The 144,179-nt window shown below is 42.5% G+C and overlaps 6 protein-coding genes across 12 annotated transcripts in view; 2 read left to right on the top strand and 4 right to left on the bottom strand.

The window, feature by feature from the left end:
• The window catches only part of LOC139023793 (nck-associated protein 5-like), a 51,516-nt gene extending 44,482 nt beyond the window's left edge, over window positions 1-7,034 (bottom strand). Inside the window, exon 1 of the mRNA XM_070437685.1 lies at window positions 6,299-7,034. The gene's annotated coding sequence lies outside the window, so the exon portion shown is untranslated. The remainder of the gene's footprint in view (window positions 1-6,298) is intronic.
• A 2,866-nt stretch (window positions 7,035-9,900) lies between these two features.
• Window positions 9,901-16,555, bottom strand: ftcdnl1 (formiminotransferase cyclodeaminase N-terminal like 1). 4 transcript variants are annotated; one of them, XM_023981677.2, is made up of 6 exons: window positions 16,450-16,555; window positions 15,143-15,261; window positions 14,901-14,996; window positions 14,444-14,599; window positions 11,957-12,145; window positions 9,901-11,670 (listed from the first exon to the last, which is right to left on the bottom strand). In XM_023981677.2, exons 2-6 carry the CDS (start codon window positions 15,255-15,257, stop codon window positions 11,231-11,233), a joined length of 996 nt encoding a protein of 331 aa, XP_023837445.1. In that variant the 5' UTR covers window positions 15,258-15,261; window positions 16,450-16,555; the 3' UTR covers window positions 9,901-11,230. The 4 variants fall into 4 exon arrangements, 3 of the variants coding, with proteins under 3 accessions (XP_023837445.1, XP_023837444.1, XP_023837443.1); XM_023981676.2 differs by lacking the exon at window positions 16,450-16,555 and adding an exon at window positions 15,825-16,443; XM_023981675.2 differs by lacking the exon at window positions 16,450-16,555 and having other exon boundaries at window positions 15,143-15,818.
• Window positions 16,556-16,901: 346 nt separating this feature from the next.
• lg36h2orf69 (linkage group 36 C2orf69 homolog) lies at window positions 16,902-22,169 on the top strand. Of its 3 annotated transcripts, XM_023980853.2 has the most exon segments (5): window positions 16,902-17,168; window positions 17,299-17,591; window positions 18,489-18,730; window positions 20,369-20,847; window positions 21,643-22,169. In XM_023980853.2, coding segments are annotated over 3 exon segments (1,008 nt in total). In that variant the 5' UTR covers window positions 16,902-17,168; window positions 17,299-17,303; the 3' UTR covers window position 20,847; window positions 21,643-22,169.
• A 1,517-nt stretch (window positions 22,170-23,686) lies between these two features.
• On the bottom strand, window positions 23,687-47,086 carry LOC111959352 (serine/threonine-protein kinase 17B). The gene is given in 11 exon segments (XM_023980854.2): window positions 23,687-26,404; window positions 26,406-26,445; window positions 26,448-26,492; window positions 26,495-26,576; window positions 26,724-26,779; window positions 26,782-26,899; window positions 27,071-27,123; window positions 27,251-27,377; window positions 30,843-30,981; window positions 31,976-32,188; window positions 46,397-47,086. Coding segments are annotated over 11 exon segments (1,065 nt in total). The 5' UTR covers window positions 46,516-47,086; the 3' UTR covers window positions 23,687-26,331.
• Window positions 47,087-57,716: 10,630 nt separating this feature from the next.
• Window positions 57,717-98,912, bottom strand: LOC111959912 (E3 ubiquitin-protein ligase HECW2-like). 2 transcript variants are annotated; one of them, XM_023981759.2, is made up of 30 exons: window positions 98,839-98,912; window positions 89,867-90,682; window positions 84,424-84,531; window positions 83,847-83,941; window positions 83,697-83,766; window positions 82,604-82,773; window positions 81,818-81,957; window positions 81,062-81,162; window positions 79,949-80,796; window positions 77,357-77,657; window positions 76,997-77,089; window positions 76,084-76,234; window positions 75,787-75,893; window positions 71,964-72,079; window positions 71,404-71,589; window positions 68,199-68,333; window positions 67,450-67,552; window positions 66,605-66,701; window positions 66,397-66,480; window positions 66,172-66,257; window positions 65,760-65,880; window positions 65,202-65,315; window positions 64,895-65,047; window positions 64,613-64,711; window positions 64,117-64,246; window positions 63,756-63,902; window positions 63,149-63,263; window positions 62,786-62,871; window positions 62,365-62,477; window positions 57,717-60,426 (listed from the first exon to the last, which is right to left on the bottom strand). In XM_023981759.2, exons 2-30 carry the CDS (start codon window positions 90,264-90,266, stop codon window positions 60,315-60,317), a joined length of 4,581 nt encoding a protein of 1,526 aa, XP_023837527.1. In that variant the 5' UTR covers window positions 90,267-90,682; window positions 98,839-98,912; the 3' UTR covers window positions 57,717-60,314. The 2 variants fall into 2 exon arrangements, with proteins under 2 accessions (XP_023837527.1, XP_023837528.1); XM_023981760.2 differs by having other exon boundaries at window positions 68,199-68,270.
• Window positions 98,913-111,951: 13,039 nt separating this feature from the next.
• esyt3 (extended synaptotagmin-like protein 3) lies at window positions 111,952-141,756 on the top strand. The gene is made up of 24 exons (XM_023981337.2): window positions 111,952-112,675; window positions 114,177-114,218; window positions 114,537-114,671; window positions 116,036-116,112; window positions 116,376-116,445; window positions 116,740-116,829; window positions 117,146-117,201; window positions 117,385-117,505; window positions 117,924-118,100; window positions 118,290-118,372; window positions 120,177-120,225; window positions 120,780-120,869; window positions 121,086-121,148; window positions 124,640-124,699; window positions 126,921-126,992; window positions 128,908-128,994; window positions 131,923-132,072; window positions 132,768-133,105; window positions 133,727-133,825; window positions 134,723-134,854; window positions 135,082-135,187; window positions 137,566-137,615; window positions 141,189-141,295; window positions 141,389-141,756. Exons 1-23 carry the CDS (start codon window positions 112,337-112,339, stop codon window positions 141,226-141,228), a joined length of 2,526 nt encoding a protein of 841 aa, XP_023837105.1. The 5' UTR covers window positions 111,952-112,336; the 3' UTR covers window positions 141,229-141,295; window positions 141,389-141,756.
• The last annotated feature ends 2,423 nt before the right edge of the window (window positions 141,757-144,179 follow it).

Genomic DNA, 144,179 nt, shown 5'->3' with positions numbered 1-144,179 from the left:
TTGGAGTATGACAGACATTTAGTGTGAAGTCCCCATGTACATTTGGGCAAATTGTGAAGGAGACATTTGCATTCATATTCCATTTTTCTGCAAGAATATCATCAAATCTGTATACTTGGACATTGATGTAGCTTTCCAAGTATTAGTAGCCATATTATAAGTTCAACATTTGCAAAACAACCAGTTTTCATAACTTCATAACTTCAAGTCTGAATATCCTTATAATTTTTGTCCAAAATGAAAATGCATGCTGTCGTACAAGGTTAGAAGCTACATTTTACAGCATATACATGGTTTCCGGGTACTCCCGTAAAGCCCGGCTCATTGGCTATCTAGCTAGCTTTGTTTGACCCCGATTGGTGCTTATTTGACAAAGATACAGTTGTTCAAGAGATGGTCACCCGCGTCATCGGCGTGCCATGAAGGTGTCGCTCTCTGACCAAATATGGTGCCCTATAGGATATACTACACCCCTAATGAAATAGTGAAGTCTTGTTACCTTCTAGGATCTCTGAGGAATAGATATGAACGTGATTTTACTTGTTGAAACAACATTTAGGGTGAGATTTCTTTCTTTGAAAATTGAACAAGTGGAAATACAAAATCAATCGTGCATGCTATATGGACCTTTCAGAATATGAAAAATGTTTTTATCTAACAAAATGAGACTTCATGTTATCTATGGGACCCTTTGGATGATAAATCAGAGCAAGATTTCAGAATGTAAGGACACATTTCACCTTCGGAGGTGAATTTATCAAACCTATAGCATTGGGGGAAAAAATGTTGTTAGAAGCTCTCCTCAAACAATAGCATGGCATTTTTTCGAAGTAATAGCTACCGTAAATTGGACAGTGTAGTTATATTAACAAGAATTTAAGCTTTCAGCCGATATAAGACACTTCTWTGTACCGACATTTGTTGTTACTCTAAAATCTGCGATCTTGATTTAACGCGCTGCATGACTTACAACTGTCCCGTTGACGGAACACCGATCCTTAAGATGTTTTTTTAATCCTTCTCCCTCTCACGGACAACTTTGTCAACCACTTTGAAAAAAAAGGTTGGCTACATCCTCTACTCATTAACTCAGCCTATTGAGTCCACTGGTCTCACTCACAAAGAACTACCCTATGCCTTGACCTCTTTCTCTCCTCTTTCTCTAGATGACATCCTGCGACTAGTGAGGTCTGGCCGCCCGACAACCTGCCAGCTCAACTTTATCCCCTCCTCCCTTCTCCAGATCATCTCGGGAGACCTTCTCTCTTTCCTCACTTCACTCAACAACTCATCCCTGACCACTGGTTGCATCCCCTCTGACTTCAAAATGCCCCGAGTTGCTCCCCTCCTCAAGAAATAAACACTCGACTCATGTGACATCAAAAAATATAGACCTATATCCCTTCTTTCCAAAAKACTTGAGCGTGCTSTCTCTGATCAACTTTCTCGTCATCTCTCTCAGAACGATCTRCTTGACCCTAACCACTCAGGCTTCAAGACGGMTCACTCAACCGAGACTGCTCTTCTGTGTCACGGAGGCTTTCTGCACTGCCAAAGCTCTCTCCTCTGTTRTCATCCTCCWAGATCAATCTGCTGCCTTTGACACCGTGAACCATCAGATCATCCTTGCCACCCTCTCAGGGCTGGGCGTCTRAGGCTATGCACACTCTTGGATTGCATCCTAACTGGCAGGACGATCCTACCAGGTGTCGTGGAGAGGATCTGTGTCAGCACCACGTACTTTCACTACTGGTGTCCCCCCCGTGCTCAGTTCTAGGCCCTCTCCTCTTCTCTTTATACACCAAGTCACTCGGCTCCGTCARATCCTCACATGGTCTCTCCTATCATTGCTATACGGATGACACTCAACTACTTTTCTCCTRCCCCCCTTCTGACACCCAGGTGGCAACACGCATCTCTGCATGCRTGGTAGATATCTCAACTTGGATATCGGCCCACCACCTCACGCTCAACAAAACTGAACRGCTTTCTCCCGGGGAAGGCCTGCCCGCTTAAAGACTTCTCCATCATGGTTGACAACTCCWCAGTGTKACCCTCCCAAAGTACAAAGAACCTTGGCGTGACCCTGGAAAACACCCTGTTGTTCTCTGCAAACATCAAAGCAGTGACTCACTCCTGCAGGTTCATGCTCTTCAGGCAAWTGTCCTCTCCCGTCTGGACTACCGCAACTCGCTGTTGGCTGGGRTCCTCGCTTTGCCATCAAACCCCTGCAACTTATCCAGAACGCTGCAGGCTGCCTGGTTTTCAACCTTCCAAAGTTCTCATGTCACCCAGCTCCTCCACACACTCCACTGGCTACAAGACCATGGTGCTTACCACCGGAACAGAAAGCGGAACTGCCCCTACCTACCTTCAGGCTATGCTAGAAAACCTACACCCCAACCCGAGCACTCCGTTCTGAATGAATCTGTTATACAATGTGTTTCTTTGGGAAAATAAAACGATGGCCAAATTCAATGTTTCATCAAATTATATATTTTTATAAATATATGATATAAAATTGATACCTAAAGAGGTCCTACATTTCAGAAATCAAGTGGCCCTGGGGTTTTTAATTAAGCAATGTACATGCACAAACATAGATATTGAAATACATATGGTATTGTGTTAACATTTTTACTTATGTCAATAAGGTATCTTCTTTTTTCTTTTTTTTATAAATTTGCTACAATTTCTAAAAACCTGTTTTCGCTTTGTCATTGTGGTGTATTGTGTGTAGATTGCTGAGGAAATWGTTTTATTTAATACATTTTACAATTGGCTGTAATGTAACAAAATGTGGAAAAAATCAAGGGGTGTGAATACTTTCCGAAGGCACTGTATTTATTATAACATATTCCCATAGGATCTCAATCGGTGAAGTCCATAGGGCTGAAAATGTATGAATGCAACAACCATGTCTGTCAATAAAAAATACAGTCATGGGTGGTAACTCTGGGCAAGGCAAGACACTGGGAAATATTTGAATAAGGCTTTAGCAGCATGCTAATTTAACATTGTTGKCATTTGTATTTGTACAGCCATGCTGTCAATTAACTTCTGGGCCACATCCTGACTGATTGCAGCCCATTCTTGCATAATCAATGCTTGGAGTTTGTCAGAATTTGTGGGTTTTTGTTTGTCCACCCGCCTCTTGAGGAATGACCACAAGTTCTCAATGGGATTAAGGTCTGGAGAGTTTCCTGGCCATGGACCCAAAATATCGATGTTTTGTTCCCCGAGCCACTTAGTTATCACTTTTGCCTCATGGCAAGGTGCTCCATCATGCTGGAAAAGGCATTGTTCATCACCAAACTGTTCCTGGATGGTTGGGAGAAGTTGCTCTCGGAGGATGTGTTGGTACCATTCTTTATTCATGGCTGTGTTCTTAGGCAAAACTGTGAGTGAGCTCACTCCCTTGGCTGAGAAGAAACCCGACACATGAATGGTCTCAGGATGCTTTACTGTTGGCATGACACAGGACTGATGGTAGCGCTCACCTTGTCTTCTCCGGACAAGCTTTTTTCCGGATGCCCCACACAATCYGAAAGGGGATTCATCAGAGAAAATTACTTTACCCCAGTCCTCAGCAGTTCAATCCCTGTACCTTTTGCAGAATATCAGTCTGTCCCTGATGTTTTTCCTGGAGAGAAGTGGCTTCTTTGCTGCCCTTGACACCAGGCCATCCTCAAAGTCTTCGCCTCACTGTGCGTGCAGATGCACTCACACCTGCCTGCTGCCATTCCTGAGCAAGTTCTGTTCTGGTGGTTCCCCGATCTCGCAGCTGAATCAACTTTAGGAGACGGTCCTGGCGCTTGCTGGACTTTCTTGGGCGCCCTGAAGCCTTCTTCACAACAATTGAACTGCTCTKCTTGAAGTTCTTGATGATCCGATAAATGGTTGATTTAGGTGCAATCTTACTGGCAGCAATATCCTTGCCTGTGAAGCCCTTTTTGTGCAAAGCAATGARGACGGCACGTGTTTCCTTGCAGGTAACCATGGTTGACAGAGGAAGAACAATGATTCCAAGTACCACCCTCCTTTTGAAGCTTCTAGTCTGTTTTTCGAACTCAATCAGCATGACAGAGTGATCTCCAGCCTTGTCCTCGTCAACACTCACACCTGTGTTAACAAGAGAATCACTGACAGCTGGTCCTTTTGTGGCAGGGCTGAAATGCAGTGGAAATGTTTTTGGGGGATTCAGTTAATTTGCATAGCAAAGAGGGACTTTGCAATTAATTGCAATTCATCTGATCACTCTTCATAACATTCTGGAGTATATGCAAATTGCCATCATACAAACTGAGGCAGCAGACTTTGTGAAAATMAATATTTGTGTCATTCRCAAAACTTTTGGCCARGACTGTATATGGGTCCACAGACTTTCAGTGTTGATTTACCAGTGTTCTTTTTTCATAGATTTTTTACTAGATAATTTGCTGTGTAGTTCCACATTATCCTCACAAATTGTTCCCATGACAAGTGAAAATATAAGAGTAAGATTATGTTGAACCTTGTGTGCAATACTTAAATGTGTGCAAACATGTAAGCCACGGTCCTAAATTGAGCCCATGGTGTGGGAACAACTGAGGATGGGCCTACAGTCATTCCATTACTGGCTTGTCAGCAGCAGCAGTTTTCTGTATGTGTGCTTATATGGAAAGACTTGGGCCAGAAAAGTGTCATTAAATGTCTTCCTCTGGGTAGGGGGTAAATTGGTATAATTGAGGAAGCTTTCCTCTTCCTCTCACATTGGCCTTGGGACCTTCCCCCTGAGCATTTAAATACATACATCTTCAGTAAATCACATCCTGCTGCAACCCAGACATCTTAATCATTTGACTTAATTTGTCTTAATGCAGTGTACTGTGCTGTTTTATTCCAGAACCCAGAACCAACTATGTCTCCCCCACTTCTCAGATTCAGCAGTAGTGCTAACAGACATTACATTTATGTTAACAGTCTCTCACAAGAGACTACGTGCTGTTTGACCCAAAAAAAGGGATTATTTAGTAGAAACAATTCCCTACTCAAAGGGGTGAAGCAAGGACGTGCAGTCTGGGCCTGCAGTGTCCTCTGCTGGAACAACTGTTCTGAAAACAACTCCAGTAATGTTCTAAAATAAAATAAAGTATAAAAAAAACTGTTGTTTAAACCTCTGAAGTCAGCTGAAAATGAACGTGGTTGTGTAGACAGCATTACATTTATCTTGGTTACAACACCGCTACGWCTGTACAAGCGGGGCTAGCCATCATAGTTCCCAAGCGATTGCTTGCTGCAGCACGCACATATGTCTTGATTACGTAAACAACACCTTGATTACATAAACTATTTGATTTAATGAAATAAAAATGCATGCACACTACCATATGCATACATATCTATGTTTCACTGTCTATCATCTTCTTGTTGTACTGTATGCTTATCCAAAACATGTAGACTAATTACCTCTTCCTAAATGCATGTCTCAGTCTCCCTTGCCAACACAGTCGATTGTGTGCCTAGACAGGCCAAGCATGAAAATCTAGCTGTGGACATTGACCATCCCCTTGCCCTGAGCCACATCACATCCACTGTTGAGTAAGTGCTCTGTCCTATTCAGGGCTGCTGCGGTGTTGTTGCCATAGTCTTCCATTTGTATGAGACTGCCTATTCATCAGGAAGCAATATATCACATATCGGCTGCTACGCACTTTCAACACATGACTACGTGCTTCTCAAAATTTGGTAATCTTGTTTAGATAGGTGCTACCAGAGCAATATTATGTATGTACACAAATCTGCTCCACCCAAAGTGCACAGCTGGCGCAGAAGCACATTTAATTCCACATTGGAGTTCCACACTCAATTTTCAAGCATAATTCAGAATTACCTGGCACATTGAAATGTGTATATACTCCTTGGTATGAATATATCCCTTGGGGAGGGGGATAAAGAATGGATAAAGTGTGAGACTATAGTGGGGGAGTAGATCTGAGGGGAGAAGGGCCATAGGTATGAGGGGGCATGGAGAGGAGTGCAGTGTATGAGGGTCTTAGGCACGAGAGTAATAGAGAAATACCATACCATACCATCCAGTTTATACTCCTTTTTACATAAGCGAAGTCCTTTAACACGCCATGAACCTTGCCACTGCTACACAAACCATACTTTTCAAATCCCACCTGTCTGTCTCCATGCCAATTCTCAGGCCATGTATAACACACCTACGATGTGGTAATTCAGTGCCACACTGAACAGTCTTACATTTCTACATGACAGTCATTCATTCAAAGCAGCCGTCATGGCAGCATCTTACCCTGTCCGTGGCTATCCACGATTAGGGACGTCAGTATAGATTGCAGTGAAGATTCCTCCATGTGCTGAGCATGCACTGAGTGGAGGTGCAACATAGCGCCATCCTTCTTCGCCAGGTCTCCCTTGAAAAATAGGTATTTTGATCTCATTGGGACTAAGATAGAGTTAAATAAAAACCGTGAAGGGTATCCGTGGTAGTAAGAATCCAGCCAGGGAACCCAGTCAAGGGCCCAMGTTGAAGCTACAATGAAGAGAAYGCATGGTTTGGTCTTCAAGTCTTCAACAGCTGTTTAGATCCAGGGAGGAATTGCAGGGAAATCCACAGGGAGTCTGAGAAAACAAAATCCACGTGAGGTTCATGTCCACAGAAAATGACAGAAAAGGCTCTTGCAACAATACCATAAACCCATGTGCGCCACCATTGCTCTCTCTCTCTGAGCCTCCCTCTGCAATTCATTCCTTTATCGCTCTATTTCTGTCCTTCTCTCTGATGCTCACTCATACTTCCACTTCAGTGCCCCCTCTCTTTCTCTCCCTATTCTCAGCTGTGTCTCAGCGTTATGCTCTGCCTGTGCCCAGCGGATGTATAACATGTGTTCAGGGTGGGGGTTGGGGACTGCTGACTTCATAGGTGGCWRYTTCTGCTTCTGCAAGGCGGGTGAGGATAGCCGTTGCATTTTGGACTATTTTAATGAGAGTGACCATGATAGACTTAAGTTTCCTCCAAAGCTACTTCAAAATCATAATACTTTACATGAGAAGGGCAATTGTTCTAACACTGCGTCAAAAGGTAGTTCCAAGATATTTGACCAACGGTATACATTACTTTCTTTGAATTGACAGAATCAACTAAGTTMAAAAGGAATGTGTTTGACTTTTGGGTACTGCCGAGGAAGATAATGTTATGCTGTCACGACTGACTTGACCTCAGGTCTCAAATTATCCGAAATAAAATGATAAAATCACAGCGAAAACACATTACTGAAGAAACAAATGTTATGTTCCACATATCGGCTTAATAACTTGCTTATGAATGGTTGCCCATTTGCGCACATCAGATCCTTTATGTCTGTATCATGTCACATGACCCTCAGTTGATACACTGCCAGGCTTTCAACTCATGTCGAAAGAATCCTYTGTCGCATCTATTGAAGAACTAAAAAGGCACACAACTCTAAAAACATTGGATTATTACAATGAAATGTTTACAGTGAACATTTGATTAGATATGAATYTTTATAGTGAAAATTAGGGCTGTAACATTAACCCCTGATTTGATATAATATCTACAGTATATTATTGCTATGAAATATACAGTAACAGACAACCAATGCCACTCTATCATAATGTCTGTTTGCCTAGTGACTACCTAATCCACACTTTCTAGTGAGTATCTAAAAGGGCCCTCCTTGAAAGTCCTTAGAAGGAAGTGTCAACCTAGAATCTAGCAAGGTTGCATTTACAGTCGTTAGGGCTATCAGAAGTGACTCACTAAGGACTAATGAGGTTAATAGGGAGGGAGGGAGGGGTGTAGATTGATAGAGAGGGAGGAAAAGAGAGTGAGGAAAAAAGCAAAAAAAAGACAGTGAGAGAGGGAAAGCAGAGAGAGRCCGAGTGAGCTCGAGTCCGAGAGAAGCTTAAATTACATTTCCCTGGGAATAAATAAAGTACCTATCTATCTAATGCTCAATCAGTTGTTTTTTCTTTACATGAGGGAAATACATGAGACTTCAGACTTGTGGCAGACAAACATGTTCTAAGCCACCAGATGCCACGCATTACCTGGACCATTTTCATCCCATAAAAGTAAGCTAATGCATGGTGACATGAGTGACAGCTGCTTAGATTAAATTAGGTAGCTTTTCAAAACAAAGTGCAGAGTGAGTGCTAATATATGAGTTTGAGGTAGATACTGTTTGGAAGTTAAATGAGCAAAAATGTGAATAGGGTTCCATGTACATGTCCATACGTGTGTGTGAGAGTGTTGGGAGTACCAGGACACCCCTGGGCTTATGCTGTGACCTACATTGGGGCCTGATGCTCCCAAGGCCGGCAGGGAGTGTGTGTTTGTGTGTGTTGTGCAGTATGTACTGTACTGATGAGATGAAGSTGCATGGCTGCATTAACTGTATGACTAAGAGCCTCAGCTGGACAAGATACAAAGAGACTAATGTGCACACATTAAGAGGGAACGTACAAATGCATATAACCGCCTAATGCAAACAAATATAGCCTACTGTAGGAAAATTCATACCTAAAGTACACAAACCAGACAAGTACATACAGTCATAACGATGGTGCATGCATACATTAAGGGTGCAACACCAAATTCTTTTTCTGGAATGCCTTGATAGCTCACACCATCAGATCGCTTGTGGGCTTTTAAATGTATGTGAAACACAGACCTGGGTCAAAATAATATTATGTTTCCTTTCGATTATTTAGGTGCACTTGATTTAGCTGTGCAGGGTTTTCAGGGGGTGTGTGGGGGGGTTTGATGGCAGGTAGCCCTATGTGGGGCTGCTGGCTTCACATCATCTAGSTTTGAGGATCTTCCCTCAGAGACGTAGCCAATCCAGAAACTATTTAATTAATTTCCACCTTTGTTGTTCATTCAGTTAAGCCTGTACTCGGTTGAACTGCCCTCATGTAACCAATGAGTGAAATCATCTCGTCCCAGAACTATCTGCTTGTCATCTAGCCAAATTCCCCTGCATGTCATCAAATGGTTAATACTGTGAGTCAGAATGGAGGCAAATAGCCTCGCAATACACGCTACAGTACTCTCTAATGTAACACTCAAATTTCACAGTGCACAGACACACAAAGACAATTAAAAACATGAATATGTGAAGATGAAATTATAAATGAGTAATATCGTGAATTAAATTAGTAGAATTGTCACAATGCATAGTGGACATGCATACAGTACATATCCCTCTAGTAGCCAAGCTATACTGAACAAAAATATAAACAAAACATGCAACAATTTCATAGATTTTAAATACATTTATTAGGCCCTAATCTATGGATTTTACATGACTGGGAATACAGATATGCATCTGTTGGTCACAGATTCCTTTAAAGATTGGTCCTCACAATGGACCTCAGGATCTCACAGTATTTTTGTGCATTTAAATTGCTATTGATAAAATGCAACTGTGTTCGTTGTCCGTAGCTTTATGCCTGCCCATACCATAACCCCACCACCACCATGGGGCACTCTGTTCACAACATTGACATCTGCAAACCACTTGCCCACACTCTCTCTAAAACAACGTATGAGGCGGCTTATGGTAGAGAAATGAACTGGCAACAGCTCGTGTGGACATTCCTGCAGTCAGGATGCCAATTGCATGCTCCCTCAAAACTTGAGACATCTGTGTTCATTGTGTTGTGTGACAAAACGGCACATTTTTTATGGCCTTTTATTGACCCCAGCACAAGGTGCAACTGTGTAATTATCATGCTGTTTAATCAGCTTCTTTATATGCCACACTTGTCAGGTGGATGGATTATTTTGGCAAAGGAGAAATGCTCACTAACAGGGATTAAAAACAAATTTGTGCCCAAAATTTGAGAGAAATAAGCTTTGTGCGTATGGAACATTTCTGGGGTKTTTTATTTCAGCTCATGAAACATGGGACCAACACTTTACATGTTGTGTTTATATTTGTGTTCAGTATAGATTCATTTAATTGGCATACATATTGCAATTAGTTGAACGTATAGTGAAAGCGCATGCAAAAACTATTCCCCATATGAATACATAACATCAATTCTCTAGGATATTATGCATCTGTATCTTGGATGGCAAAAATTGCCTTCAGCAGACTGACTGACTAAAAGCGATGTATGCTAAATTACAGGAAATTACCAAGGACCCATCTGTAAACACAGTTCCATATTTATACCAAACAGGAAGTGACCTGACCATCGCCCAAATTCCAAAGTGGTGGACATGAGAAAATATTATCTTGAATAGCCTAATTAAGCACCAGCCCTAAACTTAACCCTGTCCTTGACCACTTTTGGAGTGAGCCATTTCTATCAACATGGTAATTTTAAATCCAATCACAAAAGGCAATAAAAACGTAAATAGACAGAGCAAACAAATGTCTATGCGTTTTGACACGTCTCGYCGAAGACCTCTACCATGCCAAACAGTGTGCACGTTTGTTTGTCTGAAGGTGGCCAGAACTTTCCTGGCTGACGCTAGACCACGTCTTACAACACGAGGTGTGTACACACTTTGGTCTGGATACACAGTTTCTTTTTTTACTCTCATTGAGTCCAATATTAATGGTAGTTTTAGATTTTTGAACATGAGAATGTTACAGAACGCACCTTCAATATATTTCATGATTATATATATTTTTTGGTAGAATTATAAACAATAATATGAAAATAGTAAAGTTATAGTAAAGTCATGTTTATTCTTTATAGATTAGTAGAAGTCAAATAAAGAAGGATTAACCTGTTAAATAGAACAATAAATTGCAACATTTTGCAGCACTTTCAGTGTTATTCTGACTTGAGATATGCACGCTTAACAAAATAAATTGTGTAAGTATCCCACTGACATCGTTAAATGATTTACAAAAAAGTATTACCTCAACTCTAAATTGGTAATTTGTCCCTTTGTGTCTTGATGAGTACTTATATTAAGATGATCACAGTTAAGGACTATGGCATTGATGTTTTCAACCATGATCACCACACTAAATAAGATTCTCTGTACAATATCCTTGTTCAGATGTGCTACATCAAATCCAGAGCCCACAGATTCAAAACTGTTGTGTAATAGTCGTGCATTTGTGCAATTCATATGCTTTAAACCTTGCCGATAACAGCTTGCATGTCCTTTTACATTCTTCGTTCAATCAACCTGAATAATACAAAACGTTGAGGTTTTGTAGTAAAGTTTGGAAGGTTACATGTGTAACCTGCGCAGTTCTTTCCAGAACTCAGCGATGCCCAGTGACAAAGCTCTCTCTGCCAGGCTTCTGCACTCATGGGGCGTGAACCCCACCAGCGCCGTGCCCTTAGTGGCCACCCCCTGCCGTCCTGCCAGCTCTGCCACCCTGGCTGTGATAAGAGATGCTGGGGCGTGGCAGTATAGCTGCCCACCAATACTGAAGGTGGGCCACGGCTCGCCCCTCTCCCCAACCTGGCTAGGAGGGTTCCCCTTCATGCTCTCCACATTGCAGGCTATCTCCACGGCACCCTCGTGTGGCAGGGCCAGCACTTGCACCCCCGGTATCCCCCCAGGAGTAGACTCCCTAATCGACATGGCGATGCTGCGCCCCAGAGCCAGGTCCTGGGTGTCGATGGTGACGTTGCAGTTCATGACGTAGGGACTAGCTCCGATGCCTGCATGGCAAAGGTGGGGTCAAAGGTCAGAAGATCAAACAAAAAGTCACAAGATGGTGCGAACAAAGAGGTACAGAGATGCGGTTATTTTCAAATGTGCCCAATTAGTGGTTCCTGGGTACACTCTCTCTGTGCTATACTTCATGAGTGTAATGTGGGGGCACTGAGGGCCTGTCCTCAGAATGAAACATGCAAATCTAGCCTAACCCTATGTTTTAAAAATCACCTCTCAGTATTTGCGTGCACAGGACATCCACCAACCGCCAAGCCCTAAGCGAGTGCTAACCTGTGAGGCCATATCGTTTCTGTGGCAGGGGCCCCACGTCTGGTCGGATGGCTCCTGTGTCTGGATTCTTCCTGAACCAGCCCATCTCCTTGCGTCTCTGCGCCAGGCCTCGGTGCTGGGGTGAGTCTGCCCAACCAAAGAAGAAAGCACTGGTGCCACTGACCCGTTCAGTCAGCCCAGCAGCCACCGCTGGACAGGGTGAGAGGATGGGTTAACACATACAGTTGAAGTAGGAAGGTTACATACACTTAGGTTGGAGTCATTACAACTCGTTTTTCAACCACTCTACAAATTTCGTGTTAACAAACTATAGTTTTGGCAAGTCGGTTAGGACATCTACTTTGTGCATGACACAAGTCATTTTTCCAAAAATTGTTTACAAACAGATTATTTCACTTATAATTCACTATATCACAATTTCAGTGGGTCAGAAGTTTACATACACTAAGTTGACTGTGCCTTTACACAACTTGGGAAATTCCAGAAAATGGTGTCATGGCTTTAGAAGCTTCTGATAGGCTAATTGACATCATTTGACTCAAATGTGAGGTGTACCTGTGGATGTATTTCAAGGCCTACCTACAAACTCAGAGCCTCTTTGCTTGACATCATGGCAAAATCAAAAGAAATCAGCCAAAACCTCAGAAAAAAAATTGTAGACCTCCACAAGTCTGGTTCATCCTTGGGAGCAATTTCCAAACGCCTAAAGGTACCACGTTCATCTGTACAAACAAGAGTACGCAAGTATAAACACCACGGGACCACGTAGCCGTAATACCGCTCAGGAAGGAGTCACGTTCAGTCTCCTAGAGATGAACGTACTTTGGTGCGAAAAGTGCAAATCAATCCCACAACAACAGCAAAGGACCTTGTGAAGATGCTGGAGGAAACGAGTACAAAAGTATCTATATTCACAGTGAAACGAGTACTATATCGGTTTGCAACTGCACATGGGGACAAATATCGTACTTTTTGGAGAAATGTCCTCTGGTCTGATGAAACAAAAATAGTTTGGCAATAATGACCATCGTTATGTTTGGAGGAAAAATGGGGACGCTTGCAAGCTGAAGAACACCATCTCAACCTTGAAGCACGGGGGTGGCAGCATCATGTTGTGGGGGTGCTTTGCTGCAGGAGGGACTGGTGCATTTCACAAAATAGATGGCATCATGAGGCAGAAGAATTATGTGGATATATTGAAGCAACATCTCAAGACATCAGTCAGGAAGTTAAAGCTTGGTCGCAAATGGGTCTTCCAAATGGACAATGACCCCAAGCATACTTCCAAAGTTGTGGCAAAATGGCTTAAGGACAACAAAGTCAAGGTATTGGAGTGGCCATCACAAAGCCCTGACCTCAATCCCATAGAAAATTTGTGGGCAGAACTGAAAAAGCGTGTGCGAGCAAGGATGCCTACAAACCTGACTCAGTTACCCCAGCTCTGTGACGAGGAATGGGACAAAATTCACCCAACTTATTGTGGGAAGCTTGTGGAAGGCTAGCCGAAACGTTTGACCCAAGTTAAAGAATTGAAAGGCAATGCTACCAAATACTAATTGAGTTTACGTAAACTTCTGACCCACTGAGAATGTGATGAAAGAAATAAAAGCTGAAATAAATKATTCTCTCTAATATTATTCTGACATTTCACATTCTTAAAATAAAGTGGTGATCCTAACTTAACTAAGACAGGGAATGTTTACTAGGATTAAATGTCAGGAATTGTGAAAAACTGAGTTTAAATGTAGTTGGCTAAGGTATGTGTAAACTCCCGACTTGGGAGAAAAAAAGGGTTAAAAAACAAACAATAAAAAACTTATTTCACTTAAATCTATGGCAAGACCTAAAAATGGTAGCAAGAATTTTGAAAAGAATAATGGGCAAATATTGCACAATCCAGATGTGGAAAACTCATAAGCCTTGTTCACATTGGCAGTTTGAAGTGACTCAACTCCAAAATGCGTGCATATCCGATTCGAATCGGTTCCTTTTCCTGCAAGCTGAACAGCCAAAAATGCACATGAATCAGATATTTCGAGKCACATTTCAAACCACTGTCGCAAGTGGTTTGAGGTCAGATACAAATCTGATTCCTGGCAATGCGATTTGTGTTTGAATGGTCAAATCTGAGTTATTTGGCATATCTTGTTGCTTGCTAGCTACTCTGTTGAAAGTTTGACAAGAACATGTGGTAGCCAATTAGATTGTTAACTGTTTACAAACAAATGAGTGAATCGGGTATTGTGTGTAAATGGGTGGGGGGGGAAAAGTAATCAATTTTTAATTCAGGCTGTAACAACAAAATGTGGAATAAGTCAAGGGGTATGAATACTTTCTGAAGACACTGTACATACACCACTGCATGAGGCGCCGCACAATTCACACGTATACAGCATACAACATGATGTACTGAGAAGAGAGAAAGAGGGGGCCAAAACTTTAAAGTGTAGACACATACATGCAGGCACACGCACACCACACACACACCTCTAGCTTCCTTGGCACAGTCCCCCAGTCCCACCTCCTCTCCCAGAGGGTAGAGGGGCACCAGGTCCACAGCGCCCATCGTTGGGTGGCCGCCTGCATAGGCACTCATGTCAATCAGTCGACAGGCCTGCTCACACGCAGACAGCACTGCCTCCTCTGCAACAGAAACACAWTGACAACGCCTTCTATTATTGGAATGACAAGTGAAATCAGGGTTCAGTTATTGGTTAAATTAGGGTGCTTAATTCCTGGTCTGCTTGAAAAATGTTTAGGCAGCCATGTTCAGGGGTTACTATACCACTGCCCCTCATAAGACTAAAAGATTGTCGGAGGATAATGAAGACCTTTGCAAAGTACTTGTCATATTTATTGTAACATTGTGATCCCGAACAAAGCCTGTAGGAAATGTCCCTTAGTGTAGTTGTTGTTTTTCCCCAATAAAAGGACAGAGACTCACTGATGCAGTCAATACTGGCCACGATGGTGATGACAGACCGGTTGTAGTCTTGGTCATTAAAGATGTTGAGCACTGTTGTCCCTTCTCGCCGTCCGCCTGACAAGATGCATACAATCGGAAAGATGCATAAATCCATTAAGAAACCATCATATTTTGTTAAATCATAACTATTTTCCACTCCTATCACTGTTACTACTGTATGTACAGTGAACAATGAAACATTGTTTACAGGGGTAACTCACCATTACTGTGAAATACAGCTGCCCTGGCCACTGTTTCCACCAATTCCTTCCTGCGGGCTTCTGAGACATTGAGGAGGCAGGCGACCAGACGCTGGCCTATGGCACTATGAGCCATCCCCCTGAAGGAACCCATGTCACTGAACTTTAGGTAGGCTGATTTTGCAGTGGTCTATTTCACCAGATGCAAATTGTAGCTAAACACCAGTTATTTGACAACTGTACTGTATTTCCTTGGGTCTCTCTATTATATTCTGATGGTTGAAAAGTTCTCATTTTGGGATTATCTGTTTTACTCCATTTAAATACAACTTCATGGAGAAATGTAACATTTTCATCACAAAAATGTCAATATGTCTACAACATTGCAAAGTACAACTGCAGCTTGGTTGATCGAAAAGTATGTGATATCTCGCCATCATAACATAAACAATATATCAAACATAAACATGGAGTACATTTTTTTATAGAAACATTACAAACGCATCTGTGTCAAATGAATATCCCACTTGTAACTTTGAATGTTGTCATCAACCAAAATGATACAAATCCAAAACATGGCCAATACAGTTGTTACACAAGAGTAAGCAAGCGCAGTTCATAAATGCATTCATTAACATATAAAACATGACATGCTAAACATCTCTCGTGCTGGCCTGATATGTAGCCATAATGTAATACTTGCGTTCTAATAACCACGAAAAACGCCAACACACAGTCAATCAAGTGTCTACTGTAAGGCGAAAAACGTATACAGGTTGCAAAATCTGTGATTCAGAAGCTGCCTCTCCAATAGAAATCGGTCGTCACTAGTTACCACAGCCACAAAGCGATAAACCCCGCCCTTTCCTACAATTTTCTGGTTAAAATCTGATTTTAAACCTAATCCTAACCACACTGCTAACCTTATGACTAACCTTCAATTAATACCAAAAGCAAATTTTTGTTTACATTACTTTTTACGATAGCCAAATTTGACATGGTGACTGTGGTAACTAGTGGAAACCAGAGAAATCCCCGATCACACTTGTAAACGATGTAATGGCGACGTCGGCTAAACTAAACTCATGCGCAGAAGCACATCATCTGGGCTAACTGTCGTTTCGCGCCAAATTGCGTTGGTGCAGGCTGTCAAATCAAAGGCACAACTTCGATACAAAATTWATTTTTTTATGTAAATGAAAACGTGGCAGTTTGTCACTTTCACGAGGTTAGCGTAATAAGATGTTCAAGTACTTAAAACATTGGCTCGAATCTAGGTTGTGCCTTTAGATTTTGTGAAAATTAACAACTAAGGAATAATTAGTCACTTCTCTAATTGACTTCTCAAACCCCGGCCTGGTCTGCTTCGTAAGCGTTCCCGGAAGTCTCTCACGATGTTGCACCTCTGGGTTTAGTAACTCAGTGGTAAATTCAAACTTCAACCATTGAGTTTATAAACCGAGAGGCAACATCGCGAGACTTCCGGGAAGGCATGCAAAGCAGACCAGGGATTGGGGTTTCAGAAGTCATTTAGAGAGGTGACAAATTCTTCCTTAGTTGTCAATTTTCTCAAATCTAAAAGCACAACCTAGAGCCGGGCCGCCAACCTCATGAAAGTGACAAACTGACACGTTTTCATCCAAAACAATTMATTGAAGGTCTGCCTTTGATTTCACGGTCTGCACATGCGCAGTTTGGCGCGAGACGACCGTTTGAACCGATGACGTGTTTCAGCGCATGCGTTTAGAAAGCAAAAGACACCATGACTTCGCCTACTACAAGCGTGATCGGGGTTTTCTATTGGAGAAGCAGTTTCTGCCCATSTTTATATTGTACGGTCTTTGCTGTGATCATGCGCAATTCGTATTTTGCTTTCAGGAACCGGATGAGGGCTGGTTCCCGTGCTGACGTCCTTGGCAAACAGCGACACGTGGAGGACCAAAATGCAAAGACAACAACAGTACTCGCTTTAGCGTCACCCAGGTTGACAAGATTATCAACGTCCAGGAAAAACAACGATGTTGAGGAGGAACTACAACGACATAAGGTAGAAAGTTGTTTATGACTATTTTGTCGATATTCCATCGTTTTGCACGTTCATTGTCGTGTGTCTGTCTCGGATGCTGTACATTAACTGGCTATGCATTTGCGTCTAAACTACACTAATCCGGTTTTAGCCCCCATGATAACCACTCGTGGAGTTGCAACGGGCTTTCATTGTGCAGCAAAAGCAATGAGCGCTGCAGCAGGTTCATCGTCATTCGAGCCTCCAGAGCATTCTCTGCCTGGAGTCCAGGAAACACGCCCTGGGAGCCCGCCGCGACTGCGGAGACTGGTCGACATTCCGGGATGCCAACCGGACCGAGTCAACGACTTGCTTCTACTCAGTACTTTGGATTCACAGGGACGGTGCGGTTCAGACGCCYAATATCGCAGTGCACATGTTGTGTTTTTCCCTGGAGACATACAGGTGAGAGGTGTGGGTTTTGTCAGGCAGGTACATATGAATATCACTTATTTCGCCATCAAATGAACATTTCAGCTATTTGTCATGGCATTATGCAGGTTGGTAACATTATACACGTATGCCAATTGATGCCAAGCATAGGGTGAAAGGCCGTTGCGTAGCCAGCCTATAATCCTGTTAGCTAAATTGGTTACAGCTATGGTTGTTTACATTTCAAGTGGAMTGTCGAATTCACATACTCCTGCCCACAAATAATAACATCCATTCCAAGAGTTCCAACAGACTAGCCTACTAAAATGTTATGATTCCAAGGGTGTCTTAGTATTTCCGAGGGAATGTTAGTATTCTGAAGATGTTGCGAGTGTGATGCTCAGCAATTGTTAATGAATGTGTTCATTGTATGCGACCCCTTTAATGTCTATGTATGCAGACCATGATCACATAGGGACCACTCTTTCACCTGATGTGTTAAACTCCATTGGGAGGAGGATAGTTTAAAAACTAGTTTAGTAAGTTTGGTCTTCCACCCAAGGACCAAATACATGAGGGTAGCCTTTTTRCCCCCTCAGAATTAGTTCATGGTCATTGTTAGGCGAACTGCATGACACTGCAGAACAGGTCTTGTCTCCCAATTGATGCGGTTGTTATTTAGTTGCCATGATGCACAAAAACATGAACRCTTCTTAAGCTGCTTTAAGCCAGGTGACTCACCCCATCTTTCTCTCTCTCCATCCTCGGCCCTTTCCCTTCTGTCCATCTCCCCCACTCGCACCCCCATCTGTCTATTTCCCTTTTCACTGACCCCCTCTCCTTTTCCCCACTTCCCTCCGCCTCCACCCAACCCACTCCTCCCCGTCTATCTCGTACACCACTGTTCCTCTGTCCATCTCTCATCCCTAGAACTTCCAGCAGGAGATGTCGCTCCAGCCAGAGGGGGCGCAGTGGCTGTCCTGGAGCCTGGAGAACGTCGCCCTCACCCTGGGTCGCCGCTTCCCTGACCGCCACGTGTGGGTGATCCGAGCCTCCCGCATGTACCTGCACAAGTTCAGCTGCTATCACAACTTTGTGGAGAGCAACCTGTTTGGAGCGCCCGAGCACTCACCTGACTARGGAGCATTTCGCCACCTGAGGTATCCCATCTCGTAATGTTTTATTCTAGCACTGTGATTGTCACTAACACTCACTACCTCAGACCCCTTGACTTTTTCCACATTTTGTTACATRACAGCCTTATTCTAAAATTGATTTGATTTCTTTTTCCTCAATCTACACACTACCCCATAATGACAAAGCGGAAACAGGTTTAGACATTTTTGCGAACTTATATGATTTTTTAAATACCTTATTTACCTAAGTATTCAGACCCTTTACTATGAGACTCAAAATTMGCCTCAGGTGCATCCTGTTTCTATTGATCATCCTTGAGATGTTTCTTCAACTTGATTGGAGTCCACCTGTGGTAAATTCAATTGATTGGACATGATTTAGATGGGGACCTTATAGACAGGTGTGTGCCTAAGTTGACATCAAAGCAAAAACCAAGCCATGAGGTCAAAAGGAATTGTCCGTAGAGCTCCGAGACTGGATTGTGTTGAGGCACAGGTCTGGGGAAAGATAGCAAAAAATTGCTGCAGCATTGAAGGTTCCCAAGAACACAGTGGCTTCCATTCTTAAATGGAAGAAATGTTGAATCACCAAGACTCTTCCTAGAGCTGGACACCCTGCCAAACTGAGCAATCTGGGGAAAAGGGCCTTGGTCAGGAAGGTGACCAAGAACCCGATGGTCACTCTGACAGAGCTCCAGAGTTCCACTGTGGAGATGGGAGAACCTTCCAGAAGGACAACCATCTCTGCAGCACTCCACCAATCAGGCCTTTATGGTAGAGTGGCCAGACTGAAGCCACTCCTCAGTAAAAASGCACATGARAGCCCGCTTGGAGTTTGCCAAAAGGCACATAAAGATTCTCAGACCATGAGAAACAAGATTCTCTGGTCTGATGAAACCTAGATTCAACTCTTTGGCKTGAATGCCAAGCGTCACATCTGGAAGAAACCTGGCACCATCCCTACAGTGAAGCATGGTGGCAGCAGCATACTGTGGGGATGTTTTTCAGCAGCAGGGACTGGGAGACTAGTCAGGATCGAGGGAAAGAAGAACGGAATAAAGTACAGAGATTCTTGATGAAAACCTGCTCCAGAGCACTCAGGATCTCAGACTGGAGCGAAGGTTCACCTTCTAACAGGACAACGACCCTAAGCACACAGCCAAGACAACGCAGGAGTGGCTTCGGCACAAGTCGATGAATGTCCTTGAGTGGCCCAGCTAGAACCTGATCGAACATCTCTGGAGAGACCTGAAAATAAGTGTGCAGCGACGCTCCCCAACCAACCTAACAGTGCTTGAGGATCTACAGAGAAGAATGGGAGAAACTCCCCAAATACAGGTGTGCCATGCTTCTAGTATAATACCCAAGAAGACTTGAGGCTGTAATTGCTGCCAAAGGTGCTTCAACAAAGTCCTGAGTCTGAATACTTATGTAAATGTGATATATTTTTAAATAAATTAACAAAACATTTCTAAACCTGTTTTTACTTTGTCATTATGTGGTATTGTGTGTAGATTGAGGATTGTTTAAAAAAGGCTAACTTAACAAAATGTGGGAAAAAGTCAAGGGGACTCAATACTTTCCGAATGCCCTTATTTTTTATGCAGTTGTCTCAATTTACTGTAAATTGCTTTAGATAATCTGCCAAATGACTCAATTATAACTGATTTGTAGGGCACTGCTGAGCAACGGCATGGAGCGAGCTGGCTTGCCTAACCCCCTCCCGCTTCAAAGGGGTAGCGACACAGTCGCCCCGGGTTTCTCCTTGGCCGTGGTTGGCTTCAGCAAAGGCTGCGTGGTGCTCAACCAGATGGTGTACGAGCTGGCGAGGGCGCGGGCTGACCCGGAGCTGGGGCCATTTGTGGAGCGCCTTTCAGACATGTACTGGCTGGACGGTGGCCACCCGGGAGGCAGCGAGACCTGGGTGACTGACAAGCGGGCGCTGGGGGAACTGGCGGCCAGCGGGGTTGCGGTCCACGCCCACGTGACACCGTACGAGGTGCGTGACCCCATGCGAGCCTGGGTGGGCCGAGAGCATGGTCGCTTTGTCAAGAAACTTGAGGATCTAGGGGCCCGACTCAGCCAGAAGCTGCACTTTGAGGATGAGCCCGCATCCATCGAGAACCACTTCCGGATCATCCAGGATTTCTGAGGTGTTTGTTCATTCCTGATTGTCTATTGGCATGCAAAGTTAAAAAAAAAAATACTGGCAAAGCTTGATTCGATCTGCAAATTTCTGGTTTAATGCAAGGGGCTAAAGCTAGTTGAGTCTCATTCATCCCTCTTGGTTCTTCCTTTCGTGCAGAAGTCAATCTATCACTGTCTCTATCTTCCTAGACCTCATATTTCATGATCTAAGATTATCTAATATTTATGATCTATGATCTATAGATCTATGATCTAATATTTTTCTTTAAAATCCAAGCATGCAGATTCCAATTGGAATGCATTGCCCTTATCTAGACACCCTTCAGTCGTTTCTCCTAGGAATGCCTTTCCTTACTTCCACTAGATTGGCKTTTATCATAGACAAAGTTTGCATATTGTACCGAATAAGGGCTATTTGCATATGAACATTTGACAGAATGCACCTTTTTAAAGAGTGAAAATGGCACCGCACAACCTCCAGTAGTCACTTTCGAACTAGGGATTTCATGTTTAATTTAGGTAGTACAGTAATTCTGCTCATAGATTATGCATGTATGAACTACACTTAAACATTCAGCCCATAGCGGGATGTTTAAAAAATGCTGTACTTACTAGTCGCCAAAGTTCCGGAGCATGTCTTTAAGATCAAGGGCCAGACCTGTCAATTGTCAGATTATCTAACCTTGATTGTAACCTTTGCCTTTTTTGTGCAATACAACACATTGATTGTAATCTAAAAAGTAGCTTTGATCCAATGTCCAGTGTGGTTGAGTAAAGTTTATTTTCTTGCAATATTTCAGGGGCAACAGTTGACTATTCCTCAAGTGCAGCAGCTCCTTCCATTGAACATTGTCTTGATATCAAGTGACATACTGTGGTGACTTGGAGTGGGCCTCTCTTTCACCAACGAACACTTGGTGGTGTTTGTGTGGAACAACTACATTTCCTGCTGTTGCTTGGGTCAGAATGTCCCGTAACTTGTTGTAAATTGATTTATGTTCAGTGATGGACTTTGAGTTGGAGGTTAGCTTAAATGAATCTTGGAGGCTGTTGTTCAGCATTCATACTGTATTCCAATAGACTAGAGTGATATCTCTTGGTAAGATTATAGAGCTGCTTTTGCACTACCATGCTGGATTTCTGGTGATTATTGTTTCAATGGCTACTGAAATGCAATGAATATACTTTTCTACTTCATAGCCATTCCATTTTTTTGAAATGCTGTTTTTGTTTAACACATGCTATTCCATAGCTGCTGTTGTATGATTAGCACATTTAGAGAAAAAAAATGACCAACTCTTAAAATATACAATACTGTTGAAATGTGTGTGTGTGTGTGTATAGGGGTTATTTCAGTCAAACACATTTTATATTTGTAAATGGTTGATTATACCTAGCTGCATGCATGTCTGACACACAGGGGGGCATTGTCATGCTGAAACAGTTAAGGGCCTTCCCCAAACTGTTGCCACAAAATTGTCTAGAATGTCATTGTATGTAGCATTAAGATCTCCATTCACTGGAACTAAGGGGCCTAGCCTGAACCATGAAAAACAACCCCAGACCATTATTCCTCCTCCACCAAACATTACAGTTGGCTCTATGCATTGCGGCAGATAGCGTTCTCCTGGCATCTGCGAAACCCAGATTCGTCCGTTGTACTGCCAGATGGTTAAGCATGATTCATCCCGCCAGAGAATGTTTCCACTGCTCCAGAGTCCAATCAAGCGCATTGAGCTTTACACCACTCCAGCCAAAGCTTGGCATTGCACATGGTGATCTTAGGCTTGTGTTCGGCTGCTCGGCCATGGAAACACATTTCAGGAAGCTCCCGACAAACAGTTATTGTGCTGACGTTGCTTCTAGAGGCAGTTGGAGCTCGATAGTGAGTGTTGCAACATACTTTTTTTACGCACTTCAGCACTCGGCGGTCCTGTTCTGTGCGCATGTGTGACCTACCACTTCGCGGCTGTTGCTTCTAGACGTTTCCACCTCACAATAACAGCACTTACAGTTGACCGGGGCAGCTCTAGCAGGGCAGAAATTTGACAAACTGACTTGTTGAAAAGGTGGCATCCTATGTCATGTTGAACGTCACTGAGCTCRTCYGTAAGGTCATTATACTGCCAATGTTTGTCTATGGAGATAGCATGGTTGTGTGCTCAATTTTACACACTTGTCAGCAACATGTCGCTGAAATAGCCAAATCCACTAATTTGAAGGTGTCCACATACTTTATAATCGATGTAGTAAATGATAAGTTAACATACGGTCATTAAACACCTGTAGCTAGCCAAGTCCTTACACCTTGTGCATCCACAATGGATAAGTGAAAATGGATACGTTTTAAGTGGAGCTTAGAGGGGAAMTTCAGGATTTTACAACTTGATGTTAGATGGTTCCTCATCCTGAAAGTCAATGGGAGTGATAGGGGCATGTGTGTCAATGTCATTGCCAAATCAACTCCTTATTTGTTTTGATATTACTTTAAGATGATTTCGCTTTTTTTCTATATCTATCAACAAAAAAATATGGGACACATGGCCATCAGCACTAGGAGGCAATGTTTCCTCATCAGTAGATGGCAGAACAATGGAGATAATTGCTTACTTGCTTTTGGCAGAACAATGCCCCGGATGGTGGCATGCCTTAGTTCTGTTGTTCATAGCCGCCGGTAGTTCCTCTGTTTAAAGACCAGTCTCTGCAGATGTTGTCCACAAATGTTTCTTGTGGTCTTCGCACCTGAGGGAACCCACTGAGATAAGACAAAATGTAGAAAAAAAACAGTAGACAGACTCAGGACTTTGTGCAGCAGTGTAAAAAGACCAGACTCCATCCAKCATGAAGGTTTTCTATCATCTTTAATGAGCATTCTTGTTTGCTGATGACACCTAAATATTAGATTGATGTTGATCAGAAGATACAAATGGGGATTTGAAATTATCCATTCTAAAAACAAATGGAATATACCTACAAATCTATCACATGTGAAATAAACATGTCTGAAGGTTATTGCTTGTGCTTCTAACTGGTATGAGTTTGACTCAGATGTTTCCTTCAGTATTACCCTGGTAAAGTGGGAGAAGATCTCACCACAGGAATGTGAAGAGTGCAAACTGGTCACCTTTGTCCCCAGAGAACACACAGGTCACTTGACTAGTATCTGTATGTAAAAGTAAATTCAGACAGCCATACAAAATGAAATCAGCAGTGGAGCTCTTACAAATATAATCAAGTTGTACAAGTCCACTTATTGCCGATTGGTGTCAGCAGTACCTCGAACGTCTGGTTTTCATTTAAGTGTCTGTCTTTGAACGGAGGACAGTACTGACTACTGAACCACTCACTAATGACGTGTTCCAGTTCTCCTTTAGGATGACAGCATACAGTGAGAGCATGGCCGTGACTGGAGACAGCCCTCTCGAAGACAAAGGCTATTGTGTGTGCCAGGCCGGTGACATCTCTGGGAAACCTTGAGGACCACAACAAACAAGGATATGTAGTCTTTGCACCTCCTTGAACAAAGTGACATGTTCAGCTAAGGTCTGCTGGCAGTTAGGGTTCACATAAATTCTTCAGGGTGGGTTATTCTTTCATAAGTTCACAAATGGATGGGGAACGTGCTCAACAGATCACTTCAATTTTCTACATGGAAGTGCTCTGCTGGTAAAACTGTACAAATATCTCAGTCGAAACCTTTCTCCTGTCTATCGACTGCATTACCAAAAAGTTTGTCCACATTTTCTACCGTCAACTCCGTAACCTTTACCGACATCACTTCCGTAACCAATGTTTTCTCGTCCTCTGTAACCATCTCAATGCCATTCCCTTTCCTCATAACCATCTTTTCTCTTTTAAATCCAAAATCCATCTCTAATCACTTTTCCAAACCTTTCATGCTAATCCCACATTCACAACCAAAGTATATTTCAATTTCATGTCACCTCCGTTACCAAAACAGCTTTTTGTTGAGAGGTGCCATCAATACTATATCCCATACAACCCGTATCTTCTTAATAAACCCATCTGAATCCAGTTAAATAAAGCACACACATATGTACATCTAAATATAAACAAAACACCATCCCATTATATAAATATATTGAGAATCAGATTAGAATATAAAACGTATATAAAGAGCAAATACAAAGAGGCACACGGTAYTTACGACCAAAGTGAAAGGTAATTTGCCCTGAGATGAGGAAATGGAATGAACAGAGAAATAAGACTGAATAAACTCGCCTGCATACACATACAATCTGTTATGATTCCCAAATCTACCCGACTCCCATTAAACTTTAGGCTTCCTAGCCATATATAAAAAAAAAAAAAAGTAGCTTTTTAATACCAATTAAAGGAATGCAGATTAAATTACTTCAGGAAATACATTGTGTTCAAMTTACACAAAAAAGAACATGTAATTCAAAACCACTTTTTCCAGTTAAGCAAATTAAATACCCAGATGACAAATAGTTAAATGCTTCAGTCACAGTTCCCCTAAGCAAATGACTCAAAAGGAACTGACAACATTTGAAGGACATTTGAGTAAGCATGGGTGTGGTGTCCACTGTCCATGAGTCACCTTTTTACAGAACCCTCTTAAATCTCTATTACTGTGGAATTGTAAATCAGAGGAAGAGTTGGGGTTAACAGTAAACTGTAAATGTTATAGACAGACACCAGTGTGACTTGTTGGCTTACTAATTATGCAGGCCAGGGCTTGGTACTGTGCATAGACAACCTGTCTAAGATGACATCATACTGTGCTTTGAGATGTGGCGTGCTGGAGAGCAAGATAAGGGAATGTCACAGAATATAATGTGCGCAAGCCATGGCCTAAAGCTTGTTTGAGAGWAGGGAGGTAATGTACAGCTTGGGTCAGGCAAACAAGGACATGGTGTGATGACATACTTTACTTTCACTTCCTCAAATAGTCTGATTTAGCCCATATCTGCACAGTTCAGTGTTCTGTCGAATGATTTTAGCACAAGATACTAAGAACACTTTGGGGCATCTAAGAACACTTTTACGACCACTTACTGGCCTGGCAAAAATGGTCAAGTAATAATTTGTTGACTATTTAAAAGTTACTTGTGGCAAAACAGTATTGCATAGATTTCCCTTGAGCTATATCTGGCCTCATATTCTTTAAATTCAGGGACAAAATATACCTGACAAATCAAAGACACACTAGAAAGGACTAAATCAGCTCACAATAAAATACTTATCTTAAATCAATGCATTATTTAGAAATACAAACTACACAGAAACAGTGACGAATTGACGTTAGATCACWAAGGAAGCTGGCTATCTTTGGTTTGGCTGGGCGCTCTTGGATACTGGCGAGCAGTAGAACAGAACAGAAYCGCTCTTGGGTAGGCGACACTTGCCGGCAGGTTCCTTGCTGCATAAAACCAATAAAAGCWAAATAGGAGCTTGCGGGAGGGGTGAGCTTGCGGGAGGGGTGCGCTTGCGTCGCTCTTTCCCCCTCAGAAGTCCCCGTCTCCACCGTTGGTGGCGGCAGGTGTCTCCTCCTCAAAGCGAAACCTCTTGGCCTGGTGTGGGTGAGTCCAAGGTGAAGTTCTCCTTGTCCTCTGGGTCCTCGGCTGGGGAGCCCACTTGGTACCGCTGCTCCTCTCACGGGGGGTCGTGGCAGGACAGGCTCGGTACTTGGGTATTGATGCTGCTGCCACAGCCAGGGGTGGGTCATGCAGTCGGCTGCACTGGGCCGGTCCTGTGTGGAGAGGGTGAAGACGGACCAAGGTCAAAACCAATTATTAGAAATGAGAAGCACAAAAGCATTTGCTCCAATGCTTCCTGTCAGTAGCAGTAATTAACCATTAGAATTCCCTGAACCTTTACTGGCTGGTGATAGTCCCACTTACTCTGGAGTTTTGACCAGCAGCTTGCGGATGAAGTCGACAGCGAGCTCCGACACCTGGAGAAGGCGTCTTGGCTGTAGTCCACGTTGACCTGTGACACGTTCAGTCGTGTCGCGTGCTTGTCATCCCTGCAATGGAGACTCGCCGTCACCGGCATGTAGGCGATACTACCCAACTCCTGAAGAAATATATACATACCACACACACACCCAGAATACAGTTAGTACAAATGTGTCAGAGGGTGCACACATGTGTTGACCTGCAAACATACATACTTCACACAAGTGCCTTAGGCAGGCACGGACATAAATCCACAGTCATAAGAGTTTGTGTTAATATTGATGACTCACCACAAGTCAGTTGCCGTTGTGATAGGCTCATAGTTCAGGATCTCTGGAGCTAAGGTGAGAAAAGGGAGAAAAAGAGGCCATATGATTACATCACAACATTGTTATTGTAGAATGTCAGACTTAATTGCAGCTGGTTGAAGGAACGTTGGAGGCATGTTACATGGACGTTGCCTTACCCACGTACTCAGGCGTGCCCAAGATCTCTCGGAGCTCTCCGACCATGCCCAGTTTGCGTGCCAGGCCAAAGTCCACAATCTTTATGTCCCCCAGCGGAGCCAGGCTGGTTAGTAGGATGTTCTGGGGCTGAAAGGAAGAGGGAGGGATTGGGTGAGTAGTCCAAAAGGGTGACTTAAAGTTGTGCAGAGTCATAATACAGCTGTATACAGCAGGTCCAGTCATTCACAATCCTTCCTGCATGAGATTGTGTTTACAGCGAAGATATGCAAGTGGTGATGTAAAGATGAATAAGAGAGCAAATAGGGTTGAGAGGTATATTTTAGGTGTATGTACTAGAGGTCGACCAATTATGATTTTTCAACGCCGATACCGATTATTGGAGGACCAAAAAAAGCCGATACCGATTAATCGGCCGATCTTTTTTATTTATTTGTAATAATGACAATTACAACAATACTGAATGAACACTTATTTTAACTTAATATAATACAACAAAAATCGATTTAGCATCAAATAAATAATGAAACATGTTCAATTTGGTTTAAATAATGCAAAAACAAAGTGTTGAAGAAAAAGTAAGTGCAATATGTGCCATGTAAAAAAGCTAACGTTTAAGTTCCTTGCTCAGAACATGAGAACATATGAAAGCTGGTGGTTCCTTTTAATATGAGACTTCAATATTCCAAGGTAAGAGGTTTTAGGTTGTAGTTAATATAGTATTTATAGGACTATTTCTCTCTATACCATTRGTATTTCATWWAKCTTTGACTATTGGATGTTCTTATAGGCACTTCAGTATTGCCAGTGTAACAGTATAGCTTCCGTCCCTCTCCTCGCCCCTACCTGGGCTTGAACCAGGAACACGTCGACAACAGCCACCCTCGAGCATCGTAACCATTCGCGCCACAAAAAATCCGTGGCCCTTGCAGAGCAAGGGGAAACTACTCCAAGTCTCAGAGCGAGTGACGTTTGAAACGCTATTAGCGCACACCCGCTAACTAGCTAGCCATTCACATCGGTTACACCAGCCTAATCTCGGGAGTGAAGGCTTAAAGTCATAAACAGCTCAATGCTTGAAGCACAGCAAAGTGCTGTTTGAATGAATGCTTACGAGCTGCGGTGCCTACCACGCTAGTCAGAACGTGCTATCAAATATCAAATCATAGACTTATTATAATATAATAACACCACAGAAATACGAGCCTTTGGTCATTAATATGGTGTCGAATCCGGAAACTATTCATTTCGAAAACAAAAACGTTTATTATTCTAGTGAAATACGGAACCGTTCCGTATTTTATCTACGGGTGGCACCCTAAGTCTAAATATTGTGTTACATTGTACAACCTTCAATGTTATTGTCATAATTACGTAAATTCTGGCAAATTAGTTCGCAATGAGCAAGGCGGTCCAAACTGTTGCATATACCCTGACTCTGCGTGCAATGACGCAAAAGAAAGTGACACAATTTCACCTGGTTAATATTGCATGCTAACCTGGATTATTTTATCTAAATATGCAGGTTTAAAAATAATATCTTGTGTATTGATTTTAAGAAAAGCATTGATGTTTATGGTTAGGTACACGTTGGAGCCACACGCTTTTTCGCAAATGCGCACTCCATCGATTATATGCAACGCAGGACACGCAGATCATGGGTCAAACTCTGGCCCGGGCCAAATTTGGCCCGCGGGTAATTATATTTGGCGCGCGAGACAATACAAATTACTACTAGAGCTGGCCGCCGGTATTATACACAGCGATTCACCGCTAATACTACGATCCCATAATGCTCTGGCTTTGTTTCGCGCGCGCAATCAGGACAGGACCCAGAAACCGCCCTCTCCTCTGTGACATAGTATCAGCAACATAGACGCTACACAACTGTCAGCCGCTATCCCTTCCAAATGGCGAAAAAAGGCAGAAAACAGGAGCTTTCTGGACAAGTGGAGGCAGAATATCTTTCTCTGTGACATCTCGAGCCATCTCGAGCGCGTGAACCTGCAGCGTCTCAGGGGCGGGGCGCATCATCACAACCACTGTACGCTGCAGTGAGGGCCTTTAAAACTAAACTGTGGCCTGTGGGAGAATCAGATGCGCAAGGAAACCATGCCATTTTCCCTGCTGCCAAACCATAAAAGCGCAGATCTCTACCGCCGTGTTCCCATGCGCACAGTTTGCTGAAAAACCTCAGTTTCTCGCCGCTGAGTTTGCCGGCGATTTGCCGACTTCGATGTCCAGAAATGTAGGTTTGAACTGTTTAATCCCTCGCAGTTGATGTGGAAAATGCCAACCAACACCAAATGGAGCTGATTGAACTCCAGTGCAACGACACGCTGAAGTCAAAGTATGATGCTGGTGGCGCCGCACAGTTTCCACGGTTCATCCTGACACAATGCCAGCTCCGCACCCAAGCTGCTCAGATGCTCTCCATGTTCGGCAGCACTTATCTATGCGAGCAACTTTTCTCCTCGATGAAGATGACCAAAACAACTCACAGGAGACGTCTGACTGATGAACCACCTTCGCTCGATACTGAGGATTTCTTCAGCTCCAGAGCCTGAGCCCAGACATTGATGAACTAGCATCAAGAAGAGGATGCCAGGTATCTGGCTTCGGCACATCAGATTAGATCAGTGTGCAATATACGTTTTCTTGTGTCACTTTTTCTTGCTACAGGCATGGGCGTTGAAGGGGATGATTTATTATAATTTTATTTGTAAAAAAAAATATTTTGGTATTTAAATTCAGAAGGCTGCAAATAGAAAAAGAGCAACGATTTTTATTTACATTTCATTTATTTAATAATGAATGCCATTGATGTGTTTTTTCATTTGAAATTCGATTTTGCATGTTCACTATTAAATTATATTGTGATGGTAAAGCGATGCTTGTTCCATATTCAAGTTAAAGCAAAACTTGTTTGGGTCCATATTAAAGGTTCATTTGTTCAATGTTTGCCCGCGACTTTGTTCAGGTTTTACATTTTGGCCCACTGGGTATTTGAGTTTGACCCCTGCGCTAGATAAACTAGTATATCATCAACCAGTGTAGTTAACTAGTGATTATGATTGATTGATTGTTTTTATGAGATAAGTTTAATGCTAGCTAGCAACTTACCTTGGCCTCTTACTGCATTCGCGTAACAGGCAGGCTCCTCGTGGAGTGCAGGTGGTTGGAGCGTTGGACTAGTTAACTGTAAGGTTGCAAGATTGAATCCCCGAGCTGACAAGGTAAAAAATCTGTCGTTCTGCTCCTGAACAAGGCAGTTAACCCACCTTCTAGGCCGTCATTGAAAAAAGAATGTATTCTTAACTGACTTGCCTAGTTAAATAAAAGGTGTACATTTTTTTTTTAAATATATATATATATATTTATTTATTTATTATATATATATTTTTTAAATCGGCCAAATCGGTGTCCAAAAATACAGATTTCCGATTGTTATGAAAACTTGATATCGGCCCAATTAATCGGCCATTCCGATTAATCGGTCGACCCCTCTAGTATGTACATATGTTTGTATGTGCGCAGTGCACTTCTGCTTATATACTGTGTGTGTGTATATATTAAGCGGTGTGGAGGGTAGACCTTGAGGTCCAGGTGCACCACACTGGTCTGGTGGAGGAGGTGGACGCCCTCCAGCGTCTGTCTGATCAGCCGTGTGATRTGGCCCTCTGGGAGCAGCTCATCACAGTCACAGTGGTCAAAGATCTCACCCCCCGCCGCACTGTCACACACACAGAGAGAGAGAGAGGAGAGGAGAGGAGAGAGGAGAGAGGAGAGGAGGAGAAGAGAGAGTGTCACAGTGTCTAACACAAACTATCATAAAACTTTGTTGCATGATTGCATCCATAAAACCTAGGTGGTTTTGACTCAGCTGAGTGTATAKGCTTGTTTCATATCATTTCAGGTCAGGCAACAGATAATTGGGTATTTCCAATGGAATAGCCTTCCCCTTTCAGTTCTAAAGGCACTTTGCTTTCAGGGCAGGATTAGAAAGGCTTTCCTCAAAACTCAATGAAACAAACAGGGAGGGTAGAAACATGTCTATTGACTCTCTGAATACACAAGAGTGCTAAGGGTGGGGTTTCCCTTTATCTACTTCCCCAGTGTCAGATGAACTTGTAGATATCATTTTTCTGTCCGTCTCCAGTATTAAGGAATTTAAAGGTAGTTTTGCGAGCCAATGCTAACTAACGTTAGCGCAATGACTGGAAGTCTATGGGTATCTGTTAGCATGCAAGTCTATGGGTATCTGTTAGCAGATACCCAGACTTCCAGTCCTTGCGCCAGCGCTAGTTAGCAACTTTCTTCAAACTGCACGCAGAGGAATAATAGTATCAACGAGTTCATCGGACTCTAGGGAAGTAGATAACAGGCCTCATTGGCAAAAGCCATAAGTATCCCTTTCAGCACAGAATGTGGATTGCAGCCTATCTGCATTCTTCATTCTAGTTTCTGTTTTGTTGGATTCAGTGTAAAGGAGTACTGATTCCAATGAAGTTCAAGGCATAAATCACACATACTGTTTCAGATATGAGAAATGTTCTTAAATATCCTCTGTACTGTTCAAAGATAGGTTTACATTTTTTTTTTTTATATAGAAACATACATAAGTAGTTGATTTGAAAGATGGGTTAAGGACTTGACAGATGTAATGGAGGAAGCTGATGGCAGAACTGATAGCATTGAGTGCAATCTAAAAGTTGGCCATAACTCACTATTCCAGCAGCAGGATGATGTCGTGGTCTGTCTCATAGGCAGCGTGCAGGTTAACCACACGAGGGTTGTTCCGGGCCGCCTCCAGCACACCCATCTCGTGCACCACCTCGGCCCGGCAGTCTCGGCCCCGACGCCGCTTCCGCAGGAACTTGGCGGCAAACACCTTCCCTGTGGACCTCTCCACGCACCGCTTCACCACCGCAAATTTACCCCTGGCCCCGAGGACAAAGGGAGGGCTGAGTCATTCATCACACACTATCTGGGTAATTTTAGTCTACGCTGAAGGAGACAACATTGTTACACTATGACATCAGTTAATATATACATTTAGACAAACATTACATTTCGCTTTGGATAAATGTGTCTGCATATATTATTTATCCAGTGACTTATAGGCAGTGTATTCAACTACAGTTGGACAACCACAGTGCACTGCCAACCAAACCGTACTGTGCCGGCTTTGATATTTTTTTCTCACAGTCTTGTCAAGCACCGTTACAGCAACTAGGTGATGCATAACCCGGCCAGCTCAGTAAGCCTATAGCTTGGTTTAGTAGTGTGAAAAGGGTTCAAATGAGGCCACTCCATACCCACACCCTACTAAAACACGTTGTGGTAATCAGGGTCTAAAATGAACACCTGCCACATGCAGATAGACATCTTACCCGCCAATGCCAAAATCAATTTCACCTGCCACGTTAGCATTTACAGTGAAATAACTACTGTAGTAGCTGTTTTCAAAGTGTTTGTTTCATAGTTGTTAAATTAATTGCTCAAAWAGTCGAATCCTATATAGACTATCGCACCTTGCGTTGCAACACTGCCTGGCTGGGGGATGTGCGCACGTGAAGAGCTAAGTGAAAGATTCATTTTTAGAAGCGCTGCGCACGGGCATAAACGTTAGTCTAATTTACTTGAACCGAAAGTCTACTGAAGTGAGACATTGCCCTTGTGGGTCTTGGCTCTTTATATTGTTTTGTTCACAAGTTAGGTTGTTTTTCAATGTTTGCGTTTCAACTGCTAGGGAAAAGACAATGCTACAGTACTAGCCAGACTCAATCTCACAGGCACAAACATGACTCGAGTTGCATTACTACCTAATCTCCCGTGCTTAAAGGGGCAGGTGAAAATGGTCTCATCTGTGATAGTTTGGTTGAAATTAAACAGTATACCACTTATTACTAGTAATACATGTATTGTTTTAGAAACATTACAAAGCATGCTCATCTGCCTTTTTGTGTTTTGCTGTAAAAATATTTGAGCTGGTAAAAAAAATCTGAGTGGCTGGTAGATTTTTCAATCTACCTGCCACAGTCACTGGTGGACCAAAAAGTACATTTTAGGCCCTGGTGGTAATGGTTAGCCTAGTCATCACCCCACCCTGAGTTCTTTATTTCTTTACTTGATTGTAATGCATTAGGCCTCCAAAGTTGCAGAAATTAACTCTTTATGCAATCATTAGAATTTTACACAGCCTAAGCTTAAACTCGTGGGCTATGTAAAAAGGCAAATCAAAGTACCCCATGCTATGCATATCCCTAAATGTTAACACCAGAACTGCATTGATGTGTGAGAACTGAGAACTTAGTCCCAATCTGATTGGAAACTATGGCATKGGCCTACACAAATGCCGACAGTTCATGACTGGCAGGGAGCCTTATCAGCTGTAGCCTACCTTGTATGGTGGGCTGAAAGAAAGTGAACTGACAGTAGGTTTGCAAACAGACCTTTTATGCCTACACATTGTGTGTGGACATACTGCAGTCAACATCTGTCCTTCAAACTGTGCCAATGAGTCTGCCATGGACACTCAATAGGCAGACTTGTTCACCACTCAGTTGCCACACTTGTATGCCACACAATGCACTCTGTGGTGTTTCATGCAGTTTGAGTGTTTGTACTAGACTTGGGCTGTAGACCGTATACCGGAATATTTTGAAATTTCCACAGGATGTTTTTTCCAATACCGTTGAAACTATTTCTTAAGTTTAGCAATAAATGMTTATATTTGTAGCAACTTAAGTAAATACCTGCAGTCAACTTGTGCAATACATTAGGAGATAAAGCAGATTGCGTTCTTCATTTCACCTGTCACATTATGAAACGTGCTGTAGTTTCCCCAGAACAGTTGAACCAGTCACACGTTTGTTTGTAAACTGCACAAGGCGAGAAAGTGGGAGCAGGTGTGTAAGGACAGAGGTGGCGTTTTATATTGAAAGTCAACTGTAGTTTTCCTTCACAGAAAAMACATTTCGTAGACATTTCATCAGATGACAACAGAGGTGCAATGCAATTTGGCTGGCAGCCACACAAGTAAATGAACATTACAATGAAAAAGCAAGGTATTTTTTTGCAAAAACGATGCATCAAATCAAATTTTATTTGTCACATGCGCCGAATACAAACAGGTGTAGACCTTACCGTGAAATGCTTACTTAAAAGCCCCTTAACCAGTTCAAGAAATAGTTAAGATATTTGCTAAATAAACTAAGCTAGGGGGGGGTCAATTTAGATAGTTTGGGTGGCTATTAAGCTATTGAGGAGCCCTTTGGACCTAGACTTGGTGCTCCGGTACAGCTTGCCGTGCGGTAGCAGAGAGAACAGTCTATGACTGGAATCTGACAATTTGAGGCCTTCCTCTGACACCATCTAGTATATAGGTGGTGTCAGTGATGTACTGGTCTGTACGCACTACTCTCTGTAGCGCCTTACGGTCGGAGGCAGAGCAGTTGCCATACCAGGCGGTGATGCAACCGGTCAGGATGCTTTCGATGGTGCAGCTGTAAAACCTTTTGAGGATCTGGGGACCCATGCCAAATCTTTTCAGTCTTCTGAGGGGGAAAAGGCATTGGCATGCCCTCTTCACAACTTTCTTGGTGTGGACACCAAGGAACTTGAAGCTCTCAACCTGCTCCACTATAGCACCGATAATGTGAATGGGGGCATGTTCGGCCCTCCTTTTCCTGTAGTCCACTTTCAGCTACTTTGTCTTGCTCACATTGATGGAGAGGTTGTTGTRGTTGCTGCTGACCTCCCTATAGGCCAGGCCAATTCTAGTCCTCGMGGCCTGATTGGTGTCACACTTTTCTCCCATCCCTAGCAAACACACCTGATTTAAACTAATTGCATTGTTAACTGAAGATCATGATTAGGTGATTATTGGAGTCAGGTGTGTTAGCTGGGGCAAAAGAGTGACACCAATCAGGCCCCCGAGGACTGGAGATGCCCAGGTCTGCTATAGGCTGTCTCATCGTTGTCGGTGATCAGGCCTACTACTGTTGTGTCATCAGCAAATGTCATGATGGTGTTGGAGTCGTGCCTGGCGATGCAGTCGTGGGTGAACAGGGAGTACAGGAGGGGACTAAGCACGCACACGAGGGGCCCCCGTGTTGAGGATCAGRGCGGCAGATGTATTGTTGCTTACCCTTARCACCTGGGGGCGGCCCGTCACGAAGTCAGGATCCAGTTGCGGAGGGAAGTGTTTAGTCCAAGGGTCCTTAGCTTAGTGATGAGCTTTGTGGGCACTATGGTATTGAACGCTGCGCTGTAGTCAATGAACAGCATTCTCACATAGGTGTTCCTTTTGTCCAGGTGGGAAAGGGCAGTGTGGAGTGCAATAGAGATTGCATCATCTGTGGATCTGTTGGGGCAGTACGTGAATTGGTGTGGGTCTAGGGTTTCCAGGATGATGGTGTTGGTGAGACATGACCAGCCTTTCAAAGCAAGTCATGGCTACCAACATGAGTGCTACGGGGCTGTAGTCATTTAGGCAGGTTAAGTTCGCTTTCTTGGGCACAGGGACTATGGTGGTCTCCTTGAAACATGTAGGTATTACAGACTCGGTCAGGGAGAGATTGAAAATGTCAGTGAAGTCACTTGCCAGTTGGTCCGCGCATGCTTTAAGTACACATCCTGGTAATCGGTCTGGCCCCGCAGCCTAGTGAATGTTCACCTGTTTGATGATCTTACTCACATTGGCTACGGCGAGCGTGATCACAGTCGTCTGGAACAACTGGTGCTCTCATGCATGCTTCAGTGTTGCTTGCCTCGAAACAAGCAAAAAAAGCATTTAGCCCATCTGGAAGGCTCGCGTCACTGTGCATTCCGTAATAGTTTTTAAGCCCTGCCACATCCGACGAGCGTCAGAGCAGTTCTAGTAGGATTCAATCTTAGTCCTGTATTGACGCTTTGCCTGTTTGATGGTTCGTCTGAGGGCATAGCTCTAGCCTGTAGCTCGGTGCGGATGTTGCCTATAAACCATGGCTTCTGGTTGGGATATGTACGTACGGTCACTGTGGGGACGATGTCATCAACACACTTATTGATGTAGCCAGTGACTGATGTGGTATACTCCTCAATGCCATTGGATGAATTCCGGAACATAMTCCAGTCTGTGCTAGCAGAACAGACCTGTAGCATAGKATCCGCATCTGACATCTTCTGTATTGAGCGAGTCACTGGTACTTCCTACTTTAGTTTTTGCTTGCAAGTAGGAATCAGGAGGATAGACTTAGTCAGATTTTCCAAATGGAGGGTGAGGGAGAGATCTGTATGCGTCTCTGTGTGTGGAATAAAGGTGGTCTAGAGTTTATTTTCCTCTGGTTGCACATGTGACATTCTGGTCAAACAGATTTAAGTTTGACTGCATTAAAGTCTCCGACCACTAGGAGCACCGCTTATGGATGAGCATTTTCTTGTTTGCTTATGGCATTAAAAAGCTCATTGAGAGGTCTTAGTTCCCGCATCGGTATGTAGCGGTAAATAGACGGCTATGAAAAATATAGATAAACTATCCTGGTAGATAGGGTGGTCTACAGCTTATCATGAGGTACTCTACTTCAGGTGAGCAATACTTCGAGACTTCCTTAATATTAGATATCGCGCACCAGCTGTTATTGACAAATAGACACACACCCCACCACCAATCTTACCAGACGCAGAATTTCTGTCCCGCCGACTTATATTATCCATGTCGTCGTTCAGCCACGACTCGGTGAAACATAATATATTAGTTAATGTCCCGTTGGMAGGATAGTCTCGAACGGAGCTCATCTATCGGCACATTGGTCAATAGAACAAAATGGTTGAGGCGGGTTACCCACTTGCTGACAAATTCTCACAAGGCACTCCGGTCGCCGCCACGTGTACCTCTGTCTTTTCTTCACGCGAATGAGAGGGATTTTGGCTTGGTCTTGGAGAAAGAGTATATCCTTCACATCGGACTCATTATAGAAAAAAAATCTTRGTCCAGTTCGAGGTGAGTAACAGCTGTTCTGATACCCAGCAGCTCTTTTTGGTCATTAGAGACTGTAGCAGCAACATTATGTACAGTACCCGTCCAAAGTTTGGACACACCTACTTATTCAAAGGTTTCTTTAAGTTAATCTTTCATTTTAATGGAGAAAAGCACTGTCTACTGATAAATTCACAAACAGCCATTCTTCATCCACGTGAAGTGCAACTAAAGCACAAAATTAAGGTTGAAACAGAGCAGAAATTACATGAGGCATTTTAGATCTGTTTTCTCCTGCATCAAAAACACAGAATTCTGCATTAACTAGCAAGTAAAAATTACTGGTTGCGTTATCTAAGCAAGTGGCTGAATTAATAAGGTGACAGGGATTCATATAGTGTTCGCTTTCTGCCGTGTTTGAAAACGAGTTCTGTACAGCTGCCACTGCCCTGTCTTTCTAAGGTCTTTGAAAGCCAAGTTAACAGATTACCGACCATTTCGAATCCCACCGTACCTTCTCCGCTATGCAATCTGATTTCAGAGCTGGTCATGGGTGCACCTCAGCCACGCTCAAGGTCCTAAACGACATAACCGCCATCGATAAAGAGACATTACTGTGCAGCCCTATTCATCGACCTGGCCAAGGCTTTCGACTCTGTCAATCACCACATTCRTATTGGTAGACCCGACAGCCTTGGTTTCTCAAATGATTGCCTCGCCTGGTTTACCAACTACTTCTCTGATAGAGTTCAGTGTGTCAAATCGGAGGGCCTGTTGTCCGGACCTCTGGCAGTCTCTATGGGGGTGCCACAGGTTTCAATCCTCGGGCCGACTCTCTTCTCTGTATACATCAATGATGTTGCTCTTACTGCTGGTGATTCTCTGATCCACCTCTACGCAGACGACACCATTCTGTATACTTCTGGTTTCTTATACACATCTAGATGTGTATAAGAGACAGATCTCTACTTGCACATTCATCTTCTGCACATCTACCATTCCAGTGTTTAATTGCTATATTGTAATTACTTCGCCACCATGGCCTATTTATTGCCTTAACTCCCTTATCTTACCTCATTTGCACTCACTGTATATAGACTTTTCTTTCTTTTGTTCTACTGTATGTTTTGTTTATTCCATGTGTAACTCTGTGTGGTTGTATGCTGTCTCTTATACACATCTAGATGTGTATAAGAGACAGGGTAGGTAAAGCCCCGCCTTATCTCAGCTCACTGGTCACCATAGCAGCACCCACTCGTAGCACGCGCTCCAGCAGGTATATCTCACTGGTCACCCCCAAAGGCAATTCCTCCTTTGGTCGTTTTTCCTTCCAGTTCTCTGCTGCCAATGACTGGAACTAACTYCAAAAATCTCTGAAGCTGGAGACTCATATCTCCCTCACTAGCTTTAAGCACCAGCTGTCAGAGCAGCTCACAGATCACTGCACATAGATGGGCTGTTTTACAGATGGGCTATCTACCTATCTCCTCCCCATACTGTATTTATTTATTTATCTTGCTCCTTTGCACCCCAGTATCTCTACTTGCACATTCATCTTCTGCACATCTACCATTCCAGTGTTTAATTGCTATATTGTAATTACTTCGCCACCATGGCCTATTTATTGCCTTAACTCCCTTATCTTACCTCATTTGCACTCACTGTATATAGACTTTTCTTTCTTTTGTTCTACTGTATTATTGACTGTATGTTTTGTTTATTCCATGTGTAACTCTGTGTGGTTGTATGTGTTGAATTGCTATGCTTCATCTTGGCCAGGTCGCAGTTGCAAATGAGAACTTGTTCTCAACTAGCCTACCTGGTTAAATAAAGGTGAAAAAAAATATATAAAAAATTAAACTGCTTGATTTCCTTGCGTTTTTATCCTCTCGGCCTGTCTGCTCATCTCCACACTTCTCTGAGCAGAGCAGGTACACATGCTGCTCCAAAGCCAGTACTATTCTTCCTTCACACAAGCATGTGTCAAAATGTTGTTCATTCGCACAAGGTCTCTCGTTCACATTTGCTTGTATATGTCCAAACTCACCAAAAATGGCATCCGGTAGCTAATACCGATATACTGTATGTATAATTGCCTGTCATTGCAATTAGTTTATTTTCGTTTGTGCTCACTAGCATATTTAGCTAGCAGCCTTTATGGAAATTCTCTATTCATTTTGTTAGCATTCTGGTAATAGATGCCCAATGGGCTTTGTGTTTTTTGGCCACCCCCTTGTGTACTAAAATGGWAATACCGTAAATCCCGGGATGAGAGAAGGACGGTATAATGATATGAAAATCTGGATACTGCCCAAACCTAGTTTGTACTGTAAATTAACATTGAATTGGCAATTTCACAATCTAGGGAAAACTCAAATTGCCACCCTGTACACACACAAACAGGAAGTAGACAGTTTTAGTCAATTTCCTCTTTCTCTGTGGCTGAGCTCAAGTCTAGTTTCCACACGTCCTTCCTTCCTTCGTCCTGCATTGCACTAGCAAGATGAGACACCAGGGATGGGATGTACCCTAGGCCATTCATAGACGAACACTTCGGACTACAATACTTCTACTTACAGCTATTATGTCACTCACATCTACGTTARCTGTAATTAAATAATGATACATATATTCCTCTTTCTCCAAATGCTGGATTTTAACCCACAGCAGCCAATCCACCAGTCATTCTGATCTTAACTCCAACCCACCAATGTCCACAGATTAACCCATCTTTCCCAGTATAATGCAATTTTGCTATTTTCTTTTGCAATATATCCCTACATTTTACTATGTCATAGAAGAGTCCTGAACCTACCTATTTGTACTATTTCTGCAAATATATCCTAAAAATAAATACTTTACCCATTAAATACTTTCCCATTGACCCATTGTGGTTTTTCAGAACCCCTAACAATACAGTTTGCAGGTCCATCTGAATCCTGATATAACAACCATTCCTAGACTTGACTTRAAAAGCGAGCCACCGATGGACAGTACCATAAAATATGTTCTATTGATTCTGTTTCCTCGTGGCAGTCTGCACAWGGCTGACTTCAGCGTCCCATATATTGAGCACTCTTTTTGTATTAAGTATTTTATATAATAGCTTAAATGGAAAAGAAARGATTGATGTGTGAATTGTTTCATATGTCAGTTCAGACCCAATGCCAAGGTATTGGGACATCAAAAACCTTAWACGGTATTGCTGTCAAATATTTTTACTGTAAGACATGGATACATTTTTTGATTTATACTAATCATTAAGCCTTTTATGATTTTTCAATGGGCGGCAGATAAAATCGGAATAGACATTTACTTAGACTAATTATTTTATTTATTTTGGGGCAGAGCCGTGATGAGTTAACATAGGTGTGCAGTTTTGTCACACAACGCCACCAACGTCTCAAGTTGAGGGATTGTGCAATTGGCATGCTGACTGCAGGAATGTCCACCAGAGCTGTTGCCAGAGAATGTAATGTTTATTTCTCTACCATAAGCCACCTCCAATGTTGTTTTAGAGAATTTGGCAGTACGTCCAACCGGCCTCACAACCGCAGACCACGTGTAACCACACCAGCACAGGACCTCCACATCCAGCTTCTTCACCTGCGGGATCATCCGAGACAAGCCACCCAGACAGCTGATGAAACTGAGGAGTACTTGTCTCTGTAATAAAACCCTTCTGTGAGAAAAAAAACGTATTCTAATTGGCTGGGCCTGGCTGCGCCCCTGCCCAGTCATATGTAATCCATAAATTAGGTCCCAATTTATTTAATTCAATTGACCGCTTTTCTTATAACCTCAGTATAATTGTTGAAATTGTTGCATGTTGCGTTTATATTTTTGTTCAGTATATTCGATRAAAGTTGCAAGATCGCTGAACTTTTCTGGGATATGTACACCAAGCATATCGACTTCACCATCCGCCCATTTAAAATCGGGAGACCACATGACAATTTAAAGTTMATCTTTTAGAGGCCAATCTGTAATATACACTTATCATAGTCAGGTTTTAGTCCAGAGAAACTCGAGAAATTATCCAAGTCCTCAATGAGGCCCTTCAAGTTTAAACTCAAGAGAAAACTTTAAGCATCGGCGTACATTGATACTTGTTTCTAAACCCTTATTTTTTTTACACTGGTATCAGTGTGTGTATGTTTGTGGGAGAGAGAGTGGTGTGTATGCTGTCTCTTATACACATCTAGATGTGTATAAGAGACAGGTATTCGGAAAGTATTCAGACCCCTTGACTTTCTCCACATTTTGTTACGTTCGCCTTATTGATTAATTGACAACACCCCATAATGACAAAGCATAAACAGTTAACATTTTAGCAAATGTATTAAAAATCAAAACTGAAATATCACATTTACATAATCATTCAGACCCTTTACTCAATATCTTGTTGAAGCAGCGATTACAGCCAAGAGTCTTCTTGAGTATGACACTACAAGCTTGGCACACCTGTATTTGGGGAGTATCTCCCATTCTTCTCTGCAGATGCTCTCAAGCTCTGTCAGGTTGGATGGGGAGTGTCACAGCACAGCTATTTTCAGAGATGTTTGATCAGGATCAAGTCCGGGCTCTGGCTGGGCCACTCAAGGACATTCAGAGACTTGTCCCGAAGCCACTCCTGCGTTGTCTTGGCTGTATGCTTAGGGTCCTGTTGGAAGGTGAACCTTCACCCCAGTCTGAGGTCCTGAGCGCTCTGGAGCAGATTTTCATCAAGGACCGCTCTGTACTTTGCCCCGTTCATCTTTCCTCTCGATCCTGACTTGACTCCCAGTCCCTGCCACTGAAAAATGGATGGTGTCTGGATGGTGCCAGGTTTCTTCCAGACGTGAAGCTTGGCATTCAGGCCAAAGAGTTCAATCTTGGTTTCATCAGACCAGAGAATATTGTTTCTCATGGTCAGAGAGTCCTTTAGGTGCCTTTTGGCAAACTCCAAGCGGGCTGTCATGTGCCTTTTACTGAGGAGTGGCTTCAGTCTGGCCACTCTACCATAAAGGCCCGATTGGTGGAGTGCTGGTTGTCCTACTGGAAGGTTCTCCCATCTCCACATAGGAACTCTGGAGCTCTGTCAGAGTGACCATRGGGTTCTTSGTCACCTCCCTGACCAAGGCCCTTCTCCCCCGATTGCTCAGTTTGGCCYGGCGGCCAAGCRCTAGGAAGTCTTAGTGGTTCCAAAAATGTCTTCCATTTAAGAATGATGGAGGCCATTCTGTTCTTGGGGAACTTCAATGCTGCAGACATTTTTTGGTAACCTTCCCCACATCTGTGCCGACACAATCCTGTCTTGGAGCTCTACGGTGAATTTCTTCGACCTCAAGGCTTGGTTTTCGCTCTGATATGCACGGTTAACTGTGGGACCTTATATGTGAACGACCGGCATAAAAAAAATATTTTTATTTATTTTTAATCTGTCTTATTTAGCAAAATTTGATATTGCGTTTTTTACATTGGATAAAAGTASACTCAGAGCTACAAAATTGTATATCATACACTACAGTTGAGGAACAAAGTGGAAAGTAATTCTGCGTTGATAGTGATACATTTGTAAACTCACTTTTGAGAAAATAGTCTTTGAATGTTTTGAAACTACTATTGGAGAGCCCTTCTTTGTCTACACCATTGTTCACATCGTTCACACCTTCTTAAGCTTTAGCCCCACCCATCTCGTTAAGGGTTCATCCGAATGTACTAACAGCAGCAGTCAAGCACCCAAGCTAACTTGCTAGCTACTTCCAGATATCTAAGTGAGAGACAACAGCTCACTGAACATTACTCACCCTAGCAGAGCTGGTTAGGCTGTTATGTTATTCAGAGCGTTGGTGACAGCAACTGTGCTGTCAGATTGTCCGCTCAAAATTCAGAACGTTTCGCGTTCAGAGAGCACACCGGACGCTCTGGCCGATGAGTCGGGTTGATCCGAATGTTCGGACCTCACAACTGCAGTCAAGCACCCAAGCTAACTGGCCAACATTGGCTAGCTACTTCGACACATAATGAGAGAACACCCCACTCGGACCATTTTACTCACCCTATAGCAGAGCTGGTTAGGCTGTGTTCATGTTATCCAGGGGGTTGGTGACTAACTCTGCTGCTGGCAACAATTTAATTATGCTATTTGTCCTATACAGTATTCTATTATACAGTGAACAGTGTGAGGTTCAATTAAATATTTGTTGTATTGAATAGAAGCGTTAATATCCTTTTTTTGTGTAGCACATACGCATAACGTTTAGAAAATGGGAACAAGCGGGTGGGCGAACAGGGCGCTAGGCTACTCAGTAAAGTGATACTTCGCTTGGTATCATATCATTATTAAAATGTTGGTATCGTGACAACACTAATTTAGATAGAATAGTAAAAACAAATAAACAGTTCTACAACTGTTCAACAAAGTGCCTGCCCTGCCACAAAATATTTTTTATTATAATACATTGAGTATACCAAACATTAGGAACACCTTACTAATATAAAGTTGCAGCCCCTCCCTCRTTTTCCCTAAGAACAGCCTCAATTGGTTGGGCATGGACTCTGCAAGTTGCCGTAAGCGTTCGACAAGGATGCTGGCCCATGTTGACTCCAACCCAGCACACAGTTGTCATTTGGGTGGTGGACCATTCTTGTTACACACAGGAAACTGTTGAGCATGAAAAACCCAGCAGCATTGCAGTTCTTGACACAGACCGGTGTGTCTGGCACCTATTACKATACCCCGTTTAAAGGCACTGAAATAGTTTGTCTTGGCCATTCACCCATTGAATGGCACACATACACAATCCATGTTTTAATTGTCTCAAYGGTTGAAAATCCTTATTTTAACATGTCTCCTCCCCTTCATCTCTACACTGATTGAAGTGGATTTAACAAGTGACATCAATAAGGGATCATAGCTTTTACCTGAATTCACCTGGTCAATCWGTCATGGAAGGAGTAGAGAAGTTCAGATCTCTATGCTGATATTTGTTTACAAGGAGTACATGATGTATTCCTAAATAGAAATGTAGAAGCATACAAATAAATCAAAGAGAACAATTAAAGTATTTCAGTGTTACTGATAAGGAACGGCTCAAAGTTCATGAATAAAAAGGTTTTTGAAGTGATCCATGGTCAATCAAGCACAATGTACCCTTAAAAATGTCAGCTGCCCATTTAAGGGACGGCCGTTACCACGGTAACTGGGCACTGTCTTGTCTGTGAAAAAAAAAAAATCTTTGATAGCATCGTACCAGCAGACAGTTGCAGCAAACTCAAACRACCTAGCTTGTGAACAAAACGATATAACTGGCCAAGAAACACGACAGGAGTCATACTTTAGTAGCCTTTATTGTCAATTCGACAATCTACATGTGGGCTTTGGATAGAATTTTTGCATATCCAAATGCTCGGTGTGACCACCGGGTGAAATAGTTTCACTGGGTGAAATAGGCCTTCTTACCCACCAATGACAAAATCTACCTGCATTTAGTGGGTGTTCACTGGAAGACAAAGGAGGCCACCTMTACTAATTACCTATCTAGCATGCTTCGAACACCCGTGCGTAACAGAAGAAAGCCGCCAGAAATGTGTTGTAACTGAAAAATACTGTTGGCTGCAACTGTGATGAAGCCGGCTAAAACAGTGTASAGTAAGTGTATATTTTGCATTTGTGAAATATTTTGATGTGATATGAAAGTAAAGGGCTTTATGTTTCTAGAACTGCATCGCAACTAATAATCAATTCATGTTTTGATGGAGTATTTGGCTGTTTTGTCTTCCAGAGCCAGTCTACCTCTGAAAATAACATAAGGTCTTTGGAACATAAGGAGTAACGGTCGGACCGCTTTCACCCCTTAAGCGTATATTCTTGGGCTAGGGTGTACCTAGTAATSGGTCCTTTATGGTAGGCAACACATGTTAGGTTTGGGACAGGCACACATACAGCGCTTATAGTCACATCTCTTTGTGAGGATAGCCTAACCTTTGTGACCTATCTACTTACAAAAGGACTGAGGTCATCCTGWTTGAATATGGACCAAAAATGTAAAGTTTAGATTTTCCTGAAATTTGATAAAATAAATTATATTGGGAGAAAATCCTTAACCCACAAATCTGTTTGTAGATAGGCCTACCACAATTGCATTTACAGTGTGATAAGCATCAAGGTTCCACATTAAATAAGTACACAGCTGCACCATTGAGAGCATATTGACTGGCTGCATCACATCACCTCTATACCAGGCGGTGTCAGAGGAAGGCCCTATAAATTGTCAAAAGACTCCGGCCACCCAAGTCATAGACTGTTCTATCTGCTACCACACGGCAAGCAGTAGCGATGCACCAAGTCTGGAACCAACCGGACTGAACAGCTTCTACCCTCAAGCCATAAGACTGCTAAACCAATAGTTACCTATTGGTTTAGCAGTTAGCTAACCAATAGTTGCCCAGACTATCTGCATTGCCCCTTTTTGCACTAACTCTTTTGACTCATCACATATGCTGCTGTTACTGTTCATTATCTATCCTGTTCCCTAGTCACTTTATACCTACTTACAGTATATTTTTATATTTATCCTTTATTTAACTAGGCAAGTCAGTTAAGAACAAATTCTTATTTACAATGACGACCTACACCAGCCAAACCCGGACGACGCTGGGCCACTTTTGTGCCGCCCTATGGGACTCCCGGTTGTGATACAGCCTGGATACGAACCAGGGTGTCTGTAGAGACGCCTCAAGCCCTGAGATGCAGCGCCACTCTGGAGCAAAATATACACACATACATATATACACACACACACCTCAATTACCTCGTACCCCTGCACATGGACTTGGTACTGCTACCCCTTGTATACTCATTGTGTATTTATTCCTTGTTTTATTATTATTTCTCTACCCCCTCCCTCCCCTCCCCTCTATGCATTGTTGGGAAGGGCCCGGAAGTAAGCATTTCACTGTTAGTATACTACACCTGTTGTTTACGAAGCATGTAACAAATACAGTTAGATTTGATATAGAGGGATACATGTTATAACTAAATGTTATCCAGCCTTGATAGGATGCGAGTACGTATTAGCTCACTAACGTTAACTCTCTATGATGCAAAAGGCCAATGGAATGCATTGGAGTCATAACAAGACCTGAGAGAAGAGGTTGATGGAATGAGAAAGTTTGAAAAGGGGACATTGTAACATTGGCTCACCTGCCCAACTCGCCAGTGATGTCATAAACACTGTCCATCGGTTCCGTATTGATATGGGTTTGAATTTCTCCAAGTAGCCCAGTCGGTCCATTGCGGCTGTCAATCCGCCTGCGTGACATCGTTGTAGTTAGCCTGACTTCACTGCGGCAATAAATTAGCACCTGTCAAGCCGAATCAAGGCCGTAGACTATCTAGCCAGCTAGTAGCTAATGTGTTTAGCCAGTGCTAAACCAGGTATAGTAGTTAGCTTAAAGTTATTTAGTTAGCTAACGTTATAACTATTAGCTGGATAGCTACATAGTAACGTTAACTAAGTTACTAGCTAATAGCTAGCTAGTTTGAGATGCTTTAGCTGTAGATAATAACTAGTTAGTAGTAGAACAGCTGGTTAGTTACTTGAAAGACAGGTCACGAAGAACAACGGCTACCGTTCGCTAGCTAGCTATCCATCTAAACAACCGTACTAGCTCCCTTTTACTTTTCTTTAATAGACAGCTAACTATACATCACGAATTGTCKCTTATCGGGTTGATTGACAAACTTGTTTAAACTTTCCCTATTGACTGTGTTCATTAATAAGCGAGTTTAGTGCCTAACTAGCATCTGGCTAAAATCCTTCTTCCCGTTGATGTGAGCAACACGTCTTCAAACTTAGATTGCGACCAATCTCGTTCGGACGGTTTTGACATTCTGTCGCCTCGTTCTGCGCAAGCGCGACGTGTCTTTTCAACTACATTCAACTCAATTTTCATAATAAGATAAATATTTTAACGCATGCATCAGCAGTAACTTAATTTATACTTCTAACTTGACTGGGTGTTCATTTAAATAATTTGTTAAGTATTAACACATTTTTTGGAAAGGTTGTCAAAGAGACGGCATCATCGACGTGAACCTGTGACCGCTGATGCCCTCTGGTGGTTATATTCAAAGGAAAAAACTTTAGGTTACGACCGTAACCCCGGTTCTCTATAGTATAAGTGAGCTATTTTACTTGTGGGCTATGCCCCCAGCTTATTTGTCAGAAGCCTTTATTACACTACACCAGCCATGATTGGCTGGACGTCGGGATGTGTGTATCGGGGAAGGGTGTCCTTCCTACCCTATAAAAAGGTCCCACACAGTGTCTGAGTCATTCAAAATTAGCAACAGCTCTTCCTCACTCATGCAAGGAGGATGGTCTGGTGAAATACCTCACTCATACTATCAGAGAACCGGGGTTACGGTTGTAACCTAAAGTTAACTTTTGAGTATTTGTTTCGGTATTTAACTTATGGGATATACTAACTCCTGTATTTCCAGACAAGCTTATCCTGACGACAACTGCCATGTGCGATATAACACACAAATGGGCCTTGCCCCTCAGAAGATTCTACACATAAAACAGTATGTGCCAGGGTCGTTGTGGTGACACCGAAAAAAGTAAAACTTTGAAAATGTATGAGGCAAAGCCCAGCAAAACCTAGAGACTTCCTTAGATTTCGTGCACCAGCTGTTGTTTACAAATACACATAGACCGCCACCCCTCGTCTTACCAGAGGCGGCTGTTCTATCCTGCCGCAAACGAGTAAAACCCACCTGCTGTTTGTTATTCATGTCGTCGTTCAGCCACGACTCGGTGAAACATAAAATATTACAGTTTCTAGTGTCCCAACTCACTGGAATACTTAATGGCGCCAGAAGAGATGGCTGCCCGTTTTACGGTCCCCTAACAAATTGTGCTATTGTATGTGTTTTTCCGTGTGATTTGTAACTTATTTTGTACATAATGTTTCTGCCACCATCTCTTATGACCACAAGGTAAGCATTACCGGAGCYCCAAGTCTAGTTCCAAAAGACTTAACAGCTTCTACCCCCAAGCCAAAAGACTCCTGAACATCTAATCAAATAGCTACCCAGACTATTTGCATTGCCCCCTCACCCCATATTTTATGCTGCTGCTACTCTCTGCTTATTATCTATGCATAGTCACTTTAACTTTACCTACATGTACATATTACCTCAATTACCTCGAATAAACCGGTGCCCCCGCACATTGACTCTATACCAGTACCCCCTGTATATAGCCTCGCTATTGTTATTTTACTGCTGCACTCTAATTATTTGTTACTTACATTTATTTTTTACTTAACACTTATTTTTCTCAAATAGATTGTTGGTTAGGGGCTTGTAAGTAAGCATTTCACTGTAAGGTCTACTACACCTGTTGTATTCAGCGCAAGTGACAAATACAATTTGATTTGATGAGCAAATATCTTGGATAGATGTGCCCCAGGATGTAGCCATTCCTCTAGTGGAGTGGTTACCAAACTTTTTATAGTCCCGTACTCCTTCAAACATTCAACCTCCAGCTGCGTACCCCCTCTAGCACCAGGGTCAGCGCACTCTCAAATGTTGTTTTTTGCCATCATTGTAAGCTTGCCACACACACACACACTATACAATACATTTATTAAACATAAGAATGTCCCTTCCCACGAGCCAGGTTGTTACAAAGAGCTTTTATAGGACCATGGCACAAATAATATTCTAATACTCAATTTCTCTTTATTTACCCATCTTACATATAAAACCTTATTTGTTCATCGAAAATTGTGAATAACTCAAAGGTTAATGAGAAGGGTGTGCTTGAAAGGATGCACATAACTCTGGAATGTTGGGTTGTATTGGAGAGTCTCAGTCTTAAATCATTTCCCACACACAGTCTGTGCCTGTATTTACTTTTCATGCTAGTGATGTCCGAGAATCCACTCTTACATAGGTACGTGGCTGCAAAGGGCATCAGTGTCTTAACAGTGTGATTTGCCAAGGCAGAATACTCTGAGCGCAGCCCAATGCAGAAATCTGTCAGTGGCTTCTGATTAAATTCCATTTCGACAGAACTGCTTGTTGCAATTTCGATGAGGCTCTCGTGTTCAGATATCAGTAAGTGGACTGGAGGCAGGGCATGACAGGGATAACTGAATCCAGTTGTTTGGGTCATCCGTTTCGGGGAAAGTAGCTGCGTAATTGCGCACCCAACTCACTCAGGTGTTTCAATATATCACATTTGGCATTGTCCGCAAGCTTGAGTTCATTTGCACACAGAAAATCTAATAATGATGGAAAGACCTGTGTGTTGTCCTTGTTAATGCAGACAGAGAAGAGCTCCAACTTCTTAATCATAGCCTCAATTTTGTCCCGCACATTGAATATAGTTGCGGAGAGTCCCTGTAATCCTACATTCAGATCATTCAGGCGAGAAAAAACATCACCCAGATAGGCCAGTTGTGTGAGAAACTCGTCATCATGCAAGCAGTCAGACAAGTGAAAATTATGGTCAGTAAAGAAAACTTTACGCACGTCTCTCAATAAAAAAAAAGTGTCAATACTTTGCCCCTTGATAACCAGTGCACTTCTGTATGTTGTAAAAGCGTTACATGGTTGCTGCCCATATCATTGCATAGTGCAGAAAATACACGAGAGTTCAGGGGCTTTGCTTTAACAAAGTTACCCATTTTCACTGTTGTGTCCAAAACGTATTTCAAGCTGTCAGGCATTCCCTTGGCAGCAAGAGCCTCTCGGTTGATGCTGCAGTGTACCCAAGTGGCGTTGGGTGCAACTGCTTGCACGCGCGTTACCACTCCACTATGTCTCCCTGTCATGGCTTTTGAGCCATCAGTACAGATACCAACATGAGCAGCAACTACGTTTGGCTACATATGGACCGTTAGTGGAATTCCCGCGAGAGAGTAGCGGTTAATGTGATTGAATGTTAATTATTTGACTAGGTTACCTGGATTTGACATTGTGTTATTTCGCTGAACACTAGATTGGTTTAATTTTATTTTTGGCAGTGAAACGAGGCTACTCAGGCGAGTAGGGTCACACCCCAACCCAAGAGAGATTAGTCGATCTTGACTACTTTTCTGGATAAACAGTGCCCATCTGGACACCCTGTTACAGAAATGTCAGGTGTCTCCAGGAGTGCAGTGCAACCTATGGAGATTTGTACACTGATGTTTGTGACGTATTGGGCTCAGACCCAGCGTTGAAACCCTCTCATATTCAAGCGTCCTAATGGGATGACTACTAAAGCTGATGCCATCAAACCTAGCAGCCTCAGGCATGTTTTGAAAGAGACCAGGTACCCTGTGCGAAACAGTGCTAGGCAATCCTGGAATGTTCTTATACGTTCCACTGAAAGGTGAGCTTTGAATGATACCGAATCTAGGGTTAAACCTAGAAACAGTCTGCGTGGGAATCAGAACGCTCTTCACTGTGTTTATTCTGAAACCTAGAAATGTCAGGTGTTCCAAGAGCAGCTGACTGTTCTGTAGCGTTGCGATTTCCTCCCGGAAGACACACGCTGATTCCCCCTGAGCCTGAGTGTATATAAATCCCTCTAATCGAGGTGGGGTGACTGCGAATTGCAGCAGCACCCTCTGTCGGGGGAAGGGTATTTGACTGTCTGCAACGCACTGCGCATGCTCGGCTGGCCTGCACCGGGAAAGCGCTTATGTGGCCTATCACTACAGAAAAAGCACTAGTGCCCTCTGGTGGTGTTATAGGCAGGCACGCTGTTTGTTTTGATTTAGTCAGAAACATGTCTGACTGCGCGCTTGGCCTGTGGCTTGGTTGCGCTAGTGGTAACATCTTTTTAATGTGAACTGACATTGGGGACTGACATCCCTCACCACTGTGGCGACTGACTTGTAGACCTTCTCTGTCGCAGAGGACTGGAAGCGCTCGTACTTGGTTGGTAAGGTGGGGCCAGTTGAGGTCATGGAGGACTTCTGGCTAGGGTGTTGATGGGAAGCCACCAGTGGATCGATGGGGGGCATGTGGGCAAGCTCAATCCCTTCCATGTCAACACAGTCTAACATCGACCCGCCTTGGATAGGGTTCTTGGAGGAGAAAGGTGTACTCCAGGTACAGGTAACCTCCTCCAGGCCTTCTGAAAGACTGGTAGTAATTGCCTATCCGTCTGTTTGGCTTTGGGTACCCTCGTAGTGGGACATGAAATCAAATTTATTTGTCACATGCGCCAAATACAGGTTAATTGGGCATTGTGTCCAGAAGCAGTGTGGCTTGGTTAGGTTGTGTTTCAGAGGACACACAGCTCTCGACCTTTGCCTCTCCCGAGTCCGTACGGGAGTTGCAGCGATGAGACAAGACTGTCACTACCAATTGGATAGGGGAAAAACAGGGGAAAACTTTTAACAAAAAATACAATTTTGGGTGGGGAAAAACAAACAATGCAGTTAAGAAATATAAGTGTCAAGTAAAAAATAAAAGTAACAAATAATTAAAGAGCAGCAGTAAAATAACAGGAGCGAGGCTATATACAGGGGGTACCAGGACATAGTCAATGTGCGGGGGCACTAGTTAGTCAAGGCAATTGAGGTAAGATGTAACGTCCTCTCACTGTCCTCAACTTAACATGTGTAAATATTTGTATGAACATAACAAGATTCAACAACAGACATGAACTGAACAAGTTCCACAGACGTGTGACTAACAGAAATGGAATAATGTGTCCCTGAACAAAGAGGGGGTCAAAATCAAAAGTAACAGTCGGTATCTGGTGTGGCCACCAGCTGCATTAAGTACTGCAGTATATTTCCTCCTCATTGACTTCACCAGATTTGCCAGTTCTTGCTGTGAGATGTTACCTCACTCTTCCACCAAGGCACCTGCACATTCCCGGCCATTTCTGGGGGGAATGGACCTAGCCCTCACCCTCCGATCCAACAGGTCCCAGACGTGCTCAATGGGATTGTGATCCGGGCTCTTCGCTGGTCATGGCAGAACACTGACATTCCTGTCCTGTAGGAAATCACACACAGAACGAGCAGTATGGCTGGTGGCATTGTCATGCTGGAGGGTCATGTCAGGATGAGCCTGCAGGAAGGGTACTACATGAGGGAGGATGTCTTCCCTGTAACGCACAGTGTTGAGATTGCCTGCAATGACAGCAAGCTCAGTACAATGATGCTGTGTCACACTGCTCCAGACCATGACGGACCCTCCACCTCCAAATTGATCCCGCTCCAGATTACAAGCCTCGGTGTAACGCTCATTCCTTCGACGACAAACTCTAATCCTACTATCACCCCTGGTGAGACAAAACCGCGATTCGTCAGTGAAGAGCACTTATTGCCAGTCCTGTCTGGTCCAGCGACGATGGGTTTGTGCCCATAGGCGACGTTGTTGCCTTGTGAGGTCTGGTGAGGACCTGCCTTACAACAGGCCTACAAGCCCTCAGTCCAGCCTCTCTCAGCTTATTGTGGACAGTCTGAGCACTGATGGAGGGATTGTGCGTTCCTGGTGTAACTCGGGCAGTTGTTGTTGCCATCCTGTACCTGTCCCGCAGGTGTGGTGTTCGGATGTACCGATAGTGTGCAGGTGTTGTTACACGTGGTCTGCCACTGCGAGGACGATCAGCTGTCCGTCCTGTCTCCCTGTAGCGCTGGCTTAGGAGTCTCACAGTACGGACATTGCAATGCCTCCTTGCAGCATGCCTAAGGCACGTTCACGCAGATGAGCAGGGACCCTGGGCATCTTTCTTTTGGTGTTTTTCAGAGTCAGTAGAAAGGCCTCTTTAGTGTCCTATGTTTTCATAACTGTGACCTTAATTGCCTACCGTCTGTAAGCTGTTAGTGTCTTAACAACCGTTCCACAGGTGCATGTTCATTAATTGTTTATGGTTCATTGAACAAGCATGGGAAACAGTGTTTAAACCCTTTACAATGAAGATCTGTGAAGTTATTTATTTAGTTATGTAGGTAGAGTTTAAGTGACTATGAATAGATAATAAACAGAGTAGCAGCAGCGTAAAGGGGGGGGAAATGAAAATAGTCTGGGTAGCCATTTGATTAGCTGTTCAGGAGTCTTATGGCTTGGTGATAGAAGCTGTTAAGAAGTCTTTATACCTAGACTTGGTGCTCCGCTTCACGTGCGGTAGCAGAGAGAACATTCTATGACTAGGGTGGCTGGAATCTTTGACAATTTTTAGGGCCTTCCTCTGACACCGCCTGGTAGAGGTCCTGGATGGCAGGAAGCTTGGCCCCAGTGATGTACTGGGCCGTACGCTCTACCCTCTGTAGTGCCTTGCGGTCGGAGGACGAGCAGTTGCCATACCAAGCAGTGATGCAACCAGTCAGGATGCTCTCGATTGTGCAGCTATAGAACCTTTTGAGGATCTGAGGTCCATTGCCAAATCTTTTCAGTCTCCTGAGGGGGAATAGGCTTTGTTGTGCCCTATTCACGGCGTTCTTGGTGTGTTTGGACCATGATAGTTTGTTGTTGATGTGGACGCCAAGGAACTTGACGCTCTCAACCTGCTCCATTATAGCCCCGTTGAGGAGAATGGGGTCCTGCTCAGTCCTCCTTTTCCTGTAGTCCACAATCATGTCCTTTGTCTTGATCACATAGCGGGAGAGGTTGTTGTCCTGGCACCACACGACTAGGTCTCTGACCTCCTCCCTATCTCATCATTGTGGGTGATCAGGCCTACCACTGTTGTGTGGTAGGCAAACTTGATGGTGTTGGAGTCGTGCCTGGCACACAGTCATGAGTGAACAGGGAGTACAGGAGGGGCCCCCGTGTTGAGGATCAACGTGGCGGATGTGTTGTTACCTACCCTTACCACCTGGGGGTAGCCCATCAGGAAGTCCAGGATCCAGTTGCAGAGGGAGGTGTTTAGTCCCAGGGTCCTTAGCTTAGTGATGAGCTTTGAGGGCACTATGGTGTTGAACGCTGAGCTGTTTTCAATTAATAGCATTCTCACATAGATGTTCCTTTTGTCCAGGTGGGAAAGGGCAGTGTGGAGTGCAATAGAGATTACATCATCTGTGGATCTGTTGGGGTGGTATGCAAATTGGAGTGGGTCCAGGGTGTTGGTATTACAGACTCCGTCAGGGAGAGGTTGAAAATGTCAGTGACGACACTTGCCAGTTGGTCTGTGCATACTCAGAGTACACGTCATGGTAATCCGTCTGGCCCTGTTGCCTTGTGAATGTTGACCTGTTTAAAAGGTCTTACATCGGCTACAGCGAGCGTGATCACAGTCGTCCGGAACAGCTGATGCTCTCATGCATGTTTTAGTGTTACTTGCCTCAAAATGAGCACAGAGGTAATTTAGCTCATCTGGTAGGCTTGTGTCACTGGGCAGCTCGCAGCTGTGCTTCCCTTTGTAGTCTGTACTAGTTTGCAAGCCCTGCCACATCTGACAAGTGTCGAAGCCAGTATAGTACCATTCAATCTTAGTCCTGTATTGACGCTTTGGCTGTTTGATGGTTCGTCGGATTTCTTATAAGCTTACGGGTTAGAGTCCCGCTCCTTGAAAGCATCAGCTCTACTCTTTAGCTCAGTGCGGATGTTGCCTGTCATCCATGGCTTCTGGTTGGGGTATGTACTTACAGTCACTGTTGGGACGACGTCATCGATGCACTTATTGATGAAGCCAGTGACAGATTTGGTGTACTCCTCAATGCCATCGGAAAAATCCCGGAACATATTCCAGTCTGTGCTAGCAAAACAGTCCTGTAGCATAGCATCCATGTCATCTGACCACTTCTGTATTGAGCGAGTCACTGGTACTTCCTGCTTTAGTTTTTGCTTGTAAGCAGGAAACAGGAGGATAGAATTATGGTCAGATTTGCCAAATGGAGGGCAGGGGAGAGCTTTGTACGCGTCTCTGTGTGTGGAGTAAAGGTCGTCTAGAGTTTTTTCCCCTCTGGTCGCACATTTAATATGCTGGTAGAATTATGGTAAAACGGATTAAAGTTTCCCTGCATTAAAGTCCCTGGCCACTAGAAGCACCGCCTCTGGATGAGCATTTTGCTGTTTGCTTATGGCCGTATACACCTCATTGAGTGTGGTCTTAGTGCCAGCATCGGTTTATGGTGGTAAATAGACAGTTACGAAGAATATAGATGAATACTGTCTTGGTAAATAGTGTGGTCTACAGTTTATCATGAGATACTCTACCTCAGGCGAGCAAAACCTTGAGACTTCCTTAGATTTCATGCACCAGCTGTTGTTTACAAATATACATACTACACTACCGTTCAAAAGTTTGGGGTCACTTAGAAATGTCCTTGTTTTCCAAGTAAACATACATGAAATAAGTTGCAAAATGAATAGTAAATATAGTCAAAACGTTGACAAGGTTATAAATAATGATTTTTAATTGAAATAATAATTGTGTCCTTCAAACTTTGCTTTACTCAAATAATCCTCCATTTGCAGCAATTACATCCTTGCAGACCTTTGGCATTCTAGTTGTCAGTTTGTTGAGGTAATCTGAAGAGATGTCACCCCATGCTTCCTGAAGCACCTCCCACACGTTGGATTGGCTTGATGGGTACTTCTTACGTACCATACTGTCAAGCTGCTCCCACAACAGKTCAATAGGGTTGAGATCCGGTGACTGTGCTGGCCAGCTGACTGCTTCGTCCCTAAATAGTTATTATATAGTTTGGCGCTGTGCTTTGGGTCATTGTCCTGTTGTAGGAGGAAACTGGCTCCAATTAAGTGCCGTCCACATGGTGTGGCATGGCGTTGTAAAATGGAGTGATAACCTTCCTTCTTCAAGATCCTTTTTACCCTGTACAAATCTCCCACTTTACCACCACCAAAGCACCCCCAGACCATCACATTGCCTCCACCATGCTTGACAGATGGTTCAAGCACTCCTCCAGCATCTTTACATTTTTTCTGCGTCTCACGAATGTTCTTCTTTGGGATCCGTACACCTCAAACTTAGATGTGTCTGTCCATAACACTTTTTCCGATCTTCCTCTGTCCAGTGTCTGTGTTCTTTTGCCATTCTTAATCTTTTCTTTTTATTGGCCAGTCTGAGATATGGCTTTTTCTTTGCAACTCTGCCTAGAAGGCCAGCATCCGGAGTCGCCTCTTCACTGTTGACGTTGAGACTGGTGTTTTGCGGGTACTATTTAATGTAGCTGCCAGTTGAGGACTTGTGAGGCGTCTGTTTCTCAAACTAGACACTCTAATGTACTTGTCCTCTTGCTCAGTTTTGCACTGGGGCCTCCCATTTCACTATCTATTCTGGTTGGAGCCAGTTTGCGCTGTTCTGTGAAGGGAGTAGTACACAGCTTTGTACGAGATCTTAGGTTTTTGGCAATTTCTCAAATGCAATAGTCACAGTGAAGAGGGTACAGTGTGGACAGGAGCCAAGGGAGGCTGACACTTCCTGGCCATGTTGCAGCTCAAGGCAAGCGGAGCACACCAAGTGGGTGTCTTTGGCCGATATCTTGTTTCCACAGGTGCAGATTCGTGCCAGGAGCTTCCCCTCGTTTGGAGTGGGAGATGCTTTTGTTGCCATAGCTGGGATGCTATGTTTTAGCTTTCACTCTGTGGCAGTCGAATGGCCGGATATCGTTTCCAAAATGACAGATTAGAAAAGATAGCTTAGTGTAGCTATTAAAAACATTTTCTAAGTAAAACCACAAAAGCTAGTTAGCGTGGTGGCTAGCTTGCTAACGACTAGTCACTGTTGGGATACAGCCAAACTTTGTCGTGAACGAGATAGCCGTGTCACAGCTGTACCCGTTCCTCCCTCTAAGAATTTTCCTCTATGGTGAAGGAAAAGGAAAATTGCCACCTCCGCACAATCCAGAGAATCGGGCCCGGCGAGCGAGTTCTAAGCTCACGGCTGTGAACAGTTTAGCTAACTCTGGAAAATGCAGCCGTGTCGAGGTAAGCTTTCTGATGAGAAGCGAGAAGAGGTGTTTCAATGACTTAGAGACGCTGTGTCTGACCTTTTATAGTGTAGGAGGGACACCCTTCCCCGACGCACACGTCTCGACGTCCAGCCAATCATGGCTGGTGTAGTTTAGCAAAGGCTTCTGAAGAATACGCTGGGGGCGTATCCCATAAGTGAAATACTGAAACGATTACTTGAAAGAGAATAACATTGTGTTATCTGATCACAGAACAATTGTCTCCCTAGGACAGGGTCATTCTGACATGTATTGCACAAAAAGCTGAACACCATTGATCAGCAAAAAAACATACTTTGCCTTTGAATTGTTTAGTTGGGCCTGGGTATTTTCCTATAGATGTTGTTTGTGGAATGCACAGTTAAAATAAGATGTGTTTGTTTATTTCTGCAGAAATAAATATATAGGATAGAAGGAGATATTCTCTATCTTATAGAACAGAAAACCATGTCCATTCTATGCTGTAGATCTTCATCTGCTGCTCTCTAAGCGTTGGGCCCACTAGCTGAGCCCCTGGTTCATCTCTCAAAAGATACACAGAAAGAAAACACGCATTCATGTATCGCTAATTAAAACTCACCAATTAAAACTTGACATTTGTCAGTCTTTTAATACAATAATGGTGGTGAAATGGAGAGATACAGGAGCTTTTGCATAGAGTGTAGTTCTGACACAGATGTCCAATCCTATTGGTAATTGATCAGCCATGGGGAGTGGTGGTGGCGGTGAGCTTTGTCCTCATTGGGTGAGGAGCAAACTGACTTTATTCTTATTTGGACATTTGCAGCAGAAGAAAAATGGAAAACGTATTGATTGGCAGAAATGATTTAAACCCTGTTGTGAAGGGTTACTGGGCATGCCATGAAGCTGCCCCTCTAAACTCAAGGGGATGTGTAGCCGAGGCTGGGGTCATTCCTAATTCTGTCAACCTGACAGAATTAGGGAGACATGGTTGACTATGCAAGCCCCAAACCTTTGGTACATTCGGTGCAAAATATATATTTACACACACCCACAACAGGTGCAGACATACAAGTACACAAGGATGAGACATACAGGACCAGCACACACCGTGTGGTTCTCTGTGTAGCCATGAACCATGACCTCTAACCTCTCATCAAGACAGGTGATCTCATGAATGTAACAAAAACAATTCCCTTAATGTGTGTTGCCATAGTACTTCGGTAACACGAGTCATAACCCGTCATATAAACAAACATAATGCTTATAACATTTCACAATTGTGAAGCCATAAACAATGTGGCACAAAACCTAAATATTTATTTGACCGCGTCCACCTCATCACGGACACATTTATAACGCATGATAGCAGCATACCCTACAGTTCTTATCTGGCTCCTCCCGCCCTTTTCTCAACATCGATAGCGATATCCTCATGCAAAAGCTATTAAGGTCAGACTTGTGTTGCACTATTTCGGCATGCAAATATCGAGATATAACACAACACCATCTAGGGGTCCCGGACTCAGTGCAGCTCACAGAGTTGCTTAGATGGACCTTGCATGCAGTTTCAAGCCAGGCTGAGATATGAAGGCTTCCTCCACAATGCATCACAGTGGGGCTTCCAGCCCGGGTTGTCTGTCTAGCTCGCACAGACCTCTGTACAGTAGTTGTAATCATGCGTACACACATAAAAAGGGTGTGTGTCTGTGTACACGTGTGTGTGTGTGTGTCTGAATGAGTCCGTTGGGTAGGGGTTATGCACTGAGAAGTCCAAAACCAGGATGAACACGTGCTTTCAAAAGATCATAAGCATCTGTGTAGGTGTGTAGTGTATGTCCCGAGCTTATAGATGCTTCCATAGCTGTGTGTACGGTACTGAAGTAATAAGTACCATATCATGTGCTGCCCTCGTGTTTGTATCCTGGAACTATTTTAGAATACAATTAAGAGTTGTAGCTCTGTTTTTGTTGTGTGTAACACACCTAAAGCCATTTGAATGTTCTTTTGACCGACCAAATAAACATTACAAAGTCTCTCGTTACAACTTTTCGGCTGTGACCCAAGAGGAAGAAATGGGTGCGCCCCACTATCGGGTCCCCAACCAACCCTCCTCAAAACACTGAGTGAAAGTGTCTCTCATAACAAGGCACGTGTCCGGTGCCACTTTCAGTCTTGGCTTCCATATTCCACAAATTTTAGGTGATAAACTTCCTGGTGCGGCTCCGGTGTTTATTTTTCTTTGGCCGCAAAGGCTCCTCAGTCCTCCTACTACTGCAAGCCAGAGGTGCTGAAGTTTCATACATTCAGTCTTTTATGTGATACATTCATCAGTTCAGTGGATGGGAGYCAATATCATTAGTGAGAAATAGAGCCGTGTTAGGCAATGTCTCAGTGTGTGTGTGTGTGGAGCTACATATGTGTATGAGAAAGTGCATCTCATTTATTTTGAAAAAGAGTGACCCTACAATTGTATTCGTTATCGTGAGTTAGTGTGTGCCAGTTTTAGAGCCTTGCTCATGTAGTCTAGCATACGAAGAGAAGTACAATGTGTTTTGGAGTGAGTCAATGCCTTTGGTGCACCTTAGGAGCTGTGACATACAATTTAATCCCCTCAGAAAATAATCATGAGAGTCATCTTGAAAGTGTGTGAGAGTGAATAAGTGTGTGTTTGAAGACAAGGAATTAGTCCATGATGTATTATAGTGTACATAGTCTCCAGTCCCAGAGTAGAAAGATACAGTTCCGAGGTCCAGAGCAGGGGGTCAATCCAGGAGGAAGCATAGGGTATTAGGAAGAGGTGTCTCTGGACTTGAAGGGCAGGCTGAGCCCCTGTAGGAAAAAGGGGATACAGTAACCAAGGCCAATAAACAGATAAGAGATAAAGCACAAGAGTGGTTGTTGTACACAGGAATCAAATGGAGGGCATCAGTGCAGGTAATGGAACAGTAACGTGATTCCAGGAAGTGTGGGATCATGGAGGCGGGAGGTATAGCCAAGCCGTGGGGGGGGGGGGGGGGGGGGGCAAAATTGGGATTGTCTTGGTGGTGAAATTGTCCCCAAAGGTTTTGTTGCTTCTCTAAAATGATAATTTCTGGTAGATGTCTATTCAGTTTCCATTGTGTACTGTGAGTACTGTCTCGCCTCAAGCTAAGGTGACAGGATTTCCTCTCCACCATTGTTCTTTCCCAATTCGACCCCTGGCTGTGGCAGCCATTTTGGAGAGTTTACTCCAGGCCAAAGGTGCTGGTTTCCTCCACGGCTGTCAGCATCTTCTCATAGAGCATGGAGAACGAAGGGTACGGCGGGAGGTCCAGACGGTTAAAGCATGTGTGAGCCCTGTAGAGAGGCAGACCGATAATGAGAGGAGCGCACTGACAGAAGCGCATAATATACAGTCGTGGCCAAAAGTTGAGAATGTTAATATTAATTTTCACAAAGCTTGCTGCTTCAGTGTCTTTAGATATTTTTTTCAGATGTTACTATGGAATACTGAAGAATAATTACAAGCTTTTCATAAGTGTCAAAGGCTTTTATTGACAATTACATGAAGTTGATGCAAAGAGTCAATATTTGCAGTGTTGACCCTTCTTTTTCAAGACCTCTGCAATCCGCCCTGGCATGCTGTCAATTAACTTCTGGGCCACATCCTGACTGATGGTAGCCCATTCTTGCATAATCAATGCTTGGAGTTTGTCAGAATTTGTGGGGTTTTGTTTGTCCACCCGCCTCTTGAGGAATGACCACAAGTTCTCAATGGGATTAAGGTCTGGGGAGTTTCCTGGCCATGGACCCAAAATATCGATGTTTTGTTCCCCCGAGCCACTTAGTTATCACTTGCTCCATCATGCTGGAAAAGGCATTGTTCATCACCAAACTGTTCCTGGATGGTTGGGAGAAGTTGCTCTTTGTTTTCTTTATTATTTTAGTTAGGTCAGGGTGTGACATGGGGAATGTTTGTGTTTTGTCGTTTTGGGTGGTTATATGGTAAAGGGGGTGTTGGGTTTAGTGTATGAGTTTGTGTTGAGTGAATGTTTCTAGGTATGTCTATGGTTGCCTGAGTGGTTCTCAATCAGAGAGAGATGTCTTTCATTTGTCTCTGATTGGGAGCCATATTTAAGGCAGCCATGGGCATCATGCATTTGTGGGTAATTGTCTATGTTCTATGTTGCATGTGTGCACTAGTTCTTGCATAGCTTCACGTTCGTCTGTTTGTTGTTTTTGTTTAGTTTGTTCATCTTCAAAATAAAGAGAAGATGTATTTTTCACACGCTGCGCCTTGGTCCTCTCTCTCACCGCAAGACGATCGTGACACTTTTTCCCCGGATGCCCCACACAATCTGAAAGGGGATTCAGAGAAAATTACTTTACCCCAGTCCTCAGCAGTCCAATCCCTGTACCTTTTGCAGAATATCAGTCTGTCCCTGATGTTTTTCCTGGAGAGAAGTGGCTTCTTTGCTGCCCTTCTTGACACCAGGCCATCCTCCAAAAGTCTTTACCTCACTGTGCATGCAAATGCACTCACACCTGCCTGCTGCCATTCCTGAGCAAGCTCTGTACTGGTGGTGCCCCGATCCCGCAGCTGAATCAACTTTAGGAGACGGTCCTGGCGCTTGCTGGACTTTCTTGGGCCCCCTGAAGCCTTCTTCACAACAATTGAACTGCTCTCCTTGAAGTTCTTGAAGATCCGACAAATGGTTGATTTAGTTGCAATCTTATTGGCAGCAATATCCTTGCCTGTGAAGCCCTTTTTGTGCAAAGCAATGATGACGGCACGTGGTTCCTTGAAGGTAACCATGATTGACAGAGGAAGAACAATGATTCCAAGCACCACCCTCCTTTTGAAGCTTCCAGTCTGTTATTCAAACTCAATCAGCATGACAGTGATCTCCAGCCTTGTCCTTCTCAACACTCACACCTGTGTTAACGAGAGAATCACTGACATGATGTCAGCTGGTCCTTTTGTGGCAAGGCTGAAATGAAGTGGAAATGTTTTTTGGGGATTCAGTTCATTTGCATAGCAAAGAGGGACTTTGCAATTAATTGCAATTCATCTGATCACTCTTCATAACATTCTGGAGTATATGCAAATTGCCATCATGCAAACTGAGGCAGCAGACTTTGTGAAAATGTATATTTGTGTCATTCTCAAAATGTTTGGCCACGACTGTACACGCACTGCATACACACTAATTTATGTGCACACATCTCACACACACACAAATAGCTCATATAGACAGGTAGGCAAACATGGACAGACAGAGGGGTGTACTATACCTGGGTAAGGAGGTGATTTTGCCCCACTTCTCCACACAGAACCTTCGTGGTCCATTGCTACCTCTGAGGGAGGCAAAGCCCTCATAGGGAATACTGGAGGTGCCTGTCACAAACTAAGGAGACATATACAATCCCAGTTTAGGTAACATTTTATTTTACAGTGCCTCATGACCAGGTATTCGCTGAGAAACTACATGTTAACAGGGCAATTATGTCAATATTACTCAGAATTATTTATCGGTCACTAGGGGATTAATTGTACCAGGAAGTTCCAAATGTTACCAAATAATATCACCTTCAATACCAGATAAATACCAGTGGTAACAGGGCTGAAAAATAAAGAGTTAGCAAAGTTAAGACTGGGGAGCTCAGCCTTTCGTCAGTATCAAAGTCTATTGGAGTGTCCCTTGAAAAGTAGTACCTGCAGCAGTCGGAGTCTCTGCTCATTGTTGAACCTCTCCACTGCTGCCCAGAACCAGCGGATGACTATGTGGTTGTCATGGTAACCTGGGGAGAAAGATGAAAGGTGTACCGATCAGCCGTAGACCAAAATAAGCCTGCTGTTCTTAGAAGCACAATCTGTAACAAAAGTGTTGCCCATGAGTTGTGCGGAGCCAAGCAGTAAACACCTGATCCCATCAAAGTCATGATCTAAATCTTTAAAGACTAACATTAGATGATTAATATAAATCAGGGGCGTTACTACTTGGCTGGAAAAAATGTGCCCCCACACCGTCTGACTCTCCGAGGCTAAGACTGCCCCCCACTGCTCCCCTGTCTCTACCTCCTCTGTACTCTGTGTTGTTCCTCCAGTCGGCCAGGTCGATCTCTGCAGTGCCAGCAATCACCAGCTCCAGCTCTCTGGCATCAAACACAGACACCAGCCTCACGTCCACCACCTGACCAACACATGTCACAATTCTGATACGTTTTCTATTACAGAGACATTACCACCTGGCCAATACATATCACAATACTAATATACTCCTAATACATTAGGAGTAACCACATTAATTGTTATTGGCATGCATGATTATCTATTTCAGATAAATTACCACTTGCTGCATCATTATCTATTACACAATACCTGACGTAGCGCTGCATCATTATGCAGATACAATGCCACTTGACCAATACATATGACAATGATGGACCATTATCAATGATGTGTGTGATGTCATAGGGCCCTGTGTTATGTGCAACTATGTCACAACCTGGATTTTAACCTTTATTTTCATCAAACTGTCCCCTTTTCTTTTTATGTCAGATGTTCCAGCACCATCCTCAGACAATTGCTTAGATTTTGCTGTAATTCTCATTTCTGGCTAAGGCTTAAAAGACAGGATAAAATCTTGCTATGTCACATGATTGCGCAAAACACAGGGCCCTACCTCATAGAAGCCTCGCACCAGGCTCTCAGTCTGCTGAGCCACACCCCTTTCGATGCGCCACTTAACCATGCGCTCGATGTACTCCTTCTTATTCTTCTCTGACACTGGAATACCTGCACCGCCTGGCTTCAGCTCTCTCTCTGTGATCTATAGGGCCGTAAAGATAGAAACACAATATAGGGTGAATCCTACCTTACCATTGACATCAATGAATGACTAAGTAAAGTCAGGATTCACCCCCAAATACAACACATTGCAACAAGCAATTACATATCAAATGCAGGGTAGTGTATGTAGTCTAAAATGATTGAAGATACATACAATACATGAATTATTCAAAACACCAAGCATACACACACACCTGCCCGAAGACCTCCTCGTTGACGGTGAAGGTGAGGTCCAGCATGTCCTCGATGTCGTTGTCCTTCATCCACTGTAAACTCTGGTGGAACTCCTCGTCCAGGAACTCCAGGTCACTCAGGTCACACGGGCTGTAGGGGTCAAAGGTCAACAGAGGTGAAAAATGTATCTCATAACTAAGTCTTATATTAACATTTTAGTAATTTAGCATGATGTTTTCCAGAGTGTATATCAACCACATAATGAAAGCATGGTAACTGAATAACTAAAAAGTCAAATCAATCTAACCAAATCCTATCTGTTCAGCTTCTTCCAGTTCAGTAGTTACTACCTAAAAAATAGTGATGTGTGTATTTGTCATATCATTTATTTTATGCTAAAGCATAAGTGGCAATTTGCCAGGGTGGTTGCATTGTCAAACCTATAAAAATGTGGTGTTCATGGTGATAGGATCCCTATCCATTTGCTAGCTAAGTGGACCTGATTGGGACACTTACATACGCAGCAGGCCCTTGTAGAACGGGCGGGTAAAGAAGGCATCCAACAGATACTGGTGGATCAGAGCCAGGCCCAGGATACGCCCACTGAAACGAAACCTGGAAGAGAGCAACATTGCTAGGTGCAATACAGTACAGTATGTACAGTATACAATGACAAGTCAGATGTTATTATAGGTCGATCTGCGTCTTTGTTCCTTATTTTATCTACAGCATGTCTGTCTTCCTACATCCGACCACCCGCATGTCCATCCATCATGGTAGTGTAAACTTGTCACTCACCACTCGTGATGGTTGTCCACGAAGGCAGACATGGGGCTGATCTGCACAGTGTAGGTGTCGTTGGCGGAGTACTCAAACAGACCGTAGTAAGGGTTAAACAACTCCCTTGACACCAAGAAGAAGAACTCCCTCGAAGGGCCGCTGTAGTCCAGCCTATAACACACACACACGTTTCATAAATCATGTATTGAGATTGTGGAAAATAAACTATGTACACAGAGACAACATAACAACCGATGCAAATGAGCAAACTTAAGGTAACGTGTAGAAAATATTAAAAGACCTAAACCACAAAGGCAACACTCACCCTTCCTCTCCCACAAAGCTGACATACAGCTTACTCCTCTGCAGGTCTTTGCGGGAGTAGCACATGATCTGATTGAAGGCATCCTCCAACAGGTGATCTCTGCGAACGATCAATCTGGAAGAAGGAAAAACAGCCAGACAGTCATGAACGAACGCACAGCACACGCGCACACAGTTTAGGAATGAACAAATCAAATTTTATTGGTCACATACACATATTTAACAGATGTCATTGCGAGTGTAGCGAAATGCTTGTGTTCCTGGCTCCAACAATGCAGTAATTCCTAACAATTCACAACAATACACACAAATCTAAAAGTAAAATGGAATTAAGAAATAAATCAATATTAGGATGAGCAATGTCAGAGTGGCATTGACTAAAATACAGTAGAATAGAACAGTATATACAGTATATACATATGAAATGAGTAAAACAGTATGTAAACACTATTAAAGTGACTAGTGTTCCATTATTAAAGTGACCAGTGATTCCATGTCAGAATACTGCTGAAATTTAGCAGTTCTCTCAACCTGTTGAATGACGTCATCAAGTACTCACTTGACTTTCCCAGGTCCCTGGCCATAGCCCTTTGTCTGCAGCTTGCGATAGAAGTTTCTCAGTTTGGCCTCAAAGTCACGTTTGTACGGGGCAGGGGCACGTGCATTAGCTCTCTGAGTACCTGAGAGAGGGGCGGGAGGAGGAGGAAGAGGAGAATGAAAAATAGACAAAAAAAATAGACAAGTTCCTCAGAATATCGTAATTGTATCTCACTATTACAACTTTTATTAGCATAGAATTGGTTCAGAAAAAAAAACACTAAACTTCACTAAATTGAGAGCGCTAAGCAACTTTTACGGCTCAAGGCTTTTTCTCATTATCTTGCCCTTCCTTGGATGGATAGTTTCGATTAGAAGCAAGACTAAGGGAAGAAGGGCATGAGGAGAAAATATATGTGTGTGTGTGGTCTCACCAGGGGAGCTTTGAGGGGAGGAGCAGTAGCTAGGGTGCAGTAAGGCAGCAGGTGGCACATAGGACATGACCTCCTCATCAAACAGGCTAAGGGAGAGAGGAGTACTTAAATTCTCACTCTCACACAGACAGACATACACGCAATACCTTCTCGTACACACAAACATACACCAAACACCAGTCACAAACAGACATGAGCACATAAAGACACACAGAAAGGTCCCACCTGAGCAAAATGACTAGGTCAGCATCGCTAGAGAGACGAGCAAGCCCAGAAACACCCTCGCTGCGAATGAACTGTAACCTTTCCCTGCAGACAAACACATTAACATTCGTGATACTGCTGTTTGGCATAATCATAATACATTTAGGAGGTTAAGCTTAAGGGTTAAATATCTGATTAAAGGGTTCCCATGGTGATTGGGGTGACCTACTTGAGTGAGTGGTTCCTGACGAGTTCTGGTTGCCTCTCCTGCAGGATCTCAATGATGTTGGGTTGCCGTAGAAATGCCACAATCTTGTCATTGTAGGCTGGGGAGAGACCCGTGTAAATATCAACATTACTGTGTCTATTAGTGCATAAGTTAGCCCTGTATATAGCACGTGTGTGTGTGTAATAAGTTTAAATAGAGGGTGCTTATATTCTTCCTGTTTCACTGCATGTACAAGTGGGTAACCTGTAGGAGTTTGAGGCGTGAAACGGACATGTTTTTTGCATATCCCAACTCCCCTTGAGACACCCTCAGAGAGTGGGGTCGTGGCCAGGGACCCTTGGAGCAATTAGGGTTAAAGATGCACTATGCAGAAATCGCTCCGCCATTTCCGGGTTGCTAGAATTCTAATAAATAGCCTAATTTCAGTTTTGTGACAAAACAAGCAGTCATTGTGTGGTGAATCATTGTACCATCTAAACCGCTGTGAAATAGATTTTCCATAACCAAAATATTGTATATTCAGCTGTTTTGAAGCTGATGTACAAAACCGAAAGTACAGCAAAAGACAAAAAAAACTACTTCAGAACGGGAAGCATAGAAATAGCACACATAGATCTACCGCTTCTTGACTTGCTTTCAATGGGAATGGAAGACTATAACTCATGTTTCTATGTGAATTTGGTCATATACCAAATTGTAGCTTTAAGTGGAGCAATTAGGGTTAAGTGCCTTGCTCAAGGGCAGAATTTTTACCTTGTCTGCAAAGGGATTTAAACTAGCAATCTTTTGGTTACTGGCCCAACACTAACTGCTAGGCTACCTGCCGTGCATGCGTGTGTACTCACCCACAGGCACCAGGTCCTGGTATTGATTGCGAGTGGACCCACTGAAGGTGCTGGAGGGGCGGGGCATGACAGGTGGGTTGGAGTTTCGCGTGTCATCTACCACCTGCAAGGAGACACTCCGAGTCAGGACGGATCCCTCTGCTGCTACCAATTGACACAATCAGGGAACTCCCAGCCATAAACTCAGCATTGTCATTGTTTCTATTGAAAACCATACTACTTACACCCATTTTAGGAACCAATTTAATCTTTTTGATACATTATGAATTTTTGTCCATTCTATTAACCTAGTATTAGTCTTGCTATAAGCATTATGATTGATATTGGTCTCGTTAAACCAGCTAAAGTCTTAGTTATGATCACAGGCCAGTATTCCAGTGTGTCAGTGGTGCAGTGGGTGTAATAGACTAGATTTAGAGGTGATCTCAAACCTGTATTAGTGGTGCAGTAGTACAGCAGTTTGCTGCATTCACATAGTCGACTTATTACGGCAAGATGAAACCAGATGTAACATTTTCAGCAAGACAATGGCAAATTCTGATGAGACCGATGGACAATATCATCCACTGCAGCGGTATTTTCTTTTTTGGATGTTAGTTGGCATGTTCTTCAAACCAGCTATATGAATTCAAACACGCCAGGCAAACTGCCAAGCCACATGTAGGTTAGTCCACTAGTTAGCATGCAGTCATGCAGTCCGGTCAGACTTTTTTAAAGTGGCCTGTGTGAATGCAGCAGTAGTCTCTCACCTCGCCTGCGCTGTGGCTGCGTTGGCGGCTGAGGTGCTGGCGGTGGGTCAACAGGCCAGTGGAGCGTGCACTCTGTAGGGGGAACCGCGGGTCGATGAAGGTTGTGGAACGACGATTGTGATCCACAAAGAAGGGCTGTGAAGACACACAGCCAGCCACGTACAGTAAGATAGATAAAGAAACTACAGTATATGCATGCAGGTGTACATACAGTACCAGTAAAAAAAATTGCCAAACCTACTCATTCAAGTGTCCTTTATTTTTACTATTTTCTACATTGTAGAATAATAGTGAAGACATCACAACTATGAAATAACACATATGGAATCATGTAGTAACCCAAAAAAGGGTTGATCAAAATATACTTTATATTAGAGATTCTTCAAAGTAGCCACCCTTTGCCTTGATGACAGCTTTGCACACCCTTGGCATTCTCTCAACCAGCTTCACCTGGAATGCTTTTCAAACAGTCTTTTCAACAGTCCCACATGCTGAGCACTTGTTCCTTCACTCTGCGGTCCAACTCATCCCAAACCATCTCAATTGAGTTGAGGTCGGGTGATTGTGGAGGCCAGGTCATCTGATGCAGCACTGCAACACTCACCTTCTTGGTCAAATAGCCCTTACACAGCCTGGAGATGTGTTGGGTCATTGTCCTGTTGAAAAACAAATGATAGTCCCAACTAAGCGCAAACCAGATGGGATGGTGTATCGCTGCAAAATACTGTGGTTACCATGCTGGTTAAGTGTGCCTTGAATTCTAAATGAATCACAGACAGTGTCACCAGCAAAGCACCCCCACACCACCTCCTCCATGCTTCACGGTGGGAACCACACATGCAGAGATCATCCGTTCACCTACCCTGCGTCTCAGGAAGACAAGGCGGTTGGAACCAAACATTTCAAAATTTGGAAACATCAGACCAAAAGGACAGATTTCCACCGGTCTAATGTCCATTGCTCGTGTTTCTTGGCCAAAGCAAGTCTCTTCTTATTATTGGTGTCCTGTAGTAGTGGTTTCTTTGCAGCAATTCAACCATGAAGGCGTGATTCACAGTCTCCTCTGAACAGTTGATGTTGAGATGTGTCTTACTTGAACTCTGTGAAGCAATTATTTGGGCTGCTTTCATGTGGCGGTCCTCATGAGAGACAGTTTCATCATAGCGCTTGATGGTTTTTGCGACTGCACTTGAAGAAACTTTCAAAGTTCTTGAAATGTTCCATATTGGCTGACCTTCATGTCTTAAAGTAATGATTGACTGTAATTTCTCTATGCTTATTTGAGCTGTTCTTGCCATAATATGAACTTGGTCTTTTACCAAATAGAGCCATCTTCCGTATACCACCCCTGCCTTGTCACGTCACAACACAACTGATTGGCTCAAAGGCATTGAGAAGGAAAGAAATTGAAGCTGGTTGAGAGCATTGCAAGAGTGTGCAAAACTGTCATCAAGGCAAATTGTGACTACTTTGAAGAATCTCAAATATATCTAGATTTGTTTATCACTTTTTAGGTTACTACATGATTCCATATGTGTTATTTCCTAGTTTTGACATCTTTACTATTATCCTACAATGTAGAACATAGTAAAAAATAAAGAAAAACCCTGAAAATGAGTATGCCCAAACTTTTGACTGGTACTGCATATATTATACAGTGCATTCGTTAAGTATTCAGACACCTTGACCTTTTCCATATTTCATTATGTTACAGCCGTATTCTAAAATTGATTAAATACACTTTTTTCCTCATCAACCTACACACACAATACCCCATAATGACAAAGCAATAACCGTTTTTTAGGAACGTTTGCTCATTTCAAWWWWWWWWTWAATGAAATATCACATTTACATAACTATTCAGACTCTTTACTCAGTACTTTGTTGAAGCACCTTTGGCAGCGATTGCAGCCTCAAGTTTTCTTGGGTATGACGCTACAAGCTTGGCACACCTGTATTCGGGGAGTTTCTCCCATTCTTCTCTGCAGATCCTCAAGCTCTGTCAGGTTGGATGGGGAGAGTCGCTGAACAGGTATTTCCAGGTCTCTCCAGAGATGTTCGATCAGGTTCAAGTCCGGGCTCTGGCTGGGCCACTTAAGGACATTCAGAGACTTGTTCCCGAAGCCACTCCTGCGTTGTCTTGGCTGTGTGCTTAGGGTCGTTGTCCTGTTGAAGGTGAACCTTCGCCCCAACCTGAGGTCCTAAGCACTCTGGAGCCGGTTTTCATCAAGGATCTCTCTGTACTTTTCTCTGTTCATCTGTGCCTCAATCCTGACTAGTATTCCAGTCCCTGCTGCTGAATTCCATCCCCCACAGATTGATAATGCCACCACAATGCTTCACCGTAGCAATGGTGCCAGGTTTCCTCCAGACGTGACACTTGGCATTCAGGCCAAAGAGTTCAATCTTGGTTTCATCAGACCAGAGAATCTGGTTTCTCATGGTCTGAGATTCTTTAGGTGCCTTTTGGCAAACTCCAAGCGGGCTGACATGTGACTTTTACTGAGGAGTGGCTTCCATCTGGCCACTACCATAAAGGCTTGCTTGGTGGAGTGCTGCAGAGATTTTTGTCCTTCTGGAAGGTTCTCCCATCTCCACAGAGGAACTCTGGAGCTCTGTCAGAGTGACCATTGGGTTCTTGATCACCTCCCTGACCAAGGCCCTCCTTCCTCGAATGCTCAGTTTGGCCAGGCGGCCAGCTTTAGGAAGAGTCTTGGTGGTTCCAAACTTCTTCCATTTATTATGGACAATTGCTTCGACCTGGCTTGGTTTTTGCTCTGACCTGCACTGTCAAATGTGGGACCAGGTGTGTGCCTTTCCAAACCATGACCAATCAATTGAATTTTCCACAGGTTGACTCCAATCAAGTTGTAGAAACATCTCAAGGAGGATCAATGGAAACATAGCAATCTCAAAGCAAACGGTCTGAATACTTATTTAAATAACGTATATGTTTTAATTTTTAATACATTTGCAAAAAATTCTTATAACCTGTTTTTGCTTTGTCATCATGGGGTATTGTGTGTAAATCGATGAGGATTTTTTTTATGTAATCCARTTTAGAATAAGGTTGTAACGTAACAAAATGTGGAAAAAGTCAAGGGGTCTGAATACTTTCCAAATGCACTGTATATTCACATGTCATTGCACAAACTAAAACATTCACACACACACACACACCACCCCCATACACAGTTTTCCAGACCTTGCCGGACTGGTCGTGCTTCATCTCCCAGCCCCTGGGTAGCTCCAGTTGTTTGTTAGTGAACATGTTGAGAAAGGCCACCAGGTCCCTGTTGTGCTGGTAGCGCTCATAGTGGTGGGCGTCCCGACGCACCTTACTGATCATGTGCTTCAGGCAAGTGTTGCTCGTAAACATGCGGTAGGCACTCTGAGGAGGGAGGGAGGGAGGGAACAGATTGATGAGGTCGTCAAAGAGGGACATGTGAAATTCCGGGCTCTTCTGTAAATGGGGTTGTCATTGCTTTGATAAAACACAGATTAAGGGAAGAATGATGACTCATAATGGGAAATGAAATCCCAGGTAGCATACCTCATTGTTCTACTTCAATTAACCTGATCAACGCAACATTTGACATACATTTGAAAACAGCATTTCAATCCAAAAAGCTGTTCCCTTACCACACACTTTTGCAAATTGTTAACTACTGAGAGATATGACGTGATAAGTGAGAGCTGGGGGATCAAAGGTGATCCATAAGAATGTGAAAGGTGAGGGTTGAGGGCCTGTGCAGCCAGACTCACAGGGGTAGAATGCAGCATGGTGAAGAAGTCTGGGCTGCACAGGAACTTTGCGCTGGGGGACTGGAGCAGCAGAGAGAGACGCGACCGGGAGCTGGAGTGACCCACTCTCCTGTACTCTACAACAAACAAAACACACATTGTATGAGTAGAATAAACTCAGCAAAAAAAGTAATATCCCTTTTTCAGGACCCTGTCTTTCAAAGATAATTAGTAAAAATCCAAATAACTTCACAGATCTTCATTGTAAAGTGTTGAAACACTGTTTCCCATGCCTTTTCGATGAACCATAAACAATTAATGAACATGCACCTGTGGAACGGTCGTTAAGACACTAACAGATGGTAGGCAATTAAGGTCAAAGTTATGAAAACTTAGGACACTAAAGAGGCCTTTCTACTGACTCTGAAAAACACCAAAAGAAAGATGCCCAGGGTCCCTGCTCATCTGCATTCAACGTGCCTTAGGCATGCTGCAAGGAGGCATGAGGACTGCAGATGTGGCCATGGCAATACATGGCAATGTCCGTACTGTGAGACGCATAAGACAGCGCTACAGGGAGACAGGGCGGACAGCTGATCATCCTCGCAGTGGCAGACCACATGTAACAACACCTGCCCAGGATCGGTACATCCGAACATCACACCTGCGGGACAGGTACAGGATGGCAACAACAACTGCCCGAGTTACACCAGGAACTCACAATCCCTCCATCAGTGCTCAGACTGTCCGCAATAGGCTGAGAGGCTGGACTGAGGGCTTGTAGGCCTGTTGTAAGGGAGGTCCTCACCAGAAACAACATCGCCTACGGGTGCAAACCCACCGTCACTGGACCAGACAAGACTGCCAAAAAGTGCTCTTCACTGATGAGTCGCGGTTTCGTCTCACCAGGGGTGACAGTTGGATTCGTGTTTATCGTCGAAGGAATGAGCGTTACACCGAGGCCTGTACTCTGGAGCAGGATCGATTTGGAGGTGGAGGGTCCGTCATGGTCTGGGGCGGTGTGTCACAGCATCATCGGACTGAGCTTGCTGTCATTGCAGGCAATCTCAACACTGTGCGTTACAGGGAAGACATCCTCCTCCCTCATGTGGTAATCTTTCTGCAGGCTCATCCTGACATGACCCTCCAGCATGACAATGCCACCAGCCATACTGCTCGTTCTGTGCGTGATTTCCTGCAAGACAGGAATGTCAGTGTTCTGCCATGACCAGCGAAGAGCCCGGATCTCAATCCCATTGAGCACATCTGGGACCTGTTGGATCGGAGGGTGAGCTAGGGCCATTCCCCCCAGAAAGTTTGGAAACTTGCAGGTGACTTGGTGGAAGAGTGGGGTAACATCTCACAGCAAAAACTGGCAAATCTGGTGCAGTCCATGAGGAGGAGATGCACTGCAGTACTTAATGCAGCTGCTGTCCACTTTGACCCCCCCTTTGTTCAGGGACACATTATTCCATTTCTGTTAGTCACATGTCTGTGGAACTTGTTCAGTTTATGTCTCAGTTGTTGAATCTTATGTTCATACAAATATTTACACGTTAAGTTTGCTGAAAATAAACGCAGTTTACAGTGAGAGGACATTTCTTTTAGATGTTGGGAAGGGTGCGTGTGTAAAATAGTAGATTACATAATTTTTTTTACCAATTGTGGGGCATTTTGTTAGTCCCCCACAAGGTCAAATGCTACTTCTAGGGAGGTTAGGGTTAAGGATAGAATTTGTGTTAGGGTTAGGCGCTAGGGTTTGTTTTAGGGTTAGGAGCTAGGATTAGGGTTAAGTTTTGGGGTTAAGATTAGTGTTAGGGAAAATAGGATTTGGAATTGGACTGAAATGTGTCCCCACAAGGTTAGTTATACGAGACTGTGTGTGTGTGTGAGTGAGTGAGAGAGTGTGCGCACGCGCTAGGGCTATAAATAAAAAGAGATATAGCCTATATGAATTCTAGCTACTTCTGAAGCACATGTTGTGGCCTAAAAATMAATATGTAACCCTAAATGTAACATGTAACTCTAAAAAGTCATTTGTAGAATATATGTTATTTTTTCATTATGTGAATAAGCTGTRTTCCTACTGAGATGCATTACATTGGAAATTGTACAGTCTTTTTAAAGGGATAGTTAACCCAAATTACWAAATGACACTGGTTTCCTTACCCTGTAAGCAGTTAATCGACAAGGTATGACAGCAATTTATGCTTTGGTTTAGTTTCCCTGGCACTGTTTCCACATGCTAACGTATGAACATTTGTGGCACAAATCCCATTCAAGCCATTGGACCGATATCAGCATTTTTAGCGCATCATGTCCAAATCATCCAAAAMAATCTAAAATMAACTGTGAAGCTCAACAGTCACTAATAGAGGATTTGAACATGCGTGAAAAATGCTAATATTGATTCCATGACTTGAATGAGATTTGTGCCACAAATGCTAAAACATTACCATGTAGAAACTGTGCCAACTAAACCAGCGCATGGATTGCTGTCATACCTTATCCATAGACTGCTTACAGGGTCAGGAAACCAATATGTTATTTGGATGAACTATCCTTTTTACACTATAACTGCTGAAGCTTCTCCCAACAGCTGAAAGTGCCATACCCAGTTAATAATCACCCTGATAATTGTCTCGAAACTGAACCTAAACTATACCGAAACTAATTTCACACATATAGCAGGTTAAATAAATGTGATCAAGTCACAGAAGCACAAATAGCATACCCTCCAAGACATGACAACCTCACACCGTTACGATAACAGTCAGTGAAGGTTAGCATCTTTTGGGGGGTATGATACTTGTATGTCTAACTTTCTCWGTCATCATTATTGATGATTCATTCAGGACTATCCGTAATCATAGTAGCGTCCACATGAATTCTTATTTACAATAAAAGTGACTCCAAAATGACAACATTATTTACCATTAATTTCTATTGGACAAAAGAATTATCTGAAACACATCCAAAACAAATAGCAAATGCAGCCAACAAGTTTATAGAGTCACAAGCTGGATGTAATCATAAATTTGATTGACTGAAGTGAATTTGTCCTAATACTTAGTCCCCTAAAATGGTGGGACTATGTACAAACAGTGCTGTAATTTCAAAACAGTTCACCCGATATGGATGACAATACCCTCACATTAAAGCTGACAGTCTGCACTACTTTAATCTCAGTCATTGTATAATTTCACATCCAAAGTGCTGGAGTACAGAGCCATAAGTAGAAACAATGCTTCACTGTCCCAGTAATTACGTAGGAGACTATAATGGCATTATTGTTTTTGTGCCGATTTTCACCCTTTATCAAGCACACTTGGCACTTATAAATGATGTTTAGGCTACTGATGTTTTCATAATTATACCGCGCATCTTGCTGACCATGCATCTTGGTGGTTGGGGTAATTTATAAAAATAAGCTGTTTCATAGTTGTAACAAAGGSACTCCACAAAACACTAGAATTTTTGTTTCTTTGTTTTTACATATAGCCTACAGTATCAAACTAATGAACCGCCAGCAACATGGTTTATGAATGTAAAATGCGGCCACCCAATCTATGACAGGAAAAAAAAGACGTCGCACAGGTAATATTGGTCAGACCTTTTGAACAGTTTCGAATAGAAACAAGCAGTGTTCGCTATAGTAATTTTGCAAACATGACGCTCCCAAATTAAAACTCCAGATCGCACAGCAAAATATTTTGTTGCATTTGGGATGAAACTGGTAGCACTTTATAGCCCTGTGTGTGTGTGTGTGTGTGTGTGTGTGTGTGTGTGTGTGTGTGTGTGTGTGTGTGTGTGTGTGTGTGTGTGTGTGACTATACTAGCGCACCAGGGATGGTCTGGGGTAGAAGGTCACTCTCTGTGAGCTCTGGCGGGAGGTCAACTGTGTTCTCCTCGGACCTCTCACTGGTCATCGTCCTCCTTATGCTCTGATACCTGACGGAGGAAAATACAGAGACACAGAAAGGGGTGAGAAGGGGAAATACAGAGTACTGAAGTTGCAAAAGTATGTGTGCACGTGAGTGTGTGTGAGCGTATGAGAGAGAGGGTGTGTGTGTATGTACATATACTGTATGTGTGCGAATGTGTATATATATATATATATATATCTCTACATGACACAGACCTGCGGTTGAGCTGCTCCATCTGTTGGATGGAGCTGGAGCGGGTCAGGCCCTGGGGGGCGGGTGGTCCGGTGGGGCGCTGCCACGTGGTGGTCCGGTTCACATGATCCACAAAGAAAATACGACCGTGACTATCGATCCTCGCCTCCCAGTCTGTAAGGAGAACAAACACATTGCTTTACATTTAAGACACAGMCTACATCCCAAATGGCACCCCATTTCCTTTTTACTGCATTACTTCTAACCAGGGCCCATAGGGAATAGGGTGCTACTTGGGATGCACYCACAGTCGCAGTCAAACTGAATTCACACATGGTTGACATGCACAGATGCATTGTAACATCCAACCACGGCACCTTGAAATAACAAACAAACAGTATACCATTGTGCACATAGGACTTAGTCTACGATTTGGCCCACATTTCTAAGATAGACAGCTCTAGTGCCCCAAAGCGTGTTTTAACATGGGCAGCGCCATTGAGGAATTCCACCAATTTGAAGCAGTGAACTTGGTGGGAGTTCCTACAGTATGGGTTAAGGAAAGATCCCATAATTCCATCCGGGTCATAAGGAGAGATCAGCCAATTAACTATACTCCTGAGCAAACATTTTATAACTGTAGGTGGCAGTAAATCACAAACCCTGGCTTTATACCAGTTCAAACAACACACTTAGGTGGAAGTATGCACCCTTTCAGTTTACCGAATCATAGAAGTAGTAGAAGAAATTAACAACTTTTTAACTTTTAACAGTTATTGCGCATGTTGTCACAGAAGCCAGTATGGCACAGGTACAAACAAACCCTCTCTATCGAGACAAATACACATACTATATCAAGCAGCTTTCTTTCTTTCTCTTTTGTCATCTTCCTTCACCTCAAATACCTACAGAGGTAGTATGTACAGAGACACTTACTAGGAGGTAAGGGTTCGTCCACTCGTTGGTATCGGTGGATGTCATGGCGCACTGTGGGGAGCGAGTGCACAGGGTGACCGTTCACTTGAGCACCTGAGCATACGCAACATTCAGGAAAGGGAACACACATTAGCCTTATACAGTTTTATTGTAATTCACTATTCGTTTCTACTGGATGAATGAGGGAATAATATTAAATGATTGTTCCAGGTAGGGGAGTATGTGGATGTCTTAATGAATCCCAAGGAAGCAAAATAGATGATCATTTCAGAATGTCATTTAAAAGTAAATACCAGGTAAACATCAGTGTAAAATAATGCGTAACAAAGTTTTTCTTTTATAAAGGCAGTAGTTACATACCGTCCTCTCCATCCGTCTCCGTGGCAACTGCATCTGACTCCACAGATCCTGGATCCCCCGCTGGCCTTGGCTCCTCCCCCACCTCATCCTGGGACACCGCCCCAGATGCCTGCAAGCTCCGCCTAAGCTCACCTATCTCCTCTCCTGGCTCCAGCTCATTGGCTGACGGAGCATCTCCTTCAACCTCATTGGCTGGCGTCTGCCCGTCTCCCTCATCGTCTACATGCTGACTGGTGGGTGGGTTGTCGGTGATGGTATCTCCTCCTGGGTCAATGGCAGCTTCTGCCCCTGCATCAGCCTCCTACAAAGCCCAAAGACATCCAACAGCATGAAGGGTGATGAGGTCAGAGCATGCTTTCCCAAATGGTGTGTTAGGACCAGGGATGTAGTGGAGCGTTAATAAATGCTGTTAATGCACCTTATTTGCTTTGGTGAATAATATTTGCACACCTACAACACTAAACTGACATTGTTAGCATTTGTGTTAACCCGCCAGCATTATCTCGAAAGGCGTTCTGTGTTTACCCAACTTTTTATTTTACCAATACTACAGTCCACACCAGATGTACAGTACCTTCAGACTTATTCCACATTTTGTTGTGTTAAAGTCTGAATTCAAGATGGATTACATTGCGTTTTTCTCACCCATCTACACACAATATCCCATAATGACAAAGTGAAAACATGTTTTTAGAAATACAAAAATATCTAATTTGCATAACTATTCATGACCGTGAGTCAATACATGTTAAAAACACCTTTGGCAGCGATCACAGCTGTGAGTCTTTCTGGGTAAGTATATAGGAGCTTAGTACAACTGGATTGTACAATATTTGCACATTATTCTTTTAAAATCTCTGTCAAGTTGGTTGTTGATCATTGCTAAACATCCATTTAAATCCTGCCATAGATTTTCAACCTGATTTAAGTCAAAACTGCAACTAGGACACTCAGGAACATTCAACGTCGTCTTGGTAAGCAACTACATTGTATATTTGGCCTTGTGTTTTAGGTTATTGTCCTGCTGAAAGGTGAATTTGTCTCTCAGTGTCTGTTGGAAAGCAGACTGAGCCAGGTTTCCCGCTAGGATTTTGCCTGTGCTTAGCTCTAAGCCGTTTCTTTTTACCCCCCCCCCCAAAAAACTCCCTAATAATTCCACTTTGACATTATGAAATACTGTGTGTATTCCAGTGACACAACATTTAATTCAGGCTATAATTCAACAAAATGTGGAAAAAGTCAAGCGGTGTGAATACTTTCTGAAGGCACTGTATTTGGACAGTGAAGCAATTTTGGATTTGAGATATATTTTCGGTTTATCTTACTGTTTAGAAGTGAAAGCACTTTATGTATCTAGTCCCCTATTTGAAAAGTCATAAGCATTTTGAAATATTCACTTAGTGTTTTAAAGTAGTCAAATGTTTAGTATTTGGTCCCATATTGCTTGCACACAATGACTACAGCATGCTTGTGCCTCCACAAACTTGTTGGATGCATTTGCAGTTTATTTTTGTTGTTTTCTTTGGATTATGTTGTGCCCAATAGGAACTGAATGGTAAATAATGTTGTGTCATTTTGGAGTCACTTTTATTGTAAGTAAGAAAAGCATCCACATTCATGGACATTCCCATAGACTTGCCTGTAAAGAGAGGGGGGTGGAGCTACCGCCCTGCTTTCACACCTTGTTGTAGTATATTTTAACACGTTTGTCCCCAGAACTTAATTGAGAATCTGACGCAATTACGCAAGACTTTAGTTCTGGATTTCTAAGATTATTATTTTACTTACTACTAGAGATATACTATAGGCTATTTAAGGTGGAATTATTGCAGAGAGAACTTTTAACCACAGGTTAAAAGCTCAGTGCAGTCAACATTCAGTTTTTCCTGTGTTTTGTATCATATTGTCACGCCTACTCCCGCTCGACGTCGCCGATCTACTAACCACCGGTCCTGGCAACCATCCTTACGCACACCTGGATCTCATCACCTTGATTAAGCTCCCTTTATTTAGCCCTCAGTAGCCTCAGTCATCAGGCAGTATTGGTTTTGGCCACGTTCAGTACGCTTCTGTTTTCTGCCTTATTCTTATCATTAAACTCACCTTCTGCACCTGCTTCCTGACTCCCAGCGTATATGTTACACATATTGTACAACAGCTGATGAAACTAACACTGTAAAAGTGTGAAAACATTGGATCAGTGTTATTTCCTCATAGTTGCTTCTTGAAAATACAATCTACACAGGACCTTCTAATCAGCAGGTTTGCATGAGCGGGAGTTCTGGCTTTCCATGGTGACATCACTATATGGTCAATTGGTTAATAGACTAATAACAAAGAGAGCTCCAAACCTCTCTGCCAATAACAGCTAGTTTTCAGTTTTCCCCTCCCCATTCAGACCACTCCCAGATAGTCCTATCAAAAATTTTGCTTGAGAAATAGTTTTCTGCCACACATTTTTTTGGGCCCATTTTAACAGAATACTATTACATTAAGGTATTTAATTATTATTCAGAAATTATTTGAGATTTATAGAAAAACGACTGCAATGGGCCTTTAAGATCTACTTACTGCACCACCAGTCACACTCACCTGAGCTGTGGACATTGTGATTGGGCAACTCTCTGAGGAAGAGATGAATGTCTGTGGGGCTGTTGCCATGGAGCATGTGTCAATCTCCGACGAGGGGTCGTCAGCGGGCCCCTGGCCCTCTTCTGGCCCCTCCAGGACCTCAGCCAAAAGACTCTGGGACAGCACCTCTGAGAAGAAAGGAACTTCCTCCACCTCTGAGAAAACATCAGGCTCGGAGGCGTCTTCCAAGTCGAGGGCCAGGTCTAACTCAGGGGCCACATAAGATTCACCACCAGTGGCGCATTCTTCCCCCTTTACCCCCTCCTGTTCATCACCCTCCACCCTGGGCTGCGGCTGCTCAGTGTCAGAGTCCTGTTGTAGCTCTGGGAAGAGATCTTCTTCATGGCCCCCGTTGAGCAGCAGGGGGGACCCGGGCACCGGGTAGATGTCGGTGGACCCGGAGCGCTCCTCTTCTTCGTCCGAGTCAATGTGCAGCATGGCGCTGAGACGTGTGTGAGTAGGAAAGCTAGACCGCAGCTTCGGGGAGGCAGCGCCTAGGGGCCTGTCTCCGGGACCCTTGGGGGCCTCGATGGCATCCAGGCCTTCACTTAGGGACCTCTGCAGCCGTTGAGGGCCAGAGTAGGATTCGCCCTCTGTGGTTCCGCCCTCTGTACCGCTGAAGTCCCTGTAGTCTGGGACTGGATAAGCTGTGGCCCCGCCTTCCCAGGACCTCTGTGAGCCCAGAGAGCCAGTAGGGGAGGGGCCTCCAGTGACCACCCCCGGGAGTGGGTGGGGCATATCCTCGTCATCTGACGGAGTCCCCGGGGTCCCGTTATTGGGCACACCGATGATAAAGTCTAGTGAGGCCCCTGAGCATGAAACAGAGAAAAATTTATAATTTTATAATACCTTGATTTTTATTACATTACAATTCATCAGTGTGTACAGTCGTGGCCAAAAGTTTTGAGAATGAAACAAATATTAATTTTCATAAAGTCTGCTGCCTCAGTTTGTATGATGGCAACTTTGTGGAAATTAATATTTGTGTCATTCTCAAAAAGTACAGTCGTGGACAAAAGTTTATTAAATATTGTTGTTAACAAACACAAGAAATGAAAAGGTAATGGTCCTCACCGTCAGGCCCAGTGGATGTAAGCTCCACTTTGAACTGCATCTGGCCACTCACATGCTCAGTGGGCAACCGTCGACACAGAGAGAAGCTCAGAGGCTGGACACTGAAAACAGACAGATGGACGGACATACAAAACAACCAAATGCAATCACTCAACTGTAGTGAACACACAATGATAAAGTACAGTGAACAATCAACAATTATGAGCATGGGTATACTTGAGTGTCAGTAAGAACACGTACACTACCAGTCAAAKGTTTTAGAACACCTACTCATTCAATGGTTTTTCTTTATTTTTACTATTTTCTACATTGTAGAATAATAGTGAAGACATCAAAACCATGATATAAAACATATTGAATCATGTAGTAGCCAAAAAAGTGTTAAAGAAATTCAAAATATATTTTATATTTGAGATTCTTCAAATAGAGTGAAGAAAAAGCAGGCAACACGTGCTCAGCATATGTGGGAGCTCCTTCAAGACTGTTGGACTGTTGAATGCCAAGAGTGTGKAAAGCTGTCATCAAGGCAAAGGACGTCAATTTGAAGAATCTCAAATATATTTTGATTTGTTTAACACTCTTTTGGTTATTACATGATTCCATATGTGTTATTTCATAGTTTTGATGTCTTCTACAATGTAGAAAATAGTAAAAATAAAGAAAAACCTTTGAATGAGGAGGTGTTCTAAAACTTTGACCGGTAGTGTGTCTTCGTGCATGCATCACTAGACTGCGTCCGTTTGCCATGTTACCTACCCAGGTATCTTCTCAATCAGCCTCTGGACAGGAATGGTCAGCTGACCAAGGAAGCGCTTGATGATTGGTCGACTTTTGGCAAACTTGTCCTTCACCTCGATGTTCAGAATGTCTGTCATCAGTGCTACGAAAGTGTATTTCTACAGAGGGAGGGAGACACAGACTGTTAGAACACGTTTCTATGAGCTGGCTTTTTCACAAAAGAAAAAAAATGTTCGATGGTAAACAACAAGTGAATTGCGGCAATCAGAGGTTCAGGTCCAATTTAAAGTGGACAGCAACTTAATCGGAATTCTGAAGTTCCACGTGACAGTGGACGGCGACCATCTGAAATGCCAAGCCAGACACCTAAAGGGAAAGCCTTGCTCGGCTCCCCATTAACTCTTTATTTGGAAAACCAGGGATGGGCAACCCCAAAAGGCTAGGGGGGATGTATGTGTGGGTATGGATGTGGATACGCAGACCCGCAAGCCACAGCGGCCCCTCATGAGGAGTTCAGATTTTTTGTGCCCCCCACCCCTATCAAAGTTACCAATCCCTGACCTAGTCTCTTCAGCCATATTGATTTCAAATGTCTAACCTTCACAATTTTGTAAATAATAGGGAATACATTTGTGTATAATTGAAATACACTTAATACTCAAGTGATTCTTTGAAACTACATCTATAGTGAGTGAGTGACCGAGTGATCTAAGAGTGGAGTGAGAGTGTGCATATATGTGTGAGAGTGTGCATATATGTGTAAGTGTGTGTACGTGTGTGCACACATGCATGCATATAGATCACCTCTCCGTGCCACTTAGGGTTGGTGGTGTTGGCGATGATGGCGGAGCGTCTCTCCTGTCCATGGTGGCTGAAGGTGGGGAAGCCGCTCCTCTTCCCAGGGTGGATGGACATCTTCAGGTAGGGATCCGGGTTGAAGAACATTCCCTTCTTCAGCCCCACCGCACGCATATCTACACAGAGGAAGATTATCGTCACATCAGGGTGATGTGTGTATCAACAGTATCAGAGTAGGTGTGTGTGAGTGCTGAATCAGGATTGGTTTAGCCTTTTAGAGCACAATAAATAAGACTACATGGACAGGGGGACCTGATCATAGATCCAAACTCCTTCTCTGAGACTCTTACGCATACAGTTCGGCCCCAGGTCCTTCACTGAGCATTGTCTGAGGCTTTGACAAAATTGGAGGCTGAACTGCCAACCAGAGGGGGCTAGTGGGTGGAGATATAAGAGGACGGGCTTCCATTCCATTTATTCCATTCTAGCCATTACAACGAGCCCATCTTGTAATATCTCCACCAAACATATCCTCTCTGCAAATGCAGTGGCGAAGGTCATGTGAAACCGCAACACATTGGCAGTAGACATTATGTTGACCTTTTTWGGGTTTTTTAAATTTCCAAAATGAAGATGCCAAGCCGTTTCAATGATGGCTTTTATCTGCAACTATATCATACACGTGTAGCCAAGTCCCATTTCTTGTCAATGTCACAAGCCAGGGAAACCAAAGAGCACCTTACTATATGAACTAGTATTGCAATTGGAGCGTGAACAGAACCTTCTGCGTTTTCACAAATTTTCTGAGGTTTATTGKAAAGGAAGGATGATATACATATACGCAAAGTTAAGAGGCTCTATTTTCAAGTGGGAATAACACATGTGAGGAGGAATAAAAGGTCAAATAAAGTGGTAGATTAATATGATTATTCTTWTTGATAAGATTTATAAATAAGTGAAACCCTGACGAAAGCAGTTTGCTGCCAAAACGTTGACAATCTTCTACTAAATCATTTGAATTGGAACAATAGAGTGTGCTCCTTTTCTAAGACAGAGTCAATGAGGACATTTACTTGGTTTTAACCAAACCACACCTCACCTGTTAAAGTAAAGCTGATTAGTTTGCGAGGATGATCTGTGGATGACTGCCCCTCACTTTGACCTTCTCCCTGAGAGACAGAGAAGTTGTATAAACATGTTAACAGTCGTAAAAATACACACACACACAKACACACACAKACACACACACCAGGACTCCAGGGTTCTTCACAGTGATGCAGGGGGTGGTTGCTCTCAGGGCTCCACTGACACCGTGGTAGTACTTGAAGCAGATCTTGGTCTCAGCTAGAGGGAAATAGAAAGATTCATGATATGAACACAACTTCTCTTTTCCTCTCCTCACCAACTCTTTTGCTGGCTGAATCTCAATTGTGAGACATGACTTCTAATCTCGCTTGTTAAGAGGGTAGTATGTACAGAGTAATGCAAACATCTTGCTCACAGTTACTTGTATTACAGAACTAACAACTCAATTAAATGTAGCGTCCTATGTAATTGCAGTGTAATTACCTTTCCAGTAGTTAACCATGAAATAAATGGCCCTATGTGCCTTGCTCAAAGTAGTGCACTACATAGGGAATAGGGTGCTATTTGGAACCAAAACCTGTTAATTAAGCGTTGCCTCTCCCCCTTTGTTAATCTCATCCCATTGGACCGCACTTTTTGCTCAAAGACATTTTGAAACTTCAATTCCACATCATACTTGATCATATTGAAGCTTTTTTTCCTTCACTCCCTCTCCTCTCGTCTTCTCTCCTCCCACTCACCGTCCATGAAGTAAGGACCAGGCTCCAGTCTCCAGACAATCTGGCCCCTCTGTGTCCCATTCACCCCGCGATTCTTACAGTCCCACACATTAGACGGGCTGGTCTCATCTGAGCCGGCCAGGGAACAAAAGAGCTTTGTCAGACCACTCAGTTTGTGTGTTTGGTTCTAAATGAGTATGCACATGCATGTTTTGTGGTCTACAAAGACGTGACAGTGACAGACAAAATGTTTGATTATTGAAAAACTCGAAAATGGTGGACCCCAATGAACACTATAATGTTACGGTCAGATATTTATTGAACAGCACATATCTACACTCCACATTGCAGCCTTATCACAACTCTTGTTCCATGTAAATTCAGCCAAAAAATAAGTGTCCTCTCACTGTCAACCGCGTTTATTTTCAGCAAACTTAACATGTTATGTTCATACAAATATTTACACAAGTTTGAACAACAGACAAACTGAACAAGTTCCACAGACATGTGACTAACAGATATTGAATAATGTGTGAAATGTTACCCCACTCTTCCACCAAGGCACCTAGCCCTCACCCTCCAATCCAACAGGTCCCAGACGTGCCCAATGGGATTGAGATCCGYGCTCTACGATGGCCATGGCAGAACACTGACATTCCTGTCTTGCAGGAAATCACGCACAGAACGAGCAGTATMGCAGGTGGCATTGTCATGCTGGAGGGTCATGTCAGGATGAGCCTGCAGGAAGGGTACCACATGAGGGAGGAGGATGTCTTCCCTGTAACGCACAGCGTTGAAATTGCCGGCAATGACAACAAGCTCAGTCCGATGATGCTTTGACACACCGCCCCAAACCATGACGGACCCTCCACCTCCAAATCGATCCCGCTCCAGAGTACAGGCCTCGGTGTAACGCTCATTCCTTCAACGATAAATGCGAATCCGACCATCACCCCTGGTGAGACAAAACCGCGATTCGTCAGAGAAGAGCACTTTTTGCCAGTCCTGTCTGGTCCAGCGACGGTGGGTTTGTGCCCATAGGCGACGTTGTTGCTGGTGATGTCTGGTGAGGACCTGCCTTACAACAGGCCTCTCTCAGTCTATTTCGGATAGTCTGAGCACTGATGGAGGGATTGTGCGTTCCTGGTGTAACTCGGGTAGTTGTTGCCATACTGTAAATTGCCATACTGTCCCACAGGTGTGATGTTCAAATGTACAGATCCTGTGCAGGTGTTGTTACACGTGGTCTGCGAGGACAATCAGCTGTCCGTCCTGTCTCTCTGTAGCGCCGTCTTAGATGTCTCACAGTACGGACATTGCAATGTATTGCCCTGGCCACATCTGCAGTCCTTTTGCAACATGCCTAAGGCATGGTCACACAGATGAGCTGGGACCCTGGGCATCTTTCTTTTGGTGTTTTTCAGAGTCAGTAGAAAGGCCTCTTTAGTGTCCTAAGGTTTCATAACTGACCTTAATTGCCTACCGTCTGTAAGCTGCTAGTGTCTTAACGACCGTTCCACAGGTGCATGTTCATTAATTGTTTATTGAACAAGCATGGGAAACGGTGTTTAAACCCTTTACAATTAAGATGTTTGGATTTTTACGATTTATCTTTGACAGGGTCCTGAAAAGGGTCCTTTCTTTTTTCCCCTGAGTTTATAATGTCCGTTTTGCACTATACCATAACCTTAGATACGTCAAACTTCAGACAATTATCCTTTAATTCGTAAATATAGTTCCTAAAATACATTCTCTACAACCTCTAACATAAAAGGACAAGAAATTGCAACATCCCAGTGTTAAAACCGAGGGAATTCCGCTGTACGTAGCACTTTCACCCCCTTAAAATGAACGACCACGTCAGGCTGAACTGAACAAGCACGAAGCAGCATGATGTGGGGGAAAAGATGTGGAGGAGAGAGAGGAGGGGGCGGGGGTGATATCATTGAATGTCTGCTTAGTTGTGGAAAGTGGGAAAGCACGCAGCACCCTGGGGGGATTAATACCCTGACGCTAGTAATGAAGTGCATGATGGCTTCGTGATCGATAGCTGGAGGGATCCCTGCATGGATTGCCTTCTCTGCTTTCTCCCTCCCTCTCATATTTTCACCTGACAGGGATGATTGGGATCCCTCTTCCTTAAAGGAGGAAATCCAGACAGGTCAAGGGGCAGGTGGATAGAGGATTCAGAAGCTTCTGGAGGTTGACTGACTCGTCCCACAGCCAATTATTATATTGGTAAACTGGTAAATTAGTATTAGAGGAGTCTTAGACAAGCCTAATGTGGTTGCTTATAGTTTGTGTTAGATAAATACTTTTAGTTTGTTGCCTGAATGTATTTAGTGGGTATGTATGCTCGCATAGAACCGAATTGGTTATACTGTAGGTTCAAAACAATATGTGGTTCATTATATGAATAAATATGAAAAAGTTGGAGTAGTTGTTTTTTCACTGCAATATTTAACAAGTAGCCTTATACAGTGTGCCGCTTAATATATAATGAACAAAAATATTAACGCAACAACTTCAAAGATCTTACTGAGTTACAGTTCATATGAGGACATCAGTCAAATTAAATGAATTCATTAGACCCTAATCTATGGATTTAACATGACTGGGAATACAGATATGCATCCTCACAAGCAGCCTCACAATGGGCCTCAGGATCTTTTGAAGGTATTTCTGTGCATTCAAACTGCAACTGTGTTTGTGGTCCGTAGCTTATGCCTGCCCATACCATAACCCCACCACCACCACCACCACGAGGCACTCATGTTCACAAACGTTGACATCAGCAAACCGTTTGCCCACACGATGCCATACAAGTGGTCTGCGGTTGTGAGGCCGGTTGGACATACTGCCAAATTCTCTAATAAAACGGAGGAGGCTTATGATAGAGAAATTAACATTCAATCCTCTGGCAAGAGCTCTGGTGGACATTCCTGCAATCAGCATGCCAATTGCAAGCTCCCTCAAAACTTGAGATATCTGTGGCATTGTGTTGTGTGATAAAACTTACATTTTAGAGTGGCCTTTAATTGTCCCCAGCATAAGGTGTAATGATCATGCTGTTTAATCAGCTTATTGATATGCCAAACCTGTCAGGTGGATGGAATATATTGGCAAGGGAGAAAGGCTCACTAACAGGGATGTTAACAAATTTGTCCACAAAATTTGAGCTAAATAAGCTTTTACTGCATATGGAAAAATTCTGGGATCTTTATTTTCAGCTCATGAAACATGGGACCAACACTTTACATGTTGCGTTTATATTTTTGTCGGGTGTAGTTTACAATCAAAATCCTGACTCTAAGCAGGGGTATTAAACAGTGCATTCAGAAAGTATTTTAAACCCCTAMTTTTTRCCCACATTGTGTTAGGTTACAGCCTTATTCTAAAATAGATTAAATAGATTTTTCCCCCTCAATRTACACGCAACACCCCATAATGACAAAGCAAAAACAGTTTTTGAAAATGTATAAACTTAAAAACCTTATTTACATAAATATTCAGACCCTTTGCTATGACACTCGAAATTGAGCTCAGGTGCATCTTGTTTCCATTGATCATCCTTGAGATGTTTCTAAAACTTGACTGGAGTCCACCTGTGGTAAATTCAATTGATTGGATATGATTTGGAAAGGGACACACCTGTCTATATCAGGTCCCACAGTTGACAGTGAATGTCAGAGCAAAAACCAAGCCAGGAGGTCGAAATAATTGTCCGTAGAGCTCCGAGACAGGATTGTGTCGAGGCACAGATCTGGGGAAGAGTACCAAAAAATGTCTGCAMCWTTGAAGGTCCCGAAGAACACAGTGGCCTCCATCATTATTAAACGAAAGCAGTCTGGAACCAGTGTAATGTACTTAAGTCGTTTTTTGGGGTATCTGTACTTTACCATTTACATTTTTGACAACTTTTACTTCACTACATTCCTAAAGAATATTATGTACTTTTTACTCTATACATCTTCCCTAACACCCAAAGTTGTGTTTACATTTTGAATGCTTAGCAGGACAGAACATGGTATAATTCACACACGTATCAAGAGAACATCCCTGGTCATCCCTACTGCATCTGATCTGGCAGACTCACTAAACACATGCTGCATTTGAAAATTATGTCAGAGTGGAGTTTGTCCCTGGCTATCCGTAATTTAAAAAAGACCTGTCTGGTTTGCTTAATATAAGGAATTTGAAATTATTTATACTTTTACTTTTGATACTTAAGTATATTTTAGCAATTACACTTACTTTTGAAAGGTAAGTATATTTAAAACCAAATACTTTGACTTTTCACTTGAGAGTCATTTTCTAATAATACGGTATCTATAATTTTACTCAAAACCTGCTCCAGAGTGCTCAGGACCTCAGAGTGGGGTGAAGGTTCACCTTCCAACAGGACAACGGCCCTAAGCACACAGCCAAGACAACGCAGAAGTTGCTTCAGGACAAGTCTCTGAATGTCCTCGAGTGGTCCAGCCAGAGCCCGGACTTGAACCCGATCAAACATCTCTGGAAATAGCTGTGCAGCGACGCTCCCTATGCAACCTGACAGAGCTTGAGAGGATCTGCAGAGAAGAATGGGAGAAACMGCAAAATACAGGTGTACCAAGCTTGTAGCGTCGTACCCAAGACGAGGAGACTGTAAACACTGCCAAAGGTGRTTCAACAAAGTATTGAGTCGGGTCTCAATACTTATGTAAATGTGATATTTTATTTGATACATTTGTAAAAATGTCTAAAAACCTGTTTTTGCTTTGTCATTATGGGGTATTGTGTGTAGATTGATTAAATTGTTTTTTCCCCCTCATCAATTTTAGACTAAGGCTGTAACGTAACAAAATGTGGAAAAAGTAGAGGTCTGAAAACTTTCCYAATGCACTGTATTGGTGACCACCCAGGATAGTCTAGGTGTATATGATATGTGATGGTCCAAGTCAGATGTGTGTGTTGACTCAGGCTTCCCTTCCGTGGAACTTCAACAGCTCCAATTTCATTATTTACTCTGTAGTCTCCTGCACCAGAGACTTGCATTTCTCAACTCTACAAAACTAGCTAGAATCAGCAAGTCCTAAACAACAGCTTGGATCAGTTCAGTCAGATCAGTAGTATTAGTTAAAAAGTTTGCCTTATCAGTCCAAATCAAAGGAACATTATTACAATAAAAAAATCTGAGCATTTATTTTAACCTTTGATTCAATGCTCCACCAGTAGCTGGATAAGGTAAACTAGTGTTTAACTRATTCTGGCAGGGTACCCCTGGGGTTGATCATTTTTGTTTACACCTGTACATAACACAACTGATTCATTTAATCAAGGGCTATATCATTAGTTGAATAAGATCGTTGTACTGGACTACAACATAACTATGTATCCCTGGGGGCAACCAGTTCATGTGTTCTACTTTAAACGTTCCTAGTTACTAACTACCATTGTGAAACGAGCATGCTGAGTGTCTCACCGATGTGGTAGAGGCCAATCCAGTCGGTGGCATCCACCTCCTCCTTGATGTCCCAGGAGATGACCAGGTTCTCGCCCCTCCCCAGCGTGAACTCCAGCGTGGACGCCGTCAGCGACGAGCGGCTCTGCGACGTCACCAGGTCCGTGTCACTGTTGGCCCTCGGGAGGCCCATGGGGCTACTCACCACGGAAGCCATGTCTCCGGTGGCGCCACCACGCTCTACCAGGCTCCGAAGGTTCTCCGGGCTGAGTGTGTGTCGCAGGTGCGGGCTGCGCCTCCGAGGCGCTGACAGGTTCTCCCGTCCCAAGTGTCCGGGCAATCCGTGTGCATTGTGGGGGTGGGCCGTGTGGGGATGGTTACGGGTCCTTGGAAGGACCGCTGTGGCAAGTGAGGGACGCATGGTGGCTGCGGGGGAAAGGCCAAAGCAGGAAGTTTGGACTTGTAGTTACAGGAGCTGGCAAAAGGTTGGTGGGGGTTAGATAACCGGAAACCCTTGATCTTAGTGGTTGGGTTACGCTTCAAAGATGCGGTCTACCTCGGACACTTAACTATGGTAGATTGCTACAGCTTTAGCTTTCAGATGGTGGTGTCAATAATGTTTCATGTGGAGGCTGCAGAAGTTATCCTTCCATAAAAGCTCTGRGGTGTGTTGTACCTAAAGTTCTGACCAAGCTCTCTCTGGCCAATGTAGAAAAATATTATTCCTGGAGTGCAGTGAACAATCCAGGAGCAAAGACAGGTAGAAGACAGCCAGCGTTGTCCACTCTGCTACTTTACGCTGTCCAACAAGCAACGATCGAGACAGAGAGCTCAAGACTAGGAAAGAGAAGACAAAATGGAGAGGAAAATGAGGGACAGGGGCAGGCAGACGAAGTGAAACAAAGGACAAAACGTCAGTACTCTTAACCGATGCACTGCATGCACAGCAAAAACAGTGAACGGACAACTCTCAGTGAAATGCAATCACGAGATCCCTGAACAAGCATTTGTCACCACCAGACTGATGTGGTGTCACAGAACCAGTCACCAATGCATTTATAGTACATTGGCCTAGCCATTCTAATTTACACACCGAGTGATTCTCTCTTTCCTAATCAACATTACAAATTAATGACGAAAATACATCAGGAAAGCTGGGTTAAAGCGAAACTGCTGATTGTTTCATCTCTCCTACTCAATTAAATGCATGCAAATGGGACAAAAAAAATCTAAAACAGGATTGATTGTATTAGAGACACGTTTGCATAACAATAACAACGTCCCAATGTACTGTTTTGAGGACTGAAAGTCCTCCTCTCTCTCTTACTATGACTCTTTCCCTCTCTCCCTCCGTGCTTTGTGGAGTCTGTCAGATTGACTGCCCCAGAAAAAGGAAGTGGAGATCCATCAGAGAAAGGGAGCTGTAACTGTCTCCCTGGAAGATCTTAAATCAGCAAAGGTGTCTGGGGGATATCAGGGGGACGACGGTCTGATTGGCTGTCCGATTCTGAACCACAACTGTTTAGTACGAAAAAGGAGACATGTGACTTTATGATTCAACAGGAGCTTATTTTAGATGTGCTGAGCAACAACCAAGGCATTTTGGAAGATTAGCTATAATTTGAGCCAATGCTAGCACCAGTCATTTCTGATTTGGGATGATCTATGCTGGGCTCATCTCATCGTCTGTTCAGCACTACTATAACCAAATAAGCTGTTGTGGGTGCGGACCATTACACAGTACTGTAGTTCCGTGGTAAATTGAAATGATGATCTCTGTTGAACTAATTTAAAGTACATGACCAAAAGTATGTGGACACATGCTTGTCGAACATCTCATTCGAAAATCATGGGCATTGACATGGAGTTGGTCCCACCTTTGCTGCTATAACAGCCTTCACTCTTCTAGGAAGGCTTTCCACTAGATGTTGAAGCATTGCTGCGGGGACTTGCTTCCATTCAGCCACAAGAGCATTAGTGAGGTTTTACACTGTGTGCTTTGTGCCGGGGGCATTGTCCTGCTGAAACATGAAAGGGTCTTCCCCAAACTGTTGCCACAAAGCTGGAAGCACAGAATCGTCTAGAATGTCATTGTATGCTGTAGCGTTAAGACTTCCCTTCACTGGAACTAAGGGGCCTAGCCCGAACAATGAAAAACAGCCCCAGACCAGTAGTCCTCCTCCACCAAACTTTACATTTGACACTATGCAGTGGCGCAGGTAGCATTTTCCTGGCAAACCCAGGTTCGTCCGTCGAACTGCCAGATGGTGAAACGTGACTCACCCTCTAGAGAACGCGTTTCCACTGCTCCAGATTCCAATGGCAGCGAGCTTTACACCACTTCAGCCGATACTTAGCATTGCGCATGGTGATCTTAGGCTTGTGTGCGGCTGCTTGGCCATGGAAACCAATTTCATGAAGCTCCCGATGAACAGTTTTTGTGCTGACGTTGCTTCCAGAGGCAGTTTGGAGTGTTGCAACCAAGGACAGATTATTTTTTACGCGCAACACGCTTCAGCACTCAGCGGTCCTGTTCTGTGAGCTTGTGTGACATACCACGTGAATTTGACAAACTATGACGGTGCCACGTTGAAAGTCACTGAGCTCTTCAGTAAGGCCATTCTACTGCCAGTTTGTCTATGGAGATACCATGGCTGTGTGCTCAATTCTATACACCGTCAACAACGGGTGTGGCTGAAATAGCCCGAATCCAGTAAATTGAAGGGGTGTCCACATACTTTTGTATATATAGTGCACTGTTGCAGATGGTTTGACTCTGGTTTTATATGCTTGAACTGACTGGAGATACTTAAGGGGTGCGAGCTTAATCAATCACCTAAACTATCTGAAAGAAAACAAGGAGCCAGGTCTACTGTTAGGAGCCAGGTCTACAGCCTGATAAGTGCTTCTATATTAAAAAAGTAGACTCAGCGCTGTACTAAGTAAACAGCAGTGTCAGGCCATGGTCCACAACAACTAAGCGCTTGAAGCACAAGGTTTAACTTTTCTTCTGTTCTTGTCCCGGAGCTATGTTGTGATGCGAGTTAATGGTCACTAGGCTTTATGCTGAATGTTATGGATTGCTCTCATATTTGTTAATAGAGATTGACGCCAGATCAAGTTACTAAGGTCCAAGTACAAGGACTGAGGACACGGATTATTTACTGTTGTATTGAGGACAGTCTGTGGACACCGTTTGATGATCTGATTACTTTATGACTTTATACTCGGCCTTGTCTCAGGGTAGTAGGTTGGTGGTTGAAGATATCCCTCCTAGTGGTGTGGGGGCTGTGCCTTGGAAAAGTGGGTGGGGTTATATCCTGCCTGTTTGGCCCTGTCTGGGGGTAATGTCAGACAGGGCCACAGTGTCTCTCCTGACCACTCCTGTCTCAGCCTCCAGTATTTATGCTGCAATAGTTCGTGTCGGGGGGCTAGGGTCAGTCTTATATCTAGAGTATTTCTCATGTCTTGTCCGGTGTCCTGTGTGAATTTAAGTATGCTCCCTCTAATTCTCGCTCTCTCTCAGGACCTGAGCCCTATGWCCATGCCTCAGGACAACCTGGCCTGATGACTCCTTGCTGTCCCCAGTCCARCTGGTCATGCTGTTGCTCCAGTTTCAACTGTTCTGCCTGCGGCTATGGAACCCTGACCTGTTCACTGGATGTGCTACCTTGTCCCGGACCTGCTGTTTTGGACTCCCTCTCTCTACCGCACCTGCTGTCTCTAACTCTGAATGATCGGCTATGAAAAGCCAACTGATTTACTCCTGAGGTGCTGACCTGTTGCACCCTCTACAACCACTATGATGATTATTATTACTATTATCATCATCATCATCATCATCATCTGACCCTGCTGGTCATCTATGAACGTTTGAACAACTTGGCCATGTTCTGTTATAATTTCCACCCGGCACAGCCAGAAGAGGACTGGCCACCCCTCAGAGCCTGGTTCCGCTCTAGGTATCTTCCTAGGTTCATGCCTTTCTAGGGAGTTGCTGTTTTAGGCTGGGATTCTGTTTTCTGACATCGGCTGATGTAAAAAGGGCTTTATAAATACATTTGATTGATTGATAACTCTGCAGCAGGAGACAAAGGTCACTACCTTATTTGGGTTTCCTATAAGCCCCTAGTGCTAATGTTGACATATCTGAATCAGACCGGAAACGGTTCTAAGGGCCAGTTCAGAGAATGCCACCTAGACTTTTCCTCTGCTTCTGTGCTGGGTGGTGTCTCCCTGCTGCAACTTGTAATATACCGGATAGGTTTTTGATTAACAAAAAGGAGTGCAGTGAAGTCAATCTGGAAACTCCTGTAACAGAAGTGTAATGTCTTACATTGTGCACATCTGCAATATCATCAGTTCATCCTGCTGCCCGAGGCAACAGATCACGGAATCTCAGTTTAATAGTGATTTATAACAATCTATGTTGCTGATGATTGCCTGTGCGTCCGGAATGATACTGGAGAAAGGAATGCTTGCATGGATGTCCCTGAGTCAACAAGACTATACAACTGGGGAACACGCATGCATGCAAATACAAATAGATATGTTCACAGCTACATGTGCGCACACACACAGAGAGAGAAGGAGCATTTTGAGAAATTGTACAGTCGAGAGAGAGAAAAGTCTGTACACTTGAATGGTAGTTATGCAACTGTTCTTGAGGTCAGTCCTCAAATTCCTTCCATGTCTGTATGCTATTGTTTTCTCTAATTTGAGTGGGAGAGGTCTGGGTTATGTCTGTCTCACTGAGCCAATGGGATGGGATAAGGAGCCTGTTCACTGCCTCTATACACAGTACAGGGGCCTTGACCTGAAAATGCAGCCTTCCTTTCCTTGAAATAAATAATGGCTCTTACATGACTGGATAGGTGAACGCTAGGCTTCTGCTACACAGCTTTAATCCATCATGTCATGTGAGATCTGTGATTGATTTGCATCCAGGAAGGAAAGAAGGAAGCAAGTTTTAATTTTAAAGACGCAAAACAAGGCCATGGTAACCATTTATGCTTAGGACAAAAAATTGCAGATTCCAAAGGTTGGTAAAAAAAATTATAAAAATAAACAATGCTCTTCTGTATTGGGACCCACAGAATCCATCTGGTGCTTTGAGATTCTGGTTAGAACTGTGTGAAAGAGTATTATTAGGCCTAGAAATAAATAATCAGTTCCATTTTGAACTTGTTGGGCACCAGGTTTATGGTAAAGCCATAGAATCCTATTGTTGGGCAAGAAAACCAGAGAGCCATTCTGTTGGGCACAAATACTGGTTGAATAAACGTTGCTTCCATGTCATTAAAATAAAATAAAAATGCAACAATTAACGATTCTACTGAGTTACAGTTCATATAAAGGAAATCGGTCAATTGAAAAAAATGAATTAGGCCCTAATCTATGGATTTCACATGACTGGGCAGGGGCGCAGCCATGGGTGGGACCCAGGCCCACCCACTGGGAAGCCAGGCCCAGACAATCAGATTACATTTTTCCCCAACAAAGGGCTTTATTACAGACAGAAATAATTCTCAGTTTCATCAGCTGTCCGTGTGGCTAGTCTCAGACGATCCGACAGGTGAAGGGATCGGATGTGGAGGTCCTGGGTTTGCGTGGTTACACGTGGTCTGCGGTTGGGAGATCGGTTGGACGGACTGCCAAATTCTCTAAAACAACATTGAAGGTGGCTTATGGTAGAGAAATAAACATTACATTCTCTGGCAACAGCTCTGGTGGACATTCCTGCAGTCAGCATGCCAATTGCATGCTCCCTCAAAACATCTGAGGCATTGTGTTCTGTGACAAAACTGCAGGAGGGGGTCCTCCCGGGTGGCGCAGTGGTCTAGGGCACTGCATCGCAGCACTAGCTGTGCCACCAGAGTCTCTGGGTTCGCGCCCAGGCTCTGTCGCAGCCGGCCGCGACCGGGAGGTCTGTGTGCGACGCACAATTGGCCTAGCGTCGTCCGGGTTAGGGAGGGTTTGGCCGGTAGGGATATCCTTGTCTCATCGCGCTCCAGCGACTCCTGTGGCGGGCCGGGCGCAGTGCGCGCTAACCAAGGGGGCCAGGTGCACGGTGTTTCCTCCGACACATTGGTGCGGCTGGCTTCCGGGTTGGAGGCGCGCTGTGTTAAGAAGCAGTGCGGCTTGGTTGGGTTGTGCTTCTGAGGACGCATGGCTTTCGACCTTCGTCTCTCCCGAGCCCGTACGGGAGTTGTAGCGATGAGACAAGATAGTAATTACTAGCGATTGGATACCACGAAAATGGGGTAAAATTTATTATTTAAAAAAAATAAAGCATGGTAAATTAAGCATGGTAATGTTACTGTGGATATGACTAATCATTCATGGACCTGTTCACTATGGGTAATGCAGCTCATATGAACGCGTAAGCTTTATTGATGCACTGAGGCCTCATAATAATGAATGCCGTTCTGACTCACTATGAGAGCAGTAACTGTATACTGTGCCAGGGTTCGTCATGGCTACTTCACTGGCTGCCTCCCCATGGGAATACATGCCTGGAATGAGTCACACGCTGAGAGGTATCCCACAATGACCTGCAATGAGAGTGAGCACCACGGAAGTGGTTCCATTCACGCTCACTTCCTTATTTCATGCAATACCACTTTAGAACGCCGATATTTTTATAAACACAATGGAAGAAGGCTACTCACATATGCACATTCATCTGCACCTTAATTTGACACTTATGATGTGCATACACACACACAATACAAACAGACAGAAAGACACGCAGGGTCAAGAAAAAACATATGAAACAAGCATATAAACTGTACAGCCAAACCAGACACGTCCATTTAAAACCGGTTCTCACTCTCCCTACTGTACATCACTTTGACCAACTACACCTGCACTGCATGACCCCACAAAACAGATGGCGACAAAGACAGCCTGAGACAACCAGGGACAATACGATGGAAAGTGTACCATTCTGGGTCAACGTTGCTCATTGGCACAGACCTAGGATCAGCTCATCTTCTCTGAATCCTCACCTTAGCGACACCTGTTTTTAACCATTTCATTTTGAGTTTGATTCATTTCATGAACTGAGTTCAAATGGAAATGATCTCAACCCCGTCTGTGACTGCATCCATCCAAGTGAAGCTTGGCAGGACTATTTGAAATTCAATATGAGATGTGTAAGAAATTGTATTAGATACTAGTAACTTATCAACAGATGCTACTGTTTGCTTTGATATCAACGAACGTAGCAGCCGTAAAAGAAAACGCCTGAGTGGAGTTCCCACATCTGGTTTTCTGCGGAAAAAAAGAAGCTAGGTTGAATTAGCTGTATCCCTGAGAACTGGATGCATCTGGTTGTTGGCAACTCCGCTAAGCCTAGCTTTGACACATTCTGGGTGTATCACTTTGATCACTTGATTTGAGGTGACTATACTGTATGCAAAGGCCAGGGGGGCACAGTTCTTGTCCTCGGTGGCTGCAGTCCGGCTTCTTTTCATCTCTCCCTGCACTGGCACTGAATTGATCAATTAAATGCACTGATTTCCCAACGAATGCACACACGAGGGCTTTTGGTTTTGACATTGAGCCAAAATCATGTCATATGATTGGTTACACCATCCACCATAGTTGCTGCGATGTTCTGAGCCGGCACAGTATGGTCTGAGTCTGCATGATATTGTGAAAGGGTAATAGTTTCCTCTTCCCTGGTCTTAAATCAGTGGCATGTGAACAGGATAGAACGAGAACCAGCAGACACGTCGGCCCTTGAGGACTGGAGCTGTGACACCCTGGCTGTAGGCATAACATAAACTCACTCATACCATCTGAAATAATGGCATGATGTCAATGCTCAGCTGCATAGCGCATGGAGTTACGCTGTACTCCCCAGGGTATTACGCAGCCACAAAGTGATGTTTACGATGGGTAGCCTATACCACCTACAGAGAAGTATCATGTTTTATAGCCTACTCTCAATATTGACAGGTGAATTGAACACATCTTACTATATTACCTACTGTAGTCTACAAGGCAAACTAGCCTACATCAATTAATTAGCATGTCAACACGCTACGCTTCTCTCGTGCTGTCGATGCCACAGGCGCATTGCTTTGCGCACATTACTGAATAGGGACCGCACTTTACAGTCTGCGATCATTGCTCGCTATTGGGTTAGGCTACTCTGGGAATTCCCAGCGTCAATTCTTAATGCAAATCTCCTTGACAAGACGCAGGCTATAAATCAACCAATTTCACTTAATTAAAAGTGATGACATGCACAACATGACACTGTATTCACATGTAACGGTTTGGCTATACTAACATATTTTAATTCCGTCGGTCACCATCCTAAACGATGATAAAATGCCACATGAAATATTGACCACGGGTGTATCCATGGGTAGTATACCTTTTGCGCAGAGGTGCGATAAAACAGACGCACACAAATTAAACGCGATCACAGCTTTTATCCGCAGTTATGGTGTGGATATCACGATGGGTTTGTTACCTCTCTGTGCAGTCTCGGATTTATGGACAGGCGGGATACCGCTTTAGGGGACCCAAGTCCAGGCCAAATATGTAGAGGCAGCCTGGGTGTGAGTCATGTATAGCGACGGTATCTCTCCTCCGGTTGGCAGTAATGTTGGCGTGAAATGTTTAGGCTGCGGAGGCTGGACGGCCTTCTTGTAGCAGGCTGTCAGTGTCTAAAGGTGCGCGCTAGAAACACAATTTCCCGTTATTATTACGACCACAACGTTCGTTTTGTCGTCTTTTCAATGTATAGCCTTCTATGGTTTTGCATCGCAATGCGTATTCCACACACTCAGCCATACTGTCCGAATCATCTTCCCTGCCAGCAGATGCTCAAATCCCGAACGCCCTATCCCACAAGCAATACAGGTTTGAAGCCGAACCTACAGAGTTAGATGGCAAACGTAGGCTACCTAATTATTGCAGTTAGCCTATGAGTCGTTTGTCTAACAGGGGTCATTATGGAATTATTCATAATATACCTGATGCGTAAACCGTGCCTCCTCTGTTGAAATGGGCGGTGACTTAAAGGAGATAGATCCAGCCTGCAGAGCTGTGTATGGCGGCTGGCTGTGCAACCTGGTCTCAGAGTATTTTGTAGTATTCTGTACGTAAATCAGCGACCCGCATACAAATTTTTGGGTCAAGGATTTACGTTTACTATGTTACATCTAGTATATGCGACCCGGCTGGTGTGTTGGAATATAGGCAGTGGCAATTTTCGCATGTAAATCTTGGTGGGGCAAACAAAAAAATATATTTTTAGATGCATGCCAGAAAACTCACTGCACAACACTAAACAATACATTAATTGCACTATAACGGTGAAAAACGGTGCCCACACAGTCCCAACACCTTACCACTGCTATACCTGTTAATTATAACAGTTAATTCAGCCTAATTTACTGCCTTTAAAAAAAACATAGCTGATATGGCTGACTTGCTTAAACAAATTTGGTTCCTACTGATAATTGAGATGTACAAACTATGACATAAGCAGACGATGAGCAGATAATAGACAATCTGTAATTTCGTTTAAGACATTAATGAACGAGCTAGGACGGGCTTAGTCAATATAACTATTTGATCAGCTCTTTTGAAATGTACAGCAACATAATTCAGAACACGGGCCTTTCTTACAGTATTCTCCCTGTACACCAAGTCAGAACCATATGATAAATAAAGGGGGCATACAAGCAGACAATTTATGCAGTGGCATACAATACATTTTTGGACTCACCTTGTTGTGCTGTGCTCACTTGAAGCTGGTGCGGCAGTCCTTCGTGGGCAATTTTTTTCAGAAAACTTTGTCATCAAAGTCTGGCATTCTCTAGATTTATGGTGCTTTCAAAATAACTGAGAACACTGAGAAAAAACAAGGTCGTCAGTGATCTTCAGGTCAGAGCTCTAGAAAGAGGCCCGAGTTCCCGACTTGCAATTCCGAGTTGGATGACCGTTCAAAATGTATTTTCCCAGTCGGAGCTTGTGAAATCACAAAAATCAGATTTCCCAGTTCTGAGTTTCCAGTTGTTTTGAGAGCGTCAGAAGTCATGCTTAATTGACACCATGGCTAATGTTGAATGTTTATACGTTTAAGCTTGGAAAAGAGACCCTTAAACATAGACTTGGGACCACACACCCACTCCACTGAATAGCAGGCAAGTGATTGCTTTCCAATGCTTGCAGTTAGCCACTGACTTCTTCCAAACCACTCATTGATGAATTAGCCATTTCCAACTTGTTGTGTAATGTATTAACAATATGTTTTATCTYTAATTTCTCTTCGAAATTTCTAATGTGACAAGGATTTAAAAGGATTTGCCAGTAGATTGTAGACTTGATTCATGATGATGACTGATACCTTGCTAGCTGAGATTTTGAAAGTGTGGTGTTGACATGATCAGTCCAATCAAAGCTGATATAAGACATAACATGATTTGAAGTAATTTTATATGTGACCAATGACCTTGAGCTTTCTTGGATGGGCACTTCTAATGCACAGTTRCAGTCAAAAGTGTGGACACACCTTCTCATTCCAGGCTTTTTCTTAATTTMACTATTTTCTACATTGTAGAATAATAGTGAAGAAATCAAAACTATGAGGTGGCGATAATGGGACTGGCTTCCTCTCTCACATCAAAACATACCTGCAGACGAGTGACAGATGGATGGATAGAGAGAGAGCATGATTTTGCCTTGTTTTTTCTTATTGTAACACGGTCAGTCATCTTAAAATCAGGAGGTGAAATGCAAAACTGACCTTGGGACTGCRACATCTCTGCCTGTATTTCAATGTAAAGTATCTCTTTAAAAATACTTCCTGTTGACCCGACCGAGTGATATCTCACCTATGATCATGCTGTGTCCTCTGTGTCAGCCAGTTCAGATGCGGGAGGGGTTCACCAAAACAGCTGATATAACCTACAGGACTTAAGGAGAAGGGGGAGAGGGATAAAGTGAAGAAGATAGACTGTTATTGTGTGTGTGTGTGTGTGGTCTCACCTGGTGTCCACACTGAGTGGCTACAGAGTACTTTATGCTGAAAAACAGACACATGAGGACAAACAATAGAAGATAATGTCAATAGAAGATACTGTATGTGACTCAGACACCTATCGGAGTGTACCTGAAACATTTAAATATAGAGGGCTATGTGTCTCACCACTTGGTTGTTGCAAAGCTAACCCCCAGGGAAATCATGACTTTGTAGCAACAGATAGTGAAAATGAAAATGGCTATGTTTATGTGGCGTAAATCTGAAAATTAGCAGATGACATATTAAGGTTTTTTWAATTAATGCATGTGAGACTGGTTCCATGTACAATAAGACAGGCAGAGACGGATYAAAATAACACAGAACAGTTTAATTACCTCTGGTTATGGAAACTTTTGCCAGCAATAAAGCTTCCGCGGCCTGTTCCTCGGACAGTGAACATCTGGCATTGTCTACATTTTCAACCCCTTGGCCAGCTCGCTCTCTGAAAGTAAAGAAAACAGCTTATTTTTTATAGATGTGGAAACAATAACTGAGATATGACCGTTCAATCTAAAGCAGCAGATGTCATTTWTAGGATAKGTCAATACAGCCCATTGCTGCTTACCTGAGATGCCATCTTCGTAGGTGTCTGCTTTGACTTCCTTTGTGTCGGAAAAAAGTTGCTTTCAGAACAATTAGTTTTGATTGAAAATAAAAAAGGTTTTGCTCTCGACAAAAAGACACAAATGTACCTCCATAGCGTATAACAATTTACCTGTGAATAACCACACCTTCATACAAACGTGCTACTGTATGCAGAATTCTTGAAGCACAACCGAAGATGCTGCCATATCCTGCAGCACGCCCACAAGCGAGCCACTCAGGAGCAGAATGATGCRGCGTGGAAGAGGGAAAGGAATGAGATGGGAACAGCAATTTGTTGCAAGTTGGGGAGGAGGGCTAATAGCTGAACAATAGACTATTCAACCTTTACTAAAGATTTGTCTAATAGCCGAGCTAGTTGTGAAAATCCCCCCTCCTATCACAGACCAGATTTGCCCTAACGAACCAAAGGGGTAGCTTGCTACTCAACGTAATAAAGTAATGACTTTTCAAATAAGTTACCTTACACATTATGTTGGCTGACAATTTGTTAGCTACGCTGTCCTTACAAACCACATAGCATATCATTACAGCAGTYTGTACTGGTATGTTAACTAGCTACCTAACGTTAGTAGTTATACTTGACTTGATTATTCCCGTCATTCTTAGCTTAGCTAAATGGTATAGTCATTGTGCTTTCTCAATGGACATTCGGGTGCTTTCATAAATTCACTCTGGCTTTCTATAGGCTGGACAATAGAACAAGTCAAAACTCACCCAAGGCTAAAAAACGGCTTCAGAGCGTTGGCTAAACTGGAACACTAGCGTGAGCCCATAGCAAATTAATGGAATCGAACGTTCGCAGAGCCTGTTTTGACTGGAGTGATGCTTAGAATTCCATGAAATATGTATCCCTTTTCATTTTACCACTACAATCTGTTCGTCGTACGAAACTGGAAAAAAACTACTTGTGTAGAAAGTAAACGTCCGCACCTCGATGGTGTCAACTGTGCTTATGTCTGCGTAATGAAAAAGTAGGGAAAAATAAGAACTTCTGACTATTTCTGGTCTAGCGATCGATGACAAATGAGCTTGCTGTCCAGACTTACATAACTACAAAGAGGGGATTTTCCTGATTAAAATGGCACCCGTGTAACAGTTTTACTTCTCCTCGCCCCTACCTGGGCTCAAACCAGGAACCCTCTGCACACATAGACAACAGCCACCCTCGAAGCATCATTACCCAACGCTCCACAAACGCCGTGGCCCTTGCAGTGCAAGGGGAACAACTACTTCAAGGTCTCAGAGCGAGTGACGTCACTGATTGAACCGCTATTAGCGCGCACCCCGCTAACTAGCTAGCCATTTCACACCAGTGACATCCGACTTGAAAAAAATCTAAATATACACATTGCGAGATATTTGGCGAAATAGACAGACACGCCTATATTTCCCCCATAGGAAACAATGGGAAGGCCGCAGAGTTTCAATATTATTTTTGTTGTTTACATTTTGTTGTTTACATTTTAACTATAAAACTATGTGAGCAGGTCTCATTGCCAACAATAGCGAAGCAGGKATTGTGACGTTGAACAATAAGCTGGGAATAGAACGTTCGAAAGGCAATTTGGTGCCACGGTGCTCAATAGAACTAATAGGAGATGGCAGGGTGAAGAATTCACTAAAATAAGGCCTGTTTTTTTGCAATTACTTCAAAATGACGGTAAGCAGCTGAGAAATATGGTCATATTATGAAACTGGGCTCCACGGTGGATGCAATGAACTAGTATTCATCAGAAAAGAACGTTGTTAAAAATGTGTGTCCAGCCTACTATCTAATATGTGTCCAGCCTACTATCTACACGGATTTCAGAGCACTCTCGTCTGAGTGTACCAGAGCACAGAATAATTACTTTATGAGCGCTCAACACCCGCTGAATATGCCCGGTGTCCGTAAACGTTGGGGGAAAAGTGTAATTAAATAGTTTCCAGCAGCACATTTACAGTCACCAATGCTCTGGTTAACACAAAAACTGCCTTACCAGCTCTTCTAGGGCAAGTAAAATGGTCTCATTTGTGTCTGGAAGTAGCTAGCCAACGTTAGCGTGGGTGCTTGACTGCTGTTGTAAGGCCAGAACGCCCAAATCAACCCTACTCCTCGGCCCGAGAGCGAAACGGTCTGAATTTACAAACTGACCATTTTTCTCTGAATGGAAACACTATAATATGAATCAAATTAATTAAGCCAAATTTCATAAAATCTATCCCATATACTATGTTATTACAAAAAAGGTTTTAAATTCTCTGGTAATGCCAATACGGAATACTATCAAATGCTTCTCAAAGATGCCCTCTGGTGGTCAAACTAGCAATAACTTGCATTAACAGAAGAAATGGCTGAGAATTAAATGACGTGCCACAGAATGCTGCAGCAGCACGCAGGGTGTGCCGCAGTATGACGCAACTTTTAAATGATCTCCGCATGTGAAGTTTCCCACTGTGAAGCATGGAGGAGGTGGTGTGATGATGTGGGGGTGCTTTGCTGGTGACGCTGTCAGTGAGTTACTTAGAATTCAAGGCACACTTAAGCAGCATGGCTACCACAACATTCTGCAGTGATACAACATCCCATCTGGTTTGCGCATATGTTTTTCAACAGGACAATGACCCAACACACCTCCAGGCTGTGTAAGGGCTATTTGACCAAGTAGGAGAGTGGTGGAGTGCTACATCAGATGACCTGGCTCCACAATCACCCGACCTCAAACCAATAGAGATGGTTTGAAAAAAGTTGGACCGCAGACTGAAGGAAAAGCAGCCAACAAGTGCTCAGCAAATGTCGGAACGCCTTCAAGACTGTTGAAAAAGCTGGCTGAGAGAATGCCAAGAGTGTGGAAAGCTGTCAAATGCAAAGGGTGGCTACTTTGAAGAATCTAAAATATATTTTGCTTTGCTTAACACTTTTTTGGTTACTACATGATTCCATATGTGGAATTTCATAGATATTGTCTTCACTATTATTCTACAATGTAGAAAATAGTAAAAAATAAAGAAAAACCATTGAATGAGTAATGTGTCCAAACCATTGACTAGTACTATAACTCTATGGCAGCAACCAAGGGGTTGAATTTCCGATCTCTACCCCTAGATTTGGTGGTGACGTAGTGTCCCCATGAGTGACAGAACACTGAGCCAATCACGGCGCAACTAGAGAACATTACCAAGCCCTATGCTCCGTATTTTCCACTGGCTGCCCCACCACCACAGAAAGCACTGAGCTAGGCTGAAACACCTGCATTTTGGAGATGCCTTACTCAAGAAAGCCAAAAAATAGACCAAGTTTGTATGCAGCTTTATTAACTCAATTTTTTTTACAATGTTTTCAAACTGACACYTATTAATACAAAAATAACATGAAAAACAGCTCTGCCCCACCTCCCCTGAATGAAAGGTTGCCACTGCATTTAAACTCAGCATAAAAAGAAACGTCTCTTTTTCAGGACCCTGTCTTTCAAAGATTATTCGTAAAAATCCAAATAACTTCACAGATCTTCATTGTAAAGGGTTTAAAAACTGATTCCCATGCTTGTTCACTGAACCATAAACAATTAATGAACATACACCTGTGGAACGGTCGTTAAGACACTAACAGGTTACAGACGGTAGGCAATTAAGGTCACAGTTATGAAAACTTAGGACACTAAAGAGGCCTTTCTACTGACTCTGAAAAACAGCAAAAGAAAGATGCCCAGGGTCCCAGCTCAACTGCGTGAACGTGCCTTAGGCATGCTGCAAGGAGGCATGAGGACTGCAGGGCAATATATTGCAATGTCCGTACTGTGAGACGCCTTAAACAGTACTACAGGGAGACAGGACAGACAGCTGATCGTCCTCCCGGTGGCAGACCACATGTAACAACACCTGCACAGGATCGGTACATCCTAACATCACTAAGGTGTAAAAAAAAAAAAAAGGACACAAAAAATGGTCAAAGACTCCAGCTGCTACTTGCTGTTAATCTATGCATTGTCACTTTTTTATTTTATTTTAGTTCAGAACAAATTCTTATTTAAAATGACAGCCTAGGAACAGTGGTCTTAATTGCCTTAAATTGTTCAGGGGTAGAGCGACAGATTTGTACCTTGTCAGCTCGGAGATTCGATCCACCAACCTTTCGGTTACTGGTCCAACGCTCTAACCACTAGGCTACCTGCCGTCCCACTTTACCTCTACCTACATGTACAAATTATTTTATTGTGCTACTTTAATACATAGTTTATTTTGGAAATACTATCTTAATTCTATTTATTGAACTGCATTGTTGGTTAAGCGCTTGTAGATAAGAATTTCACAACAGCTGTTGTATTCGGAGCATGTGACAAATACAATTTGATTTGATTTGAATTTTTTAAATCTTCTATACATGTATAGCAGTGGTTCCATTGTGCAGATGTAAAGCTTATTTCCAGCATTTCAATACATTTTGCATGGGGTGGATACTTTTTTGTTGTTGTTGCTATTTTAAAGCCCATTTTCTGCAATTCTACACATTTTGACATCGRGTTCATGTGATATCCGAGTGACTTTAACATGGGCTAGTTGATCTGGACATTTCTGACAAGTTATAAATAGCTCCCTAAAGTCTGCAATGACTGACATGACAAGAGGAAAACTGCTAATGCACTACCCCATTTTAAATTGCATCTTGTGCATTTTACTATTACAACTTTGAAGAGTAAGTTGAAAGCCTGACAGTTCCACCATTTATATACAGGAATTAATTATGTAGCCACCATGTTAATTAATATAGGCATTTTAATGAGTTTATTAGAGGGGAAATTCATAAAGTCATGATTGACAGGCTCGTGCCTTAATCCTTCAAGTTTTTTATTTGGTAAATGTGCACACACATAGGTTAATAAAGCATATACATTCATGGGGCATTCACATGCTTGTCGGAAGCGACATGATTGTTTTCAATATTTATGCATTAGTGGAAACCAAGACTTCTCAGGGCAGGTCTGCCGGTTTTGACGAGCAGAAGTGTCTTTTCGTAGCAGGTTAGGATCATTAACGTGGCAGGATAGGATAATTAATGTGGCAGGTTAGGATAATTAATGTGGCAGGTTACGATAATTAACGTGGCAGGTTAGGTATTTTATTAGGATCTCCATTACCTGTTGCAAAAGCAGCAGCTACTCTTCCTGGGGTCCACACAATACATGAAACATAATACAGAATGACATAATACAGAACATCAATAGACAAGAACAGCTCAAAGACAGAACTGCATAAAACATTTTTTAAAGGCACACGTAGCCTTCATATCAATGCATACACACAAACTATCTAGGTCAAATAGGGCAGAGGCGTTGTGCCACGAGGTGTTGCTTTATCTGTTTWWAAAAAAACAGGTTTGCTGTTTATTTGAGCAATATGAGATGGAAGGAAGTTCCATGCAATTCGGGCTCTATATAATATTGTACGCTTTCTTGAATTTGTTCTGGATTTGGGGAATGTGAAAAGACCCCTGGTGGCATGTCTGGTGGGATAAGTGTGTGTCAGAGCTGTGTGTAAGTTGACTATGCAAACAATTTGGGATTTTCAATACATTAATGTTTCTTATAAAAAGAAGAGGTGATGCAGTCAGTCTCTCCTCAACTCTTAGCCAAGAGAGACTGGCATGCATAGTATTTATATCAGCCCTCTGATTACAATTAAGAGCAAAACGTGCCGCTCTGTTCTCGGCCAGCTGCAGCTTAACTAGGTCTTMCCTTGCAGCACTGGACCACACAACTGGACAATAATCAAGATTAGACAAAACTAGAGCCAGCAGAACTTTCTTTTTGTGTTCTTTTTTAGTGTATGTGATGTGAACTGAAAGGTCTTCTTTCTTGGGGACCTGAATATTGACTGGTTTTTATCAAGCTGTCTTGTGCTCGCCAGAGGTAGCCTGACTTCCATTAGGTACCGAGATGAGATCCTCAGACCCCTTGTGAGACCATATGCTGACACATGCACATTTGTGGCCTGCTGGAGGTCATTTTGCAGGGCTCTGGCAGTGCTCCTCCTTGCACAAAGGCYGAGGTAGCGGTCCTGCTGRTGGGTTGTTGCCCTCCTACGGCCTCCTCCACGTCTCCTGATGTACTGGCCTGTCTCCTGGTAGCGCCTCCATGCTCTGGACACTACGCTGACAGACACAGCAAACCTTCTTGCCACAGCTCGCATTGATGTGCCATCCTGGATGAGCTGCACTACCTGAGCCACTTGTGTGGGTTGTAGACTCCGTCTCATGCTACCACTAGAGTGAAAGCACCGCCAGCATTCAAACGTGACCAAAACATCAGTCAGGAAGCATAGGAACTGAGAAGTGGTCTGTGGTCACCACCTGAAGAACCACTCCTTTATTGGGGGTGTCTTGCTAATTGCCTATAATTTCCACCTTTTGTCTATTCCATTTATCCATTATCTATCCATTTGCACAACAGCATGTGAAATTTATTGTCAATCAGTGTTGCTTCCTAAGTGGACAGTTTGATTTCACAGAAGTGTGTTTGACTTGGAGTTACATTGTGTTGTTTAAGTGTTCCCTTTATTTTTTTAGCAGTGTATTTGTTCTATCTTTTCAGGGGGATGAAATTGAAATTGTAGCCAGCTCTGCAATGCTTGTTTGAAAAAGAGAGATATTTTGAAAAAAGTATCATTTTCAATTAATCGAAAATGAGACGTCAATCTGCACAAAGGCAAAAGGCAATTTTTATACAATGAATGAGCTTTTCTTAGTAATCTACTTGAGAACCATTTAGGGTTCAAATAAAACTTTTGAATCAGTGAAGCTTTTAGAGAGAGGTTTAGTGCTTTTATATTTAATAATCTCAACCCACCCAATTCATATTCATTATATAGATAGGCACGTTTTATTTTGTCTGGTTTAGTGTCCCAGATAAAGCAAAATATGTTTTGCTCATAGGATTTGAAAACAAATCATCAGGAGTAGGCAGCGCCATAAGTAAGTGAGTAAACTGAGATATGACTAATCAGGGCAATTTTTCCATAAATAGACAAAAGCATCTCCATGGCTGCAGGATCTTGTCTATTTTTACAAGTTTTCTATTGAAATTCATTGTGGAGAGCTTATTTATATCTTTTGTGATATGAATACGAAGTATGTCTACTTCAACATCAGCCCATTTTATAGGTAAACTGCAGGGTAATGTAAAACTTGTATTTTTTTAAGGATTCAATACGTAATATTGTACACTTATCATAATTAAGTTTTAGTCCAGAGACTACAGAAAAGTTATCTAGATCTTCAATGAGACATTGCAGGGATATAGCTTGCGGACTTAATATAAAACTTGAGTCATCGGCATACATGGACACCTTTGTTTTTAAGCCTTGGATTTCTAATCCTCTAATGTTGTTATTGGATCTGATTTTAATAGCTAGCATTTCGATGGCCATAACAAATAGATATGGTGACAGCGGACACCCTTGTTTAACTCCTCTTGACAAATCAAAACTCTCTGAGAAGTAGCCGTTATTTACTATTTTTGTCGGGTTAAAGTTATTTTGTGAGGTGGTCGGATCTTTTCATGATGGAGTATGTTGTTCCTCCATAGCGTAAAGCTGTTGGTACTCGTTGATTTCCCTCAGGATCTCCTTAGTATCCAGATTGGCTCTTACTGCAACCAGTTGTTTTACGAAAAGATAACAATGAGTCTTTCCCACGACGATGACAGGTGTCTGTAGTACAGCCAGCTAGCACTCGCGGAATCCACGCTAAAAAAGGAACACAAATTTGCAGTCCCAGCCGTAAAGGCTAACCGCGTCGTGGAATCGTTAGCAACAAAACTTTAGTTCAGATTAAAATTGATTTAATGAAAAGGTTTTAATATAAACAACAAACCGAGTGTAGACAGTACAATGTTCTGTTGCACGCTCTGATGACATATCTGATGACTATTGTTATTTTACAGCTGCTCTTTAATTATTTCTTACTTTTATTTCTTATTCTTATTTTTGGGGGGTATTTTTTATTTTTTAACTGCATTGTTGGTTAGGGCTTGTAAGTAAGCATTTCACTGTAAGGTTGTATTGTATTCGTCGCTTGTATTGTATTCGTCGCATTCAAAATGCCACTACAGGGCTACCAGTTAAGGGCAACAGACCATGCATACTATATGTGTTAACCAATCAAGAGCAGTTATACCTGAAATCTATGTCTGTGTCTATGTCACAGTCACATGCGATTGAAGGAGCCACAAGAAGTCCAAGTGAAATGCCCGAGTGGCACTCCTTGAGGAGTGACTGCTTCTACTTTTAATGAAGTCAGACATGTGAGAGGGCAAAGCACAGCTGAAAACATAGCTGAGAGGAACTAGTCAAATGGCACAGATAAAGAGAATCCTGGAAATGGAGACAGAGGTGTTGAGGGACTATTCAACTATGAACAACCTGAACTATAGGAAGTGTGGACTGGTTATCCACCCAAATGCACCATGGCTAGGTGTATCTGTTATATTACTCACTTGAGAGACCTTCATTTCGGGCTTGTAGAAGAAAAAGGCCCAAATGCAAAAGCTACATTGACTGTAGATACCTCAAAGTTGAGCATGGCACACACAAGTTGAAGGAGCGCCATTAATATTATTGGGTTCAAGAGCAGTTGATGGTCACAGCTATGGAATGGTGGGATTGTGTTGTCCTGTGCCCATGATGATATGTTTGTGGAGCGCATTTACAAAGATACAACTCTCTTCAATAAACTAAAGCAAAAATGTGATGCCTTCTTTTACACATATTAAATCATTGTTATATTTACAATTTAATTAAATAGCAGTGTACTCTTTCACTACACAGCGTGTAGGATTATTTTGAAATAAGAATACAAACGGTTAGAATGCTGGCTAGAGTGACATTAAAATGACAGAAGCATAGTGTACGCTCAATGGCGCTGCCCATGCTAAAATTGCCTTTTGGTCACTAGAGGCCTCTATCATTCTCTATGGCTAGTACACACTAGCTATCTAGCTTGTAAACACTTGCTACCTAGCTAGTACACCCTATCTAGCTAGTACAACTCTAGCTAACTAGCTAGTTCACACCAACAATGCGTTACGCCTCGTTCACACCAACAGCGTGATTGCGCAAAATGGAACGCAGCATTGTCTGGATATGTGTGCAACAAAAGTTCAACATTCCCCTTCTGCTACCATTTCCGTCTACACAGTTTGATGCATACTATCGATAAATCTAATATATGTGTAACCGATGTGAAATGGCTAGCTAGTTAGCCGGGTGCGCGCTAATAGCGTTTCAATCGGTGATGTCACTTGCTCGGAGACCTTGAAGTAGTTGTTTCCCTTGCTCTGCAAGTGCCATGGTTTCTGTGAAGTGATGGGTAATGATGCTTCGAGGGTGGCTGTTTTTGATGTGTGCAGAGGGTCCCTGGTTCAAGCCCAGATAGGGGAGAGGAGAGGGATGGAAGCCAAACTGTTACATTGATGCTGTTGACCTGGATCACTGGTTGCTGTGGAAAAGGAGGAGGTCAAAAGGGGGGTGAGTGTAACCGGTGTGAAATGGCTAGCTAGTTAGTGGGGTGTGTGCTAATAGTGTTTCAATCAGTGATGTCACTTGCTCTGAGACCTTGAAGTAGTTGTTTCCCTTGCTCTCCAAGGGCCGTGGCTTTTGTGGAGCAATGGGTAACAATGCTTCGAGAGTCGCTGTTGTTGATGGGTGCAGAGGGTCCCTGGTTCGTGCAGAGGGTCCCTGGTTCGTGCAGAGGGTCCCTGGTTCGAGCCCAGGTAGGGGCGGGACGGACGCTGAACTGTTACATATAGAACGCACTGCAACTGCCTCTGCAACGCTGCAAGGCGAACACAGTGTTGCATTGGAAATGAATGTACTTCTGGTGTACCAAAATGGAATAACTCTGTCYGTGTGATCGAGGCATTAGATTGTAATGACAGACTACATTTGTGTAGAAATTGCGGGCATGTTCAGCCTGTGCTTGCACGGTTGTCGCAAGTTTTGTACCACTCTTTTTTGGGGTAGTGGGTCAAAAGGTTTGCACCCCACTGGAATACATGATAGTGGAAACAAATGGAGTTGGGTTGGGTATATTAATGGAAGGCCACAGTATTTTATATATATMTTTTAGCACATACCCCCCAAAAGGTCTGTGCACAGCCCTAGTGTGACATGTTGCCAAGGCATAGTTACCTAGATTAGACATGGCAGAAAAGAGAGGTCTCTTGAAATGGAAAACCAGTTTTACTACATTCTTTGTCAAGTGAAATCTAAGAGCTATGTTTTTAGACAGGAGCCAGTTTTAATGACTGGCTGCAGGGGCATCAGCTGGATTGCGTTCAGTACGTTTTTACGTTTTGAAACGTTCAATTTAACGGAAATGGTGCTGTACTGATCGACCAGTTGAAAAATGGGGAGGGGTTGGGGAACGCTGTCCTTTAAAAACGTCACTCATTGCTTCAAGACACACCTTGCCACACCCACCAAACATACATCAAAGTATTTTCAATAACATTTGGGGAAAACGTGTCGTTCAGTACAAACTGTTCCGCAATGTAGCAAACTTTCAAGCGAACTGAACGCACCGTAGGATGCCTCAAGAGGTGTCAGGTTAGGAGAGGTTTTTGGGCGTAGCCACCTGTGCAGGTACTAATACGGAAGTTCCCAACTACTAGATTTGACTCAGATATCAGTCAACAGCCAAGGCTACCAAATGAATAGATTTGATTTGACTTCAACAGTCAGGACATGGACATGGCCATGGCGTAACGCATTTTTTAGGAGCGCAAAAGGACTTCAGTAGGGCCCACATGGCCGAACAGCTACCCGTACCGACTACTACTACACCCAGAGCTTAACCTACTGACAAAATGTATTCAGGCGATTCCAAAGGAACCYTCCAGGGAGGAGGATTCGGCGAGCGCTCTGTCCCGGGAACCACGGGGACGTTGAGCCCGAGCGTGGTCAACCAACTCTTGATGGAATTTCTGATGTACTTCGGGAGAGCGCTATTGGTCTTTTATCCTGTGTATTTGACAGGGTACCTCGGACTCAGCGTCATCTGGATCCTCTTGTGTATGATGCTGATCATTTGGTGGAAGAAAAACCGCAAGTGGAAAGATATCCGAATTGGAACGGCTATGAACTTTATGGATAACGAAACACAAGTGATCCACAACGAGTTGAAAACCTTGAATATGGCAACTTGGGTATGTATTGGTATGTTGTTGATGTAGGCAGAGGTTGTTCCCCATATGTGGAAATGAAGTTATGTTACGTGGTACTCTGGCTGACATAAGATGAAAAATATGCACATACACACATACTCAGTCACACACAAAATGAAATGTGTCCTGCTGGATCAGTAGGCGTTTCTACACATTTTACATAACGAATGAACTCATCTAGGCTACAGCTGTTCATGTCTGGGAGGTTTTGTGTGACTTAAAGCAAACACAGCTAAAGCTAAGCACTCCTAAGAATAGAGCCTACATAGGCCTATTTTAAATTTGTGTATGAGCATACAAATGACCCACTAAGACCAGATGTTCAGCACTAGCCTACTTGTATGATTGTTATAGRAATGTAGTGTTATGGTCAAACATGTAGAAGTGTCATTTGTCATCATCTTCCAGCCACTTTCTGCCTCAGTAATAATAGTAAGACCTAACATTGTATTCCATTTCTGGGAAATCACAAAGTAGTGGCAGTGGCTGTATTGTTTGGGAGTGTAATATGCAGTGCAGAAGCTTTCACCCCCGTATTATTTCTTGCGTTTGAATCAAGCTGTGGTTTATTGCCAAATTGCAGTGAATGTTGGGCCTCTGTGTTTTGCCAAAGGCAGTCGTCAGTGCCACATTGACTACCGTGTCCCCAAATAACTGCAGGCTATAGAGCAGTGTTCTTAATCTATTCCTGTGGACATATTAATATTCTAGAGACATCATGGGAATGTTTCTGGTGATTTGAAGTGTTGACGTCATAGTTGTGTGATTATGTTGCAGGAGGTTTCACTCATCCATGCCTTACCACACCCATGCCTAATAGGAAACATTGACAAAGATAATGAAGTGCCACTGCTGAGGCTGTTGTACATTTAGAATAGTATTTTGTCAACATGTTGAGGTAAGTTGAGGCAGTAGTTGTCATTGTTAAAACAATATAGTGGACATTTTGTATTTCACAATGTTCCGGTTTTGTTTTTGGGGGGTGTGACCTTCATCTCCTGCTCTCCCACAAGGTTTGGAATTACAATCCCTTGATTAGTCATCAGGTCCTGCCTAACCAGTATTTTTCCTTTCAATATCAAAACCACACACTGTGGTAGATTAAGACGACGCAGTTCTATATTCAACCACTCTGACAGTAACATGTTTTCACTTTGTTATTATGGGGTATTGTGTTTAGATGGGTAAGACAAAATATAATTTTTGAATTCAGGCTTTAGCACAACAAAATGTAGAATAAGTCAAGGGGTATAAATACTTTCTGAAGGCACTATATGTCAAATAAAATGTGCTTCTGATTGGTTTCTTTGTCTAATATGTCCATCTCCCTGCATACAATGTAGACCTATTCAAAGTTCAAAAGTAAGTCTTTATTAAATGAGGATGGGTCATCTTCATTATCTGGACTCCTGCCAACTCACAGAATCACAAGGGTTTGTGTCAACCAAACTCTCTTGTAAATTTATCTCTTCTCTTCCCAAAGGTACACTTTCCCGAACTTGAGAAGGTTGACTGGCTCAACAAGGTAAAATAATGTTTTTTCCATTCATGCTGGTCACTCTTTGTCTGTTGTGCTGTTGTCACCTCAGCAATGGAGTTGGCCCGACGGCACAAACAGATCTGTTTCGTGTAGTCTTGGGGAGGGTCTGGTCATGAACGGCTTTAAACATTGACATGTTGCCCACAAAGCTTTCAAAACAACATTGTTTTCAATGACATATCACATACACAACCTCACAAAGTTATGCTCTACATTTGTTTATCCACACAATGATTTGGTCATGCTGATCGCAACTAGTTCTCCTGTCGTTCTTTGGTCATATGTCTGTCTGTTTGTCTTTAGATTTTGCTGCAGGCGTGGCCGTTCTTTGGCATGTTCATGGAGAAGCTCCTCAAAGAGAAGATCCAGCCATCCATCAGATTGTCCAGCCCATACCTCAAAACATTCACCTTCACAAAAGTCCACTTTGGTCATACAGTGAGAGAGCTTTTGTTGTTAGCATGTCAGGTTTCACCTCGTGGTTCTAATTTTGTATGAATTCTAGTACCTGGGGCCCTCATTTATCAACCGTGCTTAATTCCTCACGAAATGTTGGCGTACGTGGAGATCATAGGATTTGTATTCTCAGCACATTTTTCTGATCAAAGCCACATGTAGCAAATAAGCTGTAAAAAAATTTGGTTAACCAAATTCGAAACTTTCTCATTGACCTCCATACAAAAACTCCTTGCTTGGTGAGTACAAAACACTACCTGCTGGAGAAGACGGATTTTGTGGCCAGTTATCCCTCTCGTTTCGCCTCTTCGTCTCTGCTAAACTTCAAAACCATTAGATTTTGGGATTGGTGTAAAATCCAAAATTGTGCTATATATTCATTGGTATTGTCATGGCTAATTTGTAAGCGATAAATATTAATGCATTACAAGCTCAAACACTTAATCTGCAAAAATGACAAGTTCATTACTGGGCAATAGGGATTTCTTAGAACCTAAGTGCGGGGCCCACCCTAATCTGATAGTGGAAGTGCGGTGGTAGATGCCTAGTCTCCCTTATGGCTCAAATCAGGTGCCTACATAGTATACACCATAGACATACATCATTTACACACACACACACACACACACACACACACACACACACACAGTACATACCCCATAGACATACATCATTCTCAAACCCCATAGACATACATCATTCTCAAACACACACAACCAGAGAGAGAAGTCTGCTCAGACAGATCCAGCTCAGAAAGGCCCAGCTCATGACCCTCCATCAGCAGCAGATTTTAATTTAGAATGGAAAATGAATGTGTTTATGCAACATGTTAGTGCATCGATTCGTTCMTTAATCAAACCGAATCACACCGAATTGTTTCAAACTAAAACATATCGTTCCTGTATCGTATCGAATCATCTTGAAAGGGAACGATGCACATCCCTAATGAATGGTAAGATTTGTTGTATAGTAGCGGGAATAAACCAATCAGGAGATAATTAGAATATGATTTACACAATGAAATAAACATATTAGGCCAGTTATGCAATCTCCTTGCTAACAGCAAATGCATATTTTCATCATATTTCTTTCATATTTTTTTATTACCATTGTTATGTATTCTGTGCATGTCAACAAACACCTCCATTTCCCCCKAAAAACTATATTTGCATGCAAAGCAATTCTTCAAATTCCCATACTATAAAACATTCTATTTTTGCTACTGTTTAGAACACAAGTAGGATTATTKGGACACAGCCAGCGTATATTTTTTGGTGCGTACGCACCTTAGATAAATGAGGCACCTGGTGATTAAAATATATATATATATATTCTCCTAATTTCAGCCCCTCCGAATCACTGGACTTAAAGTGTACACCCATGAAGTGGACAAGAGGCAGGTGGTTATGGACCTGCACATAAGGTAATAGTAGTAGTAGTAGTCAACATCGAATCAATAACACACAGTACAGCACTATAAAGACACAATAGGCCTACAATAGGCCTACAATGGCTAGTAGTACTGTAGTTAGTTGTACAGCAGAAGTAGTCGTTTTATTGTCCCCGAAAATCCATAACAAGGTACTGTAGGGGTCCGTTCTATGACTCCCTGTAAACTATTAGGGCTTTGGATTTAGCCTGGTCCCAGATATGTTTGTGCTGTTGACAGTGCTTTTTGCTTCACAGTTACGATGGGGATGTGGACATCGACACAGAGGTGAAGCCGCCCATCACTGCTGGGGTCAAAAGTATTCGGGTAGGCATCAGATGTTCTTGTGTGGCATCTAGCTACTGGCACATACAACCACCCTATGCTAGCCTAGGATGACTGTGGTTGAAAATTGAACATTGTTACCGTGGCAAACCGGTTGTGTCACATTTAGTCCTCTCACATCAAACCGTGTGTTCAATTTGCATTGTGTGTAATTAGCTTTTTTGGTTTGCAGAGAAATTGCCCCTCTTGAGGAACTGTTTTAAAACTGGTTTTGATCTTTAAATTGATCTATATCAGCCCTTTTTCTAATCATGTCAGTATGTTTTTATTTTTCAGCTTCAAGGCATGTTGCGTGTCATTCTGGAACCTCTGATTGGAGATGCCCCGTTGGTGGGAGGAGTCACTATGTTCTTCATTCGTCGGCCGGTGGGTTCTGAAAGATGGCTCTGTTTGTTATTTATACCTATGACACCCAGAGATAAAAAATAAAAATATTTTTTTTTTTAGCTACCTTCATTCACCCTCTATTTATTATAGTTATATAACTAAATGTTATATATTTTGGTTTTCAGGAGGTCCAAGGCTAGTAGTATAGGCTATAACTTTTTAAACCCTACCATGTCACTAATGAGTATGGGACCTGTTGTGCCCRGTCAGGACATCGGCATCCTTGTGGTAGGATGCTAAGAGTGATGAAATGTTTTATTTAAAGTTATCAAATTRGAAATGGTTTAATTTTCAGACCCTACAAATCAACTGGACAGGGTTGACCAACCTCCTAGACACTCCAGGTCTAAGGTAATGTTTTTTTAAATTTTTTATTATTATTATTATTTTTTAGATAGAAGTACAACATATATTTAGCAGTTTTTCCTTGAAAAAGAGTTCTACGAATTCAGAATTTTTAGGTCCGAATGTATCAGTTTCAAAATCACTATTTCAAATTGAAGTGACTTCTGCCCTAACCCTTCACCTCCACAGTCACCTGTCTGAGCCAGCCATCATGGACATCATCGCTTCCCTTATGGTCCTGCCCAACCGCATGTGTATCCCCCTCATAGAACAGGTCAAAGTGGACCAGATGAGGTTCCCCCTGCCTCGTGTGAGTACAGTAAACTGATACTCCACTGTGTTGAGACCTGTGTCAGTGCCAAAGGCCCAGTACAGTAGGTGTTCTGATCGGACAACACAGGAGGATGGATAGACACAATTTGAGTGTATGGCACATCTATGGCACAGTTCCAATGATTGGAAGTGGTTCCATGAAATWAATTTTCTATGAAATGTCAGAACAAGATTTGACACCAAACATTGGTTTAATGGGATCTTCAGTTATTTCTATATCTCTAAAAATCTGGTAATCAAATCTGGTTCCTGTGTTGCTGGCTAACTTGTGTTCATATTTTGGGGGTTTAAAAATATGCTAGTTCTGTTAAATTTCTATTTTAGTGGGTGTGTGCAGTAAGATCTTGTTGTGTTTTGTACTTTTTTTGTAACTATAGTATTTTATGATGTTTTAGGGAGTTGTGAGGGTACACTTGCTGGAGGCCCGGGATCTGATAGCGAAGGACACTTATATGATGGGAATGATGAAGGGTAAGTCTGACCCCTACGCGGTGCTTAGGGTCGGCAATATCCACTTCAAAAGCAAGACCATCCAGGAGAACCTGCACCCACGCTGGAACGAGGTTTATGAGGTAGGGACTCCTGAAAATCCTCCTGCTGTAAATGTAGTCACACACACTCACAATCGTGCAGTCAACCCATTCTCTCTCCCCTTTGTCTATACACTCTCCTTTGTCTATACTCTTTGTTTTTATTTATTACCATATAAAATATGTTTGAATATATGATTTCTTTTTTATCCCCTTTTTTGTCAACTGCAGTTTGTGGTACACGAGGCCCCTGGGCAGGAGTTAGAGGTGGATGTGTTTGACGAGGACACTGACAAGGATGACCCCCTGGGGAAGTGAGGAAACCACTTACTATGTGCACGAGAATAGACACAACCTCCCCATTCTGATTTCTTACGCCCACTTGTCACTGACTGCTGACCCATGTCAAACATTCAGTAGTGCACAAGTAGGTTGTGGAATGTTCATATAGAAATATGTCATGTAGAACGTATGCCTCTGACATAGAGTAAGGAATCATGCCGGCTCTATTCATGACGTTATCTATCTGGAATATTTTCCACAACATTTGTGTGACAAAGCCTATTGAACATGGCCCTGGTTAGATACTTTGACCAATTGAGGGCTTATTTATCAATCTCAAAGCTGTCACCCCTGGTGAAAATACTTGAAACCCTTGTAAGTGAACAGGTAAAATAGTTTTTATTTACTAACTCTATTTTATCAATGTACCAATTGGGCTTCAGGAAGAAGCATAGCACAATTACAGCAGCCATGAAGGTTTTAAATGATATCACTGAAGCCCTTGACAAAAAACAGCACTGTGTCTCACTTTTTATTGATCTCTCTAAGGCTTTTGATACAGTTGATCATGCTATACTAAGGCAYAGATTGTTGAGTGTAGGTCATTCGGAGCATGCAGTTGCATGGTTTGCTAACTATCTGTCTGATAGAACTCAGTGCACTCAATTTGATGGGCTTATGTCTGTTAAATTGTCTGTCCTTAATGGTGTGCTCCAAGGCTCTGTACTTGGTCCTCTCTTATTCATTATTTATATAAATGATTTAGACAAAAATGTCCAAAATGCACAACTTAATTTTTATGCTGATGATACTGTTATTTACTGTTGTGCCTCATCTCTTACAAAAGCTTTCRAGAACTTGCAAACTGCTTTTTATACTGTTCATCATACCTTATGTCAATTGAAGCTTATCCTCAATACTGACTAAACTAATGGTGTTGTCTCATGCAAGAAATAGACCTCTGAACCTTTCACCTATTACTACCTGTCAGGGCAAGGAGATTGAGGTTGTAACCTCATATAAATATCTTGGAATTCTAATTGATGACGGACTCTCTTTTAAATTGCATATTCAACAACTTACAAAAAAATTGAAGCTGAAGTTGGGATTTTATTTTAGGAATAAGGCCGTTTTTCTTTTGAAGCCAGAAGGAGGCTAGTATCAGCTACATTTATGCCTTTACTAGACTATGGGGATATTTTATATATGAATGCTTCCGCTCAGTGTTTGAGATCAATTGACACTCTTTACCATGGCACTTTGAGATTTATTTTAAACTGCAAAACCCTTARGCACCACTGCACTTTGTATACCAGGGTTGGCTGGCCTTCTCTAGTCACTCGTAGGCTCAGTCACTGGTATACTTTTATTTACAAAGTCATTTTGGGTTTACTACCTTTTTATTTGGGCATTTTTATTGTTCAGAAATGTGGTGGGTACTCTCTTCGTTCGCTGGACTTTATCCTGCTAACTGTTCCAAATGTCCGAACTGAATTTGGTAAAAGGGCTTTTATGTACTCTGCGCCATCGTCTTGGAACACCTTACAAAATACTTTTAAACTGGAAGAACTTGTCCCGATTTGGTGTTTTTAAATCACTGATGAAGGATTTTGAGGCTGATTCCCTGACCTGTCAATGTTTTTAATTTGCTGTTTTTGATTTTGTTATACTCTTGTGAATTCAATGGTTTTTACTAGATTACTTGTAGTTTTTCATGTTGTCTGTCTGTAATTTTTGTAATGATTTGATGCTGCCTATCTTGGCCAGGACGCTCTTGAAAAAMAGATTTTAAATCTCAATGAGCCCTTCCTGGTTAAATAAATATATCCATTGTAGGTTTCGCCTGGACTTTGGAGAGGTGAAGAAGGAAAAAGAGATGGATAAGGTGAGAAGGTCACATTGAATGTTTTAGTTGCGGGATAGGAAACTCGGGTCTTGCAAGGCCAAAATACTTCTGGTTTTCTTTATCTACCTCTAATCAACTGAGGTGAATGAACCTACAGCAGCCAAGGTGATAATGGCTGGGGTCATTTTTGCTGTTCTCCAAATATAATGTTAAAGTTTTTAATTGTGTAGAAATGCAGTAAATGAAATTCAACTTTCAAAAAATGTCCAGGACGGACCTCACTAACTCAAACCCTGGTTATGGCCCTGCACATAACGGAACACATTTTTAAAATGTGGATACAAATAGAAATTATTATTAGCTAAGGTAGTCTCCCGGTTTCAGTGTGTTTTCTACCTTTTGGTATCTAAAGAATGGAATGAGAAGACTCTCTGGCCAATCGGTGATATAAATCAATACATCAACTATCAGGTAGTTGTTTTTTTTTTCTATCAGAACTTTTGGCCCTCCATGCCTGGAGTTGACTAGCCTTGTTCTGAGGGTGATAACATTTCGGTTCAGATGAATAAACTATTCCCATTTCGTTGTCATAGTGGTTCCCCCTGGTTGATGTGGCGAGTGGAGAGGTTCACCTCAAACTGCAGTGGCTCTCTCTACAAACTGACCCGGGACTCCTAGCGGAGGTAAGCGCTCTTAAGCAGATTTATAACCACTCTTAAGCAGTTTATAAACATTCTTAAGCGGTTGAGCCGACTCACCCAAACRGTGTTGTGGAAGCTCTGATATGTCTTTTCATACTGCACAACCCCTGGTCGCTAAAGGAAAACAACAAATGTGCTTATTAACCGTATACAACCTTTGACGAATATTGTGTATTTCTTTTAATTTTTCCGTTACAGACATCTGATGGCTGTGCTTGTGCTATGCTTGCTGTGTACCTAGACAATGCCTCAAATCTACCAGTAAGTACATCTGTCAAGCCTGTACAGCCACGGAGACTCACATGTTAACTAGCACAAACAGTCTGCGACGTGAATATAAGATGCGATAACCAAGTTTATTTGCTTATGAAAACATTAGTACACATTCTCTGAGCACCAACAAGACACTCTCCACTCAATCTGAATGCCCCAGGATGCCTTAGCACATGCCTATAACAAAGAGTCAGCAATTTTGCATAAACATCATGTGATAGGCCGATGACAATCAAATATAAATTTTACAATTTAATCCCCTTATTGAAGATGATCATCACCAGTACCATCATTTGTAACTCATCACAATTGACCCTTCGCAAAGATCTGCCTCAGAATTTTGGGCAACCATTCACAGCGCTCCAATGGATAACAACTGTCGTCGAGTCTGACACCTCGGACAAGCTCACATTTAAATCACATGAAAGCCAATGAAGGCTATGGCAAATACTGAGAATTTTCTTCAAAAAATACATGTTTAAATGGCTAAATAATTGAACAGTGCACCGGGTGTATTTGCTACTGTGATTCCTGAAATGCAGAGCTTGTTGATGGAGTATTTTTCTAATCTGAAATTAGACCTTTGTTACATTGTTTGCTAGCTCAGCTGGTTAACTAGCTCTCAGTTTCTCAAAATGAATGTTAGCTACCGGAGTTAGCAATGTTATGAATACAGCTCCCATCTGCTGTCGGCATTAGGATACGATTTGAGCGCACTAGTTATCTCTAAAAGTTGTTATAGCTTTGACTGCATGCTGACAGTGAATTCAGAGCCGTTCAGTGGCTAGCTACACTACAAACAGAACAGGTTCCTGTGAAGCAATTGTAATGACAGTCAACCACAACATACCCCCTGCTAATCAGGAAACTATTGGGTGTCAGTTTTGATCTCATTGTATATTAGAAACACAGTTTGAAATCATTGTGAGMGGATTTCGCCAGTGATTGAATGGGTAATTAGGCTTCCCTGGAAAATTTGACCATTTTCAGGAAGCTAGGCGTATGTGTCACTCTTTTCATTTGTATTTTTTTTATACAACTARACAAGACGTCTTACTTAGTTAAAGTGGTTTCAGTCTGCCGTGACACGTTCATCCATGTATACGGGTAAGAGTCTAGCTACATTTTCAGAAATTATACATTTATAATTTTGTCGGAAAGTCATTTTCATTTCAAGTTAAAGCGTATTGTTAGCTAGCTAGCAAACATTAGCTTGCTGGCTCGCTAGCTAACGTTACGTGTTTGATCTGTGTAGTAATATTATTTCGATCTCAGAAACCCATTTGCATTCCCTAATGTTAGCTAGCTAGCAAACGTTAACCCTAGTTGGTTAGCTTTAGCTACCTGCAGATTCATACTACAGCATTTCATGCATGGTGGCTAGCTATGACAATCAGTTTGTACTGTTTGGGMGTGATTTTACAGCCATCTATTGTATTTCATGAACATGTGTACATGTCTAGACAATAGTGACCCATCTTACTTAGTTAGATGTGGCTGGGGGTTATAGCATTTCTTTCACATGACCCATCAATTTAGACAAGTGTCTCGGGAAGCGTCATCTAATAATTATAAAAACATTTATCTGGACCCTTTCTATTTGTGATATTGCTACTATGCAAATATGCAAGTTACCATTCCACTGTACCGTTTACAGCTGTATCATYTGCATGTGACATATACATTTTGATTGTATTTGATATAGTGTGTGTTTACCAGAGACTGTAATGTGAAGAACAACATGACCTGCACCYAAGTCAGATTAGGATATAGGCCAAGAACTAGATAAAGTGTATTTTTACCTGGCGTTTTCCTTATTGTAGGTTAATTATTTCACAATTTTTAGTTTTGAAATCTTTYGTTGTTCACTACTCTACATTACTCTGTTTAGCACATGGCCTCACATGTGAATCCTTAAAGAGATGGGTGGGACTAAGGCGTGGTGTAAACAAAGAAGAGCTTTCCAGTAGGTGTACCAAACATTCAAGGGCCATTTTCTAGAAAGTGGAGTTTCTCAACTTTCWAAGCAGAATTACTTTCCCATTGTTCGTCAACTGCAGTGTATGATATACCATTTTGTAGSTCTGTGTCTTTACCTTTATCAACAACAAAAAACCATACACAATTTCAAATTTTGCCACATAAGACCAAATRAAGGTGGTRGGTCAGATTTTGCAGATGTTGTCCGAGGTTGCAACAGTACCAAGAGGGGCGGGGCTTAGCGAAAGGTCAATTGTGCTCAAGTTTTSTGTCATAAAACGTGGCCTGCTGCATTGAACATTTTAGAGATTTATTTMATCATACCTAACGCAATGGTAAATATTAGCGCTGGCGATAGGGCTATGTGTCTGGGGGTGTGTCAGAAATATTGTTGCTATTTTCACTGCAGAAATTATGAGTTTATTAAATAGCATAGGCTACAGTAACACGTAATAGCAACATAACAAAAACAATGTTTGCTCAATATGTTTGGCGTGTTGACAGTCAACATTGTTGTAATTGGCTTCAACGACTATAGGCCTTTACGCATCACACTTCTCCTCAAATAAAAAAATACTAGGCTCCCGTAATTTGTATGTGTGAGGCATGTTCTCAATAAGCAGGATGTAGCCTAGGCCTACCGTTGATATGGTGTTATAGGACTGAATAATCTGAATACAAGAGCCTCTCTTTGGAAATCAGGATGGATATAAACCGAATGGAGTAGCCTATGCACTGCAGGTAGACCTATGTGAATAATGCAAAAGCATGATGGCAAAAGCCTCACGAGTAGACCATTTAGAAGCCTTTTATGGATAGCCTACTTGGCTAATGCATGGCTAGGATAAGAAAGACACCAGATGAATTGTTGTTGAARTATCTTTCATTATAGTAGGGTAGGGGTAGCCTGTAAGGGCTTTTTTTCTTTATCAAATGAAATGGGAAAACAAGCAATTGTTACAGGACAATAACTTAAATGTTTCTACATACCAGTGTCACCAGATCATGTCATCTCTCGTTCCATGATGGGCATATAACCTACATGGAGGGGTTTTTACGGCTCAAATAATGTATAATAGCCTACATAGATAAGAAGGGGATACTCACAAACTTGATCTTTTAATAAAGCTTTGGTGATTTTAAGATGTATTTCAAAGCGGTCTCACGAGCCAAAGGACACACCTCAGATATTACCACTTCTCCCATCTCCGCACAGATGGGAGAAGTGTGCTCATGTAAGAAGTAAATTACCAATCCTGGCTCTAGGATTTGAAAACGGAAGAGTGCCGGCTTTAACGGGTCAAAATTGCAAAGAGTGCATTTGACAACTGCTTAACGCCAGCTGAAAATAGAGCCCTTAATGTGTTATTTTGATACATGCACTACATTATTTGTCATGCTCTTCATTCTACTTTATTGCAGACATATGCCAGTATTTGGTTTTTCTATCTGAAATATCTATTGTATACTATTAATATTCATTAATTTGCCTACCACAGAAAGACCACAGTGAGTTCAGCCACTTTAAAAAGGATGGGAAGCACGCCAAAGATGCCAAGGTAAGATTGACTACATGCATGGGTCGTATTTAGTAGGGCACATAAAGGACATCATGTTGAATCATTTTGCATTGGAAATGTTTAGTTTCTTATTGGACAGGTAGTCCCTCCCTGTTTCAGTCTGTTTTCCATTTGGTGCCTCATGAATATGACTTAGGCAGAGTTGAATTTCCTGCTACTGGTACTCCAGGGTTGTGTTCACTAGAAACCAAATGGAAGCCAACAGCAGCAAACGGAAACAAAACAGGGAGGGACCTACCTGAATTTGTCCAACAAACTCTTTTCTTTTTTGGAGTAAACGGTTTCCGTTGTGCACAGTACCTGGTAATGCACTAGTGTTTCCTGTTTTTCTGGAGAAGGCAGGTCCATATGGGTGTGACCTGTTGTATTCATTCCCATACCTGCTTTGTCTGCCCTGACTTGATCTTTTTGATTCTGCTTCCCCTCCTCTGCTCCCCCTCCTGGTCACTCTGTGACACTGCTGTGAGAATCTTCAGTTTTTCTGATGTCACTCTTCGGGGAAATGCCTTTTGCATAAGTAAGGTCCCTTTCTGGACCGTAGGCAGCGAGTTCTGTCTTTGACCTGTGGTAATGCAGAACTTTCTCTGAAGGTTGGTTAGTCAGAGGACAATCTCCACTGTCTGTATGTTGTGACGATTAGTCTAGAGCTGCTCTCTCTCGAAAGCATGCACACATTAACAAGCTGCCAGGTGTAGCACAGTTTCTAATATTTGATCTATGTTTGTGCATTAGTGTCCTTTTTATACAGTATAGTGTAGATCCCCTTGTTAAAGAAGTATTGACATTTCCCTCTCTGAAGTCTGCTAACACTATAGGCTCCCCTCTCTAGGTCATGTAGTGTGCTAGCAGCTAGTGTGTGTGTGTATATACACAGAGAGCACCCGTTCTCTTATGAGCTGATGCATTCCTCTGTTTGCTCACGTGAGCCTAGCTCATATTATTCTCATGTGAGTGGAATGCAGACTCAAGGCAACCTATATGGGAGCTGCCTGCAGGCAAACTAGAACATTCCAGAGCGCTCCGCCACTCATAAACCAGACATGTCAGACCTGGCTGAAGCTTGTTTACCTAATCTTTTGTGAAATTTCTTGTTTTTCCGCTGAGTGTTCCTGACATTGAAATCTCTGATTTTGGAGTTGGACAAGTACAGGTTCTAAGTAATGAAGTGAATATTATGCAAGTTAATTTAAAAATACAGTGAGGTCTGAAAGTATTGGGACAGTGTTTTGGCTCTGTACTCCAGCACTTTGGATTTGAAATMATACAATGACTGAGGTTAAAGTGCAGACTGTCAGGTTTCATTTGAGGGTATTTAAAAATHACAGCACTTTTTATACATAGTCCCCTCCATTTTAGGGGACCAAAAGTATTGGGACAAATTCACTTATACTGTACACTATAAAAGTAGTCAAAAGTTATTATTTTGTGTCCAATAGAATGGTAAATAATATATTGTGTTATTTTGGAGTCACTTTTATTGTAAATAAGAATAGAATATGTTTCTAAACACTTCTACATTCATGTGGATGCTACCATGATTACGGATAATCCTGAATGAATCGTGAATAATGATTCATATCCCCCAAAAAATGCTAACAGCCCCTGTTATTATAATGGTGAGAGGTTAGCATGTCTTGGGGGTATGATATTTGTGCGTCTAACTTTCTCACTCATAATTTATTCATAATTCATTCAGGATTATCTGTAATTATGGTAGCATCCACATTAATTTAGAAGTGTTTAGAACACAGGAGGTTGATATAGCACCTTAATTGGGGAGGACGGTCCCGTTGTAATGGCTGGAGCGGAATCAGTGGAATGGTATCAAATACGTCAAATGCATGGTTTCCATGTGTTTGTTGCCATTCCATTTGCTCTGTTCTAGCCATTATTATGAGCTGTCCTCCACTGATTTAGAAATATATTATAATTTACAATTAAACTGATAAAATTTCATTATTTACCATTCAAWTCTATTGGGCACAAAATAATCTGAAACACAACCAAAATTTACAGCAAATGCACTTTAACCTCATTGTATCATTTCGATTCCAAAGTGCTAGAGTACAGAACCATACCAATAAATACTTTTGGAGCTCACTGTACACACACACACACACTGACGCATGCACTTACTCACTCTGACACACTCATAGCTGAGCCTCTTTTATATCAATGTTAATGTTCTTTTAATCTATAGATCACAAGGAGACCCAACAATCCAAACTCTTATGTGGAGTTCTCCATTGATGAACAGAATCAGAAAAGCAAGGTATGTTAATACTGTATGCTGCTGCATTGTAGGGATAGTCATGCCAGGTGGATGTGACTTCTATTAATTAAATATAGTATATCCCCCACTAATACGTTTTTTGTCCATTGCATCATTCAACATACTGTATCTGCCGTTAACCATTCTATATACAGGTAACTGCCAAAATAATGGAAATACTTTAGCAAATGAGGGACACAAAGTATATATTGAAAGCAGGTGCTTCCACACAGGTGTGGTTCCTGAGTTAATTAAGCAATTGACATCCCATCATGCTTAGGGTCATGTATAAAAATGCTTGGCTACCATGCCTATGCCCCCATAGGATGACAATCCACATGCCATGAGTGGTCTCTGAATGATTTGAAGAGCATGAAAACGATGTAAACCATATGTCATGGCTGTGTCAGTCACCAGATCTCAACCTATTTGAGATTCCGGYGCYGTGCCTGAGACAGCGTTTTCCACCACCATCAACAAAATGATGGAATTTCTCGAGYAAGAATGGTGTTGCATCCCTCCAATAGAGTTCCAGACACTTGTAGAATATATGCCAAGGTGCATTTAAGAAGTTCTTGCTCATGGTGGTCCAACACCCTATTAAGACAATTTATGTTCGTGTGTTGTTTATTTTGGCAGTTACTTGTATCTTACAGGTAGGGCACCTAAAATCCCTGAAATCCTGATTTGAAGGACTCAGAATTTCCTGCTTCTCCTATCCCGATTCCAGGAATCTTCAGACCTGGGTTTTCTGGGAAAACGTGGAATTCTTTAAAACTTACTGGAATTTTGCAATTTTGTAACAGGTGTTTTCTTTGACTTTTTATCAATAGGGGAAAAAATCAGTTCTCTCCTCAACTCCTCCTCTCCTCCGTGACCCGGAAACCAATAAGTGGTCACCATATGTAGGAGTTTCAATTCTTTAATAGGTGAAATGAGGAGTTTCCTCTTCTCCTTGTTTGCCTCCTCCGGCAAAGGATGTTAAGGTGTGTCCTACCACGGAAGAGTTTTGAAATCAGCCACACCCCCTTTGAAACAGCTGTTTTCTCAGAGGAGAAAACCTTACACATCTTAAAAAAGCAATACATTACTTATCCTTTTATCTGTAAAATGTATAGTGCAGCTAGTTACATTTAATTTGACCACTTCACACATGTACACTGAGTGTACAAAACATTAGGAACACCTTCCTAATATTAAGTTGCACTCCTTTTTGCCTTCAGAACAGGTTTTGAAATCGTTCCACTGGGTAGCTGGCCCATGTTTCCTCCAATGCTTCAGTTGTATCAAGTTGACTGGATGTCTTTTGGGTGGTGGAACATTCTTGATACACACAGGAAACTGTTGAGCGTGAAAAACCCAGCAGTCGTTGCAGTACTTGACACTCAAACCGGTGTGCCTGGCATCTACTACTATTCCCCGTTCAAAGGCACTTAAATATTTTGTCTTGCCATTCACCCTCTGAATGGCACACATATACAATCCATGTCTCAATTGTCTCAATGCTTAAAAATCCTTCTTTAACCTGTCTCCTCCCCTTCATCGACACTTATTTAGGTGGATTTAACAGGTGACATCAATAAGGGATCATAGACAGACCAGATGAATCCAGCTGAAAGATATGTCATGGAAATAACAGGTGTCAAKAGGTGTCACGGAAAGAACACGTTTTGTACTCTCAGTGTATTTTGGGATTCCACTCCTGTAAACGTAATTTGCCTGATGACACACTAGAGGAGAGACAGTAATTTCTTACAAACGCATTTGTTTCCACATTTCCTCGCTTCRCTCTGATGTTTTCAAAAAGAGGCACGYAGAGGACGGGGAYGAGGACATGAGGAGTCYAGGAAATCCAATTGAGAAAAGGGCTCCATTGTGCACCCTCTTTATTGTCATCCCCCTCTCCCTCCTATAGGTGGTGTTTGCATCCAAAGACCCTGTGTGGGAGGAGTGCTTTACCTTCTTTGTGCACAGCATAACAAACCAGCGACTGAATATTCAGGTATACAACCCTCATGAATAAGTAAGGAAGAAACCTTCACACGGGTAGGAGTCAGTGCACACATGGACCTGATCATGTCATATAATGGGGAAGTCTGTAGTCTTTTTTTTTTTTATTACATTTTTTGTTTTTATGATTTCAGGTCTACTCTATTTTTCTACTACTATTTTGGGGGGTTTTACTACATTTCTCTGTTTTACTACTGTAGACAGCAGACCTGGGATAACTATAGTATCAAATATGCTTTGTAAATAGTGAAAAAAGTTTACTACCATTTAGAGGTGACTACAAATATCTGAATACAGATCGCACAAAGTGACAACTTTTCGGAAACATTTGGATTGTCCACCTTCAACTAAGATTAGTTAAACTAGTAGATTAGCAAACCAACCAATGCGATTTACTCCTTGAACTACACATACGTACAGATAAAGTGTTGTTTTGTTTCAAACAAACGTACCAATTTTAAAGGGATAGTTTATTCAGAATACAAATTAACATTATTTTCCACATGTACCTTGGCTGTCGTCGATTTCAACAAGGCAAGTTTGGATATTTCCTTACTTGGATACTTAATGTTCATATTTTGTTTACAAGTGACACTTATGCCTCTCGATTAACAATGTAATAACTTGAGTAACATTTTATTAACATTGTTAGATAAGTTGTGTATTTAAATTCCATTGCAATGGAGTTGAGCTTTTATTTTTCTATTAAACGAGGAATATGAACTGTCTTGTTCCACTAAATGATACTAATCATCAACTTAAACGATAAGCAACTAAACTTCCATCGTGTGTATTTAATGTAAAGTGTTACTGTTAACTTTATAAATTGGTTTAATTCATTCTGAAAATGTGTTTGTTAGATGTTTTGAATCTGCAAAAGTGGTTCCAGACAATCTTTTATTTACTAAGATCTGAAAGCCCTCCAAACCATGGCTTAATTATATATTTTTGAGTAATTAAACTCACTGGTTTAGTTTTGGTTCTTCAAATGTTTATGGAATATTTTTTTTAAATTGTATCTTTTTTTTCCAAATAATTGTCCTTCATTAAAATACAATTAGTTATTTAATATCAAAGGAAATAATTGCCTTTAGTTGACCATCTTAAATTGGACTACTTTCAAATAACCTACAAAACACAACTATTTTTGGCCAAGGTCTGGGTAGACAGACTACTTTACTTTTTACACATTTTTGTTGTTACATGGTGGGATTAAAAATAGATTTGTCATTTTTTTGTCAACGATCTGCTCAAAATACTCAAAATTCTAGCTTTTGTAAAATATTTATGAAAAATTAAACGCTAAGATATCTTGATTAGATAAGTATTCAACCCCCTGAGTCAATACATGTTAGAATACATTTTTGGCAGTTATTACAGCTGTGAGTCTCTAGCAAAATTTCTAAGAGCTTTGCATACCTAGATTATTCAACATGTTATTATTTTCAAAATTTGTCAAGCTCTTTCAAATTGGTTGTTAATCATTGCTGAACAGCCATTTTCAGGTCTTGCCGGAGATTTTCAAGCAGATTTACGTCAAAAATGTAACTCGAACATTCACTGTCTTCTTGGTAAGCAACAACAATGTAGATTTGGCCTTGTGTTTTCGGTTATTGTCCTGCTGCAAGGTGAATTCCTCTCCCAGTGTCTGGTGGAAAGCAGACTGAACAAGGTTTTTATCTAGGATTGTGCCTGTGCTTACCTCCATTCCATTAATTCTTTATATCCCCAAAACACRGTCCAAAGTGAAATAACTTCACCATGCTCAAAGGGATATTCAATGTCTGTTTTTGTTGTTTGTTTTTAACCCATCTACCAATATGTGCCCTTCTTTGCGAGGTATGAAAACATCCCTGGTCTTTGTGGTTGAATCAGTTTGAAATTCACTGTTTGACTGAGGGACCTTAAAGATAATTATATGTGTGGGGTACAGAGATGAGGTAGTCATTCAAAAATCATTTCAAGCACGATTATTGCACACAGAGTAAGTCCATGTAACTTATTACGTGACTTGTTAACCTTTCTGGCACATGCGCTCCYCTAGCGACCCACCTCGACAACATCCGGTGAAATTGCACAGCGCCAAATTCAAAATACAGAAATAGTCATAAATAAGAAATACAAGTGTTATACATCGGCTTAAAGATTACCTTCTTGTTAATCCAGCCGCTTTGTCAGATTTCAAAAAGGCTTTACGGCGAAAGCATACCATGCGATTATCTGAGGACAGCGCCCCGCTTACAAAAGCATACAAACATTTTACAACCAAGTAAAGGAATTACAAATGTCAGAAATAGCGATAAAATTAATCACTTACCTTTGAAGATCTTCATATGGTTGCAGTCACAAGAGTCCCAGCTACACAATAAACGTTTGTTTTGTTCGATAAAGTCCCTCTTTATGTCCCAAAAACTCAGTTTTGTTGGCACGTTTTGTTCAGTAATCCACTGGCTCAAAGGCAGTCAAAACATGCAGACGAATACATCCTAATAGTACCGGTAAAGTTCGTCGAAACATGTCAAACGATGTTTATAAATAATCGTCAGGTTGTCAATTGTCTAAATAATCTAGAATATTTCAACCGGACAATAGCTTATTCAATAGAAAGGGAAAACAACGAAGGGCGCACACTCGGTCACGCATGCAAACCAGCACTGCATGATTCTACAGTCCACTGACAAAGGTCTCATTCTTCTTCATTTTTCAGAAAACAATCCTGAAACAATGTCTGAAGACTGTTGGCATCTAGTGGAAGCCATAGGAACTGCAATCTGGGTCCTAACCCATTAGATACTCTATAGGCATTCAATTGAAAACACATGGAATGGGATTTGAACCTTTGTTTCTGTGTGTGAGAGTGCCACTGTGTCTTACGGCCATAAAAATACAATGACAAACGTATAATTATATTTCTATACAGGTCAAAGAGCACGATAAGAAGACGTTACTAGGCACACTCAATGTGCCCCTCAGCCGGCTCCTCAACACATCAGATATGACCTTGGATCAGCGCTTCCTGCTGGAGCGCTCTGGGGCCAACAGCCAGATCAAGATGAAGGCCACTCTTAGGGTGAGGGAGAACTGCTCACATATCAGTGTTCTGCTTCAGGGGTTTGGTAAATGGGACGAAATGTGAGGTGAGACTGGATCCGTGTTGCAGGCTTAGACTGGATTGCCCTATAGTCTCACATGGAATGGTTGGGTGTGATGTATGGAAATCTGTTCTCAGACCAGTGTCTTTGATTTGTGTCAAGTTGGGTTGGGCGTCAGGTGGATATTGTGGTCTGCAATTATTATTTGGACTTGTTTGAGCTTCACTTCTCTTGCAGATWAACTTTTTATTCTTTGGTTCAAATTATAGGGATTGGGCTAAATTTGACTGCCACGTCCGTTTGCGAAATTACAACAAAGAAGTTACTTGAAACAACAAGCACATTTTTTGGGTGTTTTTTGTGTGCCTCGGACATCATTGCATGCGTGCTAGCAAAGCAGAGTATGTACTGCATTTATTTATTTTTTACCACGATGCTGGATGATCCTCCTCTTTTTCATCAACAAACAATAATGTATGTGCTGCGGTGAACAGTGGTGCTGTTTCACCTTATGTGGATTTCAGCTTTAACAGTGGTTGACGAGAGATGTGCTAATATGACAGGGCTATTGCAAGCTGTACACTATCTAGCTGTAAGTGACGAATGGCCGTATTTGTACTGTGTCTGCCTATTAGTGTCCTTGACGTTGTCCCTACCCTCTATTCAAACACAGATCCTGACCCTGGAGAAACCAGAACCAAAAGTCATTCTCAATCCTCCACCTCATCCTCAGCCCCAGTCCTTACAAAACCCACCCACCACATCTCCTACTCTCTCCCCGTCCACCTCCTCTTACGCCACCCCTACTGCTGCAGCTCTGGACAGTTCCACCAATGGGTTCCATGGAGATTACGTGCGCGACCGCCACGGGTCTTTACTGGCCGCCGACGGCCAGAAGACAGTCCCTTCCACCCCAGCACACATTCGGCGCTTCGACTCCCAAAGCCTTCTGTCGGACAACTCCATCGCCTCATCCCGTTTTGACCTGACTGAAGGAGCCCCCTATCCTGAGTGAGTCACTAACTTACTATCAACAGTTCATTAGGAACCAAATGGGCCGAAACYGAAAGGGATTAACATTAAAAATATTGGTTATCGTTGCAAAATGTTTTTCTATACTTTGCTATGGTGCGCACTAATGAATGCACCACAGTTGGGGTCATTGGTTGGTAGTTACATATAATATTGAAATAAATGGCTCAAGATTCAAACAGTCCTATTTGTGTATACTGTTTGTTTTTATATTCAGTGCTGTGAGTTCGTATATTTCTTACGAAATTTACCAGCTATGTGATGAGTCCTGACTTTGTACACTAAATATAAAGTATTGCCATTTTAGAGTCACACCTCATCTGTTCTTGTTTTATTCTAGACAGTTTCTCATCTGGTGTAGACTAACTCAAACATATTGTTGAGACTTGGGTCCTTACTTTGTACAGAAGCAGTCCAAATGAATGGAAAAGATGAGCACTGGAAATTACATGGTGCTTATCTCTTCCATTCATTGTAGAATGTGGGATATTGCTGCAAAACAGATGGCCTGGGATCTTGACATAAGACTACTTTTGAGGTTTGAAAACATCTGGCAAAATGTGATTTTGATGTGTAATGTCCCTTTAACACTGACTCCAGCTACATCATGAACCACCAGGGGACCTTTGGGGAGATACAGCTGACAGTGCGCTATGTCACCCTGAGGAGCCGTCTCATCATCCTGGTCAACTCCTGCAGGTACTGTGCCTGGGAAACCTACTATCATGCCACACATCCCCACTCTATCTGTGTACTGTCTTTATCACATTACACAAACACAAACACAGGCACGTGCACAGATAAGGTTCTAGGGGTTTCTGAGCATCTGACCTTTTGCACTCCTATGAGGAAAGTGCCTTTTCAGATTGGTAGTATTTTTTTTAAATTCATACATTATTTTTCTTTTAGTCTCTTTTCTCTCCTGTTCTGTAATTAATTGCCCCTCAAAACTAGATAAAAAATATATATATCTTGAAAAACTCTGGCTCCTCTGCGCGCGTGCACACTGCACTTGTCCTGCTGCTGCACAAGCAGAAGCTACCGGCGCCTAGCGCTAGTATGAGTAGTGGCACACTGGTTACTTTTTGAATTTTATGTCGTCTTTCACGGTCACAGACAGGGAAGGATTCAATTGGACTGTTTTTAAAAAGGCCTACAATGCAGATGTCAGTAGCAGAACAAACTTTTTTTCACTTTAACCACCTGCCCCTCCAAAGGTCTGTACATGGCCCTACACACACACACACACACACACACACACACACACACACACAATCAGACAGTTCACTTATTCACTCATCTCATATCTTGATGGATACAAACATACTGACATGCTGTACACTCATATGGACATGTATTTCCAAATCACCGTTAGCACCCAGTCCATTGTGTAAACGTGTTATGATCTTTACTCTGTAATACAATTGAAAACTCTTAACATTGTTTAGAATGGCACTCCTGAGGATGAGCAGACATTCAGAATAGAACGTGTTCTCTGCCCTACGTCCTTCTCTTCACTTGGTTCCTTCATATAGAGCCATACTCTGCTAGGTCCTTCTCACCCAAGCCTTACCATCTTTGCTCTTTACTCCACAGGAACCTGTTCGCCTGCAGCAAGGACGGCTCAGATGCTTACGTCCGCCTTTACCTCCTCCCCGACCAGTCCTGGAAGCATCGCATGAGAACACAGGTGAAGAAGAAGACGGTGACTCCTGTCTTCAATGAGAAGTAAGGGCCTTACCTCCTTTGACCACCAGAGGGCATTCGTTTTTGTGTCCATAGGTAGCCTGGAATCCAAGCTGATACTCTGAGCATAGTGAAACCGCATATGAGTTTGGATTCCAGGCTAGTCCATAAGGCCAATTCCATCTAAACTCTGTCAATTTAAGAAATGCCTTCAGGGCACCCTTCTGAATGCGAGTCTCTGACAAACATGTTGTTTCTACATCTCTCAGGTTTGAGTTTGACATGTCCCTAGAGGAAGCGGGGACTAGGAAGCTGGACGTGGCGGTCAAAAACAACCGGATGTTCCACACACGGGAGAGGAAGGAAATTGGAATGGTAGGTAGCAATAGTAGGGATGTCAAAGGTTTAGGCTGCTGCACAGTCACTATGGAAGCTCTAGTCTAGAGTTTAGTCTAATCTGTGTTTAGAAGCATTTTTTAAGTTTTTCCATTATTAAATTAGGAATAGATATATGTAATTGTTGTAAAAAAAATATGTGAGTGTGCTTCATTCACTATCATCCTAAATCAAAATATAGAATTATTTTGACATTGAATTATTTCATATTATGCTAATTCCCCTATGCCGGAAAGAATGTTTTGCTACATTACACAGACTAACGTTTTCACCACACACTATTTACAAGAAATACACATCCCTTTTACCTCAGATTGATGATGATAGTATAAAAGTTTATAGTCATCAAGTTTACACAAAATCGATTGCTTAAGGATCGGACCCTTTAAAAAAATTAATTTAGCCTGAAATGACATACCCAAATCTAACTGCCTGTAGCTCAGGACCTGAAGCAAGGATATGTCTATTCTTGTTACCATTTGGAAGGAAACACTTTGAAGTTTGTGGAAATGTGAAATGAATGTAGCAGAATATACACATTACATCTAGTAAAATATAATACAAAGAAAAAACCATGCGTTTGTTTTTGTAGMTTTTTTTTTTCATTTTTGAAATGGAAGAGAAAGGCCATAATGTATTATTCCAGCCAAGGTGCAATTTAGATATTTGCCACTAGATGGCATCAGTGTGTGTGTGCAAAGTTTTAGACTGATCCAATGAACCATTGCATTTATGTTCAAAATGTTGTATCAAGACTGCCCAAATGTGCCTAATTGGTTTATTAATAACTTTTCTAATTCATAACTGTGCACTCTCCTAAAATGTTCTTGTTACTTACATCCTCATGCTAATTGCATTAGCCTACGTCAGCTCAACTATTCCGAGGGGGACCCACCAATCCTGTAGAGGTTAATTAAAACAGATCAATATCTTTGGTTTAGTCCCAGTGTCATATGCACTTGTCGGTGGCAGAATTTAGAACTCTGTCATTTCCAGACCACGGTGGCAAGAAAAAATACAAACGTCTCTGGCCTCAATACCACACATGGATTTGAGGGTCAAACTATCGCTCACATTAGAGCCAACTCCTGTCACTATAGAGTGGTGAGGAGGAGGAGTCTACCGTGTCCAGAAGCGAATTCACCATATGTTTTCAGGATTCAGGTTCTCAAACATCGTTTTATGCTTCGTTTTACTATTGACAGTTACAGCTGATTTTCGGGATTGTATATCGATTCACTCTCCTTAAATATTTGTWWTCTGATGTATTCATTTCAGGGTCTGAATTGTRTAATCAAACTTTTTGCTGCCAGCTCCTGATATCAGGGCATAAAAACTACAATCTGTGTCCTGAATTACCCTAGTGCGCATGTGCGCCCAGCAATATCCTGTCCCAAGCTTGTTTTCCCTGCCTAAACTAGCTGAACTATTCTAGTTTTCATCATCACCCAACTTCATAAATACTGCCCCTTCAACATCAACTCCTTTGCTAGTTATAAAATCATGTAACAAAGAAATTAGCTAGAAAGAATCTTATTTTGTTGAATAGTCAGGACTGGTGTGAGCTATCTGTAGTGTTGATTGACTAATGTGATTAGTTTGCGTGCTTTATCTTTTACAGTAGAACAAGCCAATCAATTCCAGTCTAGAGTGACCGCCTGGTAAATATTGGTGTGCGAGCAGTTTTATAAGAATTTGACTAAATACTGTATTTTACTAAACTAGTATTTACTGTATTTTACTAAACTAGTACATCTGAACACAAGTGTTACGTGTGTGTGTGTGGGGGGTGCAATTTGTATGTCTTGGTTTTCAGCATATTGATTATGCTGAACCAGTGTTTGCCACTTGGCTATAAAAAAATATATATCATAACAGGAAGCAGCAACCGTATCATATTCAATTTGTTTTAGGAATATACATTGTGCTGTTAACATTTTCCGACAGGGTTCTTCTTAATCAGGTAAAAACTACTGAATGAGTCCAAAAGCGTGCTGTAATGTATTGGTTTTGATGACGTATAAGTGAAATCGTGAAAATCTGTTTGTCCTGCCTTGCAAAAGCAGCGATGGCAGCCAACACCATCATTACTTTCCTCAGGAATGTTTTTCCATTTTATAAACATGTATGATGATAGTTGAGGAAATTGAGGTTACGCGCTTTCACTGAATGTCAAGAAGTCTACTCATGTATGTAATTTGAGTACAATGATAATGTTCGGTTTCCCAGTTAAAGTGCCTTCAAGGAAAGGCCTCTATGCATATAGCGTGTCTTAAAATTGCGATATCTTGTGTMTTGTAAATCTAGGCAAGTCTTGTTGCGTGTATTAACAGATCTGCTGTTCATTTTGTCCACAGGTACAAATAGATCTTTCTCAGATGGACCTGGTAAAAGGTTTCACGGAATGGTAAGCCAGGAGCTTCATCCTCTTCTTTTCTATAAGCAGTCTCCGTTTCCTCCTCCTCTATTCATCRAATGGTGTGGTCAGCATTTTCCGTGCTATAAAGTACAGCTCTGCAATTGAYCGCTTCTTCTCTTCTAAAGGAGTCAGTGTAGCACCTGGAGTCTTCGAGGTATATCCAGTAACCTGATAGGTCAGCATTAAAGTGGAAGTAAAAAATATCGGAGAGGAAGGGGTGGACCCACATTCATGACAATGTCATCGTTTTTTCTAAAACTGTGATTGAATGAATGTGTGTGGGGTGTTGATAATGCCTTCTGGGAATGCTATAATGTCCAAAAGTTATGGGCAGAGTTTGAAAGTTGGCCGGCAGAAGGATTACAATGTAAATGTACTTTTAATCCATCTGTCTGCATATTTCAAGACATGGCATATGAGGGTGCAGTAAGATACCCTCATGGGTTGGACAATACTTTTCTCGTCAATCTTCTGGAGAAAAAAATTATAATTAACTGTAAATCAACCAATCCTCCATTGTTAACACGATGGAAAGGTCAACTGCGACAGAGAGAAACAACATTGTGCAGTTGTAGGCCATGTGGCGGAGAGGGATGGTAGGTGGGTCTGGGCAGGGTTGATGTTGTGTATGTGTGCGTGCGTCTGTATGCTGTTCAATCAATCAAATGTATTTATAAAGCCCTTATTACATCAGCCGATGTCACAAAGTGCTGTACAGAAACCCAGCTTAAAACCCCAAACAGCATGCAATGCTGTTGTTTGTATATGTATGTTTTGTGTTGTTAAGAAAAAAAAATGTTTTTTAAATATGCTGGCTAAAGAATCCAGAACATAGTCGGTAAAGGTAAATATGCACAATACCACGCTGTCCCTCTTGCTTGTGGTTCTGGGAATAACAGCCRGTAACAGTTCAGTTCATCATAAAAGATGACTCATGCCCACAGGACCTATACACWGTCTTTGCTGATGTTTATTGTCAACATTTCTGTTGACTGTCTTGATGGTTACTAACCGAAACATTGACAYTCAATGTGCAGAGATAAATTGTGCGTATGGGAGTCATCTTTRACAATGATTTGATATTASWSMRGMSSKKAAYWMTTGAGAATGACACAAATATTAATTTCCYCAAAGTTTGCTGCTTCAGTGTRTTTAGATATTTTTGTCAGATGTTACTATGTAATACTGAAGTATAATTACAAGCATTTCATAAGTGTCAAAGGCTTTTATTGACWKTTMSKWMKAYRTMKWMSWAAMWGTCAATATMTGCAGTGTTGACCCTGCTTTTTCAAGACCTCAGCAATCCGCCCTGGCATGCTGTCAATTACCTTCTGGGCCACATCCTGACTGATGGCAGCCCATTCTTGCATAATCAATGCTTGGAGTTTGTCAGAATTTGTGGGTTTTTGTTTGTCCACCCGCCTCTTGAGGATTGACCACAAGTTCTTAATGGGATTAAGGTCTGGGGAGTTTCCTGGCCATGGACCCAAAATATCAATGTTTTGTTCCCCGAGCCACTTAGTTATCACTTTTGCCTTATGGGCAAGGTGCTCCATCATGCTGGAAAGGGCATTGTTTGTCACCAAATTTCCTGGATTGTTGGGAGAAGTTGCTCTCTGAGGATGTGTTGGTACCATTCTTTATTCATGGCTGTGTTATTAGGCAAAATTGTGAGTGAGCCCACTCCCTTGGCTGAGAAGCAACCCGACACGAATGGTCTCAGGATGCCTTACTGTTGGCATGACACAGGACTGATGGTAGCGCTCACCTTGTCTTCTACGGGCAAGCTTTTTCTGGATGCCCCAACAATCGGAAAGAGGATTCATCAGAGAAAATACTTTACCCAGTCCATCCTCAGCATTCCAATCCCTGTACCTTTTGCAGAATATCAGTTTGTCCCTGATGCTTTTCCTGGAGAGAAGTGGCTTCTTTGCTGCCCTTCTTGACACCAGGCCATCCTCCAAAAGTCTTTGCCTCACTGTGCGTGCAGATGCACTCACACCTGCCTGCTGCCATTCCTGAGCAAGCTCTGTACTGGTGGTGCCCCGATCCCGCAGCTGAATCAACTTTAGGAGACGGTCCTGGCGCTTGCTGGACTTTCTTGGGCGCCCTGAAGCCTTCTTCACAACAATTGAACCGCTCTCCTTGAAGTTCTTGATGATCCGATAAATGGTTGATTTAGGTGCAATCTTACTGGCAGCAATATCCTTGCCTGTGAAGCCCTTTTTGTGCAAAGCAATGATGACGGCACGTGTTTCCTTGCAGGTAACCATGGTTGACAGAGGGAGACAATGATTCCAAGTACCACCCTCCTTTTGAAACTTCCAGTCTGTTATTCAAACTCAATCAGCATGACAGCCTTGTCCTCGTCAACACTCACACCTGTTTAACGAGAGAATAACTGACATGATGTCGCTGGTCCTTTTTATGCAGGGCTGAAATGCAGTGGAATTTTGGGGGGAGGGGGAATTCATTCATTTGCATGGAAAAGAGGGACTTTGCAATTTCATCTGATCACTCTTCATAACATTCTGGAGTGTATGCAAATTGCCATCATACAAACTGAGGCAGCAGACTTTGTGAAAATTTATATTTGTGTCATTCTCAACTTTTGGCCACGACTGTATACATACTCCTACTAGTTGTACTAAGCTACCTGCCTCATTCTCTCTGGGATATTCTCTCTTTATCATTAGTGCGTCCTCGGTCCCTGCAATTGAACCTTCAGTAACTAGCTCTGGTGTCAATCACTATCAACAGATCTAAAAACAAATGTTAATAATTTACAGAAACTCTAAATGTCGTCGCTGTCTGATGACAACCTCATCGCCAAAACAGAAACTTTCCAGGAAATGATTTATTTTCCCATTTCGAACATACAATTATCGAACTTCAGAAGATATTTTCAATAAATATTCTTGGTCCTAGAGTACATTGAGAGGAGTTGGTGCATTCAGTAAATGTATAAAAAAATATGCTAGATATATACACTGAGTATACCAAACATTTGGAACACCTTCCTAATATTGAGTTGCACCCCGCCCCGTTTGCCAATTCGTTGGGGCATGGAATCTACAATGTGTTGAAAGCGTTCTACAGGGATGCTGGCCCATGTTGACTTCAATGCTTCCCACAGTTGGCTGGATGTTTGGCCATTCTRGATACACACAGGAAACTGTTGAGCATGGGAAAAACCCAGCAGCGTTGCAGTTCTTGACACAAACCGGTGCACCTAGCAACTACTAAGATACCCCATTCAAAGGCACTTAAATCTTTTGRCTTGCCCCTTCACCCTCTGAATGGCACACATACACAATCCATGTCTCAAGGCTTAAAAATCATTCTTTAAACTCTCTCCTACCCTTCATCTACTCTGATTGAAGTGGATTTAACAAGTGACATCAATAAAGGATCATAGCTTTCACCTGGATTTACCTGGTCAGTCTGTCATGGAAAGAGCAGGCATTCTTAATGTTTTGTATACTCAGTGTATGTCAATCACATTAAATCTAAATATGGACCTTCYTGATCTGAAATTTCCCCATTTACATTCTCCAACAGGTATGAACTCACTCTACCCAGACTGAAGAAAACCGTCTAGAGGGAAGACCTTTACTCCTCAGCCACATCAATGGGTGCAGCGTGTGTGTGTAGTTCTCAATGAAAAGATAACTGCAGTGGATATAGACACTTTGAATCCTCCGAACCTCATATATATGTACTGTAAGGAAACAAAACCAGTGTCTCTACAGTATCAACTTCTATGCTCATTCCTCTCAGGGTCTGAATTGTGCTGTGATTCACACCAAAGGTCAAAGGCACAATTCATTTGCTATTAAAATAGTTACTTTTACTTATTGGAAGTCGAAATGCCCAACTTGCACATACTATGTTTGAATTTAAATACGATACGGGTGTTCTTTATATAAYTGTAGATGCCAATGTTATTTTGTTTAGACAGGCATGGGGTTTAAATCTTGTTTGTAAACATTAAAACAATTCCCGAACCAAAGCAATATAATCAACTTTTCTCATGCCTTGTGAAATTATTCACTACCGTTGCCCAGTTTCACGTTTGCTTTAAATTAAAATAATTTCCAAATAAAAAAACAAAGATGTCTTGATTGCATTGGTATTGAGTATGAGTTTATTTTTACAGGGACAGTGCACATTAATCAACGTTTCAGTAGAAGTGGCAGTTTTAGCCAGCTGGCTAATTTTCAACCGCAGTTCCTGGGCAGGTTATTAAAAACAATAACAAGACAGACAAATAATGAGCAGTGAGCACATGCAGAGCAACATATGACAAGCAACATGTAGCACACAGACAGAGAAATAGCACAAAAAGCAACAAAACAAAATACATAAAAGCAACAAGGTGTGCCACAAATACATTAGTTCAGGTGCAAACATTTCCATTGAATGGAGCCCATCTGTGTGCAATAACAGTGAGTATGTTAACATGCAAAATAATAATTTGATATTAAGATGATTATGGCTATAATCTGAGTTTGGKATTAGACAACTGACAAACTCCCCAGTCCCTGCCTGTGACAAGCATGCCCATAACATGATGCTGTTACCACAGTACTTGAAAATACAGGATTTCACTCTGTGTTGTGTAGTATTGTTATTTTTTTTAATTATTATTATTTATTTATTTTAGGAGCGGTAGGTAGCCCAYCAGCTAATGAGTTGGACCTGTAGCCGAAAGGTTGACTTTTTGAATCTTGGGCCCGGCGCTGTAAAAAAAATGTTTCAACRTCATATTCATAATCTCCAGCTCCATCATCAACAAACATCAGCACATTTCTATGTTTTGTAGTAAAAAATATAAAGGAAGATAAGTGTTTGCAAATACATCATCAACCAGTTAGTAGGCAATGCCGACACATAATTGGTTAAAATCACATGATGTACACCGATGTCATTGTAAACACTTTTTTTTTTTAATACAAACATAGAAACACACCATTTTCACATACTGTATGTTGATGTTGTGGAGGTGCTGGATATAATAAAATTGTGAAATTTCCCTTTAAGCATGGCCTTTAACCCCCCACCATGCTCTACATCCAGGGGGGGACATAGGGCGAACCACCTTCTAACCAGGTAGTAGAGTCTTTTACAATTATCTCCACAAGGCCAGCATTTCCAAGAGCTGGATTTCCAAATTCCTGAATGTTTTCTAACAAGGCTGAGGTGGATCCTTGTTACGTTGGTGCACTCACACAAACTGTCTKCKCCTGAATCTCAGGAGGAGCTGTTTCGTCCCCCAAGGTTTTTTTTCAGAGGGAAAAATTCCCTTTTGAAAGATTCATGGTCCGTAGTTCAGTACAGCGGCACTTTGAATGAATCCTGAAAAGATAAGACATGGGATTAACTTGAAATGTGTAACTCATAATTTTTATCACTTTAATTAGAATGTAGAAGTAACACTGTTTTAACGTTTAAATAAGTTAAATGCCATTTTTATCTTGGTGACTGGACCAGAAGTGGGTAGAACCAGGGAAAAATAGCACCAGGGAAGCTTCCCACACATCAACACAGGCAAGGAAGGCTCCAAGATCCTGCTGCTTCCTCAGTGCGCTGACATCCTGTTTCCTCCCTGGGCACATGTTCTCCTTCCTCCCTGTGACCTGAGTGAAGCCAATGCAGCCGCTAAGGGTGCAAGTACCTCACCACACATCAACACAGGTAWGGAAGRCTCCAAYATGATGCTGCTCCCTCCCTGCGCTCACATCTTCCTTCCTCCCTGGGTGTAAGTCCTCCTTCCTCCTTGTGACCTGAGTGATGCCAATGCAGCTGCTAAGGGGGCAAGCAGCTCTCCACACATCAACACAGGTAAGGAAGGATCCAAGATGCTGCTCCTTCCTCCCTGAGCACGTACCTTCTTTCTCCCTGTGTGACCTGAGTGAAGCGAATGCATCCACTCGGATTGCAAGTACAGTAGCTCATCAAACATCAACGCAGGGAAAGTCCTCCTTCCTCCCGGGGTGAGCGTCCTCCTTCCTCCATGTTTTGGTATTTTATTAGGATCCCAATTAGCTGTTGCAAAAGCAAACATGGCATAATATTGAACATTAATAGACAAGAACAGCTCAAGGACAGAACTACATCGATTAAAAAAACGGAACACATCGCCTACATTTCAATACACACACAAAATATCTAGGCCAAAAAGGGGAGAGGCGTTGTGCCGTGAAGTGTTGCTGTATCTGTTTCTTGAAACCAGGTTCGCTGTTTATTTGAACAATATGATATGGAAGGGAGTTCCATACAATAATGTCTCTATATAATACTGTACGCTTTTCTTGAATTTGTTCTGGATTTGGGGACTGTGAAAAGACCCCTGGTGGCATGTCTGGTGGGGTAAGTGTGAAGGGGTCTGAATTCCTTCCGAATGAACTGTAGAGTGAAGTCGGTCTGTAAAGGATATTAGTCTTTATTTTTTCCACTATTTTTGTTTTGCTTGTTTCTAGTGGGGTCTTGTTGCTATCTTGTAGCTACGTTGCTAGCTAATGACCAGTCCTTTTAACAGCACAGACCCTC

Source organism: Salvelinus sp. IW2-2015, linkage group LG36 (assembly GCF_002910315.2).
Source record: "Salvelinus sp. IW2-2015 linkage group LG36, ASM291031v2, whole genome shotgun sequence".
Classification (NCBI taxonomy): Eukaryota; Metazoa; Chordata; class Actinopteri; order Salmoniformes; family Salmonidae; genus Salvelinus; species Salvelinus sp. IW2-2015.
Note: the sequence above shows the minus strand (reverse complement) of the source record. Positions and strands in the feature narration are given on the sequence as shown.

Excerpts from the sequence above, each read along its gene's own strand:
- LOC111959912 (XM_023981759.2), bottom strand. The coding sequence starts at position 90,266 with ATGCGTCCCTCACTTGCCACAGCGGTCCTTCCAAGGACCCGTAACCAT. Across the intron at positions 77,090-77,356 it reads GGAGACGGATGGAGAGGACG|GTGCTCAAGTGAACGGTCAC; the intron begins GTATGTAACTAC and ends GCGTATGCTCAG. Across the intron at positions 66,258-66,396 it reads GACCTAGTCATTTTGCTCAG|CCTGTTTGATGAGGAGGTCA; the intron begins GTGGGACCTTTC and ends TCTCTCCCTTAG.
- ftcdnl1 (XM_023981675.2), bottom strand. The coding sequence starts at position 15,275 with ATGGGTTCCTTCAGGGGGATGGCTCATAGTGCCATAGGCCAGCGTCTG. Across the intron at positions 14,600-14,900 it reads GGCCAGTATTGACTGCATCA|AGGAGGCAGTGCTGTCTGCG; the intron begins GTGAGTCTCTGT and ends TTTCTGTTGCAG. Across the intron at positions 12,146-14,443 it reads CTGTGCCAAGGAAGCTAGAG|CGGTGGCTGCTGGGCTGACT; the intron begins GTGTGTGTGTGG and ends CACCCTGTCCAG.